The sequence below is a fragment of the Rhinoraja longicauda genome, chromosome 7 (genome assembly GCF_053455715.1).
Source record: "Rhinoraja longicauda isolate Sanriku21f chromosome 7, sRhiLon1.1, whole genome shotgun sequence".
NCBI lineage: Eukaryota > Metazoa > Chordata > Chondrichthyes > Rajiformes > Arhynchobatidae > Rhinoraja > Rhinoraja longicauda.
In genome coordinates, this window is record NC_135959.1 from 27489607 (window position 1) to 27633785 (window position 144179).

The following is a 144179-nucleotide window of genomic DNA, read 5'->3' on the forward strand; positions in this document are numbered from 1 at the left end:
TGCAGGAGTAGGCCATTCGGCCCTTCGAGCCAGCACCGCCATTCAATATGATCATGGCTGATCATCTAAAATCAGAACCACGTTCCTGCTTTTTCCCCAGATCCCATAATTCCTTCAGCCCAGAGAGCTAAATCTTACTCTCTCTTGAAAACATCCAGTGAATTGGCCTCCACTGTCTTCTGCGGCAGAGAATTCCACAGATTCACAACTCTCTGGGTGAAGACGTTTTTTCTCATCTCAGTCCTTAAATGGCCCTAACATCGGGAACATCAGCAACATTTGTGGGATAACAAACTGAGTTAATGTTTCAAGTCAAAGACCCTTCACTAACCTGAAGTGTTAACCCTTTAAATTGTTGCACAGATGCTACCTGACCTGCCAAGCATTTTCAACATTTTCCACATTTCAGATTTCCAGCATCTGCAGCTTTTGATTTTCATCAGGTTTAAAACTACATTGCTGCACGATTTACCCTCTAGCGGTATACTTTCTTAAAGAAGATAGACACAAAAAGCTGAAGTAACTCAGCAGGACAGGCAGCATCTCTGGAGAGAAGGAATGGGTGACGTTTCGGGTTGGGACCCTTCTTCAGACTTAATATTTTCTTAACCAGGTGTGCACCATGTGCAGAGCTAACCTGCACTCAATAACTGCCAAATCTCTGGTCACATGGACTCGTGGTGCAGTAACGTGGGAGCAGTGTGCGTGGAGCTGTAAAGAATTACATCTGATGTTGAGAGGGACAGAGAGCCAGTGCAGCTCACAGTTCCCTGGATAATATGAGGAACCAGAACCATGTCCAAAATTAAAGTGCTGCAGCATCACGTTTTTTCCTTTGCACCAATGCAATCTTTGCAAATCTTGCAAAAGTGCGCTTCTATAACACTTGCCAATGCCAAAAGTGTAACAATTAAAACAAAACAAATGACGTTCTTAAAACACTGACAAATCGTTAAATGCAACGTATTTCAAAGTCCCACATCTTAAGTGTTTTGCATTTACCACAGAGCTTTGCCATCGACAGAGTTTTGGTGCGATGAAAGAGTAATACAGTAAACCCTCGTTTTAAAGGACCCCTTTTATAACGGATTTCGGATAGAGCGGATGGACCTGCCGAAGCCACCCCCTGCTCCCACCATCTCCCCAGCTGTTTCGAGCCCCAGCTTCAGACCCAACCCCCGACTTGCTCGGTACACCAGTGAGCCTTTCTTCACCCACCACATGGTCCAGTAACATGGCTGTTGCGGCTCACATTGTAGCCCCTGGGGACAGCGCTTTCCTTGGGCTGCCGCCACCGACAGGAAGTACTTGGTCACCTTGGGGCTCCCTCCCCTGTTACCTGCTGCTGGTTTTTGCAGTTGGCATAAAAAACAGTCGCAACAACAGCCACGTGAACCAATGGAGAAAGGAACACTGGTGCAGACCAACGGCATCAGTGCCTCATTTTAATGGGAAACACCACATAGTGCTGGATTAACTCAGCAGACTGAATCAGTCTGAAGAAGGGTCCCAATGTCACTTATCCATGTTCTCCAGCAAACCTGCCTGACCTGTTCAGTTCCTCCAGCACTTTGTGTCTCTTAACCATCATCTGCAGTTCTTTGTTTCAACTACATGCAATGATAATACCTTACACGGTTATCACGAACAATCAGCAATAACGGACACCATTACCCCCCTAAAGTCCATTATAACAAGGGTTAACTGCAATCCGACACCCTCATAAACTTGATGGTGCCGGACTAAAGACTTTCTGTATTATTGGATTTTACTCCTATTAATACTTAAATGCATTTTAATTCACTTAGTATTTTTTGATATTGCGTGGCAGTATTTTTATACTGTATTCTTCCTATTAACCCAAAGGGTTTAAAAGGAGCACAGGAAGCAAAACCCTGCTGTATTTAAAAGAGGCACAGGAAATTGGGCCTCAGTGCATTTAAAGGGAGCGCAGGAAACTGCATGAAGTGAGCCAGATGCCAAACCATCCAGATTTCTGAACAATGGAGAGTGGATTATTAGATTTATATTGTAGCTGCACTCCCTAAAAATGTAGCTGGACATTAACTCGTCTTCGGATCACTGCAAAGAAAATCTGCAGCATCCACAGTATTTGACCTGAGCAGTTCTTAGAAAAGCAGAAGCACTTGGAAAAATTACTGGGATGCTTTGAGTTATTGGATATGCCACAGCTGAAATAACCCTAGTCCAGCTATCAATGATTAACTGTGAATTTGCTTAATATCCCTCCATAACCATTTAATCAACAAGTAAATTGAATGGCCTCACATTATATAAATAATCAATACAAAGATTTATTTGTTTGAAAGGCTTTATCTGATCGTTTTACCTTTCTCTTCGGCAGCTGGCCAGACTGAATTACTAGTTCCCAAATCTTTTTCAAATTATTTTTGTGTAAAATAATAATTTGACTTTGCAAGACCCGGCAGTAAATTGCACACCAGAATTAGTTCTTCCAGGTGTCTCTTGTGGCTATGAAATTCATAAAATTATCAAACTTTAAAGTAGAGATGGGAAGCAACTGGCCCATCCCGATCTCAGCCAACTCGCTGAAGGTCCTTTCTAATTGGTCACATTCTTTCATCAAATAATTTTAACTATTTTTCAAAAAGAACTATTTCTCTTGTATCGCTGTTTGTTATTCATATTAAATATTTGCTTGAATTAATCTGTTAATTATTCCAACAATACACAATCGGGCAGTACAGTGGCACAGCGGTAGAGTTGCTGCCTTACAGTGCCGGAGACCCGGGTTCAATCCTGACTATGGGCGCTGGATGTGTGGAGTTTGTACATTCCCCCTGTGACTGCGTGAGTTTTCTCCAGGAGCCCCGGTTTCCTCCCACACCACAAAGTTTATCGCTTAATTGTCCCAAATATGCAGGATAGAACTAGTGTATGGGTGATCGTTGGTCAGTGCAGACATGATGGGCCAAAGAGCCTGTTTCCACGTTGTTTCTCTAAACAATCCATACGCGACTGACAAAGACCAAAAGTGAACAATACTACAGTACCTTTCACCATCTCTGGATGTCCTAAGGCTTCTTAAAGCATTGTAACACTTTGGAAGTGCACTCTCTACTGTAGTGGCAAAAACCGGTGGTTCTCTCTCTGGTGGCCAAACTTCTTGGTAAAAAAAAAGATGCAAAGCAGTAAAGAAACGATGAAGAAATTTATTGATAGACTCTCTTTTGATTGACCAAAGTGGATTCGCAAGAGACCATTCAGGCTATCCTGAATACACTTTTCATCTCATTCCCCTACTCTTTCCCTCTGGTCCTGCTATCTTGGCCCCTTTAAGTACTTATGATGGGAACGTTTCTATTAAATCATTGTTCACCGCTTGCTTGGCAACGTCATAACAACTCACTGCATTAACTCAAAGGCTTTTCACCTTGTGGTCCATGTCGCTATAGATCTTCACCCTGCATCCTTTGACTCCTTCCACAGGAAAGACCTTTCCCTGTCTCCACCAATCCTTCATGGTTTTTATCATTTCTATTAATTCATCCCATAACATTTCTTGAGAAAAGCTATTCATTTTAATTTATAAGATTCAAAACGAATACTCAAAACTGGGAACCGCTAGGGGCTTTGGTTCATTGTGGCTACCATAAAGACATTTTGAATTCCACTATCTTGAACAGTAAAATTTAAAAAAAATAGGGAAGAGCGAAGTATAGTGAATACTCAATACTCTACCATTGGTATATTACATTCAAACCATTTTAATCATAGCAATGGACTAAACATCTCCGATGAGCTGGGTTGAATCCTGATCTCTGGTGTTGTCTGTGTGGAATGGCACATCAAGAATGTTTCATTGTCATATGTACAAGGGAACAAATCAATTCTAATTTGCTGCTGTTTTACATGTCCATTAACACAAATAAATAAATATGTAATATAAAGTAATACAAGATAACCAGACTGTAATAGTGCAAATCCAAAGTCTGTACTGCAACCAAAATAGGTCCATAATAGACTGTTCTATTGAAATAAATATTGAAATAAACTGTTCTTGAACCTGGAGATTATGGTTTTCAGACCCCTGTGCTTTAATCCCCCATGGTAGTAGCAAAATGAGAGTCCCAGTGACTGCGTGGATTTCCTCCACGTGCACCGGTTTCCTCCCACATCCAAAAGAGGTGAGGATTGGTGTAAAAATGAGTGCTTGATGGTCAGCAATTGCACACTATGCAGAATGGAATTCTCTGCCTCAGAAGGCAGTGGAGGCCAATTCTCTGAATGCATTCAAGAGAGAGCTGGATAGAGCTCTTAAGGATAGCGGAGTCAGGGGGTATGGGGAGAAGGCAGGAACGGGGTACTGATTGTGAATGATCAGCCATGATCACATTGAATGGCGGTGCTGGCTCGAAGGGCCGAATGGCCTCCTCCTGCACTTATTGTCTATTGTCTATAATGGCCTTTATCTGAGCTGGTTCCTTGTCTCTCTCCCTCCCACTCTCTTTTTCTCTATCTCCATCTTTCTATCTGGATTAAGACATTGGGGCAGAGCAAACCCTTTGTGAGACATTCCAAATTGAGCAAAGCAGTTTCAATGGAGCGACTGGGGGTACAAATGGAAGCCTCAGGTTTTGATATTTTGTTTCTCAGCAAAGGAGAGAGAACTTACACTGCAAAAGGTCACTTTTATGGCTCAGCTCTATGTAACATGCACTTACATTTAACTGGGTCAGTCAGTAAAACCTGGCACATTCCAGCTAAACACAAACTGGAGAAGCTGTCAGCAATCCAAATCAATAATCAAAAGGGAAGAAAAAACGGTGCCATTCAGATGGACTTTGAATTGAATTAAATATAAATGACAGCGACATCATCATACTGTCAAAATGATTTTTCTTTGGAGATGACATGGAAGCAATAGGTGTAACATTCTTTAGATTGGGACCAGTGGCTTGTGTAATTTTCTTTCAAAATGCATTCAGTTTAGTTTAGAGATACAGCACGGAAACAGGCCCTTCGGCCCACCGAAAACGCACCAACCAGCGATCCCCGCATACCTACACTTTCCTATACACATTAGGGATAATTTACAACTATACCAAGCCAATTAACCTACAAACGAGTACGTCTTTGAAGTATGGGAGGAAACCAGAGATCCCGGAGAAAACACATACAGGTCACAGGGAGAACGTACAAACTTCGTATAGACAAGCACCCATAGTAAGGATCGAACCCGGGTCTCTGGCACTGTAAGGCAGCAACTCTACCGCTGCACCACGGTGCCACACCAAAATAAATATAGAGCAATGGGTGTTTCCGTAAATACAGCACTCAGTAGTGAAACTGAAGGTCTCCAAATTTCCAGGTCATTTTCCTGTTTTTTATGTAATATTCCCGTTGCTTCATATCCTGTATTTTAAGTAGTATAGATCATGGTGTATAGCCAAATTGTGTTGTTGTAAAGTGTGTGTAAAGAGAATCAAAAGTGACCTGGTCCCAGATAACGCTATGTCTCGTTGAAAGTAAGCTCCTGTCTACACAGATGCTTTTGGTTCTGGGCAAATTTCGAGTAAATTAACATCGAATTCGATGAAAGGTTACTATATTCTTTCTCATTTATGGAAAGTTTTTTTTTTTAATTTACAAATACATTTTTTTCTTTTTTTTTCCAAATTTTGAAAGTATTACATTTTGGTCAAATGTTGGTTTATTTTGATCATAAATTAGCTCAAAGGATCATAGGTAGGCCCATTTTTAATGCTTTATTATTTTGTCATAATTTAATAACTTTCAAATTTGGCCACCCATGTCACAGGTTGGTGCCCTTATTTACAGAAACAATAGACAATAGACAATAGATAATAGGCGCAGGAGTAGGCCATTCGGCCCTTCAAGCCAGCACCGCCATTCAATGTGATCATGGCTGATCATTCTCAATCAGTACCCCATTCTTGCTTTCTCCCCATACCCCCTGACTCCTCTATCCTTAAGAGCTCTATCTAGCTCTCTCTTGAATGTATTGAGAGAATTGGCCTCCACTGCCCTCTGAGGCAGAGAATTCCACAGATTCACAACTCTCTGACTAAAAAGGTTTTTCCTCATCTCTGTTCTAAATGGCCTATCCCTTATTCTTAAACTGTGGCCCCTGGTTCTGGACTCCCCCAACATTGGTAACATGTTTCCTGCCTCTAACGTGTCCAACCCCTTAATAATCTTATACGTTTCGATAAGATCCCCTCTCATCCTTCTAAATTCCAGTGTATACAAGCCTAGTCGCTCCAGTCTTTCAACATATGACAGTCCCGTCATTCCGGGAATTTACCTAGTAAACCTACGCTGCACGCCCTCAATAGCAAGAATATCCTTCCTCAAATTTGGAGACCAAAACTGCACACAGTACTCCAGGTGTGGTCTCACTAGGGCCCTGTACAACTGCAGAAGGACCTCTTTGCTCCTATACTCAACTCCTCAAACACTCCAATGCAAAGAAAAAATTGCGTCTGGTTCTCTGTAAATTCATCTTAAAAGAATATTTCACTTAATTCTTTCCCCGTTAAATGGCGCTGAGCAACATCATCCACTGTACCGTGTGCCAGGGATCTCCCGGTCCAAAGTGGAAAACCAACAGAAATGAAATCACCTATCTTAACTCAATCAACAAGCGCATCATCTCAAATCACATTTTAGCTAATACACCTCCTTGGTTTCGATTTAGCTTGCAAATGCCAACAAATCAGTTGTATTAGATTCAAAATTTATTTAAGTCAAACTTTCAATGGGTTTAACCAACAACATAAGTAATTCTTCTCCTTCGGCATTCCCTCTAAATTATGACTCTTGCAACACTTTGATATCCAACAAAAAATAAATAAAGAGCTATACATTTGAAGAACAAGCTGCACTACAACTCAAGTAGCAAGGCAAGTGTGCTTCAACTCTTTAGTCCATGCTTGGCTAGTTGTGGTCTAATGGCCTTGAACTCCTGACTTTGATGTCAATGTCCTAAATTACAGGCTGAAACTACTTGCTTCCTGACTGATCATTCAGACAAGCACTAAGCTTGTGAGTTTGTGGTAAACCCATCTCCTCCACTTGATCTTTTTACAAATCACTGTATGATACCATGGCAACTGTTTAAATAGTTAGCAATAACATTTTTTTTTGCTTCATAAATATTTACTTCATGTGCAAAGTGATGTAGTCAGGCAATTTTTGCTTTAAAATTCTTCCCTTCCATAGATCCTGGCTCTTGCTGTCTGTACATTTCAAGGGTTCTTAGTTAGCGTTTCCATTGAACCACCACCCCTAGATAAAAGATTAGATAACAAATAGCAGGAAAACCTGATTTAAAAAAATTTGCATTGATAAAGTACCCTCAAAACTGAAACATGTGTACCAAGGCACCTCCCAGCAGAGCAGCAGACAGACTTTGACATGGAGCCACATACTAATATATTGAGACAAAGTGGTCAAAGAGATAGATTTTAGCAACTGTTCTAAGAGTTCCAGAGGCAAAAAGATTTAGGGATAGAATTTCAGAATGCAGGTTGAAGATGGCAGAACATCAATGTCCAATGAAGATCGAATATCTCAAAGGTTTGCAGGGCTGTTGGAGATCACCAAAATGGAGAATGAGTGTCACCATGTATGGATTTGAAACACAGATGAGAGGTTTAAAATCCATTCGTTAAAAACTTGTATAGGTCAATAAAGGGTGAGTAGATGGATATTGGTTACCTGACTTCAAGTCCTCTTGTGTGGGTCTCTCTCAGTTTTTGTTTAATAATCCCTTCTCAGAGGCAATTTTATGTTAAAGGTAGTTATAAATGTAAGATGCCCAAATAATGTTCTCTCATGGGGAAGGTCATATCTGTCAGTTGCTCTGTACCACAGTACCCATGTGGAAAGTCTGCCTTTGCAATAGTATTTTGATACGAGTCACTGTTGACACACAGTACTGCCAAAGAGTGTTCGATGCAAAGGATTGGTGGTGCAGTTAGTAGAACTGCTGCTTTTTGTCACCAACAACCCGGGTTCAATCCTGACCTCGGGTGCAGTCTGTGCAGATTTTGCATGTTCTCCCTGTGACTCCTTGAGTTACCCCTTTGTTTGCTTTGGTTTCCTCCCATGTTCCAAAGATGTGGAAGGAAACCAGAGAACTCAGGGGGCTAATTGGTAGGATAATTGGTCACTGTACATTTCCTCTTGCGCTGAGGTGCTGTCTTTTTCTTCCCGTACATTTCGAGGGAAAACATTTCAATAGTTGGAGTCATTGCTTGCACAAAGGGCGGTGGCTGCAGTCAGTAGACATAGAAACATAGAAAATAGGTACAGGAGTAGGCCATTCAACCTTTCGAACCAGCACCGCCATTCAATATGATCATGGCTGATCATCCAGAATCAGTACCCCATATCCCTTGAGCTATATCCAACTCTCTCTTGAATACATCAAGAAGACAATATTGTAGTGGGAGAGGAGTCAAATATAGAACTCTATTCCATCCTAGATGACTGGTAATGAAACAGATGTGGGTTTTACTATCCAGTCACTGACACAGATTACTGACACACTTTTTATTCCAGGTTTATCAAACTAAATAAATGTTATTGTCCTGGTAATATTTGAATTTAAATCACCTGTTCACACCAATGGATTACTAGTCAAATAACATAATCAGCATCTTATCCACAGCTCCAGTTCTTTAATTTATTTCAGTTCGTCCATGTCCTCTGTAAAGCCAATCTTTAAAAGAATAAGCCAAAAACTGTGAATATGTACCCATATACTGTAATAAAGGATTCTTAAAGCTGAAATCAAAAGGATTTTATTTCACTGTGTCCCACTGAAGCACCCTTGAGGCGCTCTTAAAAAGAAAATCACTTAAAAAATAAATCCACCTCATAACCCAAAGTTGTAAAAGATATTTATTCATGATGTAGAGCTAGTGTCAGCTGTATGACACCTTGCACTTGTTCCATCATAGAGTCAGAGTCATACAGCATGGGGAAAAATACCTCCAAACCAGTCATACAGTGGGGAATTTTTTTTAAATTTTCTTCTTGACCTACACCCATCTTAATTCTGTATCAGCTATTGTTTTAAAGTGGTTTTACAAATTGTTGGAATACGTTTTCTGCTTTCTTTTACTCTTTTGACCTCTTTATTTCCAGTCCGCAAAGAAAGGCACAGAACTTTCTGTGTAGGTTATGTAGGTATGTAGGTTAATTGGCTGGGTAAATGTAAAAAATGTCCCTAGTGGGTGTAGGATAGTGTTAATGTGCGGGGATCGCTGTGCGGCACGGACTTGGTGGGCTAAAAAGGCCTGTTTCCGGCTGTATATATATGATATATGATGAACTAGATATCGGCAAATGCAGCATAACAGCAACAGAGGGAGAAAGCCAACAGCTGTGGCCTTGGATAGCACCAGTTTATGCCATTAAAAGTTGAACCTGCTGCTTCACTCATCGTAACTCTGACTATACACAACTCAAAATAAATGAACCCAAGCGAAAGCAGCGTACAAATAAATGTACAAGCACTCCCGTTAAAATAAATAAACAACTCACACACCCCAAAGCCCCAATTCAAGAACATAGGATAGATACAATAAGGGCAAAGTCTGTGCAAGGTGTAGAGGATGTGTTGTGCACAATATGTGGAGACCTTCAATAAAAGGAAGAGCTGCATTCCAAAACTATGTACAGGTGATAATTGAGAAAAAGTGGATTTTATGAAGCTTCAAATTGTTGCTATAGATTAAGATGCCATTTCTGCCTGTTGGCCTTTGAAGGTATTCATAGCTCATTATGAGAAACATAATCTGACTGGAGGAAGACGTCCTGAAGACAAAACGTAACAAGGAGAGCTTTCACTATCGAAACTCTAAAATCGGGAGGCTGTCTGATTGAACTGAGAACATGAGCCACATGATATCCCAGCTGACACTTCCATCAAAGATCCTGTTCATGAGCTTCAGGTTTATGAAGCTTCACTTGTTTAAGGCAGCAACCAATCACTCCAACAGGAATTAAGTTTAAATTTAGGTTTTATTATTGCCACTTATACCGAGGGACAGTGAAAGACTTTGTTTTGCATTCTATCGTATCAAGTCAGATAATACTATCTGGAATACAATCAAGTCAAACTCAAGTACAGGAAGTAGAGTAAAGGGAGAGAGAGAGTGCAGAATTTAAAAAAAACATGGCAGCTATCTCAGTGAACAAGCTGTCTTCATAATATGTTCAATGCCCAACCTGCCAAGTATTCAATACTGAAGATGGACACGAAATGCCGAAGTAACTCAGCGTGACAGGCAGCATCTCTGGAGAGAAGGAATGGGTGACGTTTCAGGTTGAGACCCTTCTTCAGATTGAGAGTCAGGGGAGGGGAAGACACAGAGATAAGGAAGTGTAAGGTGTGAGAACGAGACATCAAAGGGGGTGGCGATCAAGGAAAATATAGAATAGATCATTGTTAGCTAGGAGAAGGTAACAACAAAGCAAGCAGATAAAATGTAATCAGGGACAGTCAGACTTGTCAGAGAACTGGGAAGGGAAGGGATGGAGAGAGAGGGAAAGCAAGGGCTACTTGAAGTTAGAGAAGTCAATATTCATATCGCTGGGGTGTAAGCTGCCCAAAGATGCTCCCCAGAGATGCTTCCTGTCCGCTGAGTTACTCCAGCATTTTGTGTCTATCTTTGGTTTAAACCAGCATATGCAGTTCCTTCCTGCACAAGTACTCAATACTATTTGATTTATTTTCCCATTCGTGCCCAGCTTTTTAAAAACCCAATACAGTATAGGCAAGATAGACTACTGACCTGCCTTATTAAGTTTACAGCATGCAACGCAGTCAAATGTGCATTTATTTTCTTGAGGAAACTCCGACTTCACCATCATAGTTAACGCACTAAATCTCGCATTTCGTAACTAAATTTGATGAGAAGATAAAATATCAATGCGCTGGAGCAAGGACAATTTTATGAACAAGAAGTATAGTGATAGAGTTAAAATGAATATTGCTAATAATAACTGAGTAGACTGGAAATAGGGTCAGCATCTATGGTGAGAGGAACAGAGTTAGCGTTTCAGGCCAACAGCCTTACCATCAGAACTGGGGGACACGATCACACTATTTAGCACATGCAGGCAGGAATAAACTTCTAACCTGGATTCTTTGGGAAAAGGACTTCAGCGATTCTCTACTTATATGATATATACATCAGCACTGCTCCAATGGTTACCAGAACAGACAGCACATAACACTAGTGTACATCATGCATGGGTTGAGGATCGTGATACATAAAATTTAGGCCATCTAAAGGGAGTAGGTGAAAGCAAAATTAAAGGCCACTTCCAAGCTCATGTTAGTCATTCCCAATCGTTATTATCCTTCCTTTCTTCTTCATTACAATGGTTTATAATGGTACTTTATTTGTCACATGTAAACAACATTGTGTCCTGTTCTACAACTAGTTCCCAGCTTCAACATGCTTGATTACCAGACTGAGCATAAAATATATTTATTGTTACTGCAAAGATGGAATCAGAATCAGAATTACCTTTATTGTCATCCAAAAAACAAGTCTTTTGGACGGGATTTCGTCACCCACAGTCCAACAGTAAGAGCAATAAAATAAGCAATTACACACACAATCACAAACCAACACAAAACAAAAAAAAAGAAACATCCATCACAGTGAGTCTCCTCCAGTCACCTCCTCACTGTGATGGAAGGCCAGAATGTATTTTCTCTTCCCCTGCCGTCTTCTCCCGCGGTCAGGCTGTTGAAGTTGCCAGGCCGCGCCGGACGGTGAAAGGTCCGCAGCGGGCCGACCCAAGCCCCGTGATCCAGGGCGGGCGAAGACGCTGCCGCTGCACGTCGGGGCGGTCTTGGCTCCCGACATTGAAGCCCCCGCCGAGCAGAGAAAATCCCACGGCCTATTTCAGGCCGCGCCGGATGATTCTTGTGTGAAACTACTTTATTATAAAACAGACGGTGTTAAAAAATAAAATTTGCTTTCCTACTGACATTGTCACAGGGAACATTTGATAGTGCAGATACACTTGATGACAAAAAGGATCTGGACTTGAATGATTCTTACAAACTTTTACAGATGGGCTATAGATGGGCTATAGATTTTATAGATGGGCTATATACTGCCGGGTTGCATCTCAGTTTGGTTTGGGAACAGCTTTGCCTGAAACTGCAAGAAATTGCAGAGTTTAGTTTAATTTAGAGATACAGCATGGAGACAGGCCCTTCAGCCCATTGAGTCCACGCCAACCATTGATCACCGTTCACACTACTTCTATGTTATTCCACTTTCGCATCCATGCCCTACAGACTCAGGGCAATTTACAGAGGTCGATTAATTTACAAACTTGCACATCTTTGCAGGGAAAACGTACAAACTCCATGCCGACAGCACTCGAGGTTAGGAGCAAACCGGGTCTCCAGCACTGTGCAGCAGCGGTTCTATCAGTTGCATCACTGTGTCATTGTAGGACACCGTCCATCACACAGGCAGACTAGACTCCCCACCACTGACATCATTTACACTTCCTGCTGCTTCAGATAAGTAATTAACACAATCAGAGACCAACCCCACCCAGTCAATCCTTCTTCTCCCTGCTCCTGTTGGGCAGAAGATACAGAAGCTTGAAAGCACGCACCGCCAGACTCAGGAACAGCTTCTTCCTCTCTGGTATCAGGCTTCTGAATGGTCCTTCCATAAACTAGGATACAGTCCTATTCCCCTCCACCTCTTTGGGAACATTTGACTTTGTCTCTCAAACTGTTGCCCTACAATGCTGAGAACTATATTCTTTACTCTGTACCTTTTCCATTGCTGTACCTATTGCACTTGAGTTGGTCTTGATTGAATTTATATATAGTGTTACCTGATTTGATTGGATAGAATGCAAAACAAAGCTGTTCACTGGTTTTTTTTTGGTATGACTGTATGGCAAATCAAATTCCTCGTATGTTGCAAAACATACTCGGCTAATAAATTACGATTATGATTATTATGATCTCAGTACACTTGACAATAATAAACCTAAATCTAAACCTCAATGATCACAAAACCAACTCAGGGAAGAAAGAATCCAGCTGAGAAAGGAGAGCTCTGCCAACAAGAATCAAATTTCTCCTTTCTTGTATAATTGGTGCAATGAACAGAAACCAAGTAATTGCCACTGCAGATTTACAAAACAACCCAACAAAGGCTAGACTGGGAAAGAAAAGAGAAATTAGCATCTCTATAGTGTAATTCACCATATCAGGATACTCCAAAGCACTTTACAGCCAATGAACCACTGTTGCAGTGTAATCACCATTGTATTGAGGGGTGTGCAGAAAAAAACTGCAGATGCTGGTTTAAACCGAAGATAGGCACAAAATGCTGGAGTAACTCAGGAGACAGGCAGCATCTCTGGAGAGAAGAAATCGGTGACGTTTTGGGTCGAGACCCCTCTTCAGACTGATGTCAGGGGAGAGGGAGATACATAGATTAGGAAGTGTGTCTATGCACCTTATATTTCGCTTGGGCAGCTTACACCCTAGCGGTATGAACATTTACTTCTCTAACTTCAAGCAACCGTTGCTTTCCCTCTCTCTCCATCCCTCCCACTCCCAAGTTCACCGACCAGTCTTACTGCCTCCAACCACATTTTATCTCTGTTTGCTTTGTTGTTTCCTTCTCCCAGCCAACAATGATCTGCATTTCTACATTTTCATTGATCTCCATTCCTTTTCTCCTGCTTTGACACCTTACACTTCCTTATCTATGTATCTCATCTAAAACATGTTTGGCAATGTTTCAAGAAAAAAATGAATTTGGCTGCTGTGAGTTCACATCAATTTGCAGCATTGCAACAATCTGCATTTCTAAAGTCCTCCTCACATAAAGGAGAACATCACTGCTCAGGTAAAGTGTGGACATTTGTCTCTAGCACAGAGTTGTAGTTTAACCATTCATCTACAAGTGTTTAATATACTTTCTATATTCTCACGTTCTATTTATAAAGCCAGTGATGCCATACTAAAACACAAAGAATAATTGTACAGCTCTATTTGGGAAGTCAGAACAGTGGCTTAAAGCACGGAGTAAAGAGTCAACATGATGAAAACAGGCCCTTTGGCCCACTGAGTCTGCAATTACCATCCATCACCCATTTATATTAATCCGACACTAATCCCATTTTATTCGACCAACATTTACATCAATCCTCCCCCCTAAATTCCGCCACCCAGCTACATGATCGGGGCAATTTACACTGGCCAATTAACCTACCAACCTGCATATCCTTGATATGTGGAAGGAAAAGGAACGCCAAGAGTCACAGGAGGAACATGCAAACACAGAGAGCACCTGAAGTCAGGACTGAACCAAGGTCTGTGGAGCCTTGAGGCCACAGTCTGTTGGATGTACAGTCTGAGTATGCAAATCATTGAAGAAGGCAGGAGTTGTCAATAGTATAGTCAATAGACAATTTATTTGTCACATACACATAAATGTGCAGTGAAATGAAAAATTACCCGCAGTTCAACAATAAGACCAATAAAAATAATCAATAAAAATGCAATAACACATACAATCATAAACCAACACCAAACAAAAGAAACATCCATCACAGTGAGTCTCCTCCAGTCCCCTCCTCACTGTGATGGAAGGCCAGAATGTCTTTTTCTCTTCCCTGCCGTCTTCTCCCGCAGTCAGGCTGTTGTAGTTGCCACGTCGGGAGCAGTATATTAATTTAGCATCAGGCCTGATATCAAGCACCTGACTTTGCGCTCTATCATGGCAGGAGAGGAGCAGGAGAATAGAGAAATTGATTCAAAGAAGTTGTCAAAGCTTCCTCGGAAAAACTTTCACATCATCAACAACACATGAAAATCCCTGGCCTATAGCTGCTCAAAATAGAGCATCCATGCAGCTACTGCGTTAGGAAGCAAGCAAAAGCTTAGTGGAAATGGTGGATGGCCCTTTGGCCCACTGACTCTACAATGACCATCAATTACCAATTTACAGTAATCCTACACTTATCCTATTCTATACTACCAATATTCACATCAATTCACCCAAAAGCCTACCACTCAGCTACATACATACATAAACCTTCCATATTACTCACCCACTCACCTGCACCATCATGTACCACCTGCCTCATGTGTCACAGAATCAGCAGACCGCCACAAAACCACAGTGGAAACAAGCCACCCTTGATCCCTAGAGACTGTCAAATCACAGCAACCAGCTGCAAATTGCAGCATTGACTATTAAGCACTTTGGAGAATCCTGGGGGGTGAAAAGTGCTAACAACCACAAAATCTGCTTAGAGAGCAAAAGATGCTTTTCGTTCAAGAAAAGGCACACTTTTGTTTAGATCATCTGTGTCAACTATCTCCTGCAGCACCGAGATCCCATCATGAATTGATTAATCCAGCTCTCTGCTTGTGAAGCACAGCTGTGAACTACTAACATGCTGCCAAGTTTATTCCAGCAATACCATTCTGACATGTGAAGTTGGCTGAAATGACCAAATCCATTAACCTCCCCACTAGATTTGTTCAGAGCCATTTAACAGTCGCCTTTGTGGACCTGTATGCTCCTCCAGAGAAGCTGGCTACATTTGTTCCATACATATAATCCTATTTATAAGACCATAGGACCATATAACATAGGAGCAAAATTAGGCCAATCGGCCCATCAAGTCTGCTCTGCAATTTGATCATGGCTTATCTATGTTTCCCTCTCAACCCCACTATTCTTCCATTCCGTGTAACCTTTGATATGTTTACTGATCAAGAACCTATCAATCTCTGCTTTAAAAATACTCAATGACTTGGCCTCCATATTCATCTGTCGCAATGAATTCCACAGATTCACCACTGGCTAAAGAAATTCCCCCTCATCTCCATTCTAAAGGCAGATCCTTTTATTCTGAGACGACGCCCTCTGGTTCCAGACTGTCCCACTACTGTAAACATCCTTTCCACATCCACTCCATCCAGGCCTTTCATTATTCAATAGGTTTCAATAAGACCCCCCCTCATTCTTCTAAGCTCCAGTGAGTACAGACACAGCCATCAAATGCTCCTCATGCATTAATCCAATCATTCCCATAAACCTCCACTTCACCCCCTCCAATATCAGCACATCCTTCCTCAGATATGGGACCCAAAACTGTGCACAATATTCCAAATGTGGCCTGACCAGTGCTTTATAAAATCTCAGCATTACATCCTTGCTTATCAGGATTTTAATTGCTCAATCAGCATTAAAAAACACAAATGTTCTCTCAACTCTGGATCAGTTCCTGTGGACTGGAGGGTCGCCAATGTATCACCACTTTTTAAGAAAGGAGGGAGAGAGAGAGAGAGAAAATGGGGAATTATAAACCAGTTAGCCTTACATCGGTAGTGGGGAAGATGCTTGAGTCGATTGTTAAAGATGTTATAGCAACGCATTTGGAAAGCAGTGACAGGATCCGTCAAAATCAGCATGGATTTATGAAGGGGAAATCATGCTTGACTAAATCTTCTGGAATCTTTTGAGGATGTAAAAAGTAGAATGGATAAGGGAGAGCCAGTGGATGTGGTGTATCTGGACTTTCAAAAAGCCTTTGACAAGGTCCCACACAAGAGATTAGTGTGCAAAATTAGAGCACATGGTATTGGGGGTAGGGTATTGACATGGATAGAGAACTGGTTGGCAGACAGGAACCAAAGAGTAAAAATTAACGGGTCCTTTTCAGAATGGCAGGCAGTGACACTAGTGGGGTGCCGCCAGGCTTGGTGCAATTATTTAAAATATATATTAACGATTTAGACAAGGGAATTAAATGTGACATCTCCAAGATATGGGGAAAAAGCAGGAACGGAGTACTGATTTTAGATAATCAGCCGTGATCATATTGAATGGCAGTGCTGGCTTGAAGGGTCGAATGGCCTACTCCTGCACCTATTTTTCTATGTTTCTAAATTATTTTTGCTATCTTATCACAGATAAATTCTGGCATTGCCAAACATTATTCAATATCAATGTGTCATTAAATTTAATGGGTGGCACAATCAAATAATCAAACATGCAGAGCTAGCTGGAAGTCAGTCAGATTGTTAAGAACTTGGTCCAAGTAATTTGCTTGAATAAATGACTCGATCCTCAAACACAATTGATAATTACAGGAAACATACAGTGAAATCAGTTCATTCTTCAGACAATTGCAGATGACAAAAGTATAAAAAATAAAGAAAACATTTCTCTCTTTGCACACGTGACATTTTTTCTGGATTCTTCGTCTTCCTATTGCATTCCCACAGGATGAGTAGAAGCTGTTTTGGTCACAGTATTAAAATATTACAAGAAACCATAGATTTGACTGCAGCCACAAAGAAGGAAACTGGACCAAGATATAAAAAGCTGAAGGAACTCAACCTTTGTGGCTATTCTATTCTCATATATCTATACACTGTTAATAGATCGATTATAATCATGTATTATCTTTCTGCTGACTGGTTAGCATGCAACAAAAAGCTTTTCTCTGGACCTCAGCACACATGACAATAAACTAAAGTGAACTGAAGTGAACATCTGTGGCGGGCCAAATGATGCCTGGCCCGCTGACTTCTTCCAGCCTTTTGTGTTTTTGCTCACAGTTCCAGCGTCTGCATGTTCTTGTGTCTCCAAGAAAGAAACTGGGTTAAACTTTAATGCTGAAAGATGCTATGATTAACTCTTGTTTCAATCTCAAGAGATAAAGTCTGATTTCTTTGGTAACTTATTAATGGAATCCAGACATCACAGATCAGGCTAACATTTATTCTCCATCCCTAACTGGCCCCAAAACTAATTAACTTCTCAGAACAATTCCAATAGTGACAAAAGTCTGCTGCATTATTGGAACTGGAATTAAATACCGATCGGCCAAGTATGGATGGCTGATTTCATTCCCTAAAAGACACTGGTGAAACAGATGGAATTTTACACTAGCCCTCTTTTTCAAAATCCAAATCCATTTAATTACTTAACTTTACAATGGTTATGGTTGTGCAAGGATTTGAACTGGGTGTTTCTCTGTCATAGTTCAGGGTTTTGTACGTTAGTCGAGTACCTTAGCTACACGTTACTATATAATAATAATAATAATAAGCATTTATTTTATATATATGACCCAACAAACATAGTGTTAGAAGAATTTAGCTCTTAGGGCTATCGGAATCAAGGGATATGGGGAGAAAGCAGGAATGGGGTACTGATTTTGGATGATCAGCCATGATCATATTGAATGGCAGTGCTGGCTCGAAGGGCCGAATGGCCAACACCTGCACCTATTTTCCCATTTTCTATGTTTCTAGGTTTCTAACTCAATGGATCAAGCAGCATCTGTGGAAGCTAAAGGGTGTATGTCGACATTTGGGTTGAGGCTCTATATAAGGGTTGAAAGAGTAGAGGAAAGATTACCGGTATATAGCATACGTAAGGGTGGTGGAAGGGGTGAGAGGCATTGGGATAGATGCTGGTAAGTGATACGTGGAACCAGATCTGGAAGGAATAATGGGCAGATGGAAGCAAGAGGGGGAGAAGAGGATGAGAATGGTGAACAAAGGAAGAAGAAAACTCGGTGGCCAGGTTAGTGTGTGGGCATCTGGGTTTATAAAATTCAATGTTCATCCCACTGGATTGTAGGCTACCCAAGCAGAATAAAAGATGATACCATGGTCCACTGGCTATTTCCAGCACTTTCTATTATTAGTTCAGTTTTCTAGCATATCCCTTTGTTAGTTGACCTGGAAATATAATTGCACAATGCATTGGTTGTAGATGCTACGCAATAGCATTTTATCAGAAAATCGATCATTTTGGTGATCAACTACTCACTGTTCTCAGTATCAATGTTCATGAAGTTGCTTCTAGTTCCTCTACCTGTACAATACACAAGCACGTGGAGGAATCCAGACATCATCAGCATCCAACAGCAGCAATGCATGGTTGGATACTGCAACATGCCCATACGCTTGCGCTGCATGATGTAAGCGATGCATGCCAAAGAAAGTCGATAACAATTGGGAGTCGTGCTTTGATGACACTTGAAGATTTGATGACCAACCTGAGCAAGTTCCAACTATTGGAGGTCTCCTTTAAATTAAGTAGTATTTACCTAACTACCCAAGTAAATTAAGTAGTTATCCCGATCCGTAAGTCTTCTACCAGTGCCCCATACTACAATACCCCTGACAAGCCTGACTCAAACAGCCCCTCCACCCCTACACCACCACCACATCTCAACGTCAATCTTCCTCCAACCCAATCAATTATGATCCCAACACCAGCAGCCAATCACAATCAGTAACCTCCACATCTCCATAACCTTGCCTGATAGTTTATATCATAATCTCCACCTAATTGATGCCCCAACCAGGTAACCCTGCTCCCCAGGTCTTTCTCAATGAGAAGATTCCCTGTAAGCTGGGATCCAACCTCCTTTCCCAGCTGCACCATTCCAGAGTGAATGGAGTGAAGCCCCCAGCGTACGTCAAATGTTCCAGCCCTCGAATGCAGTTTAAATCTACAGTGGCGGGACCACATTTAAAGCAAGTACCGGCACATCAGCGTCTTAAAATGCCTTTGCTGGCGCAAAAGGATTTCTAAGCCAACGAAATAGCCCTGAGAGAAGCTAACAGGGATTTATTTCTGAGACGATGTCAAAGGAAAAGGAAAATATCCAAAAATGAGCGCAGCAGCAAGGCAGTCGGAAGTGGTGATGCAAGATAAATAAACAAAGATGGTCATTCAGCCGATCACAACAATTCATTCACCCACCCACCCATCCAACTCATATCTCATTCCAGTCCAATCATTAAACCTATTCTTAATCGAATCAAATATCTTTCCTGGACATGCATTCTAAGTAGAATCATAAAGAACAGAAACAGTACCCTTCAGCCCAACTCGACAAAGATGCCCGATCTAGGCCAGTCCAACTTGCCCATGTTTGGCCCATCTCCCTCTAAACCGTTCCATCTACCTACCCAAGTATATTTTGAATGCTGTTATAGTATCTGCCTCGACTGATGGTAGTGCCTGCTGTAATTAAAATTGTGGAATTGTTACAGCATGAAAGCAGGCCACCCAGCCCAGCCCAGTCAATGCTGACTACTTATGCAAGGAGCCACAAGAGACTGCAGATGCTGGAATCTAGAGCAAATAAAGGAGAGCTGCTGGAGGAACTGAACAGGTTAGGCACTGTAAGTAGAAGGACATGGATTGTCAACATTTCAGGAGTAAAAGATGTTTAACATGCGTTGTGGTGGAAGCAGATACTTTGGTGGCATTCAACAGGCTTTTATACAGGCACATGAATATGTAGGGAATGGAGGGAGTTGGATCACATGTGGGCAGAGGAGCTTCAATTAACCTGGCATCATGTTCAGCTCAAAGGGCGTGTTCCTGTGCTGTACTGCTCTGTTTTCCAGGAAAAATAGCCAGTGTGCAGAAGTGGGCAAAGGAGTAAGGAAACAACCCATCACTGGCAATAGCATTAGCACCTGTTGTTTGCTTGAATACAGTAAAGCATTGGACAATAAATGTCATGGACAATAAACATTATTTCACCTATTTAATGCTATTTAAATGTCAGAATCTTAATTGCGAATGCCACACATGGTTGTGCTTTTTGAGCAGACAGCCTTGCATTGCTCACATGGCCTTGTTGGAACTGTCCTCTTGGAGGCCAAGCGTGTCAGTAGAGCAGGTTCTTGTTAAAAGCATCCCAGTCATGTTCAGTCCTGTCATTCTACAAGAGCAACAGGCATGTATTTTGTTTAATAAGTGTTCATATACATGCTGGACAAGTATTGGAATTCTGATCATGGTCCATAATGGATGCAAAGATCTCAAAGTGCATTGCAGCAATCCATCCCCGATTGAGTCTATTCCAGCACAGCCAGCCCAAACCTTGTTAAATCTGGATCAAAGATAGACACAAAATGCTGGAGTAAGTCAGAGGATCAGGCAGCATCTCTGGAGAGAAGGAATAATGGGTGATGTTTTGGGTCGATATCCTTTAATCTATCTTCATTCCTTCTCTCCAGAGATGCTGCCTGACCCGCTGAGTTACTGCAGCATTTTGTGTCTACCTTTGATTTAAACCAGTATCTGCAGTTCTTTCCTGAGGAGAAAAGGAATATGTGACATTTCGGATCGAGGCACTTCAATATCACTTATTGACACCTCAGGGATGTGCACCAGTGACAAAGATTTATCTTTCAAGTGACCTTATCCAAAAACAACTGTGTGCGTGTTCACAAATTCAATGGAGCTAAGGAGAGAGGAAAGCAGAATCTATTTTGGAAAATCCTGACTCTGTGCAGCGACTGAGATGCAAAATAAATCCAGATGGTGATGCATATTCAACAGGACTGTATTGTGCTTGGAAAATTCCAATAAACCTAAATTGCTTTGAGGCTCTTGTCTCCACGAGGGATAAGTCTTATAATTCTGTTACTGATGATCAGTCATTGTAACCTCAAGCATTTATTCTGTCTCCATAGATGCTACCTAATATGCCGAGTGTTTCCAGCATTCTATGTTTTCTATAATGCATATTAACTATTCATAGTTTCTACCCTTGTATATTAGTTCCTATTAATTTTCACCCAGTGTCAGTCGTGGCTGAGTTAGTGTCATTCTCCTGTACCCTCGTGGAGATGGCTGGAGATTCAAGTCTCATTCCAGAGACTTAAACACAAAAGTCTGGACAGATGCTCTACTCCATACTTGGTTTGACTTTAAACTATTAATCTGTCCTCTAAACAGCATATATGCCAAAAGTAATAAATCTCTTTACATTCAGTTGAGTCAAATGTGTGACTCATTCAAAAGTGAAATTGTAATTGCTGAAATGTAGTATTTATAAATATTACTTTTACTGATTAAATTGAGTTGTCGAGTCATACAGCGTGTTAATAGGCCATTTGGCCCAACTTGCCTATGCCAACCAACATGCCCCATCTGCCTGTGTTTTGCTAATAAATTCTTATCCTATCCATATACCTATCTAAATGTTTTTTAAGCATTGTGATAGTACCTGCCTCAACTACCTCCGGCAACTCATTCCATATACCCACCACCCTGTGTGTAAAAACATTGACCCTCAGGATCCTATTAAATCTTTCCTCTGGTTCTTGATTCCTATACTCTGGGTAAAAGACCCTGTGTATTTACCCTATCTATTCCTTTCATGGTCTTATACTCCTGCGCTCCAAGGAATAAAGTCTGAGCCTACTCAACCTCTCCCTGTAGCTCAGGCTCTCGAATACTGGCAACTTATATAGCATTTTATAAATCTGCCCAATCTTCAATATACTTTGCAAAATTTTCACAACAGATGCATTTAAACAGGAATGCATTGTGATCATATTGAACCCATTGAAACACAAGATGTATTCACAAGGGATCTGCAATGTCTTGCATCTCCATCCTGTGTATCAGTGGATTCAATATGATCACAATGCATTCCAATTTAAACATATGTTGTGAAAATTATTAGCAAATACTGGAATCTTGAGCAAAGTACAAACTGTTGGAGAAACTCAGCAGGTCAAGCAGCATCTGTGGAGGGAAATGGGCAGATAGTGCTTCGGCTCAGGAACCTTCTTCACACTTACACTGAATTGGTCAATTAACAAAACCACTGAATGATGCTGACCTGGTCTGTGGATCAGAAATCATTTCAAATCATTGATAACTTCATCCAAATAGTACTGAAATCCATGTGTGGTTATTGACAAAGCTCTCTTCACCTGTACAGCACTGCTGAATCCCACCAAAACTGGTGAGAGCTTTACACATAAAAAGATCAATGTCTGTAATATTGCATGTGAAATGTACAAGACATAGAAGGCCACACTTCATTCCAGAGTTTGAAGTCTAGCCACCAAAGTGTGCAGAGCTACAATGTATACATATTTCAATGGAAAAGTACCAAAATGTCTCATAGAAACATAGAAAAATAGGTGCAGGAGTAGGTCATTCGGCCCTTTGAGCCAGCACCGCCATTCAATATGATCATGACTGATCATCTAAAATCAGTACCCTGCTCCTGCTTTTTCCTCATATCCCTTGATTGCTTTCGCACTAAGAGCGAAATCTAACTTTCTCTTGAAAACATCCAGTGAATTGACCTCCACTGTCTTCTATGGCAGAGAATTCCTCAGATTCCTAACTCTGGGTGAATTTTTTTTTCCTCATCTCAGTCCTAAATGGACTACTCCTTATTCTTAAGGTCATGAAGTATAGGAGTAGAATTAGGCCATTCGGCCCATCAAGTCAACTCCGCCATTCAATCATGGCTGATCTATCTCTTCCTCCTAACCCCATTCTCCTGCCTTCTCCCCATAACCTCTGACACCTGTATTAATCAAGAATCTATCTATCTCTGCCTTAAAAATATCCACTGACTTTCGATTGTTTCACAGGCAGTGTTAATGCAATCCCAATTCCAAATATAGTCCAACATCATAGAATTCCATTCTGACACTGCTGCCGCTGATGGATCCTAATTTTAGATACAACGTGAGAATCAGTTGCAAAGCTGGACTCAAACAGCTACACTGTGCTACCTCTGCTATTCTATGAACCATGAGCCCCTTCACTTTGGATAACTCTAATGGATTACAAAGTAGAGACTTTGACTATTGCAATAAATGCTGCCAATTGACAAAGAAAACTACGCTAACCAAACTTAGACAGCATCTTAATTTTACATTCAGCAGTATCAAATTGAACTGGGATACAACCTTGGTATACCTTCCACACAAGCGCACTCTGTCTCAATTTAGTTTCACACATCCAGCCACAGAACAGCCATTCACACTGGCTGCTTGCAATGAAGACTTACTCCTTTGTACTCCATTATCATGCCCTTACATACAGAAAGCCAACTATATACCTTTCACCTGTAAACACATTTTGAGCCATGGGCTTAAAACCCAAGTGTACAGCAAACTCCTGAACAATAGAATCATTCTAAGCTAAGACATATGCTGGAAATAATTTCAATGCAAAAAAACCCAGTTGAGAACTCACTGCAAAATACCAGAACTTTGCAGAGGTTTTGCAATCAGGCATGGTACACTTGATCCGTGTTAAATATTTCTGGTTTGAAAAAAAATGTGATTATCAAAAGTCAACCTCAGCAAACATAAAGCTGCATTATCCAAAGTAATTTATCTTTATATGTGGCTTTTACTTGACATTTTGTGGAACTCTAGCTGTTTCTAATTTCTCCAAGCGTTCACAAAAATGCTGAATCTGAATGTTTAGGTTTTTCATTGGAAAAAGTACAGCACCAGTCATTTGTCATAAAATACCAGCTGGAAGAGTTATTTTATTTCTAATCCCTAAAGAGTATATATGTGCATTTTAAATATATACATACATATGCATATTTAGACACTAGAGGTAAACATACATATAAACAGTGCAAATCTGAAGGAAAAAAAACCTTGTGTTATACATAAGAGTTTTAGATATTTTTTGGAATATATTTGTTTGGCAAATACTTGGCAAAATTAAACGATATCCACAAAAAAAATCAAACATGTTTTGATCCAACGTACAAAGGAAGGAAGCTTCATTTCTATACCATTAAGCATTTGGCTATTTCAGTTTGCCTTTGGTGGAATAACCAAGGAAACTGTTACAATGTAATGATTTGTAATACTTTTACAGACAAGACTTTTCACACTAAAAGTGTTCCACTTGAGATATTCTATATCACTGAAACATTTAAGCTCACTTGACCTTTATTATCCTCCCATGGCAATTAAGTATTTGATTTCCACTTAGGGCTGAGTTTAAATAAGTTACATTGAAACATTTCCTGACTCAGAAACGTTTCATATCAACTCCAAGTTCAAAATCTTGAACAGTGTAGTTTTGCAGTAGATGAATTGGCATCCAGGTCTGTGCTCGTAGCGAGCAGGTCATTTTACCAGCAAGCAAATGGAACACATGTCAAGTGCATATAGATATGGTGGTGAGCAAGACCTTTGCAACAATGTCCTTCATCTGTCAAGGAATTGAGTATAGAATTGGAGACTTTATGTTACAGTTGTACAAGATGTTGGTGAGGCTGCACTTGGAGTATTGGGATCAGTTTTGGTCACCCTGCAATGGGAAAGATCCTATGAAAAGAATGCACAGAGGATTTACAAGGATGTTGCCAGGAATCGTCAGATTGAGCTACAGGAGGAGCTTGTGAAGGCCGAGACTTTATTCCTTGGACTCCAAGAGGTGCTCTTATCAAGGTGTATAAAATCAAGAGGGGGAATATGAATGCACAGTCTTTTTCCCCAGAGTAGGGGAATCAAGAACTGGAGGAAATAGTTTTTAGGTCAGAGGGAAAAGATTTCTTAGGAACTGGAGAGGCAACTTATTCACACAGAGGATGGTGGGTAATAGAAATGAGCTGCCAAAGCAAGTAGTTGAGGCAGGTACAATAACAACATTTAAAACACATTTTGGCAGATACGTGGATAGGAAAGATTTACTGGGACATGGGGCAAAGGCGGCAAATGGAACTGGCTTTGATGGGGCATCTTGTTTAGCATGGACGAGCATAACTCGATGACATCTCCATGGTATCTGTATAATAGTCATTAACACGTTTGCTCTGCCAACCAGTCACCTACCTGATTTGGGTCAGTGCCTCTGAAAACATGGCAGGCCATCTCGGCCTCAGGGTTGTCAGGCTGGGTCCTGATGAGATAGGCAAAGTAGGTGAGGTCATGACTGTTGTGGATGAACCTGATGATATGCTGCGCCTTATGCTCGAAGATGAAGACGGATGAGTTACTGCTGGTGGTCTGGGGCACACACCTGATGAGAGGTGGGCTGAGAATGAGATGGACCTCCCTTGCCGCCAAGGACGATCCTGGCTCTTGCTTCTCGCAGCGCCTGCGGATCTCAGCCATCAGCCAGGGTAACATTGGCATGGTGGTCCTTCTGTCCAGTGTGGACCAGCCCATGTACCACAGGGAAAACCTCTTATCAGGCCTGCTCTTTTCTTCCTGTGCTGGCTGGTTGCTATTTTCTTGCTCCATCCCGACAGGATCAGATCTGGAAAAGGGGCAGCTTATTTCTTCCTTATCCTTGCAGTAGATTGAACCCGAGTTGCGGCTGTTGAAGATTGACACGTGGGAGGGTCGCGTCACTAAAAATCCTCCCAGTGCACCGGACCATTTCCTTCCAAATTCAGGAAAGCAGGATTCACTGTCACAACATTGGAAGCCAACTTTTTCTCCGTGATTTCTGTTCGCTAGTCAATCTCCTGAAACGCCCCCTTCCTTCTCAGAATGAACACGGGGCGTTTTATTGTCAATGTTTGCTATCTCCTCAGCCAGCCACTTCGTGCATTTATCGCTTCCGATTACATAACGATCCACAAACGCCAATATCCTTGCGATTTTTGACCCAATCACTATCTTTCATATGTTCCAAAACAAAGTCAAATGCACGAATCTCGAACCAACCCGTGTCCATCCAGAGTGAAAATGCGGGCAAGATTAACGAGAGGAGTGTTTTGAACAGGAGGTGGTAAATCTTGCAGCTTCCAGCTCGCTCGTTTTAACATCTAAAGCCAGGTGGTGGGTTTAATCCTCTTCCGCATCAAAAAAAAGGCAAGAAAAAAAAGATTGCAACTTTTTGTTTGCAAATTGAAAGAGCATGCACTGAAAACGTGGCCGTCTTTGCAGAGTTCATAACACAAATAGACTCTCTCTTTCCTGGTGAACGGGGAGAGTCAGCCCGTCCCCCTGTCCAGGGGAGATGGTAAATCCAGCCCCAGAGAAGAACGGGAGAGGAGAGGGGAGGGGGAGGGAATTCCCTGTCAATTGCAAGGCTTCCCCAGCGTCTTTCCGTGTCGATTTCCAACGCTGCTGTTTGAGAGCTGGTTGCAGGCTGTTTGCTGCCTTGCTGCCTCGCTGCCGTGTCCCTGGAGCTGCCTCTGCTTGAGCGCTTGGGCTCGGCCACAAGTGGGAAGGAGGGAGGGGATAAGGAGGGCTGGTTTGCCTCAGCGTTGGCTGGGAAAGCCGCCAGACTGGCTGCGTGAGGCGAGGGGAGGAGCGAGGAGGAATGTGACAAGCAGCCGTGTTTACCGTGCAGAAGGCGAGATAGCTCCCCAAAGCCCAAACCCTGCATTGGGCTGCAGCGAGGTAAAACAATCTCGAGTGAACCCCCCCCCCCCCCCCCCAAATTTAAACTGCAGGTATTGGTGTTACCGTGCAGAACACAAGGTGGCTTCCCAAAGCCGAACCACCGTCACTGCATTCGGCTGGCTGCAAGGTAAATACAATTGCGAGTGAAAAATAAAATAAAACTGTAGATATTGGAAACCTGAGATAAACGCAGACAATATTGGAAGCTTTCAATCAGACAGGCAGTGGGAAAATAATTCACGTTTCAGATCAGAGACCTGAAGCCTCAAATGCTGAGTGACCTTGTGAGTGTTCCGAGCACTTTCTGCTTTTAATTACGAATACCAGAGCCAGGTGGACACAAAATGCTGGAGTAACTCAGCGGGTCAGGCAGCATCTCAGGAGAGAAGGAATGGGTGACGTTTCGGGTCGAGACCCTTCTTCAGACTGGACCAGAGCCTGTATCCACACACAGAATAGTTAACGTAACACTCAAGTGGTGAGGAAACCAGAACCCTTTCCCACCAGCGTTCACTGAGCCCAGAAGACTGGGAGAGAGGATATTGAGGCCGAACAGGGAAGGAAAAGGTTGCTCTGAATCCCCATCTTCTCCCTCGGTTATAAATTCCAGACCTCTCAGGCCGGCTGCAGCTTTCAGTCTCACTCTGCAGCGACTGACAGGTCTTGGTGCAGTTCTTTTATTTTCCAAAAGTAATCTTCATTGGTAATACCATTATATACAAAACAAGCACAACATCCAACAAGATCATTGGTACATTCTTAGTGTGCCATAATTCAATGGTGTTAGTGTTAGCCTCTTTCTTTACACACAGCACTGTGGAAGGGGTGGAGTAGATGGTGTTTGACTGGCAACCGGGAGAGTTGCTTGAGACGTTACATCCTTGCATTCCTGCTGCCACAGGCTCTCCACTTTCTCCTTCGTCTTTGGTAGGAAAGTGGCACTCCAGTTGACAAGCTTCGCTCAGTCCACTTTGGCCTACGCGATCTCCCGGTTGCCAAACACTGAAGTGTTCCATTCTTATGCTGACCTTTCTGTCCTCTGGCCTCCTCCACTGTCCAAGTGAGGCCAAACGCAAATTGGAGGAACACCTCATATTTCGCTTGGGCAGCTTACAACCCAGCGGTGTTTATATATTGATCTCTCCAACTTCAAATAATCCTGCCATTCTCTCTCTCCCTCTCTCTCTCTCTCTCTCTCTGTCCCTCCCCCACCCTAGTTGGCCTACTAGTTTCACTATCGTCCTGCTTAGTTTCATTAGTTGTGTCTATTCGCTATTACCTTCTCCACAGCCAACAATGGACCATTATGGACTCCACCTTTCCTTAATCATCTGGCTGGCTTTGATTTGTTATTTGCATACCTTTCATTTGTTCTTTGTACCTTTTCATATCTCTGGTTTCCCTCTCCCCTAACTCTGTCTGAAAAAGGGTCTTGACCCAAAAGGTCACCTTTTCCTTTTCTCCGGAGATGCTGCCTGACCCGCTGAGTTACTCCAGCATTTTGTGTCTACCTAAGACAAACATCAAGATGGCTGCCGCTTCCCTAACACAGTTTCCAACAGCAGTCTGAAATGCCTGCATTTTTGTGTCCACAACTACTCACAAGCAAGTTACAACAAAGAAAGAGGGCTTATATCTCATTGGATCTATTCCGACTCTCACCACATCAGATGTTCCTCCTCTCCTCTCCTGCAACTTGCAGTCTCTCGAATACCTATCAGGATTAAAGTATAATTTATAGGAATCCATTAACCTCCCAGCCCATCTTTCGGATGTGAGGATCTCAAATGACCCATATATATCCTTTGGAATATTAACCTATTTGATGACTTGCTCTCAGTGAAATACTAAATAGGCAATTGACTTCAACAGAAAAGTTGAAGGGGGCTTGTCGTGTATCAATAAAAATAGAAATTGCTTAAAAAGCACAGCAGGTCAGAGAGCATTTAAGGAGAACGATACAGAGTTACTGCCCGGGCAGTTCAGATGACAATCAGCAGCAGGAACTATCAGCTCTCTTTCACATATAGCATTTAACCTGCTGAATAATTCTAACATTCAAATTACTTTTGATATCAGAATTCCACCATCTGTAGTTCTTGCTATGTGTGTAGTGCCTTGGGTGCTCTTAGGATTTTAATAATGCTTTTTAACCAATAAGGCCCTATTGGCTTTTGAAGTGCATTCACTGTTGCAATTTGCAGAAGCAAACTCCCATCGATAGCCATGCAAAAATGATCAGATCATCTCTTCACCTCTCTCTCTTTATTTGTTTATTTGTTTGATTGCAGCACAGAACGTCACAGGCGATCCTTTTTCCCTGTGGCTATCAAACTGTGCAACTCCTCCCCTTTCTGTCATGGAGTAGACTGACTCCCCTTCCCCTTCCCCAACCCCTCTCCCCCCCTCCCCAATCTTTGCATATCCCCAATCCTGGACTTTCCACTCATCACTTTAATTTTGTGTTTCATGTATCTTATGTTTTATGACTATTGACAGACTAATTTCCCTCCTGGGATAAATAAAGTTCCATCGTATCATATTATGTATTGATATTGCTCTGAATACAGGAACTAATGATCAGGTCGTATCTGTGGAGAGCGAAACAGGATTAACATTTCTTTATGAGAACTGAGATTTTGGATTCATCCCACCAGTGGAATTTAAATCTACAAGATTCAGACTCATTTGCAAGTTTGATTCTTGATGAGTCACAACTGAATTCATTAATTTGTTAACCTAATATTTGGAGTATCACATAAAAAAGGCCAACTTGAGGCCGCCAAAAGTGAAAATTAGCTTGTCATAGAGTCCCACAACGTGGAAACAGGCCATTTGGCTCAACTTTCCTATACCAACCAAAATGTCCCATCTACACATCCCACCTGCCTGCGTTTGGCCAAAATATCCCTCTAAACCTATCCTACCCATGTACCTGTCTAAATGTTTCTTAAACGTTGCGATAGAACCTGCCTCAACTACCACCTCTAACAGCTTATTCCATACACCTACTGCCCTTTGTGTAAAAAAGTTACCCCCCAGGTTCTTATTAAATCTTTCCCCCCTCACCATAAACCTATGTCCTCTGATTCTAAATTCCCCTACTCTGGGCAAGAGACTCTGTGTATTTACCCGATCTATTCCTTTCATGATTTTGTACACCTCTATAAGATCATCCCTCATCCTCCTGCGCTCCAACGAATAAAGTCCTAGCCAGCTCAATCTCTCCCAGTATCTCAGGCCCTCGGGTCCTGGCAACATGCTCGTAAATCTTCACTGCACCCTTTTTAGCTTGACAACATCCTTCCTATAACATGATGGCCAAAGCTGAACACAAAACTCTAAATGTGGCCTCGCTAATGTCTTATATATCTGCAACATCACCTCCCAACCACTATTCTCAATACTCTGACTGGTACAGACCAATGTGCCGAAAGCCGTTTTGACCACCCTATGATGCCACTTTCAAGGACCTATGTACCTACACTGCTAGATCCCTCTGCTCTACAAAACTCCCCAGAGCCCTACCATTCACCATGTAGGTGCTGCCTTTGTTTTACTTCCCAAAATGCAGCACTTCACATTTCCCTGTATTCAATTCCATCAACCATTCCTCAGCCGACCTGCCCAAGCGATCAAGATGGATTTTTGACAACTGTTGTGTTTTTTAATATGTTCCACTTTAAAACATTGCAACTCAAACAATCAATTTCATTATTAAATGAAGGCAACAAGATAAGCAAATGAAAAATGGCTTATTACAGGACAGGTTCAATTGGCAATTTAAAAAAGTTAAACATGGTTATTATTCTTTGGATTTATTAAAATGTTCACCCTATTGTGCATTTTCTTGTGACAAAGCCCTGAGGGATATTGCTACCCAGATTGCAGTTTCTGGTCCCATCTAGATAAGCAGGGTGAACCCAGATATTTTGCACAGGATGTCTATTCCACCACAAAGGGGAGGCCTGCTGCTGTTTTTCCCTACCCTATCCACCCATACTAACTTCATCTCCGGTCACGTGAAATCAAATCAGGACCAACAAGATAGCCAATTTAACCCTTTCTATTCCAAAGCTGTCAAAATGGAGGAATAGCCTCTGCAAAGAAGGACCTTTCCTCGCCCTTGACTTTGCTTGTGCTTTTATCACCCAGTTTACTCACCTGACCAAGCACAGTAAAGGTCATTCTATTGTTCTACACATCCTGCACAAGATCATTATGTTCATAGTTCAGAAAATAATTTGCATCAACGTTTGTACAATGCAAGAATGTTGCTGGATTTCGCAAATTTTTCCAATAACCTTGTGCTTTAATGGACTTTGTTGTAACCTCTAGAACACATTTAGTTTCCACACATATCCAGCTTTTTGCTGAGGTTTTGCGCTCACTCGAGCACAGAATATCCATTCACTGGCCCCAACATTCTCCAATCTCAGAGAAAGGCACTGGAGAAAGACTTCTCTGCCAGGGTACTCGCATTTTCTTACAACTAAAGCCAATATATTGCTGGCACTCTGAATTACTTGATGGATCTGCTTGATAATTATCAGTGACTGTACTTAAGGACACATGTCCCTCTGCACATCAACACTCTTTGATCTCTCATCTACGAGAAAACACTCAGATTTTCTATTTTTTTTAACCCGTAATGGATGACATGATACAAAAACTTGAAACCACATGACTCCAGATTCATGAATAGATACTTCCGCGACTGAAGAAAGGTCCAGATTCAAAAAGGTCTAACTCTTGGACGGTATGGTGGCACAGTGGCAGAGTTGCTGCCTTACAGTGCCAGAGACCCGGGTTCAATCCTGACTACGGATGCTGGCTGCACTGAGTTTCTACGTTCTCCCCGTGACCTGCGTGGGTTTTCTCCGAGATCTTCGTTTTCCTCCTACACCCCAAAGACGTGCAGGTTTGTAGGTTAATTGGCTTGGTATAAATGTAAATAATCCTTAGTGTAATAGTGTTAATGTGTGGGGATCGTTAGTCAACCAGTATTAGTATCAATTACATCATAGTTTTCCACTTTATATTTCATCTCCCATTTGCTTACCCATTCATTTAACCTGTCCATATCCCTTAAATTTAGTATCCTCCTCATCACTCATTATCATCCAGCTTGGTATCATCAGGAAACTTGATCACGTTACACTTGATCCCTTAACAAAATCTTTGTAATTGATTATACTTTACCCCAGGACCTAGCACTGCTCCATGTAGCACCTTAATTGATAAAGACATAAAACATGCATTATTTAGTGTGGAAATGTGGAAAAGTATGGACAGGATTAAAAAAGTAGATCACAAAATACTGTGGTGTCGTTGAGCCACATGTTTTTGTTTTCATTCACAAGTGAACTGCTAAGTGCTGTATTTAACCTGTTCGCTGCCAAGTTTTTATTCCACTATTGGCCATGAACCGAGTGAACTTGGGGGTGGCACTGAACAGGTTAAATGGTCCTATGCTGTGTTATCGCCCCTGTAAGCTGAGTCCTGATAATAATAAATGGCATCTGTAAAGTACTCTACATTTTATGGAAATAAATAATATAATTTCGTTTTTCTTCAAAAAACTCATCAAACATCTGATAAAGATCATTGCAGCACTATTTTCCAAGATGTGTCAAAAAGTTAACCATTTCAATGATGAGCTTATGCAATATAATTTAAACAAACTGGCCAATGTTCAGTTTAGATGTTTGAATTGCCAACATTGCTAACAAAATATAATGTGACTGGTTGCAATTGATAATATGAGACAGTGGGTGTGATTGATGGACGTCAGTTATCTCAGTTCCACAACATTACTGTTGGAGCTGCTGAGGGCATTGTCCTGAGCCTCACCACCTTCAGTACTTTCATCAAGGATCTACCCTAGAGCATACATTCAGAAATGGGGATCTTTGTTCATGAATGCCTGATTCTGTCCACAATTCCTCACATGCCCATCTACAGAAAGACCTAAACAACATTCAGGCGAGAGCTGATAAGTGGAAAATAACCTTTGTGGTTCTGAGTGACGAAAGGAAATGGGTGAGGATAATGTTTCTGGTGGTGGCATTATGGCAAAAGTAGCAGAAAGCAGACAGGGTGATCCATTGAACACGTGGAGTGGAAGAAGATGACAAGGAGGCCCCTATTCCTGCTCCAGGAGGGAAAAGAGAGGGTGAGAGCAGTATGTGCAAAATGGAAGAAATAAAAACTGTATATTATATTGATAGGCCATCTGTTGCCAACAATGGGAAATTTTAGTTTAGTTTAGATTAGAGATACAGCATGGAAACAGGCCCTTCGGCCCATCAAGTCTGCGCCGGCCAGCAATCACCCATAAATTCTATCCTACATACGAGTGACAATATACAGAAGCCAATTAACCTACATACCTGCATAGTTTTGGGATGTGGGAGGAATCCGGATTGCCCGGAAGAAAACCCAGAGGGAGAATGTGCAAACTCTGTACAGCCATAACCCGGTGTCAGGATCAAACCTGGGCCTCTGGCACTGTCAAACAGCAACTCTACCACTATGCCACTGTGCAGCCCCACTCTTATCTCCATCGAATGGCTGCACTACTATTCCAGCATGATAACCAAGTGTCATCCCCTGAGGATTGTTAGATACACAGAAAAGGAAGCCTGTTCCTTAATCCTGCAGTGCTGTGGCTAGCATAACCACCCTGTGGTCGGGAACTGTTAACACGGCAGATTGGGGAACAAATATGGCAATCTCCTGCTCTGTTTGACTTTGTTATTCACTCCTTTTTATTGTTGAACCTATTCTGAGCAACCTGACATTGTCGTGATCTTGTGACTTAGCCGGCTGAATGTTTTTACAGTTCATTATATCTGTTGGATAAATATCCTTTCCAGCGACTACTGTTATGAGTCCTCTGTTTAAGATTTACTTTATTTTGATCGTTATCTGATCGGGGGAAAAAAATCCTCGCGCACATTGGTTGTTTATCTCCCTCTTCCTAAAGCCAGCATTGCTGTACGGTGCGGCTCAGTCAGAAGGGTATTCTGAACAAGTCTGCACAACTCCTTGGTATTCTTTGGACTCCTTGCACTGGCTGCTAACTTACCTTCTTTCTCCACCAGACAAGCAAATAAGAGAACCCACTTAACCAGTCGATTTATTCACAAAATGCTGGAGTAACTCAGCAGGTCAGGCAGCATCTCGGGAGAGAAGGAATGGGTGACGTTTCGGGTCGAGACCCTTCTTCAGACTGATGTCGGGGGTGGGACAAAGGAAGGATATAGGTGGAGACAGGAAGATAGAGGGAGATCTGGGAAGGAGGAGGGGAAGGGAGGGATAGAGGAGCTATCTGAAGTTGGAGAAGTCAACGTTCATACCACCGGGCCGCAAACTGCCCAGGCGAAATATGAGGTGCTGCTCCTCCAATTTCCGGCGGGCCTCACTATGGCACTGGAGGAGGCCCATGACAGAGAGGTCAGACTGGGAATGGGAGGGGGAGTTGAAGTGCTGGGCCACCGGGAGATCAGTGGCGTTAATGCGGACCGAGCGCAGGTGTTCAGCGAAGCGATCGCCGAGCCTGCGCTTGGTTTCGCCGATATAGATGAGTTGACATCTAGAGCAGCGGATGCAATAGATGAGGTTGGAGGAGGTGCAGGTGAACCTCTGTCTCACCTGGAAAGAATTCCAGGTGAGACAGAGGTTCACCTGCACCTCCTCCAACCTCATCTATTGCATCCGCTGCTCTAGATGTCAACTCATCTATATCGGCGAAACCAAGCGCAGGCTCGGCGATCGCTTCGCTGAACACCTGCGCTCGGTCCGCATTAACGCCACTGATCTCCCGGTGGCCCAGCACTTCAACTCCCCCTCCCATTCCCAGTCTGACCTCTCTGTCATGGGCCTCCTCCAGTGCCATAGTGAGGCCCGCCGGAAATTGGAGGAGCAGCACCTCATATTTCGCCTGGGCAGTTTGCGGCCCGGTGGTATGAACGTTGACTTCTCCAACTTCAGATAGCTCCTCTGTCCCTCCCTTCCCCTCCTCCTTCCCAGATCTCCCTCTATCTTCCTGTCTCCACCTATATCCTTCCTTTGTCCCACCCCCGACATCAGTCTGAAGAAGGGTCTCGACCCGAAACGTCACCCATTCCTTCTCTCCCGAGATGCTGCCTGACCTGCTGAGTTACTCCAGCATTTTGTGAATAAATCGATTTGTACCAGCATCTGCAGTTATTTTCTTATACCACTTAACCAGTCTATCATCTCCTTACCAGCCAATAGAGACTGGTCTTCACTTGTCTTGGTTGCTTTACCAATGTTTGATTTTCTATTATTTATTGTAATTTAGTGACTCTTTGAAGTGCAATACATACATGCCTTTGCTTGACAAAAATTATTTCCCACTATAATGGATAGAGTTACATTCTCTGCATTGTGCCAATTTGCTTGATGAAATGCCAACTCGGATCATATATTGTATGTGAATTAAGGAACAGCTGTACTCTCTCACCACACCCCCAGAGTGTTCACTCTCCCAGATTGTCCTGAGTTTCACAGGATTAAACAAAATTTTCTAAACGTCTCTACGAGTGACCCAGAAGATAAATCTACCTGTGCCGGCAGGAACTGCAGATGCTTCTTTGTACCGACGATAGGCACAAAATGCTGGAGTAACTCAACAGGTCAGGCAGCATCTCTGGAGAAAAAGAATAGGTGACATTTTGGGTCGCAACCCTTCTTCAGATTGAAAGTAGAAGTGGGGGAGAGGGGGGGGGGCAAATAAACTAGAGGCGAGAAAAGGTCAAAACAAATTAGGGCTGGCCAGTAAATAAACTACCTGACAGAAAGTCAAGAGGCAAGAGTCAAGAGTATTTAGAAACATAGAAACCAGCACGGTGGCGCAGCGGTAGAGTTGCTGCCTTACAGCGAATGCAGCGCCGAAGACTCAGGTTCGACCCTGACTACGGGCGCCGTCTGTACGGAGTTTGTACGTTCTCCCCGTGACCTGCGTGGGTTTTCTCCGAGATCTTCAGTTTCCTCCCACACTCCAAAGACGTACAGGTAAGTAGGTTAATTGGCTTGGTAAATGTAAAAATTGTCCGTAGTGGGTATAGGATAGTGTTAATGTGCGGGGATCGCTGGGCGGCGCAGACCCGGTGGGCCGAAGGGCCTGTTTCTGCGCTGTATCTCTAAATCTAAATCTAAAATCCAAATATAGAAAATAGTGGCAGGAGTATGCCATTCAGCTCTTCGTGCCAGCACCGCCATTCAATATGATCATGGCTGATCATCCAGAATCAGTATGCTGTTCCTGCTTTCTCCCCATATCCCTTGATTCCGTTAGCCCTAAGAGCTAAATCTGACTCCCTCTTGATTACCAGTCATAATTGTCATATGCACTAAAAACCGGGTAATAAATTTCTTACTTGCTGCAGTTTTGCAGGCACAATAACATTATACAACAAGTGAATATACACTAAACAATAATACAATCAATTATCATTTAGTTAACCAAACCATAATAATGTAAAAATTGTGCAAAATAGTGCACAGTCAAGGCACCGGGTTGAACCAGCTGAGAAGATTGGTTTGAGAATCTGAATATTGAAAGGCCTCGATAGAGTGGATGTGGAGAGGATTTTTCCCACAGTGGGAGAGTCAGGGCCAGAGGCCATAGCCTCAGAATAATAAAATGCACCTTTAGGAAGGAGATGAGGAGGAATTTCTTTAGTCAGAGGGTAGTGAATGTGTGGAATTCATTGCCCAGAAGGTTGTGGGTATTTTTAAGGCAGAGATTGATAGATTCTTGATTGGTACGGGTGTCAGGGGTTATGGGGAGAGAGTAGGAGAATGGGGTTGAGAGGGAAAGATTGGTCAGGCATGATTGAATGGCGGAGTAGACTTGATGGACCGAATGGCATAATTCTGCTCCTAGCACTTATGAACCTGTGAAGTTATGAGATGACTAATTGTTTCGGTCTGGCACACACAGTGGCACAGTGGTATGGTCGTGCCAACATGGACATAATCTGCCATCACATTCAGTCTGTGGCATGACCTGAGGGGAGAGTAAAGGCAGGTCAGCAAGCAGCAAGCAGCAAGAGTTCATTGAAGAATGATCCGCCCTTAACATAAGAAATTGGACCAGCCTCTTAAGCCTGCCCCACCATTCAATGTGATCATGGCTGATCTACCCTTGCCCTCGTCTGCTTCCCATAGCCCACAATCTCAAGATCTTTCCAACATTTATCTTCTTTCTCTTTAAACACACTGCAGTCATTTTAAACAAGAGGCTGATACTTAATACAAACCAAAGTCTGTGTCTGGAGCCTCTCTCCTCATTCACCCCAGGCTGCCTGGCTGCAGGTTGGCTATCACTTATTAATGTAGCTAATCAATATATTTATGTCCGTCTCAGTACACCCTGTGATGATATCTTCTGGAATGGATCCAAACAGATTAGGTGACTCTGCACAATACGTACGTTATCTTTGACATAACCATTACATTTCCCCATGATCATTAACGTAATTATATTCTTGTTATTGTCTTTGGTGTTTTTATGGGCTCCACATTCACATATTGCATTTGTTTAAGCCATTTTCTCTTTAATTTATTTTCCCCGCATGCCCATCAATTTTACCACCAATTTTACCACACAAGTGGTATTATGTTTTACCACATAATTCTACATTGGTTAATTAATCAACTTGTCTGCATCTCTTTGGAATGTGGGGTGTGAGAGAAAACCAGGGCACCACGTGGTCACAGGGAGAACATGCAAATTCCACACAGACAGCACCAGAGGCCAGGATTGAACCCAGGTACCAGAGCTGTGCGGCAGCAGCTCAACCAACTGTGGCACCTCCATCTCCACAGCTTTTTCCCCTTTGGTAATTTGACTGAATACCTGCCCCTTCACCTGTCCCAATATCTCCTTCACTCCTGCCTCTCCTTCACTCTTAATGCCATTGTACTTCACTGAAATGCTAATGATGACCTTCCTCCTACACCAAAGATGCAAAGTACCATTGTTATCCTTATCACGTGCCTGGGTCTATATATCTTCCAGTTGTAACACCTTCCTTCCCAACTGACTTCAAATAATTTAGTGCAGATCCAGCAGCCCTTTATTGATTTGTCTTACAAGTTCACTTGTATAGAGGGTTTACACATTCACCCTTTGTCATCTTCAATTATAAATGTGTTTAGTTGCTTAATTTCCCTTGGGATAAAGAAAACAATACCTAACTTTAAATCACATCTTTTGTCGACATGTACTGTTGCAAAGTATTTTACAGCCAGTGAAGAATAGTTGAAGTGGCACTATGAAATATGGTAGCTGATTTGCAGAGAGCACTTGCACAGCCAAGTGGTAATGACTGGATCATAGACTAGAATTTGTTCTTGATGTTGCAGCAAATGCTTTCAGCTTTGCAAACTTTAACTGCATTGATCTATGCATCAATCGGGCTGAATTTCAAAAACAGAGTCAATTGTGCTTCGAGGAAAGACACAAAGTGCTGGAACAAGCGGGTCAGGCAGCATCTCTGGAGAAAAAGGATGGGTAACGTTTTGGGTTGGTACCGAAAGTCAGTCTGAAAGTAGAGAGGGGGAACTGGAAGTAGGAAAAGGCCAGAACAAATCAGGGAAACAAATCAACTGATGACCAAGGAATGGTGGAGCCCATATTGGCCCATTGCTGGCTGGGGAAAAGGTGATAACGAGAGGGCTACAGGGATAGGAATAGTTGAACTGGTAGGACGATTAGAGTAGGGAGAGGAAATGCAGGCATTATTTGAAATGAAAGAAATCAACATTCATACCGCTGGGTTGTAAGCTGCCCAAGCAAAATGTGAGGTGGTGTTCTTCCAATTTACGTGTGGGCTCATTCTGACAGTGGAGGAGGTCCAGGACAGAAAGGTCAGTGTGGAAAAATAGACACAAAATGCTAGAGTAACTCAGCGGGTCAGGCAGCATCTCTGGATAAAAGGAATAGGTGACATTTTGGGTTGAGGCCTTTCTTCAGACTGAAGCATGAAGTATGGGAATGGGAAGGAGAGCTAAAATGTTTGGCAACTGAGAGATTGTGTCCAGTACATTTTAAGCATGCCCCAAAGGCCACATTTCAACCCCAGTCTGCTTTAGTGTTCTTAGACAAGGGCATGAAATTGTCCACTACCTGAGGTTGAATTCCTTGCTCCAATTCGAAAAGAATCATAGGATCTATCGTGTTTCTTCAAGAGGGCAGACAGGACCTCAGGTTCATGTCCTGACTCCATCAACCCCTCAGTAAAACAATGAACTGCAGTCTAGCCCACCTTCTTGGGGGTCAAGTCTCTAATATCTTAAATTGTCTTAGGTCTGCAAACTTCTGACTCAGGGGTGTGAGTAGCATCCAAGACTAGCCCAGATAATGAACATAAATCATGTGTGCGGTAAATTTGTCAAATCTCAAATTGGAAAGCTGAGTTGGTAGTTGTTACATAACTATTTGCAACAAAAAAAAATCTGAATTGTGAGTGTGCATCTAAGCCAACATAACCTAATGGCAAAATAATTAGTACACAATATACATGGGATTGTCTGGTATCAGCTACATTTGCTATGATCATAGGCTCTCCATTGTAATAGGGATAAAGAATCGGAAACACCTACTCAACTCACTGGAATAATGAAATAAGTATTTTTAAATAAATAAAAGGGAGCTGGTCAAGCTATTAATTCATTACTATTTTCACATTTCAACAGCTGTTTTCACCATTAAATATGTTAACAGGGAATACCAATCAGCATTCTGCTATTTCTTTCATATTGATCTTTTTGTTATTTTATTGCACCGGGTGAATCATTAGAAGACTAATATAAATAGTAAACTTGAGCAATACAGATAAGGTTTCACAAAGTTGTAATGCACATGGTGGATGCAATATTTATCTCATCCTCTCATGTCTATATACCCCCTCCTCTCCCTGGCTCTTTCTGTCCCCATCTCTCTTCCGTGACCTTTCTAATCTCCCCCCTGCTCTTCTCCCCAATCCTTTCAATTTTTCTCCACCTCCATTCTCCAGCCCTTTCGATCTCCCTGCACTTCCCTTCCATGACTCTTCTAATTTCCCTCCACCCCTCCTCTTTAACGGTTTTGTTCTTTTTCCAACACATCTCTCTGACACTTTCAGTCTTCCTCCACTTCCTCTCCTAAACGGCTTCCGAACTCCCTCCATCTTTCCTTTTGATCTCCCATCACCTACCCTCCTTATCTTTCCAATTTTTCACCTCCCCCCCCCCTCCCAATCCTTATAATCTCCCTTTCTCCCAGTTTTTCCAATTTGTTGTTCATTGGGAAATTAAATGCATGGTTCTATTTTTATGGGATATTTGCAGCAAGGTAAATTATGGATATCACTTTCTAATCATGTCTTTGGCCATTTTGTGTATTTGTAACAAGGTACCACTGTCTGCCCAATTAGTTCATAAGGTCATAAGTGAAAGGAGTAGAATTAGCCCACACGGCCCATCAAGTATACTCCACCATTCAATCATGGCTGATCTATCTCTCCCTCCGAACCCATTCTCCTGCCTTCTCCCCATAACCTCTGACACCTGTACTAATCAAGAATCTATTTATCTTTGCCTTAAAAATATCCACTGATTTGACCTCCAGACCTTCTTTGGCAAATCATTCCACGGATTCACCACCCTCTGACTAAAGATATTTCTCCTCATCTCCTTCCTAAAAGAACATCCTTTAATTCTGAGGCTATGACCTCTCGTCCTTGACTCTCCCACTAGTGGAAACATCCTCTCCACATCCACTCTTTCCAAGCCTTTCACTATACTGTATGTTTCAATGAGGTCCCCCCTCATACTTCTAAACTCCAGTGAGTACAAGCCCAGTATGTATATTTGAGTACAGCGCGTTTCAATCCTTTGAATTAGTTTTTGAATTCTAAGCAAGGTGTCAATGGTTATCAACAGTAAATGAAACCAGTGACCTATCTATAGTTGGAGGATTCCATATTGAGAAGGGAAGGTTGTTGTTGACCAGATGGAAGTTGAGTTGTTGTTTCTCAAACTTTCATTGGGTTTTGTCGTAATACCACAGGTCACAGACAGATTGGTCAGAGTGGGAACGTGATGGGGAATTAAACAACCAGAAACTCAGCATTACCCCTGCGGACTGAAGCAAGTGCTTCACAAAGAGAGGCAAAAACCATGTTGAGAATAGCTGTTGGTATAGCATGAGGGTGCATTGTGGTATGACATTTGATGCATGTTTGCACCAGTCACTATTGTTAAACTGACTGCTTTAATAAATGACCTAAATTGCCAGCTGTGCCTGTGTTGTGCACTTTTGTCAGTAACATTAAAGAGCCCACAGACAGTAATGGAAAAAAACCTGTGAAGAAACAAAATCAGATATTCCTGATAATTCTGTGTTTTTAACTTCTTTACATTAAAATATGCCATTACAGGTTATACTGCAAATTACATTAGAACTAATTGTGGAATTATAACTTATTAAAAATATCCAATGCAAATGAAAATAAATATTTAAAATCTGCCATTATAACAATCTTCCTTTATCAAAGAGAATTGACCATTGGGCTTATCTTTGGAGTCTTAATCACTACAACACAGAAGGTGGATATTTAACCCATTGGGTCCAATGCTAAGATAATAAAGAAGGTGTTTGGTATGCTTAAATCATCAGTCGGGACTTTGAGTATAAGAGCCATCCTCTGACTAAAGAAATTTCTCCTCATCTTAAAGGATGTTCCTAAAAGAACATCCTTTATGACTTCTAGTACGAGATTCTCCCACTAGTGGAAACATCCTCTCCACATCCACTCTATCTAAGCCAAGTTGTAGCTTTATGGGACTTTAGTTGGGCCACATTTGGAATATCATGTACAGTTCTGATCGTCCCGTTGCAAGAAGGCAACATGGAGGCATTAAAGAGGGTCCAGAAAGATGGCTGGATTAGAGGGTATTAGCTATAAGGAGGGTTGGTCAAATATGTATTTTCTGGAAGATCAAAGGTTGAGAGGAGTCTTGATAGAAATATATAAAATTATGAGAGGTGTTGATAGGGTAGACAGTCAAATCCTTTTTCTCAGGGTGGAAATGTCAAAGTGTGAGGCTAGTTTTTTCACAGAGTGGTGGGTGCTAGGAATGCATTGTCTGGGGTGATGGTGGAGGCAGCTATGATAGTGGCATTTAAGAGGCTTTTAGACAGGCACATAGATTTGTAGGGAATTGAGGTTTATGGATCATGCACAGGCAGAGGAGATTAGTTTAACTTGGCATTGTATTTGACATGGACACTGTGAACCGAAGTGCCTGTTCCTGTGCTCCATTGTTCTACGTTTGATGTCCATAAGTTCATGTGATAGGAGCAAAATTAGGCCATTTGGCTCATCAAGTCTACTCAGCCATTCAATCAAAGCTGATCTATCTCTCCCTCCTTTCCATTCGCCTGCATTTTCCCCATAATCCCTGACACCCATACTAATCAAGAATCTATCTATCTCTGCCTTAAAAATATCCATTGGCTTGGCCTCCACAGCCTTCTGTGGCAATGAATTCCGGAGATTCACCACTTTCTGAGTAAAATCTCCTCCTTATCTCCTTCCTAAAGGAATGTCCTTTAATTCTGATGCGATGATCTCTGGTCCTAGATTCTCCCACTAGTGGACAAATCTATGTTCTAATCAGTCCCATTCCCCTTCTCCTTAATCACCATTGACCTATTTATCCCAAATTTGTTTCCTGCCAGTCAATCCTGCCAGTAAAGAAAATGCTGGTTAATTCCCATCCACCATCACAGTTCTACAATGATGGTGCACAAAAGTTTAACATTACACTGCCATTCATCAGTATATCCACTAAAGTACATTACCCAAACACTGCTAAATTATTAAAGAATGCTTATTAATATAGAAATCAAGATTTAACGTTGACATAAATAATGTCCCATCTGTCCTGACATGAGCACACCATATTTTGGAAAGGGATCTATATGTATTGATTTTTCAGTTCTCTTTTTCCTTTCTGCTTCCTCTTCCTTGGGCTGATGAGTTGTGTTCGAAACACTCCACTAAGTCAGTTGGCCAGAGTGACCCCCACCCCCCATCATTTTTCTTTTTCCAGTGGAAAGGTCTTTCGCTATTGCTTAATCCTTCTTATTGGTTGTATTCCTTGTGAGCAGAGTACTAGCTCTCATTTATTACAGGGTATTTTCTGCAAAACACAAAGCAGGTTAAAGGGAGACTTAATTGTGCCTTTAAAATCACAACAGGGTTTGATAGGGTTGAGAGAAATTAGAATGCTAGGTGGTAGAACACACAAATGTATTGCAATTTTTAAACCTAACAAGCATGATCTGAAGCGCATTGCCTGAAGGGCTGATGGAGACAGGATGCATCAAGGGTGATACTGCTACTTTACACTGATCAGCTAAAACATTATGACCACTGACATGTGAATAACATGGGTTATCTTGTTACAATGGCACCTGTCAAGGGGTGGGATATATTAGGCAACAAGTGAACAGTCAGTTCTTGAAGTTGATGTGTTGGATGCAGGAGAAATGGGCAGGAGTAAAGACCTGAGCGACTTTGCCAAGGGCCAAATTATTATGGCCAGACGACTGGGTCAGAGCATCTCTGAAACGGCAAGGCTTGTGGGGTGCTCCCGGTCAGCAGTGGTGAGTACCTACCGGCTGTTGGCCAAGGAGGGACAAACCACAAACCGGCGACAGGGTGTTGGGTGCCCAAGGCTCATTGATGCACGAGGGCAATGAAGGCTATCCCGTCTTGTCCGAACCGACTGTGGGAAGATGACAAGCCAAGAGAGTGAGATGCTGTGGGCAATGATCTGCTGGGAAACCCTGGGTCCGGCCATTCACGTGTCACCTACCTAAATATCGTTGCAGGCCAGGTACACAACTTCATGCAATGCTATTCCCTGATGGCAGTGGCCTCTTTCAGCAGGATAATGTGCCCTGCCACACTGCACACATTGTTCGGGAATGGTTTGAGGAACATGATGAAGTGTTCACGGTGTTGCACTGGCCTCCAAATTCTCCAGATCTCAATCCGATTGAGCATTGGTGTCAAGTTAGGAAGAGGGGATGTTCAACGAGATCTGGGTGTCCTAGTGCATCAGTCACTGAAAGGAAGCATGCAGGTACAGCAGGCAGTGAAGAAAGCCAATGGAATGTTGGCCTTCATAACAAGAGGAGTTGAGTATAGGAGCAAAGAGGTCCTACTACAGTTGTACCGGGCCCTGGTGAGACCGCACCTGGAGTACTGTGTGCAGTTTTGGTCTCCAAATTTGAGGAAGGATATTCTTGCTATTGAGGGCGTGCAGCGTAGGTTCACTAGGTTAATTCCCGGAATGGCGGGACTGTCGTAAGTTGAAAGGCTGGAGCAATTAGGCTTGTATACACTGGAATTTAGAAGGATGAGGGGGGATCTTATTGAAACATAAAAGATAATTAGGGGATTGGACACATTAGAGGCAGGAAACATGTTCCCAATGTTGGGGGAGTCCAGAACAAGGGGCCACAGTTTAAGAATAAGGGGTAGGCCATTTAGAACGGAGATGAGGAAGAACTTTTTCAGTCAGAGAGTGGTGAAGGTGTGGAATTCTCTGCCTCAGAAGGCAGTGGAGGCCAGTTCGTTGGATGCTTTCAAGAGAGAGCTGGATAGAGCTCTTAAGGATAGTGGAGTGAGGGGGTATGGGGAGAAGGCAGGAACGGGGTATTGATTGAGAGTGATCAGCCATGATCGCATTGAATGGCGGTGCTGGCTCGAAGGGCTGAATGGCCTACTCCTGCACCTATTGTCTATTGTCTATTGTCTATCTGTGGGATGTGCTGCATCGACAAGTCCGATCCACGGCGGCTCCACCTCGCAACTTACAGGACTTGAAGGATCTGCTGCTAATGTTTTGGTGCCAGATACCACACGACACCTTCAGGGGTCTTGTAGAGTTCATGCCTCGGTGGGTCGGCACTGTTTTGGCGGCACATGGAGGACCAACAGCATATTAGGCAGGTGGTCATAATGTTTTGGCTGATCAGTGTATGTTCCTGCTGCACCGACTGTAGACCCTTTTGAAGGGTGGTTCATTCAAGACCATGATTTGAGTGATGTATTCTGAATGGTAACTGTTTGAAGAGACAATGACTTAAGGGCCTGTCCCACTTTAGGCGATTTTAAGGTGACTGCCGGCGACTGTCAAAGTCGTAGCAGATCGGCGAACATTTCTTTTACCCGACGACAATGACCGCGACAATATCGAGTCAGGTCGAGATTACAGCGTCTTCGGAAACATCGCGAAATTCCCACGCTGTCAATTCTTCTCCGGCGTCCTAATTTTCGCTGAAATCATTGACAAGTCGGTAAGTACTTGAGAGTTTTGAAATAGAACATCTTGTACAGGTTACTTAAAAACCAAGCTTCACTGTAACAAGGCATAAACTGGATTTACTTCCAGTTTACTAATAGCTGTATTAAAAAATTTAATTAAAAAAGTGGTTAAGTGGGTTTTTGTGAAAAGTGTGTGGGCATTCTTTGAAAATGTACGGGAGATGCATATCTGGTTTCTGGCTTGCATATCTGGGTTGGGAGCCCACTTTAAATGTAATGGCTGATGGCCATAAGCATCGTGAAAATTCTCACGCTTACTTGACCGTCAAACCGTCGCCTCCAATCTACCTGTCAAATGTCCTGACGGTAAATAAATTGGCTAAACACAAGCATTTTATGGTATTTTGAAATGACTTTACTTATTTTAATATAATGTGCTTCTAAATGCATCTAAGAGAACCTAGCAAACCTGGGGACAGCAGGCGACAGCGATCGCAATAAGCAACAATACCTGGCGACAAGCCAGCTGTCGCTGTGAAATTTCACTCTGGATGATTTCTCAGCGACGCGCTGAGATCCACTACGATTCTTGGAAGACTCCTCACGATCATGCCTGCGACACCCGGCGAACTGTCGGCGACAGCCTAGTCACCGGAAGTCGCCTTAAAATCGCCTAAAGTGGGACAGGCCCTTTAAGTACAGTAAGTTCGAAGATAGACACAAAATGCTGGAGTGACTGCTGCCTGACCCATTGAGTCACTCCAGCATTTCATGTCTGTCTTCGGTGTAAACCAGTATCTGCAGGTCCTTCCTGCACTTAATTAAGTGCCTTTGGCAGAACATTGCAATATTAAGCTTTGGAAAAGAATAGTGTGATTGTTCTTTCAAGTCAAGGTGCCATAGTTCAATAAATGGTGCTATTGTCTTTCAAGCAATAAAATGTTCCATTGCTGTCAATCTTGGGTTAGGGGACTACAACCATTTCTGGCACAGGGAGTTGTGGGGTCAGACTTTTAACCACATAATCCAGTGTAATACTCCCTTGCAGTATTAAGTTAAAATGTTACTGATGCTTTAGTTGTTGCCTCTTCAGGTAAATTTAATAACTGCAGTCTTATCTATCCTCACATTGCTAATAAAAAGGGGAATTCTCCCCAGGGTCCCTGCCAGTATTTATCATGAACCACCAACACGGTTCATTGACATTAGTACGCCACTGCTTGCGGGCATCTTAGAGTCATAGAGAGATACAAGATACAAACAGACCCTTTAGCCCTCCAAATCCATGTCAACAACCACCAACCACCCATTTATATTAAAACTACATTAGTCCAATTTTTTTAAATTCTCCTGACATTCACATCTACTTCTCCCAGATTCCTCTCCTCACCTACACACTTGGTAATTTACACTGGCCAATTAAACTTGGGTCACTAGCAGTGTGAGGCAGCAGCTCTACAGCTGCACCTCTGTGCTGACATTGTCCAACTTACAAATTAGCAGCCACATTTTCCACGTTACTGCATTGACCATACTTAAAACCTAATCCATTGATTTGGAAAATCTTTGGGATATTGGAATATTGAACTATCTTTAATCACTTTATCAGACTTCAGTGTTATATCTTGCACCAAATACTGTACCCTTTATCTTATATCTGTGTACTGTCGATGGCTTGATTTTATTATAAAATGCTGGAGTAACTCAGCGGGTCAGGCAGCATCTCTGGAGAGAAGGAATGGGTGACGTTTCGGGTCGATTGTATTCATGTATTGTCTTTCCTTTGACTGGATAGCACACAACCAAAAGCTTTTCACTGTATCTCGGTACGCGTGGCAATAATAAACTAAACTAAACTAAGCTGCTACATAAATGCACCTTCATTCTGTCTTTGACCAGATAAAGTCCAATTTTTGCTCTCCTTCATCTGGCTGAAGATACAAATTTTGGACAGCCCAACTTTAATTTCTCTTAGCACCCAATGAAATTGCTGACAGAAATAATTTATTGAACTGGTGCCTGTTTTGGAGAGATTTCTGGACAGTCAGTGTGTAATTTACAATCAATAAAAAACTACATCTTGGTCAACAATTATCTTATTTTCAAGGAGGTTTAGACTCAACAACAACCGATTTTCCTCATTAATTGCATTGAGACGTTTTGCAGCAGCGAAATTTCACAGCAGTTGAATTGGTGAGATTGCAAGAATCACAGTTGTCACAGTTTGGGATGGAGTAAGGAGAATCTTTTTCTGACAAGCCATCGGTCTTGCACCATTTCCTTTATGACAGCCTCAAACTGCCACAAGGAAATTTCATAAGCGCTGATAAAGCCGTTGCGTAAATTAGGATCCATCTGGATACCTTAAAATCCCAAAGCGGCACGTTACAAGTTCTGCAATGTAATGTGAGTGTGCTACATTACCTAGCCTGCTTTATGTTTAGTGGGGAGATGAATCTCCAGGCTTGGGATACCGTTGCTAATTTACAAAGAGCATCTCCATAGTCCAGAGCTAGCACTCAATTATTACAATTTAAGTTCTTGCAGCCCTTCACTCATTCATGATGTCTGTGTCTACTATCTACCTCATTGGAGACCTTCGGGCTATCTTTGATCGGACTTTACTGGTTTTATCTTGCACTAAACGTTATTCACGTTATTCCCTTTATCATGTATCTGTACACTGCGGATGGCTCGATTGTGATCATGCATTGTCTTTCCGCTGACGCAGAGCACGCAATAAAAGCATTTCACTATACCTCGATACATGTGACAATAAACTAAACCAAACCAAACCAAACCAAACCAAATCAAACCAAACCAAACTAAACTAAACTAAACTAAACTTCCAGTTCTGGTGTATTATCCACCTTGGTTTTCGCTCATTGCCTGCTTCTTACTAATCTCCGTTTGCTGATGCTCCAGTGTGGCAGGCAGCTGTTCTAGTTACTGACACTTGCCAGGAAAGAGACCAAAGAGTAGCATTGTGGAGTAACGCTGCCAAAAGCTTGTAGCAGTGAATGCTTTCCACGTGTCAATGTGGAAGCTAGGAAATATTTTTTTCATTGGAAAATGTGTTTTTTCCACTACACATTCATAGCTTGTGGAGACCAATATTTTGATAACTGCTGATGAAATGGGGAATAGATGGCACAGGGAGGGAACCTACTGACCTTTCACCTTTAGTTTAGCTTAGTTTACTTTGGAGATACAGCACGGAAACAGGCCCTTCAGCCCACTGAGTCCACACCGACCAGCGATCCCCGCACATTAACACCATCCTATACACACGAGGGATAACTTACACATACACCAAGCCAATTAACCTACGTACCTGTACGTCTTTGGAGTGTGGGAGGAAACTGAAGATCTCGGAGAAAACTCACGCGGTCATGGAGAGAATGTACAAACTCTGTATAGACAGCACCGTATTCGGGATCAAACCCAGGTCTCTGACGTTGCAAGTACTGTAAGGCAGCAACACTAGCGCTGCGCCACCGTGGCTGCTTTAGTTTTCATCTAAAAGAAGATAGATACAAAATGCTGGAGTAACTCAACGGGTCAGGCAGCATCTCTGGAGAGAAGGAATAGGGGTGCTTTGGGTCGAGACCCTTCTTCAGGCCTGATGAAGTCTGAAGCAGGGTCTCGACCCGAAACGTCACCCATTTCTATCCAGAGATGCTGCCTGTCCCACTGAGTTACTTCAGCATTTTGTGTCTATCTTTGGTGAAAACCAGCATCTGCAGTTCCTTCGGACACGAAGGGTAAAAGGGACAGCATGACAGGTTGCCAGGCTGCAAAAGCTGGGGCGGTGCGGGGATTGGGGTTTGGACTCAACATTTCACAACAGCGATTTGGCATGGGAACCTAAAAGTCACATTTCCATTAAGCTGACAATTGTGAATTAAGTGAGATAGTGAGCATAGGGAAAAAATGCAACATGGATAAAGACAAGCTGAGTGAGTGGACAAAAATATTGCAGATGGAAAGTATGGCGTAATGCAGGAAGGTCCGAGGTCACCCACTCCAAAGCACATGGTAGAAAAGCAGGGTGCTTCTTTAAATGGTGAGAGATTATTAGAGCAAATTCAGGCCAGTCAGACTAACGTAGATGGGCATGGACGGCATGGATGAGTTGGGCCGAATAGCCTGTTTCCGCGCTGTTAGACTCTATGACTATGAGAGTTTGAGTGGAGTTGATAATGAAATGTGGTTGTGATGTGCTTACACACAAGTCATTGAAGACCAACGAGCAGTAAATGATTGGGAAGCCAAATGGTGTTAGCCTGTATTATGAAAGGATTTGAATACAGGAGTAAGGGAGTCTTACCACAATTGTATAATTGTAAGATATCATCTAGAGCTGTGGTTGCTTTACCTAAGATAGGATGTACTTGCCTTCGGGGCAGTGTCACACTGGTCGATCCAACTGGTTCCAGAGACGACGGGTTTGCCTATTAGCAGAGACTGAATATGACTGCATTTTCTAGCGTTGAGAAGAATGAGAAAAGATTCAATTGAAACTTATAAATGTCTTAAAGGACTTGACATGTGAGATGCAGGGAAAATGTTTCCCCTTGTGGTAGAATCTGGAATCAAGTAGCACAGTCTCAGAAAAAGAGGCAGGTTGTTTAGGACTGAGATGAGGAGACATGTCTTCACTCTTAGGTTGCAGAACCTTTTGGATTCTGTACCCCAGAAGGCTGTGGAGACACAATCATTGAGTTCAGTTTGAGGTCGGAGTGATAGATTTCTAGGCATAAAAGGGATTGTGGAATATGCAGATAGTGCTCAACGTGGTACTGAGGTAGACTGATTGTGTTCTGTTGATGAGGAAGTTGAGGATCCAGTTGCAGAGGGATGCACAGAGACCCAGTTCCGTGACCTTGGCAGCCAGTTTGGAGGGGATGATGGTGTTGAACTCCAAGCTGTAGTTTATGAACAACATCCACTCAGGCAGCACAAAACATCAGCTTCAAACCTGGAATCCTTTGGCCATGGACAACAGTAGCAACTACCTCACCACTGTCTCACCCTAAAAATATAGTTCAAAAAACATTCATTGTAAAGTAGTTTTAAAAATCGCAATGGACTGTACAAATGCACATGATCTTATTCAATTAACAAATAAACTTAAGCTTTCCTCGCACATTAACAAATATACATTAAGGATATTCTTCTAAAAGTGGAAATAAATAACATAATTCTAGCCATGTTCAGTGATAATTAAATATTTTTCAATAAATTCCACAAATTATATAGACTAGTATGCTGCCAATACTTTAAGGCACAGGCTACTATCTCCACATTATGGTTACCTGCTTCATAAAACTGAGTATTGTGATTCATGGGGGTCGGAATGAGTCTGATCTTTGGTTTTGGATCATAACTTAACTTAACTTTTTTGTCTACACATCTTGGCTATGGAATTCCTCCTGCCTGCCCTCATACACCCTTGCTGAAGAAAAATCAGAGTAGCTTTAGAGATTTCCAACTAACCCCAACCTCCCATGTTTTGGACATCTTTCGTGATCAAACATATACTGTAACTCAGCATTTCCATGATGTTTCTTGTTGAAATAAGAAATTAGCAGCAATCAAAATGTAATAAAGTAGGAAAAACAGACATGTCCAAACACAAGGCCATAAATCTTTTAAATGTCAAAACGCGACTGCATAACTAGAGAAAGATTGCTCATCGAGATTAATTGGGTCTACTGTTGTAAAGATAAAAAATGAGTTGCATCTTGTTATTTTAAAATAGGACTGGAGTTTTTTTTTACAACAAGCAAGTTTTTTTTGGCAACAAGCAAGTTTAAAAACTTCAAGTTGACTAGCAGTAAATTAGAAGGAATCTTTAAGCGTAGAGTGCAGAAACCCTTGAATATGTCTTTATTTTTCCTCGCACATTAATCAATTGTATTTTTCTGCTTTCTATGCATCTTCCAAGCCAGATGTTATTCTGCAAGGGATAAAGCTGCTCGTGTCTCCAGGTGGGCTTCCTGACTAAACTTGCAGATGAGTCACGGAACATTTATTCTTCTAATCTCCTTCCCCTACAGGGAGTACAAGGAATGAAGAGATGTGGACATTGGGTGCTAAGATTGTCTTGAGGCATCGGGTTCAGCTACGATGTTATGAATAGGAGAAAGACTTGAGGTTGAATTCCTGCTTCTTCTGCTTCTGCTTTCACATATGAATCTAAATTCTGTAACATAAAGCCTTTGGTATTTTTAATTTGAAAGCACAAAAATAAACTTATCGCAATTAAAAAGACCTTTACTTTTAAATATCTTGCAGGGAAAAACACTTTGTATTGTGGGTCTAAAACTCTCTAGAGAGACCCCAACCTCTTTTTCCTCACTAACACATTTGTTCATATAGTGCCATTTTTTTTGACCTGGGGTTTCCTTGAAACATCACTATTGCATTATAGTAGAACTATGTGTATGCTAATCTTTCATATTCCTTAAACCCCAACTAAGGGTGAGATTGCTCCTGACAGTCTTCTCATCTGTCATGTGTCCAAGAATTCCTACCTAGATATTTCACTTTTTAGGCTTCTGGTTATCTCTCATCACCATAGTGCCAACAAACCCTTCCGCCTGTTTTGTGACCATTGATAGCGTGGGAGATGCATTGGAGTTTCTTATCTCACTACAACCAAATGGTCACCATACAGTTGTTTTCAATGTTTTAAGTGACTGAGACTGAGACTGAGACTGAGACCCATTCCTTCTCTCCAGAGATGCTGCCTGCCCGCTGAGTTGCTCCAGCATATTGTGTCTATCTTTGGTGTGAACCAGCATAAGCAGTTCCTTCCTACACACCCGTTGAGAACAAGGGGAGCGAGCCATTGTTGCTCTGCAACTCTGTTTGCTTATGTCATGAAAGTCTGATTTTAATCAATACCTCACAATTTAATCACCACAGCCAGCTTCTCGCAACAACGCCCAATTTACAATTCTGTGATCAACCAATCCATACTGGAGAACACTCCTTCAGTTAAAGAGTTATCAATTCTCCCAGCGTTTTTAGAGAACTTCACAGACCATTAACTATCCTTGCCTGTGGCATGTTCTAACATGAAAACACTATCTATTCTTCTATCCTGGGATAGTTGTTTTTAACCATTTACTCCTTAACAGTAACCTGTGTTCATATAAAGTTGAAGTTGGACTGAAGGATATAAACCCGAAACGTCACCTATTCGTTTTCTCCAGAGCCGCAGCCCGACCTGCTGAGTTACTCCAGCTTTTTTGTGTCAATCTTCGGCGTAAACCAGCATCTGCAGTTCCTTCCTACACACTTTGTATAAAGTTGGCTTGTTTTCACATCATTGTTTGTAGAAGTATAGCTGCTCACCTTGCAAGTTACAAGAAAAAGATGGCATTTTCAACACTATATTCTAGTTATTTTCTTTCTCTTTGCTCCACCTGCTATTCTTGTGTATGGTTTGATTGTACTCGTGAATGGTATGATTTGAATGGATTACACGCAAAACAAAGTTTTGATATTGGTTTATTGTCACGTGTTCCCGGTAGATAGGACAATAATAAACCAATATTAATGCTATTATTATCTAAATGAAGACATTTCAAATGAATGAATGAATGAATAAGTTTATTGGCCATGTATGTGCATATACAAGGAATGTGCCTTGGTGCTCCATTCACAAATGACAACACAAACATACAGCTAACAATTAAGAATAAAGCATAAGCACATCAAAACAATAAGGATACAACATTACGGTCTAAACATGTGGGTGCAAATAAACCAGAGCCAAAAATAAACTACAGAATTAGGTTATTGAGTAGAACTACTACTCGTGGGAAAAAAAGCTGTTTTTATGTCTGGCTGTGGCTGCTTTGTCAGTCCGGAGTCGCCTTCCAGATGGAAGTGCTTCAAAGATTTTCTGGCCAGGGTGAAAGGGGTCAGAGATGATCTTGCCCGCTCACTTCCTGGCCCTTGCAGTGTACAGTTTGTCAATGGGGGGAAGGTTGCAGCCAACAACCTTCTCAGCTGATCGAACGATCCGTTGCAGCCTCCGGATGTCGTGCTTGGTGGCTGAGCCAAACCAGACCATGATGGAGAAGGTGAGGACGGACTCAATGATAGCAGTATAGAATTGGACCATCATTGCCTGTGGCAGATTGTGTTTCCTCTGTTGCTGCAGGAAGTACATCCTCTGTTGGGACTTTTTGACTGTGGAGTCGATGGTGGCCCCCCATTTAAGGTCCCTGGAGATGGTGGTTCCAAGGAACTTAAATGACTCCACAGATGTGACTGTGGTGTTGTTGATGGTGAGTGGTGGGAGGGGAGGGGGAGCTCTTTGAAAGTCTACAATTAGTTCCACTGTCTTAAGAGCAATGAGCTCCAGGTTGTTGCGATGGCACCAGGACGCCAGCTGTGTCACTTCCCATCTGTAGGCAGATTCCTCCCCATCCTGGATCAGTCCAATCAGGGTTGTGTCATCCGGAAACTTGAGGAGCTTGACGGAGGAGTCTGTGGAGGTGCAGTAGTTAGTAAAGAGGGAGTAAAGGAGAGGGGAGAGTGCGCAGCCTTGCGGTGCTCCGATGCTGAGGGTCTGCGGGTCCAAGATGTGCTTTCCCAGCCTCACATGCTGCTTCCTGTCTGTCAGGAAGTTGATGATCCACTGAGAGGGGTTCAGGCACAGTCACCTGGGAGAGTTTGGAGTGGAGTAGCTCTGGCACAATGGTGTTAAATGCAGAACTAAAATCCATAAACAGAATCCTGGCATAGGTCCCCTTGCAGTCCAGGTGCTGGAGGATGAAGTGCAGGCCTAGGTTGACTGCGTCATCCACCGATCTATTGGCCCTGTATGCAAACTGCAGAGGGTCCAGCAGGGGGTTTGTGATGTTTTTCAGCTGGGCCAGCACGTCTTTCAAAGGTCTTCATGACTACAGAGGTCAGTGCGACAGGCCTGTCGTCATTAAGACCAGTGATCCTTGCCTTTTTGGGTTCAGGGACAATAGTGGAGACCTTGAAGCAGGCAGGGACAGTGCAGGTTTGCAGGGACTGGTTGAAAATGTCTGTGTAGATTGGTGCCAGTTGTTCGGCACAGAGCTTGAGGGTAGAGGAGGAAACATTGTCCAGTCCTGGAGATTTCCGGCTTTTCTGTTTCCTGAATAGCCTCTCCACCTCCACCAAATGGATGGAATACAAAGCGATTAATGTGTTGGTAGACAAAAAATGCTGGAGTAACTCAGCGGATAAAGCAGCATCTCTGGAGAGAAGGAAAGGATGACGTTTCGGGTCTTTATCCTTCAGTCCATCTTCATTTCTTCTCTCCCGAGATGCTGCCTGACCCGCTGAGTTACTCCAGCATTTTGCGTCTACCTTCAATTTAAACCAGCATCTGCAGTTCTTTCCTACAGGTGATTAATGTGTTCCTGTGCAAGAATCATTAAAGGTAAACAATCAGGTGCTATAAGTAAATAAGAAAACAAATTGCATATTGACCTTTATTACTGGGGTGTGATTAAAAGGAGGGAACCATTGTTACATTGTGAAGGGCTGTGGTGAGGCCCACTGTTATTGTGCAGAGTTTTGGTTCCTCTATTAGCATTGGAGGCAGTCCAGTAGAGAGATTCCCCAGCTTACCTTCTGGGTGAGAAGATTGTCATATCACAAACAGCTTAAAAACATGCAACCTGTACACATTGGATTTTAGAATATTGACGGGTGATCTTATTGAACCATGCCAGATCCAAAGGGGATATGATAAGGTACATGTTGAGAGGTTTCCACTCATTGAACAAGGAAGCGTAACTACAAGCTAAAGGACCAAATCATTTAAAACAAAGGTGTGTAGGAATTGTTTATCACAGAGGGTGGTGAATTCCTGGAATTCTTTATCCCATGCTAGATCATCGGGGATAATTAAAAGAGGTGATTTTTTGAAAGATCAAGGAATTAAGGGCTCTTTGCAACCGGAACAGCGGAGGAGTTGAGACCAGCATAGATCAGCCATATTGTTTGGTGATGTGTGGTCAAGGAGCCAAGAGGCCTGCTTATTCTTCTATCTGCTTGTGCTAGTGATACCACATGTTGAGTAACACATTCCACTTATTGTCACCAGACTAAAGTAAAACAATCAAACAATAAAAGCAATAGAGAGAAAAGCCTTGAGGCCGAGTCCTAGTGTCGGTTGTAAATCAAAACTCTGGCAGTATTGAGAGTCTGAGTTATCAAATTAGCTTAGAAATGGGTCTTGCACAATGTTAATCTTACAATAATTTTAATTATTGGTATCTTTTCAATTTAGATGTTGGTAATAAAGAAAAATTATATTTATTCCCCACTCATAACCTAGCATGAATTAATTTGCGTTACATTATGGGAGAGTTTTAATGGATTTTCATAGTCTGTACAAGGGCGATAAACGGCAAATTGGCACTGCAGTGGAACTTGCTCCGTGATCGCCATCTTGTGTTCGGAAGCAAATACTGCAGGCTAAATGAGAAATAAACTTTAAATCGATCTGAAGGATGTACATGTTTGAAAGATGGAACATTCTGTCCCTTATCATCAGTTTAAACTGACAAAAATGGGAGAACTTTGAACAACTGTGTTAAAAGCCAAGGAACAGTACATTTCTAATAATACAAGTCATTTTATATTATAAAATTTGCAACATAAATCAGGCTTGTGTTGAATGATTAAGAATATTCAGAAATGTCAAACACTTTGACCTGCAATTCGATCCAAATTTCATAAAATTGAAGCACGTAAATATGCCACTCAACAAATATTCAGTAGTTTGCAAATTTATGTTTATTACTTACAAGGAACCAAATGAGTATGGTAATGCATTGTTTTGTTTTCACTACTTCACCAAGGCACAGTGGCAGGAAATGCTGATGACTTTGCAACAACTTTAAGGGAAAGGATTAAATGGACTGCTGATATTCCAAAACAATAACTGTTGAAAAAGGAGATGTCTATACAACTCAAGTAGATTTATTTCCAACTATCCTTCATCAGCAAAAGATTACATCCCCTGATCATAGCATTACATTTTCAAAAACAAATCCACATTATCATCACCTGCAGATAAATTTAAAAAATACAATCCACGATCGGAAATGGATGAATACGGCTTTCTTCAGAGTGGAGTTTTCTGAACTAAACAGGAAGTGTGAAACTTTCCAGAGGCACTGCCAATTCTTAATATTAAATATTGCTGCAACTTCTAACGAACATTGAATGGTTACTGACACACACTACTGATTGATTCACACAATGTAGGCAAGGTTCAGTGCGAAGGTAGTCAAGCGTTGAAACATGGACGGAGTAGCCTAAAAGAGGCAGTACCCCTGAAACCTAAACTTGCAATCAGTTCACAAGAATCAATGTTACTATCACCGCATCCATTTCATTACCACTTCATTAGCACACCCCTTGTGTCGGGGTAGAACCGCATTCAGAAGATCACCCTCCAAATAAACACTGATTACATACATAAACCAATGCACAGCTGTGTATACAAATGTATGTGCTACAAGTAATTCCTTGTATCTCTGTTCATTCTGTCCCTGAAGAGATATTAGCCCAAGGAACCGGAATCCTGTAGCACCAAGTATTGAAGCAAAGTTGCCCGATTAACTTATAGGTAGCTCTTCCTTTTGTCAATCTACTTACAGGATGACACAGGCAGGATATTGCCCTCTAGTACTCCTAGTTACTGAGCTTTCTGTAACATTGTCAACTAGCAAAGGTTTCAATTGGATTGCCAGAATTCTGTTAACTTGTTCCATGAGACATTAGAAATAGTGTACATTGGTTTCACGATGAGATAGATTTGGATTCACACTAGGAACAAAAAACAATTCTTGTGTCTCTATCATATAGACGGTTTGTCAATAGCCAACCTCCATTCCTCCTGTTCCACCAATCCAATTACAAATTCGGGTTTCAGTGTATTTTGTTTTGTATTTGGACACGTCTTTCTGCTCTGCCTCTACAGTGCATTCATTAATGAACCAAAAATGTACATTTAAGTCCAACAACTGTAAAATTATGGGCGGTAAAAGGAAAATAAAGTCATCCAAAGCATACATCAACAGCTGCATACAGCATTTTCTTCCTCTTGTAGAAATCCCTCCGTGGGATGAAGCCAGACGAGGGCTCGGAGATAGAGAATGTCAGAACACAAACAACATCAGACCATTTCAAGGACAGCTGCCATCTCCCGGAACTGCTTGGAGAAGTTCTATAGAGAAGCAGAAATAGGTTATTTTAATGATGGTCCCAGCCTGGATCAGAGGATCTTAACCAATAAACTCAGTTTGTCCCTTTTACTTATATTATGTCCTTAGGATCAATTTGTTCACTGCGCCTATTCATTTAGGCATTGCAAACAAACTGATGACAAGCTGTGTTGACAAACTCTTACAGATTTTAATACTTGGCCCTGCTGATAGTGTTTACAGCAGTCATCTCCTATCCCAGTTCATTTCAACACACCTTTAATTCCTTTCTCTGGACCTTACATATACTCCCTCCCTCATTTCACTTGCGCACAGGTAAACCTTGAATAATTTCCGAGTAAATCAAATTTCCCAAGTTCCACCATCTCCACTTGCTACTTTTTATGTTTGGTGGCTTGACATTAAAGAACAAAATGTGCAATAAAGTCTGACTGGAACCTTTACTACAGGTGATTCTGCTGTAATGAGACCATTGTGTTCCAAAGAAACCTTGCGTTATAGAAAATCTCACTTTTGAAAGAATTGTATAAATGGGGAAAGGGGTTTTATGAACTAGAGAGTTTCAGTCTCACCACAACAAGGCTTTTTTTTCTGGCAGAATTTTCAAAAATAAACGGCTTTTCAATAACAAATTTACTTTTGTTACTGTAAGCTAAATAGGGTGTCATTGCACAGGTCTCAATAGAAACAATTGCTTGTCCATTTGAATGACCACCCATGGTTAAATTAGCAGCAGTATTCTTAAAAGACAATGGTATGTGATAACTGCAGGGAAGTTGCATGGAAACATTTATTTTCCCTCGACTATTGTTTTCACCCCCACCCCACCCCGGAAGCTTTTTTTTCTACTTATCAGTTTCCAAAGTAACTTTTAAGTGTTTCTCTAGTTCCTAATTGTTGGACTGTGGGTATTCTTTCATTTCACTGCACATTTATGTGTATGTGACAAATAAACTTGACTTGACTTGACTAATTGAAATCATGATACAACCAATTTGGCCTGGTCATGCAGATCGTGTACCCTAATTCACCACTCGTGTTATATTCAACTAGTGTTATGGAAGCACACATAATAGCAGAACTACCTGTGGGGAGAATACTAATCTCTTAGCTGTTCACTGAACATAATGAGCAGTACAAAGGCGGCCACAATAACTCCACTGTCCCAGGTTCAACCCCGATATCAGGTGCTCTCATCTGGTGTTGCCAATTTCTTGTTGTGTAAACACAGTTTGCCAGGGGTGTGCCAATTTCTATTCATATCCCAAAGATGTGCTGCCTATTAGGTTAATAGGCTGTTGCAAATTACCACTAGTGGAGGTGTGTGGCAGGATAATTTGGGGGGAGTTGATGGACCTATGAGAGAGAATAAGTTACAGGGAAGTAAATGGGGGAATAGGGACTCACTGGAATGCTCTGGAGAACCAGCATAGACTCAATGGGCTGAATGGCCACCTTCAATATTGTAAGACGACATGAGAAGATAATAAGGATACAAGCCACACACAGCGAGTACACCCATCATTAGCCTCTTGGATAATGCTGTACATACCGAGCACAACCGGTAGAATCTTAACATTTCCAGTTGATGATCTTCCATGAGAATAGGGAAAGGTTTTAAACCATAGCAGGACAGATTTGGCCTGTTGCTCATGATGTGTAGGAAAGAACTGCAGCTGCTGGTTTAAATCGAAGATAGACACAAAATGCTGGAGTAACTCAGGCCACATTGTTCCGCTGAGTTACTCCAGCATTTTGCATCTATCTTCTGTTGCTCATGATCCCGGCTTGTCCCAACATTATTGGATGGAGTGGGCTGAGCAAGATGACCCTTTGTAACTGAGAGATGTTCCAAGTGGCAGTGTACTCCTCACACCATTCATTACACCAATCATAACACCATTCTCAGTGACAGCTCCATGAAAAACACTCAGCACAGGACTGCTGCTTTTCCAACAACCCTCACAATTTTGCACCCATTAATTTCCCTTTCGGGCGGCACGGTGGCGCAGTGGTAGAGTTGCTGCCTTACAGCGAATGCAACGCCGGAGACTCAAGTTCAATCCTGTCTATGGACGCCGTCTGTACGGAGTTTGTACGTTCTCCCCGTGACCTGCGTGGGTTTTCTCCGAGATCTTCAGTTTTCTCCCACACTCCAAAGGCATACAGGTATATAGGTTAATTGGCTGGGCAAATGTAAAAATTGTCCCTAGTGGGTGTAGGATAGTGTTAGTGTGCGGGGATCGCTGGGCCGCGCGGACCCGGTGGGCTGAAGGGCCTGTTTCTGCGCTGTATCTCTAAAGAAAAAAGGGGAAAAAGAATGACGCTCGTGGATTTGAGTCTTCGGACTACTGACCTGAAACTGAGGGATGGTCATTTCAAACGACCTCCTGATTATTTCACCTGAGGGATTGGCTACTTTCAGCACCATGGTCACATATGGGTAATTCAGAGACCTGCAGCCGTCAGAACTCATCGCCATTCCTAGTTTCCATTGCAAGTCCACAAGCTTGAAGACAAAGCGAAAAACAATACATTTATGACTTTGGAAGCAGTATTGTCGTACAAATGTCATGGATTTTTGGTTGTAACTTTGATATGCATTGAATGTCTTGATAATAATGAAACTTAAAACTTTGGTATCACAAAATGCTGGAGTAACTCAGCGGGTCAGGCAGCATCTCTGGAGAGAATGAATGGGTGACGTTTCAGGTCGAGACCCTTCTTCAGACTGATGTCAGGGGGAGCGGGACAAAGAAAGGATATAGGTGGAGACAGGAAGACACTGGGCGAGCTGGGAAGGGGGAGGGGAAGAGAGGAGCAGAGGAGCTATCTAAAGTTAGAGAAGTCAATGTTCATACCGCTGGGCTGTAAGCTGCCCAAACGAAATATGAGGTGCTGTTCCTCCAGTTTGTGGTGGGCCTCACTATGACACTGGAAGAGACCCATGACAAAAAGGTCAGACTGGGAGTGGGAAGGGGAGTTGAAGTGCTCAGCCACTGGGAGATCAGGTTGGTTAAGGTGGACTGAGCGAAGGTGTTGAGCAAAACGATCGCCGAGCCTGCATTTGGTCTCGCCGATGTAGAGAAGTTGACATCTGGAACAGCGGATACAATAGATGAGGTTGGAAGAGGTGCAGGTGAAACTCTGTCTCACCTGGAAAGAGTGTTTGGGTCCTTGGATGGAGTCGAGGGGGAGGTAAAGGGTCAGGTGTTGCATTTCCTGCTGTTGCAGGGGAAAGTGCCTGGGGAGGAGGTGGTTTGGGTAGGAAGGAACGAGTGGACCAGGGAGTTACGGAGGGAACGGACTCTGCGGAAAGCAGAAAGGGGAGGAGATGGGAAGATGTGGCCAGTAGTGGGATCCCGTTGGAGGTGACAGAAATGTTGGAGGATAATTTGTTGGATACGCTGGCTGATGGGGTGGAAGATGAGGACAAGGGGGACTCTGTCCTTGTTACGATTTGTACCAGCATCTGCAGTTATTTTCCTACAAAACTTAAAACTTTGATTCTTTGGTCCAAATTCAAAGGCATTTGACCTCATCATCAGAATAACAAAAAGTTTTGCTTGGACGAGGAGTTCACCATCGGTCAATCAAAACAACAACAGGTTAAGAGTCGCTCAAAGCTCAAGCTATCTGGGTTTTAGATTTAGGTTTATTATTGTCACACGTACCAATGTATAGTGAAAAGCTTTGTTTTGCATGCAATCAGCTAAGATAATATCATACAATCAAGTACAATAGGAAGAGCAAAAAGGAAGATACAGTGCCGAATGTAATAAGCATTAGCAAGCCGTAGACAAAGTCCAAAGTCCGCAAGAGGAGAGATGGATTGGACAGTACTTTTGTATTATATAGGCACGACTAGCCTTTCACAGGATGAAAAATGTAACATCTGTATTGGGAAAGCTGATGCTTCAGGAAACAACTCCAAACTTATCACTGCGATCAAAATGCAAGTGTACAAATTTTGCGCACTGACTAGTCCAGCTTCACTGTTGGTGGAGCATGGACAGCTTAGGCATTAAAGTTAATCAGCTGCGAGCTGCGCTGCGCTGCTTACCCTCTCAAATATTAAATGGCACGGTTGCAAAACCTGTGCAATTGTGGTTACAAAGGGCAAACTTTACCAAACACGACTGCCTTGCTCACATGGAGACAATTATGCGTAGTAAATGCGGTCAGTGGAACTATTAGACGATACAAGAACAACAAATGCAATAAGCTGTGCTGTAAAGATACAGGCGGGAAGACATTTGGAATTGGTCTTGACCAAGAGGAAGCCCCTGGAAATAATTGGAACAAATGGTGGCAGTGTCTTCAGCAGAGCAAAGTCTATGGCAGGATAGGGCTTAAACAAGTTGAAGAGAACCGCAAGAAATGTGCACCTTTTAAACTGTCCTGTTATGACACATGCACTGCAACTGCTGCCACGGACCATGTCTGGGACTATTTAGTCAGAAGAGACACAGCATGGTGGGCATCAATGCCCACCATCTCCCCCAAGTAAAAGACATCAACCAAGCTGGGAATCTATTCAAAGAATTTTCTCTTGGAACAACTCTCCTAATTCTCAAAAGTAAAACAGAGAGGGGCACGGTGGCGCAGCGGTAGAGCTACTGCCTTACAGCGCCGGAGACACAGGTTCGATCCAGACGAGAGGTGCTTGTCTGTATGGAGTTTGTACGTTCTCCCCGTAACCTGTGTGGGTTTTCTCCGAGATCTTCAGTTTCCTACCACACTCCAAAGACGTACATGTTTGTAGGTTAATTGGCTTGGTATAAAAAAAATGTAAAAAATTGTCCCTCGTGTGTGTAGGGTAGTGTTAATGTGCAGGGATCGCTGGTCGTTGCGGACTCAGTGGGCCAAAGGGCCTGATTCCGCGTTATATCTTTAAACTAAACTAAAGTTAATATATCAAGTTGATTGATTATTGGAAGTTATTTATTCACAAAATGCTGGAGTAACTCAGCAGGTCAGGCAGCATCTCAGGAGAGAAGGAATGGGCGACGTTTTGGGTCGAGACCCTTCTTCAGACTGATCATTGGAAGTTAAATGACTGGACAACAATTTTGATTTTGCCTTGCTCAAGTAACAACAACTAGCTTTGGGTTTGCAAAAGCAAATCACAGAGTGGCCAACTCACCTTTCCTACTGTTAACATGTGCTTGGCATCTTCTGCAGTCACAATGAGTTTGCCCTGTTCATTCCACACATGACGGATGGCCTGAAGTGCTTGCTTAGACCACTTACTGCTGCTGTCTGCCAGCTTTGAAACGAGTTCCTCAGCTGACACACTGCCCTGTGCAGCCGCCCGACTAAGGGAAGAGAGCAGGAAAATTGGTGAAAGGCAATGCAATAAAATCAGAATTCATAGTTTAACCGACATAAACAAACACCTCCTTACAGCATGAACCCATCTCCAGCCGCAGGACACTAGGCAGGGAAATTCCCCACACGGCAAGAATGGCACCTCAGCTGTCAGTGAGTCAGGAGGAGAAGAGCAACAATAGGTGGTTGCACTAACATGGAAGGTGACCATTCCGACTAATGTGTTCAGAAGAGAGTTAATGAGATTGGTGGCACAGTACACCATACCATTATATTATAGACAATAGACAATAGGTGCAGGAGTAGGCCATTCAGCCCTTCGAGCCAGCACCGCCATTCAATGCGATCATGGCTGATCACTCTCAATCAGTACCCCGTTCCTGCCTTCTCCCCATACCCCTTCACTCCGCTATCCTTAAGAGCTCTATCCAGCTCTCTCTTGAAAGCATCCAACGAACTGGCCTCCACTGCCTTCTGAGGCAGAGAATTCCACACCTTCACCACTCTCTGACTGAAAAAGTTCTTCCTCATCCCCGTTCTAAATGGCCTACCCCTTATTCTTAAACTGTGGCCCCTTGTTCTGGACTCCCCCAACATTGGGAACATGTTTCCTGCCTCTAATGTGTCCAATCCCCTAATTATCTTATACGTTTCAATAAGATCCCCCCTCATCCTTCTAAATTCCAGTGTATACAAGCCTAATTGCTCCAGCCTTTCAACATACGACAGTCCCGCCATTCCGGGAATCAACCTAGTGAACCTACGCTGCACGCCCTCAATATTGTGGCTCTGATGATCGAGGTTCGATCCTGACATTGGGTGCTGTCTGTGTAGAGTTTGCATGTTCTCCCTGTGATTACAAGGATTTCCCCCAGGTGCTCTTGTCTCCTTCCTCGACCCAAGGGTAGGCTAATTGGCCGATCATCCCTGGATAGATGGGAGGCAGGGGATTCAGGGAGAGTTGATGGTATGCAAGAAAAAAAAGGTTACAGGGAAATAATGGGTAAAGTGGTAGATGTAGAGTCTCTTGCCCAGAATAGGTGAATCGAGGACCAGAGGGCATAGGTTTAAGGTGAAGGGGAAAAGATTTAACAGGATTCTGAGGGTTAACTTTTTAACACAAAGGGTGGTGGGTGTATGGAACAACCTGCCAGAGGAGGTAGTTGAGGCTGGGACTATCCCAACGTTTAAGAAATAGTTAGGCAGATACATGGATAGGACAGGTTTGGAAAGATATGGACCAAAGACAGGCAGGTGGGACTAGTGCGGCACGGTAGCGCAGCGGTAGAGTTGCTGCTTTACAGCGAATGCAGCGCCGGAGACTCAGGTTCGATCCTGACTACGGGTGCTGCACTGTAAGGAGTTTGTACGTTCTCCCCGTGACCTGCGTGGGTTTTCTCCGAGATCTTCGGTTTCCTCCCACACTCCAAAGACGTACAGGTATGTAGGTTAATTGGCTGGGTAAAAATGTAAAAATTGTCCCTAGTGGGTGTAGGATAGTGTTAATGTACGGGGATCACTGGGCGGCACGGACTTGGTGGGCCGAAAAGGCCTGTTTCCGGCTGTATATATATGATATGATGATGATAGTGTGGCTGGGACATGTTGGCCGGTGTGGGCAAGTTGGGCCGAAGGGCCTGTTTCCATGCTCTATCCCTCTATGACTATGAGATTGCTGAAACAGTTGACATGGACTTAGTGGACTGAATGGTCTCCTCGTGTCCGAAGAAAATATGAACCTCATGTCACAAGCCAGCATAGACCCAATAGGCCAAATGGCCTCTTTCTATTTCATAGAAGGCAAGAGAAAATCAATCATAAGTATTAAGGAAAAAAAACTGCCACCCAGTATGTAACACCCGATCCACATTAATGTACCAGAGAGTCTCTCTGCCCCATGAATGCACCAATAAACAAAATAATTCAATCAAATTCTATTGAATCACACACTAATTCTATTCTTACGTTTCCAAGTAGAAATTAAAAATAATGTCAGTACTAAATAACGATATTAATCAAAAAACAAATGAATACTCAAAAGAACACATAATTCTGATCAATTAAATGATCTGGGGAATGTTGGATGCCATTGTTCATTTGGATAGTTTGCAGTATTCAAATTGGAAAATATTCTCAGCTACAAAAAATAAATTGCAAAGAGATTCCACTTGAAAATAAAACTGCACAGTCAAAGTTATTTCATTTTCATTGGGGTATAACTAACAATGTATATGTTTGGTTTTTTTACTGCACTTCATGAATAAATTACCAGATTTCTTGTTTAGTTTAGAGATACAGTGCGGAAACAAGCCCTTCGGCTCACCGAGTCCGCACCGACCAGTGATCTCCGCACATTAACGCTATCCTACACACTCGAGGGATAATTTACACATACACCAAGCCAATTAACCTACAAACCTGTGCGTCTTTGGAGTATGCGAGGAAACCGAAGATCTAGGAGAATACCCACGCGGTCATGGGGAGAACGTACAAACTCCGTACAGACAGCATCGATCCCTGTCCCCAACACTGCAAGGGCTGTAAAGCAGCAACTCGACCACCACGCCACCTTGTGTTTACTGAGTATGCTCAGTTTTGTACCATAGAATGCTGCCCATTTCTAAGATGTAAAAAAGCATTACAGGCACATGAGACAAAGTCAGAAAAAGGAAAATATGTTAATATATCACAGCGATTAGTTTCCATAGGGAGAAGCTATCAAATGAATGCATCACCAGGTTCAAATAATGATAGAGAAAAAAATTAATGAGAGCGTTTTTTTGTACTAAAACTGTTGGCTACATACTTCATCAATTGGAGATGTTTGCAAGGTTGTTACCTGAAAATCAAGGAGATAACATGAACTATCTCCTTCGTAGCTTCCACATCCAGTTCAACACCAGCATTTTGAAGTCTCTGTTCAAAAAAAAAAAAAAAAATTCAGGAAGTACCCATAAATCTAACATAAAAGTAACACAAATGAAAACTGTACGATTATATTTAAAATAAAAATTCAAAAATTCATAAACTTACTTCAGCCAATTCAAGTGTATTGACGCCAGGAGTTTTGCATTGCAGGTATAACATGATGTGCTGGCACTATTGGAAATTTATTTTAAAAATGACAGAAACAAAAGCAGAAACATAAAATTTAAAGAGATGAGTACAAAATTACTTTTGTTCCCAATATAACAATGAATATATGACTGCAGGCAATGGATTCATGATATGTCAATGATCAAAAGGTCCAAAATTTAAAACTTTTTGTTTCAATTAAATTTCCTTGATGAGCATATTTTTATGACATACAGTGCATTCACATTTTCCACATTTTGTTACGTTACAGCCTTATTTTAAAATGGATTAAATTCTTTTTTTTTAATCATCAATCTACACATAATACCCCACAATGAAGAAGCGAAAACAGGTGTTTAGAAATTTTTGCAAAGTAATTAAAAAGAAATAACTGAAATATCACATTTACATAAGTATTCAGACCCTTTGCTTTGACACTCAAAATTGAGCTTAGGTTCATCCTGTTTCCTTTGATTATCCTCGAGATGTTTCTACAACTTGATTGAAGTCCACCAGTGGTACATTAAATTGATTGGACATAGTTTGGAAAGGCACATATCTGTCTATATAAGGTCCCACAGTTGACAGTGCATGTCGGAGCAAAAACTAAGTCATGAAGATGAAGGAATTGTCTGTGGACTTCCGAGACAGGATTGTGTCGAGACACAGATCTGGGGAAGGGTATAAAACAATTTCTGCAGCATTGCAGGTCCCGAAGAGCACAGTGGCCTCCGTCATTCTTAAATGGAAGAACTTTGGAACCACCAGGACTCTTCATAGAGCTGGCCGCCTGGCCAAACTGAGCAATCGGAGATGGGCCTTGGTCAGCGAGGTGACCAAGAACCCGATGGTCACCCTTACAGAGCTCCAGAGTTCCTCTGTGAAGAGTGGAGAACCTTCCAGAAGGACAACTATATCTGCAGCACTCCACCAATTAGGCCTTTATGGTAGAGTGGCCAGATGGAAGCCACTCCTCAGCAAAAGGCACACGACAGCCCACTTGGAGTTTGCCAAAAGGCACCTAAAGGACTCTCAGACCATTCTCTGGTCTGGTGAAACCAAGATTGGACTCTTTGGCCTGAATGCCAAGCGTCATGTCTGGAGGAAACCAGGCCCCGCTCATCACCTGGCCAATACCATACCTACGGTGAAGCATGGTGGTGGCAGCATCATGCTGTGGGGATGCTTTTCAGCGGCAGGAACTGGGAGACTAGTAAGGATCGAGGGAAAAGATGAATGGAGCAAAGTACAGAAAGATTCTTGATGAAAACCTGCTCCAGAGCGTTCCGGACCTCAGACTGGGACGGAGGTTCACCTTCCAACAGGACAATGACCCTCAGCACACAGCCAAGACAACGCAGGAGTGGCTTTGTGACAAGTCTGTGAATGTCCTTGAGTGACCCAGCCAGAGCCCGGACTTGAACCACGATCAAACATCTCTGGAGGGACTTGAAAATAGCTGTGCAACGACGCTCCCCATCCAACCTGACAGAGCTTGAGAGGATCTGCAGGGAAGAATGGGAGAAATTACCCGAATACAGGTGTGCCAAGCTTGTAGTGTCATACCCAAAAAGACTTGAGGCTATAATCACTGCCAAAGTTGCCTCAACAAAATACTGAGTAAAGGGTCTGATTACTTATGTAAATGTGATATTTCAGTTATTTCTTTTAAATTACTTTGCAAAAATTTCTAAACACCTGTTTCCGCTTTTTTATTATGGGGTATTGTATGTAGATTGATGATAAAAAAAAAGAATTTAATCCATTTTAGAAACTGCAGATAATAGAATCTTAAGTGATAGGAGTAGAATTAGGCCATTCGGCACATCAAGTCTACTCCGCCATTCAATCATGGCTGATCTATCTCTCCCTCCTAACCCTATTCTCCTGCCTTCTCCTCCTAACCTTTGACACCTGTACTAATCAAGAATCTATCTATCTCTGCCTTAAAAATATCCACTAACTTTGCCTCCACAACCTGTGGCAAAGAATTCCACAGATTTACCACCCTCTGACTAAAGAAATTTCTCCTCATCTCCCTCCTTAAAAGAATGTCCTTTAATTCTGAGGCTATGACCTCTAGTCCTAGACTCTCCCACTAGTAGAAACATCCTCTCCACATCCACTCTATCCAAGCATTTCACTATTCTGTAAGTTTCAATGAGGTCCCCCCTCATTCTTCTAAACTACAGCGAGTACAGGCCCAGTGCTGACAAACGCTCATCATAGGTTAACCTACTCATTACTGAGCCAAAACTCAAAGTGCTAGAGGAACTCAGCGGTCAGGTCAGACAGATGCTCCCTGACCTACTGAGTACCTCCGACACTTTATGTTTTACATCACCACAAACCACTTTACATTTTCATTTTTACATTAAAGTTGCCATTGTGGCTCACAAATTAATACATACCACCTCAGCAAATAAATCTTGGGGCAATTTACTGATGCTTTCGATTGACTTTTCAAAACCTGCAATTAAGTAAAGGTGTACAATGTATCTTGCACCAAAAATATGGAATTAATAGCTGTCAGTCACTTCCTTATTTCAAGGTAGACACAAAATGCTAGAGTAACTCAGCGGGACAGGCAGCATCTCTGGAGAGAAGGAATGGGTGTCGTTTCGGGTTGAGACCCTTCTCAACAAACATGCCATGGCATTAGATGTACCTCGTCCCTTACCAGATAGACCAAAATAAAAGGTTTGGCTTAAAAGAAAACTGCAGATGCCGGAAACCTAAAATAAAAATAGAAGATGCTGAAAAGACTCAGCAGTTGATTGGGGATGGCACAGTGGGGCAGCAGTGGAGTTGCTGCCTTACAACGCCAGAGACCAGGGTTCGTTCCTGTCTGTACATTCTCCCTGCGACCGTGTTGGTTTTCTCCGGTTTCCTCCCACACTCGAAAGATGTGCAGGTTTGTCGGTTAATTGGCTTCTGTAAAATTGTACTCGTGTGTAGGGTATTACTAGTGCATGGGGTTATCACTGGTCAGCATGGACTCAGTGGGCCAAAGGGTCTGTTTCCATTCTGTTTCTGTATTTTTGAAGTAAAAGGTCAGGCAAAATGCCCACCTAGCAAATACTAACAGAATTTGTTGATTCCAAATGTTCCCTCCTCAAGCATGAAGAACTGTGCTCACTCTTCGCGAGGATGCAAGAAATAAATGCAATAGGATTTTCTTCATCGTCATCCTATGCTTGATTTAGTATTGTAACTATACCGTAACTTGACACATCACATACCACCTTTAGCATGCCCAAAGCATCCTAAAGAGCAAGAGGACTTTAATTTGCTAAACTTTCTTTAGACTTATTATGTGCACTTTATCATTACTTTACCCTTTACATTTCACATCCTTTCCAGAAGTGGTATAATAGTATTAACACAGCAGACTGTTGTAAAGTCTGGAAGAAATTGGACATTATTACGCAGCATCCCTCAGAACAACTTTAACCCTGCAATGTAATTTAGCTTTAGCACACTGATGATAGCCTCTACTTCCTTCTTCATTCTTATAGGTCACTAGACCAAGTGGACTGTTGGGCCCAAACCTCTCCTGCATTGGTGCAGCATCCTCCCCTTTCCCCTCTCTCCTCTCGCCTCCCCTACTCCCCTACTCTCCCCTCCCCCCTCCCCCCTCCCCTACTCCCCCCTCCCACTCCCAGGCCCCAACTGAGCAGGCGCGGACACGTTTGTTCTGCACATACGCGGATGCGGCGGCCATCTTATATAAGTACCAGATCAACTGGGCCCCAACTGCGCATGCACGGTTTTTAAAACTTTAAAATGTGAATAACTTAAAAAATAAAACACCAATTTCAATGAAACTTTTTCTATATGACCATGGGACGACGGTGAGTAAGGTGGGCCTAACATTGTTGCGCTATCGTGTACCGTTTTGACTGTAGACAACACGAACAAACGAGAGTTTTAGTATATAGATTTGCAATAACCTTTAAAGTGAGGCATGGTGCATATTGCTGCAAGAAACGTACAATTGCTTTAGTTCAACTTTACGTTGTATATGTGATCTCCAGAAGATCTTCTGCTTCTGTGCTCATGGCCTGTAACCAACATACATTATTCCCTACTCTCAAATCCTCTGTCTCCACCACATCTGCTCCAAGATGAGATGTTCCATACTAGGACATCTGAGATGTCCTCATTCATCAGGGAAAGTGGATTCACCCCTTCTGTCAGAGTGTCTCCTCTGTATCCCCTAGTTTTGCTCTCACTCCCCTTCCCCCACGCGCAACATGGACAGAGATCCCCTGGTCCTCCTTTCACCCCACCAACCTCCGCATCCAACACATTATCCTCTGACATTTCCGTCACCTCTTTTGGGATTCCACCACTAATCACATCTTCCCATCTCCAGCCCTTTCCGCCTTCCGCAAAGACTGCCCCCTGTGCAACTTCTTGGTTCCCTCATACCTTCCCACCCAAACCATTCTCTCCCCAGATTCTTTCCACTGCAACCACAGGAGATGCAACACCTGTCCTTATACTTGCTCTATCGACTCCATCCAGGGACCTCCAAAGCTCTTTCAGGTGAAACAGAGCCTCGAAGATAGACACAAAAAGCTGGAGTGACTCAGCGGGACAGGCAGCATCTCTGGAGAGAAGAAATGGGTGACGCTTCGGGTCGAGACCCTTCTTTAGACCTCCTCTAATCTCATCTACTGCACCCAGTGTTCTCGATGTTGATTCCTGTACATTGGCAAGACCAAATATAGACTCAACGATCATTTTGTTGAACACTCATGCTCGGTCCACCAAGGCCTACGGGTTCTCCCAGTTGCTACCCATTTCAACTCCCCTTCCCATCCTGGCCTTTCTGTCCTGGGCTTCCTCCATTGCCAGAGTGAGGCCACACACAAATGGGAGGAACAGCACATATATTTTACTTGGGCATCTTACAACATTGAGTTTAGAAGGATGATGGGAACCACATTGAAACTAACCAAATAGTGAGAGGTCTGGATAGAGTGGATGTCCACAGGAATTTTCCACTAGTGAGAGTGTCCAAGACCAGAGGCCAAAGCCTCAGAATAATAGGATGTACGTTCAGTAAGGGGGTAGTGAATCTGTGGAATTCATTGCCACAGATGGCTGTGGAGGCCAAGTTGATAGATATTTTTAAGGCAGGGAATGACAGATTCTTGATTAGTATGGTTGTCATGGATTATGGGGTGAAAGCAGGAGAATAAGGTTGAGGGGGAAAGATAGATCAGCCATGATTAAATGGCAGATTCGGCGGAATGGCCTAATTCTGCTGCTGGAACTTATGAATGTTTAATTCTTTAATTGTAATTATCTTCCACCTTGCATCAGGATGGAAAGTGACACATTTAATTCAGAGACTGTGGTCCTGAACTTAACAAAAGGAGATTTTGAAGGTATGAGATGGGAATTGGATAGGATAGAGTGGCAAATTATATTTAAAGGGTTGACGGTGGGGATGCAATGGCAAAGATTTAAAGACCGCATGGATGAACTCCAAAAATTGTTCATCCCTATCTGGCAAAAAAATTAAACGGGAAAGGCGGCTCAACCGTGGCTAACGAGGGAAATCAAGGATAGTGTTAAATCCACAGAAAAGGCATATAAATTGGTCAGAGGAAGCAGCAAACCAGAGGACTGGGAGAAATTTAGAACTCAACCGAGGAGGACAAAGGTGTTAATTAAGAAGGGGAAAAAAGAGCATGAAAGAAAGCTTGCAGGGAATATAAAAACTGACTCTAAAAGCTTGATATGTGAAAAGGAAAAAATTAGTGAAGTCAAATATACGTCCCTTACAATCAGAGACAGGTGAACTTATAATGGGAAACAAAGAAATGGCAGAACAGTTAAACGAGTACTTTGGTTCTGGAAGACACAAGCAATCTCCCAGAAATACTAGGGGACTGAGGATCTAGTGGGAGGGAGGAACTGAAGGGAATCCACATTAGTCAGGAAATGGAATCAGGCAAACAATTGGGACTGAAGGCAGATAAATCCTGAAGGCAGACTAAAGGCAGATGATTGTCTGCATCCCAGAGTACTCAGAGGTGGCCCTAAAAATCGTGGATGCATTGGTGACCATTTTCCAATGTTCTCTGGACTTTGGCTACCCTCCAGTCCACAGGAACTGATCCAATGTAATCCCATTTTTTTAAGAAAGGAGGGAGAGAGAAAATAGGGAATTATAGACCAGTTAGCCTTACATCGGTAGTGGGGAAGATGCTTGAGTCGATTGTTAAAGATGTAATAACAGCACATTTGGAAAGCAGTGACAGGATCGGTCAAAGTCAGCATGGATTTATGAAGGGGAAATCATGCTTGACTAATCTTCTGGGATTTTTTGAGGATGTAACAAGTAGAATGGATAAGGGAGGGCCAGTGGATGTGGTGTATCTGGACTTTCATAAAACCTTTGACAAGGTCCCACACACGACATTAGTGTGCAAAATTAGAGCAGATGGTATTGGGGATAGGGTATTGACATGGATAGAGAACTGGTTGGCAGACAGGAAGCAAAGAGTAGGAATTAACGGGTCCTTTTCAGAATGGCAGGCAGTGACTAGTGGGGGCCGCAAGGCTCAGTGCTGGGACCCCAGTTATTTATAATATATATTAACGATTTAGACGAGGGAATTAAATGTGACATCTCCAAGTTTGCGGATGAGACAAAGCTGGGTGGCAGTGTGAGCTGCTATGAGTATGCTATGAGGCTGTAGGGTGACTTGGATAGGTTGGGTAAGTGGGCAGATGCAGTATAATGTGGATAAATGTGAGGTTATCCACTTTGGTGGCGAGAACAGGGAGGCAGATTATTATCTGAATGGTGTCAGATTAGGTAAAGGGGAGGTACAACGAGACCTGGGTGTGCTTGTACATCAGTCACTGAAAGTAAGCACGCAAGTACAGCAGGCAGTGAAGAAAGCAAATGGCATATTGGCCTTCATTGCGAGAGGATTTGAGTTTCGGAGCAAGGCAGTCCTACTGCAGTTGTACAGGGCCCTGGTGAGATGGTACCTGGAATATTGTGTGTAATTTTGGTCTCCTAATTTGAGGAAGGACATTATTGCTATTGAGGGAGAGCAGCATAGGTTCACCAGATTAATTCCCGGGTTGATGGGACTGACATATGATGAAAGAATGGGTTGACTGGACTTGTAGTCACTGGAATTTAGAAGGAAGAGAGGGGATCTTGTAGAAACATATAAAATTCTTAAAGGATTGGAAAAATGTTCCCGATGTTGGGGGAGTCCAGACCCAGGAGTCACAGTTTAAGAATAAGGGGTGGGCCATTTAGGACTGAGATGAGGAAAAACTTCTTCACCCATAGTTGTGAATCTGTTGAATTCTCTGCCATAGAAGGCAGTGGAAGCCAATTCACTGGATGTTTTCGAGAGGGTTAGATTTAGCTCTTGGGGCTAAAGGAAAGGGGACAAGGGGAAAAAGCAGGGACAGGGTACTGATTTTATATGATCAGCCATGATCATAGTGAATGGCAGTGCTGGCTCGAAGGGCCGAATGGCCTACTCCTGCACCTATTTTTCTATGTTTCTACATCCTTCCCCCCCCCTCCAAGTTTTTTTTACCTAGTTCCTCATCTCTCCTCAGTATCCCCCTTGAGTTCCCTCACCAACAATGGGCCTATCAGGGCACCACCCAGCCTGATGTGGCCCTCATTTGTGGCTGGCTCTGCTTGGTCATGGTCTTTTTTCGCCGACAGCTCTCTCCTCTCCCCTCCCTCCCTCCCCCTTCCCCTTCAGTCTGAAGAAGTGTTCCGGCCCGAAACGTCACCTATCCTTTTTCTCCAGAGATGCTGCCCAGCCCGCTGAGTTACTCCGGCACGTTGTATCTGTATTTACACTTGGAGTCTTCAAGCTCACATCACAGACTGTTAACCAGCACCTGCAGTTCCTTCCCACACAAACTGTTTACAGTCTGTCCGACATGGCAGACGAAGTGTGGTCAAATATGTAGTTGCCACAGACAAGCATGAAAGGATTTTCCTTTCAAATTCACAATGACATTATACCGTGCACACAGTACCCAGTGCTCCGTTTCTGGGAGGGTGTGGACTATGAGGCCACGATTATCACTCACCAGCCCATCCGACACCCAGCTGTAACTCTGGACCTGCCATGTCCACCGGTGCAGCCCTGCCCCGCCCAGCCCCTCCCCCCGCATTGTCTCCGCGTTCCAAACACTGTTACAACGTTCTGTCGGATGACGTAGACGGGCGCGCGCCGGGGTTTCCCAGGCCGGCGGCTCGCAGCGATTGGCTGCCCTGCCTTACCCTCTGACCGCATCAACCATCAGCACACTCTCAGGGAGTTGCACAGTTCTGTCTCACCCTCTTTTCACTGCACTAACCACTTTAAAAACGCCGCTGCGTCTCAGTGCCCTGTTGCACAAGTCGCTGCTTGATTCCTATGCGCATTGATTAAATGCACCAGAAGCTGCGACGAATTTAAGTTCCTGCAGGATGTTTCTTTCTCCCCCATCTGTACTGCAAGGACCTGTCTCAGACAGGAACCAGACGGAAGCAGGATCTGGGGGAGGAGGAGAAACAGCAGCAACTGTAACGGAGAACTGAAGGCCTCGCCAAATTATACTAAAGAATGAATTGCCCACGTTGGTTGCCGCTGGAAGCCAATCCTGATGTACGAGCTTTGTTGCATTCTTTAAAATGAACACTGTAAATTACATTTGACAGCTCTCTTTCATGCCGATTAATCCGTTTTCTCTTTCATTCTTTTGCCCCTAGGTATTGAACCAGGTGAGTTACTGGGACTGCAAAGGTTGTAAAGAAGTGTTTGTCTGCTCTTGGCCGTCGTTTCGGAAGAACTTACGAGGAGAAAATAAAATGTAAAATATGCGCCTGTCTTTCTTCGCACAATGCTGGGATTGTTGATGGATTCAATAACTCGCAAAATGGGCGACAGTTATTTTAAGATCCAACATTGGTGCCAGGTTTGAATTGTGAAAATTTCCACGTGACCCAAACTTTAAGTACGATTTTCTAATTGAATAGTGGCATTTCTTTTTGAAGGCAGTATAACCAATGTGTAAAATGTTTGGATACTTTGGTGATTTGCAAAGTGAAGCTTTTGATCTAGTAATTCTGAATCTTCGCCCTACACGGTTGAATGTTTACTGAGAAGACATCTATGATAATATTAGTTTTCAGATTCCAGGAGGCTGTAGTCAAAAAAGTGTGAGTCTTTGGCTGCGAGTCTTTGGCGAGGAGGCTGAGGTGAGGAGGATACACTTGTTTTGGAATCTGATTTGTTTTTTGACACTAAAGTAATAGTAGGCAAGTTGGTGCAGTGTATTTCCTGCAGGATGTGGGAAGGTAGGGACACCGCTAGAGCTGGGAGCTACACCTGCAAGAACTGTGTCCAGGTGCAGCTCCTGAATGGACGTGTGGTGGAGTTGTAAAAGCAGCTGGATGACCTCAGGGCCATCCGGGAATGCGAAAGTTTCCTGGACAGGACCTACTGTGAGGCTGTCACGCCAAGGGCCCAGGTCGAGCAAAGGTGGGTGACCGTTTCAAGGGGGAGTGAACGTGGACTCCCAACAGACACCGGTGGCTGTGCCTATTGCAAACAGGTACACCCTCTTGGGAGCTGTCGGGGCAAAAGACGCTTCCAGTCCGAGCTGCGGACAGGTTGGTGGCTCTAATCCAGGCAAGGAGACTCGACCGGGGAGACCGAAGTCAGGAAGAGCCATAGTAGTGGGTGACTCCATCGTCCGAGGTACGAACAGTAGATTCTGTGGCCGCAGGCGGGACTTGAGGATGGTCTGTTGCCTCCCCGGTGCCAGCGTTCAAGACATCACGGAGCGGCTTCAGAACATCCTAGCGAGGAAAGGCGATCAACCGGAAGCAGTTGTGCACGTGGGCACGAATGACGTTGGGAAGAAGAAGGTGGAGATACTGCAACGTGAGTTTAAAGAGTTAGGAAGAAGACTGAGAAGTAGGACGTCGAGGGTGGTTATCTCTGGACTGTTACCTGTACCTCGTGCTGGTGAAGGCAGGAACTGGAGAGATCGGGGATATGAATGTATGGCTGAGGGGCTGGTGCAGGGAGCAGGGACTTAGATTTCTAGACCACTGGGATCTCTTCTGGGGTAGGGGTGACCTGTTCAAAAGGGATGGGTTACACCTTAACAGCAGGGGGACCAACATTCTGGCAGGCAGGTTTGCTAGTGCTACACGTGTGGCTTTAAACTAAGTAGTGGGGGGAGGGGTTGACAAATTGGGAATATGAAGATGGAGTTAAAGGGGAAGCGAATAAATGGGAAGAAGTATATCAGAGCAAAGAAGAGTGGGAAGCCAGAGGACTGGGAATCTTTTAAAGAGCAACAGAAGATAACTAAAAAGGCAATACGGGGAGAAAAGATGAAGTACGAGGGTAAGCTAGCCAATAATATAAAGGAGGATAGTAAAAGCGTTTTTAGGTATGTGAAGAGGAAAAAAATAGTTAAGGCAAATGTGGGTCCCTTGAAGTCAGAAGCAGGGGAATTTATTATGGGGAACAAGGAAATGGCAGACGAGTTGAACCGGTACTTTGGATCTGTCTTCACGAAGGAAGATACAAGCAATCTCCCAGATGTTCTAGTGGCCAGAGATCCTCGGGTGACGGAGGAACTGAAGGAGATTCACATTAGGCAGGAAATGGTGTTGGGTAGACTGATGGGACTGAAGGCTGATAAATCCCCAGGACCTGATGGTCTGCATCCCAGGGTACTTAAGGAGGTGGCTCTAGAAATTGTGGATGCATTGATGATCATTTTCCAACGTTCTATAGATTCAGGATCAGTTCCTGTGGATTGGAGGGTAGCTAATGTTATCCCACTTTTTAAGAAAGGAGGAAGAGAGAAAACGGGAAATTATAGACCAGTTAGTGTGACATCAGTGGTGGGGAAGATGCTGGAGTCAATTATAAAAGACAAAATTGCGGAGCATTTGGATAGCAGTAACAGGATCGTTCCGAGTCAGCATGGATTTACGAAGGGAAAATCATGCTTGACTAATCTTCTGGAATTTTTTGAGGATGTAACTAGGAAAATTGACAGGGGAGAGCCGGTGGATGTGGTGTACCTTGACTTTCAGAAAGCCTTCGACAAGGTCCCACATAGGAGATTAGTGGGCAAAATTAGGGCACATGGTATTGGGGGTAGGGTACTGACATGGATAGAAAATTGGTTGACAGACAGAAAGCAAAGAGTGGGGATAAATGGGTCCTTTTCAGAATGGCAGGCAGTGACTAGTGGGGTACCGCAAGGCTCGGTGCTGGGACCGCAGCTATTTACAATATACATTAATGACTTGGATGAAGGGATTAAAAGTACCATTAGCAAATTTGCAGATGATACAAAGCTGGGTGGTAATGTGAGCTGTGAGGAAGATGCTATGAGGTTGCAGGGTGACTTGGACAGGTTGTGTGAGTGGGCGGATGCATGGCAGATGCAGTTTAATGTGGATAAGTGTGAGGTTATCCACTTTGGTGGTAAGAATAAGAAGGCAGATTATTATTTGAATGGTGTCAAGTTAGGAAAAGGGGACGTACAACGAGATCTGGGTGTCCTAGTGCATCAGTCACTGAAAGGAAGCATGCAGGTACAGCAGGCAGTGAAGAAGGCCAATGGAATGTTGGCCTCCATAACAAGAGGAGTTGAGTATAGGAGCAAAGAGGTCCTTCTGCAGTTGTATAGGGTCCTAGTGAAACCTGGAGTACTGTGTGCAGTTTTGGTCTCCAAATTTGAGGAAGGATATTCTTGCTATTGAGGGCGTGCAGGGTAGGTTTACTAGGTTAATTCCCGGAATGGCGGGACTGTCATATGTTGAAAGACTGGAGCGGCTAGGCTTGTATACACTGGAATTTGGAAGGATGAGAGGGGATCTTATCGAAACATATAAGATTATTAAGGGATTGGACACGTTAGAGGCAGGAAACGTGTTCCCAATGTTGGGGGAGTCCAGAACCAGGGGCCACAGTTTAAGAATAAGGGGTAGGCCATTTAGAACGGAGATGAGGAAAAACATTTTCAGTCAGAGAGTTGTAAATCTGTTGAATTCACTGCCTCAGAAGGCAGTGGAGGCCAATTCTGAATGCATTCGAGAGAGAGATAGATAGCGCTCTTAAGGATAGCGGAGTCAGGGGTTATGGGGAGAAGGCAGGAACGGGGTACTGATTGAGAATGATCAGCCATGATCACATTGAATGGTGGTGCTGGCATGAAGGGCAGAATGACCTACTCCTGCACCTATTATTGTAAAAAAATAGGAAGAGCTGCATCGCACTTATCATCTAGGAATGACATAATCCAAGGTGGTATTTAATCGCTTGGTGTTTGATAATGTAATTGTGGAAAAAGTGCCACATTTTTATGACAATTATATGGCTTAATCTTTCTTCATATGCACTTTAGATAACACAATTTATCTACAATAACCTCACTGTTACTCTGGGAGAAGGGTAACTTTATGGCTCTTGGATTTGCTCCTATGATGTGCAACAAAAAAAAATCCAGCTCTGTAGTTAGTGGACATTCTTAACCAAAGGGTGATTTTTTTTTTTTTTTGCACGTGCTGTTATTGATACTTGATTGATTATGATTTGGATAACTATCTTAGCCATGTCATTAAGACAATGAATTTGATTGTTGCAAAGACCAAAGATTCATTGTTGCCAATCACAGGAAAGTCTAGCTGAGTGCCGATTTATTTTAAAGCCTTATAAATAACTTCTTCTCAAAGACCATACTAAGATGTGAATGAGAATCCTTTATCTCTCCTCTGTTAGTTTGCTATAAACACTGTTTATAGTTCTGTGTTGGAATTACGTATAAGAATGACAGTGTTGCTTCGAATGACTAAAGGGTTGCAGCACAATATACAGATTTAGATTAATGTTTACTCCAACCAGACCAACTAGTGTTTTTAAGTTTGCAGGAAGCAACTGCAGATGCTGGTTTACACCAAAGATAGACACAAAAAGCTGGAGTAAATTCAGCAGGTCAGGCAGCATCTATGAAGAAAAGGAATAGGTGACGTTTGAGTTGAAACCCTTCTTCAGACTGAGTCAGGGGAGAGGGAAACGAGACATGAAAAGGTACAGAACAATGAATGAAAGGTATGCAAAGGACAAATTGAAGCTAGCAAAGATAATCATGGAAAGGCAGAGCACACAATGGCTCATAGTTGGCTGTGATAACGAGTGATACATACAGTGAAACTAGTACGTGTAGGAAAGAACTGCAGATGCTGGTTTAAATCGAAGGTAGTCACAAAATGCTGGAGTAACTCAGCAGGACAGGCAGCATCTTTGGAGAGAAGACATGTGAAACTAGTACGACGACTAGGGAGGGGGAGGGACAGAGAGAAAGGGGAACCCAAGGGTTACTTGAAGTTAGAGAAATCAATATTCATACCATGCGAAATATGAGGTTCATGTGAACCATTGTAGACTTTCTCCCACTAAGATGATCAGTACAGAAAGCGAGCAGTGATAATACGATACAATACAATAGAACTTTATTTATCCCAGGAAGGAAATTGGTCTGCCAACAGTCATGAAACACAACAAGATACATGATGAGTGGAAAGTCCAGGATTTGGGATGTGCAAAGATTGGGGAGAGGGTGGGGAGGGAGAGAGAAGGAGAGTCAGTCTACCCCTTGACAGAAGTTGTACAGTTGGATTGGGTAAATGGGTAGAATTAATTCTACCCATATATCCTGTATAAAATGGCATCGGCTTTTTAATTGATTTAAACAACTTTTTCAAAACTAATCTCTCCCTTTCCACGCATATTTATAACAGATTCCTAGGTTGTTCTTACTCATCCTTGATATATGGGAATCAACAGCAAGCCAGCAGTCAATGCCCACGTTTTAATAAACAAATTCAAATTCAAAAACATTCCCGCTTTCCCCCTCCATATCCTGAAGAGAGTAGTCTCGAAACACTTTCATTAGAATACCAACTGCCTACAATGCAGAAACACCCTCACTCTTCCAATGCCATGTAAGAAAATTCTCCAGCGAACACCTTAATTGTCTCTGTCTCAGTTTTGTAATTCATTTCTTAATAAACAGATGCACTTTAGAAGTGCAAGTCAGAAGTAATGCAATAGTTAGGGTGTGGAGAAGAAATGTCAAAAATATCCCTAAAGTCAAACCAGAAGACTTGGATGGTATCCCAGCTAATTGCAGAAAGGAATGGGAATCTTAACCTGTTATGAATTCCCTTGAGCACCAAGGATCCGACTAGATTGTTTAAAACAAAATCTGCACATTCCTGCAGACACAACACATTGGGCCAAGAGTCAGTGTTCCACATGTGTGTAGATCAACTGCCTTTTACGTTTACTACTCAGCAAATTCCTATCTTGTTTTGTAGTTTAAATAAAATAGATTTATTAATACACACACACACACACACACACACACACTGAAATCCACTCTGTAAGAATACAATTAAATTGATTTCACTTTTGGCTGTGGACACAAAATGCTGGGGTAACTAGGCGGATCAGGCAGCATCTCAGGAGAGGAGGAGTTTTGGCTGTGGTCATTGAGATGATGATTCAATTCTCTGAGTTTGTTTTAAACTTGATTTTGATGTTCAAAATTTTACTGCTGGCTAAAGGGACAGTCAGGATATGAACTTAGTTGGCAAACTTTTTGAATAATTGCTTTGTTAAAACTTACTGCCAACCTTTTTCAATCAGAAGAAATAGAAATTAATACCTCTGTAACTTCCAATAGATATGTAGCCATCAGAGTTATGTGTTTTTGAATTCTGGACTCCCGATTATTATTGAATTTAATCACTTCCTCTGATAGCTGCACTTCCTTGAGCTCCCAAGAGCACAAACCCTGGAATTCCTTCCCTAAGATTCACATATCATTTCAATTCATTCCTTAATGCCTTAACCAAGGTATGGCCTCTTTGTCCAAAACTCACCATGTGGAACTCTATCTCAGATCCTGTTTAATTATACTCCAATGAAGGTGCTGTAGTGTGTTTTGCTGTGTATATTATGTTATGGAAATGGTTCAATGGTACTTATATTGTCACATGTAGCTAAGTAGTGATTTTTGTTTTTGAATACAGTTCAGTGACAATCCTACTATACATTAGGCACAATCAAAGGGTTCAAAGGGTGTTTTATTGTCACGTGTACCAATTAAGGGTAGTGACACTCAATTTACCATGCAGCCATATAAAAAAAGCAACAAGGCACAGCAGATTCCCCACATTCCTCACTGTGACGGAAGGCAAAAAGTCTCATCTTCTTCACTCTTTACTCTTCAATCATATTAAGAATAAGAGTGCAAGATAGTAGACCTCACTGAGTCAGTATGCAAGAGTCAACATGTTTAGGCATCTTGTCCCTTTCCAGTCTGAAATTTCATTAAGAGCCCTTGGATATTTTGAACTCTATATTCCAGGTTGAATAAAATAATTTTGAGACTTTAAACTAGCTGTCTTAGAGAGTCATCGAGTTGTACAGCTCATAAACAAACCCTTCAGGCCAACTCATACATGACTAATTTGCCTACCTGAGCTAGTCTCATTTGCCTGTGTTTGTTCCATATACTTCCTATCCATATACCTGTCCTTATGTATTTTAAATGTTGTAATTCTACCTACCTCAACCAGTACCTCTAGCAGCTATTTCCGCATACCCACAACCTTCTGTGTGAAAAGGTTGCTCCTCAGGTCTCCTTCAAATCTTTCCCCTCCACCTTAATCTATGCTCTTTAATTTTAGACTCTATCCTGGGGAAAATACTGTGGTGATTCACCTTATCCATGCCCCTCATTCATTTATATTGCCTCTCTCAGGTCATCCTTTGGCCTTCTATGGTCCAGGGAAAAAGCCTCAGCCTCTCCTTTATAACTCAAACCAAGTCCCGGTAACCATCCTCGTGGATCGTTTTTGTACACTTTTCAGTTTAATGACATCTTTCCTATAGCTAGGCAGTCAGAGCTGTACACAATACGCATAAGGTGGTCTCACCAATGTCTGGTACAGATGTCTTCTTTGAGTTGGTTATGTATGTGGAAATTGAATGCCACCAGTCATAGATGTTATAGTAATTAGTCATTTCATACACTGATGAATATTTTTTTTAAATGTAGATGCAGGAAATCTGAAATAAAAACGGAAAGTATTGAAAAGCTTATCAGGTCTAGTGGCGTCTATGGAGAGAGAAAGAGATCCTTCAGCAAACAAGAAAGTGAAATACAGGTTGCAGAGGACGGTGGGGAAGAGAGAGAGAGAGAGAGAGAGAGAGAGAGAGAGTAGAGAGAGAGAGAGAGAGAGAGAGAGAGAGAGAGAGAAGAGAGAGAGAGAGAGAGAGAGAGAGAGAGAGAGAGAGAGAGGAGAGAGAGAGAGAGAGAGAGAGAGAGAGAGAGAGAGAGAGAGAGAGAGAGAGAGAGAGAGAGAGAGAGAGAGAGAGAGAGAGAGAGAGAGAGAGAGAGAGAGAGAGAGAGAGAGAGAGAGAGAGAGAGAGAGAGAGAGAGAGAGAGAGAGAGAGAGAGAGAGAGAGAGAGAGAGAGAGAGAGAGAGAGAGAGAGAGAGAGAGAGAGGAGAGAGAGAGAGAGAGAGAGAGAGAGAGAGAGAGAGAGAGAGAGAGAGAGAGAGAGAGAGAGAGAGAGAGAGAGAGAGAGAGAGAGAGAGAGAGAGAGAGAGAGAGAGAAGAGAGGAGATGGGGAGAGAGATGGGGAGAGAGATGGGGAGAGAGATGGGAGAGAGATGGGGAGAGAGATGGGGAGAGAAGATGGGAGAGAGATGGGGAGAGAGATGGGGAGAGAGATGGGGAGAGAGATGAATGCAGGTCAGAGCAGCTGCAGGTGAAATGCAGGTCAGAGCAGCTGCAGCAAGTCATGAGAAAGCTGCAAATGCCCAGCAGATTAGGCAATGTCTGTAGAGCGAGGAAAGCTGAGCATGTACTGGAGATGGATAAGCTTGCAGCAAGTTATCTGATGTTGTTGACTTGTATAACGACCTGATGGTCACAATAAGCCCAGGTGGAAAACCTTTGCCATCATTGGAATAGTGCAACAGGCTACAGATAGCTGATCAGAGAGAGTTAGCAAATTAATGTGACAGGCAACTGTCAGCTCAAGGTTGCCCCTATGGACTGAACACTACCAAGCGATCGTCCATTCTTTGGTTTGTAGAGGCGACCACTTTGCGAACACCAAGCACCATACACTGGACAGGAGAAGTCCTAGTGAAATGCTGGATCATCTGGAAAGAATATCTGGATCCCTAGATGTAGAAAAGGGATGAGGTGAAGGGACAGAGGTTACATCTCCTGTTCGAGTCACAGAGCTATTGCATGGGAAAACGCCAGGAGAAGAGAGTTGGGTAGAGATGGAAAAACAACAAAGGAAATGATTTCTTCAGGAGGCTGAAAGGGAGGAGAGGGAAGATATGTCTGGTGGTTCACTTGCATTTATTCTCGATCCCTCAGCTTTATAGATACATAGAGAAGAGGTGCAGGAGTAGGCCATTCGGCCCTTCGAGCCAGGACAGCCATTCAATGTGATCATGGCTGATTATCCACAATCAGTACCCGTTTCCTGCCTTCTCCCCATATCCTTTGATTCCGCTAGCCCTGAGAGCGCTATCTAATTCTCTTTTGAATGCATCCAGTGAATCGGCCTCCACTGCTTTGTGTGGCAGAGAATTCCACAAATTCACAACTCTGTGTGAAAAAGTTTTTCCTCATCTCAGTTCTAAATGGCCTATCGCTACTTCTTAAACTGTGGGCCCTGGTTCTGGACTCCCCCAACATCGGGAACATGTTTCCTGCATCTAGCGTGTCCAATCCCTTAATAATTTTCTTTCTTTCTGTCTGACAGTCAAGTTTAGGCCCACCTTACCATTGTCCAGCTTTGACCTGGGATATTAGCTCTTTCTCACCCCGCTGCTCCCTGACCTTTTGGGTGTTTCCAGCATTATCCCACACACTGCTGGGTTTGACGACTTCTTGGTTTGCAATCAGCTCACCAATAATTCTGGTCTGCACCATTTTCTAGCTAAAGTGGTGCTTTGGCCTTTAAAGGAGTTTTGAGAGTAGATCTTTAATAGACACAAAATGCTGGAGTAACTCAGCGGGACAGGCAGTATCCCTGGATTGAAGGAATGGATGACGTTTTGGGTCGAGAAGGGTCACCCATTCCTTCTCTCCAGAGAGGCTGCCTGTCCCGCTGAGTTATTCCAGCATTTTGTGTCTACCTTCGATTTAAACCAGCTCTGCAGTTGTTTCCTGCACAGCTTCGGGAGTAGAGTTGTGGAATGCATCATTTGGCATTAATCGTCGGCAGCATAGTTGTTTCATTAACAAACACAAGGTGGCAGTGTTAACCTATCATTTCATGTCATCTAGGAATAACAACAGAAGAGGATTTTGCCACAACCTCGAACATATGACAGTTATTCTAAAAGATAGGGATGTTTAAACAAGGGTACTTTAACCTTAAGTATTCATTTCACCCGACAGTGTTGAGTGATTGTCGAACGTACAAAATGGAAGAGATGGTAGGCCAATGCCCCCTTGACCTTTCTGCACCAGTTGATAGATCAGAGCCTCAAATCCAAGTCCCTGTATCCAAGTTCCTGTGTTGCTTGATATTTTTCTTGCCCCATCTCCAAAAGTCTCTTCATTTTGGCCTTGAATGGATTGGGACGGTATCTACAGTCCGATAGGATAGGGAATTCCAAAAATGTAAATCCCTCGAGTAAACTATTGTTCTCTTTACATTGGTTCTAAGTAGCTGACCCTTTCACACAGTAAATCTCCATCACTCCGGCATTAGTGCTGCATTAGCAGATTGTCCAGGTTAAAATGAACACTCCAATAGGCTTTTAATTCACTTTTTTGTTAAATTTTACATAGTAGAGCATCACATTTTCCAGTGACCATGGGAAGTTTCAAGGGAGCGCTGGAAAATAGGCTCTGGTAAGTTTCCTGGGAGTGTGTAAAACAGAACCTGGTGAGTTTAAGGCAAGTGTTCACTGAGTCAGTTGCTGAACCAACGGAATATCCAAAAATGTGCAGGAAGGAACTGCAGATGCTGATTTACACTAAAGGCAGACACAAAATGTTGGAGTAACTCAGCGGGTCAGGCAGCATCTCTGGAGAAAAGGAACAGCTGTCATTTCGGGTCGAGACTCGCTGAGTTACTCCAGCTTTTTGTACCGATCTTCATCATATCCAAACAGATGCACAGAATCTCTTGCCCAGGGTAGGGGAATTGAGGACCAGAGGACATCTGTTCAAGGTGAAGTGGAAAAGATTTAATAGGAATCTGTGGGGTAACTTTTTCACACAAAGGGTGGTGGGTGTATGGAACAAGCTGCCAGAGGAGATACTTGAGACTGGGACTATCCCAACGTTTAAGAAACAATTAGACATGTACATGGATAGGACAACTTTGGAGGGATGTGGACCAAGCGCAGGCAAGTGGGACTAGTGTAGCTGGGACATGTTGGCCGGTCGATGTGGGCAAGTTGGGCCGAAGGGCCTATTTCCACACTTTATCACTCTATGACTTGAGCTGGATAGCAAATATTTGACATGTTACTGTATGGAGACTCTGCCCCCTAGTGTCCCACTCCCTGCTCTGGTCGATGCAGCCTGAGCAAGTGGCCTCTTGGCATCCAATGTATAAAACCTTCTTAGAATCAGGTCAGAGTTGACCTTTTATTCTGTTTGAACACCAGTTGGAAATTGAAAGGTAGGTGATGGTCAGTAACAGATTCAGAAATTTGGATAAAATGCCAACTTTTTGGCCTTTTAAAAAACCCAAAAACTTGTTACTTATCCTTTCTTGGGTGAGTGACTCCTGTTTGAGCCAGAAATTTGTAGATGTAGGGAAAGCTCACCAGTACGAAATTGCGTGTGTGAAGCACGTAATGCATTGAAAATCTCTCCAAGGTGCTTCAGTGGAGCGTCAACAGAATTTGACAAATTCTCGCAGGAAATAGCATTCTGGTAAATGGTGGAGCAGATGACCAGACGCATGGTTGGAGCATTTTCATGGCTGGAAATGAAAGACAAAAGGATATGTGAAATAGGAGCAGGAATAAGCCATTTAGTCTCGATCCAATGTTCTGCGCGGTCAACACTTCTTTCTTTCGTTGGATGTCAACTACAACAATCAAAAGTGGCAATTGGTGCTTCAGAGTACCATAGTTGACGCTTTGCTGCAAATTTTGCCAGTTCCGTACAACTACCCAGGGTGGACGAGGAGGACGTAAAGCAGCTCCCACCCTGAGGTCAACACTGACCTCCTACATCAATACCATTTTCCTGCCTTTTCCCAAGATAGAAGGCAGTTCACTGGATGTTTTCAAGGGAGAGCTAGATTTAGCTCTTGGGGCTAACAGAATCAAGGGAATCAAGGGCGGCACGGTAGCGCAGCGGTAGAGTTGCTGCTTTACAGCGAATGCAGCGCCGGAGACTCAGGTTCGATCCTGACTACGGGTGCTGCACTGTAAGGAGTTTGTACGTTCTCCCCATGACCTGCGTGGGTTTTCTCCGAGATCTTCGGTTTCCTCCCACACTCCAAAGACGTACAGGTATGTAGGTTAATTGGCTGGGTAAATGTAAAAAAAATTGTCCCTAGTGGGTGTAGGATAGTGTTAATGTACGGGGATCGCTGGGCGGCACGGACTTGGAGGGCCGAAAAGGCCTGTTTCTGGCTGTATATATATGATATGATGATATGGGGAAAAAAGCAGGAACGGGTTACTGATTTTGGATGATCAACCATGATCGTATTGAATGGCGGTGCTGGCTCGAAGGGCCAAATGGCCAACTCCTGCACCTTTTTTCTATGTTCCTATGTCCCTAGTTATGATGTTTCCATCCCTGAACCATCCATAACTTGATCTTTTCGTAAGTCGGAAATGCACAAAAAACTGAGTTGCTGCCTTACAGCGCCAGAGACCCGGGTTTGATCCTGACTACCAGTGCTGTCTATATGGAGTTTGTACATTCTCCCCGAGACCACGTGGGTTTTCTCCGAGATCTTCGGTTTCTCCCAGAGACATACAGGTACGTAGGTTAATTGGCTTGGTGTATGTGTAAATTGTCCCTGGTGTATGTAGGATAGTGCTAATGTGTGGAGATCACTTCTTGGGGTGGACTCGATGCGCCGAAGGGCCTGTTTCCGCACTGTATCTCTTAACTAAACTAAACCACCGTGCCACCCTGTCTGTCTGTCGGAGTTTGGATGTTCTCCCTGTGACTGCATGGGATTTCTCCGGCTACTCCAGTTTCCTCCCATACTCCAAAGACATGCAGGTTTGTATCACCTTGACCAATAGTGGGGTTATAACGTTTTGGTTAGTGGGTCTTTGCTGCAGCCAAATTGGTTGCCATATTTCCACCATGACTGAGGTTATTACTACACTTTAATCTTGAGATATGCATGTGGCTATGTATGATTTATAATATCAAAACAATTCTTAGTTGTCCAAAGAATTTTGTGGTGGTTTAATATATTCCTGGCTGAGTGGAGAAATTGTTTCACTTATGGATAATTGCAGGACAGACCAAGAAAATAATATTGAGGTAGATGATCAAACTTGACTGTGCCAAATGGTGAATTGGGTTCAAGCGACTAGATAGCCCATTTCTGCACCTGTTTCTCACATCCTTGCATCCTTGAAGATGCTCGATTTAAAAATCATCTTCCTTTGTGTGTCAGCTATGCAGCCTTGTTTCTGCCCAGTCCCTTTAACTGTGTGTTTGATGAATGTGGAAGGAAGATTTCACCCGTGGTATTTTCCCACCAGTTCATGCAGCAGCTCGGATTGCATCCCAGCTGGGAGTTTGGTGACGTCTTGGGAATGGATCTAGAAATTCTCAGCCTGGTGCCAAGACCTATCTGCGCAATTCTCCTGCTCTTCCCAGTGACAGAAAAGGTATGTTTTAGAAAATAAAATGGTAAGTTTACCAATCAAAAATGTGGGGCTTTCGAACTGAGACACATTCCTGTATTACGAGAAGATAACTGCAGATGCTGGTACAAATCGAAGGTATTTATTCACAAAATGCTGGAGTAACTCAGCAGGTCAGGCAGCATCTCAGGAGAGAAGGAATGGGTGATGTTTCGGGTCGAGACCCTTCTTCCTGTATTACATATTCCTTCAATCATGCAGATGTGAATATTCCATACTTGTTATTCCATACTTGTTTCTCCTGATTGTTGTTTTGTCTTCTGCTCTGTAATCAGTGTGAATTTTGTATAGAAGGTCAGCAAAATACTGAGGATTAAATTGGGATTAGGCAGATTCTGAAATTTAAGAGTCAGATGCACTGTTTTCCTGACTCATACACTTCAGGTTTCTTGCATGTCGGTAGCGGTCAGAGTTGAAATATGAGGCCAAAAACTTGCCTTTTGCTCTCAGTTTGGATGACAATAGCCCTTTGCAGGTCAGTATTTCCCTAGCTCCTCTGACTTCTGTGCCGCAATGAGCAGACAAAGATGTGCTGGTGGTTAGATGCCAGCACATCTGACTCAATGTTGAATCCAGGGGCTGAGACAAGAGACCAGATGCATTCATATCTAGCCACCGCTTTATATAGCATGGTCCCGTTTATTTAAATGGAAGCACCAACCTGGATTGAAAAGCATTAAGTGATTCATTTCTTCAACTATTTTATTTACAAGATGTAATGTTAAAAATGTTCTTAAGTTTCATTTAATATGTCTATACACTGATGAGCCAAAACATTATGACCACCTGCCTGATATGCTGTTGGATCTCTGTGTGCCGCCAAAACAGCACCGACCAACTGAGGCATGGACTCTACAAGACCCCTGAAGGTGTCCTGTGGCATCTGGCACCAAAACATTAGCAGTAGACCCTTCAAGTCCTGTAAGTTGCGAGGTGGAGCTGCCGTGGATCGGACTTGTCGATCCAGCACATCCCACAGATGCTCAAACGGATTGAGATCTGGAGAATTTGGAGGCCAGGGCAACACACCGCGAACGCTTCATCATGTTCCTCAAACCATTCCCGAACAATGTGTGCAGTGTGGCAGGGAGCATTATCCTGTTGATAGAGGCAACTGCCATCAGGGAATAGCATTGCCATGAAGGGGTGTACCTGGTCTGCAACGATGTTTAGGTAGGTGACTTGTGTCAAATTGACGTCCACATGAATGGCCGGACCCAGGTTTCCCAGCAGAACATTGCCCAGAGCATCACACTCCCTCCACCGGCTTGTCATCTTCCCACAGTGCATCCTGGTGCCATCACATCCCCAGGTAAACGGCGCGCACATACACGGCCATCCACGTGATCTAAAAGAAAACGGGACTCATCGGACCAGGCAACCTTCTTCCACTGCTCCAAGGTCCAGTTCCGACGCTCGCGTGCCCAATGTAAGCACTTTTGACGGTGGACAGGGGTCATCATGGCCACTCTGACCGATCTGCGGCTACACAGCCCCATACGCAGCAGGGTGCGATGCACTGTGTATTGTGACACATTCCTCCCGTGACCACCATTGAATCTTGTCCCACAGTAGATCTTCTGTCGGTTCGGACCAGACAGGATAACCTTCGTTGCCCTCGTGCATCAATGAGCCTTGGGCGCCCAACACCCTGTCGCCGGTTTGTGGTTTGTCCCTCCTCGGACCACTGTCAGTAGGTACTCACCACTACTGACCGGGAGCACCCCACAAGCCTTGCCGTTTCAGAGATGCTCTGACCCAGTCGTCTGGCCATAACAATTTGGCCATTGTCAAAGTCGCTCAGGTCTTTATTCCTGCCCATTTTCCCCGCATCCGACACAATAACTTCAAGAACTGACTGTTCACTTGTTGCCTAATATATCCCACCCCTTGACAGGTGCCATTGTAACAAGATAATCAATGTTATTCACTGCACCTGTTAGTGGTCATAATGTTTTGGCTCATCGGTGTATATTTCAATAGTTTTTAAATGTCTCTGATTAGATGGCACAGTGGCGCAGCGGTAGAGTTGCTGCCTTACAGCGCTTTCAGCGTCAGAGACCCAGGTTCGATCTCGACTACGTGTGCAGTCTGTAAGGAGCTTGTACGTTCTCCTCGTGACTGCGTGGGTTTTCTCCAAGTTCTTTGGTTTCCTCCCACACTCAAGTCGTACAGGTTTGTAGGTTAATTGGCTTTGTATAAAAATGTAAATTGTCCCTAGTGTATGTAGAATAGTGTTAATATGTGGGGATCGCTGGCCGGCGCGGACTCGATGGGCTGAAGAGCCTGTTTCCGCGCTGTATCTAAACTGAACTAAATTATTTGAGATGTTTTGAAAGAGTGAAGTAGGCCTTTGACGGTGCAAAGGAGTTTTCGTGTGGTCAGGGGTAGGGCCTCGTGATTCCCGTTCCTGTTGCCTAATTGCTGGTGAGGTGACTACAGTCTTGTAATCTGCAGGTTAATTGGATGTGTGGAGTCACAAAAGGTTAGTGCAGCCCTGATGGAGGGTAGGCTTGAGATGCGGGCCTTGTCAGGCTTGATCCAACCTATGTTTTTGGATGGATGGTGATGGTTTAATGGACAACACTCTAAAGAAGGATCTCTGTGTAACCCATTGCAGAGCACCATAATTGCTCTGGTTAATATCACCGAACACAAATTAAACATCAACACTGACCTATTTGTGATGCATGAATACAGCACTTACTGTGTTATTTCTGGACATTAGGAGAAGGTACTACATTTGAGTAAAGAGCCTGTCCCACTTAGGCGATTTTAAGGCGACTGCCGGCGACTAGGCTGTCGCCGAACGTTCGCCGGGGTGTCGCGGGCATGATCGTGAGGAGTCTTCAATGAATCGTAGCGGAACTCGGCGCGTCGCGGAAACATTTTCCAGATAGAATTTTCTCGGCGACAGCTGGCTTGTAGCCAGGTATCGTAGCTTATTGTGGGCGCTGTCCCATGCTGTCCCCAGGTTTGCTAGGTTGTCGCAGATGCATGTAGAAGCACATAATATTAAATTAAGAAATGGCATTTGAAGATACCAGAAGATAGTGTTGTTTAACCAATTTATTTACCGTCAGGACATTTGACAGGTAGATTGGAGACGACAGTTTGACAGTCAGGTAAGCGTGGGAATTTTGCGATGTTTCCGAAGACGGTGTAATCTCTTAGCCAGGTGCTAGTTTCACAAAAAAAGTAACTTTTATCGACCTGACTCGGCCTTGTCGTGGTCATTGTCATAGGGTAAAAGAAAATTTTGGCAATCTGCTACGACTTTGAAAGTCGCCGGCAGTCGCCTTAAAAATCGCGTAACTGGGATAGGCCCTTAAGGCAGATTACAATGTTTCTCTTGCTTCCATTGTAGGATATGGTGCAAGGGGAGATTGCCTTCTTTGCAATCTCCTCCTTCTCTCTCCCCCAACCCACTTCATCCGTTATCCAGTCCATCTTCTGAGCAGTCTGGTAGGAGAATGGTGGAGCTAGAAATGTGAACCAGACCGATTGATGGCCAGTTCTGCACAAGTCCCTGTGCACAACGTAAAATTACCCTGATTCTCTCATGTTTTCTGTTGGCCCATCGAGTCGATGCCGACCATCAATTACCGGTACACCAATTCTAGTCTAGTTACCTGGACACGTTTGCATCCTGCGTACTCTAGGGACAGGTTACAGAAGCCAATTAACTTACAAACCTGCACGTCTCAGGAATGTGGGAGGAAACCAGAGCATCGGGAGAAAACTCGGGTGGTCACAGGGAGAATGTATCAACTCGGCAAAGACAGCACCTGTTGTCAGGATTGAACCCGGCTCTCTAGTGCTGTAAGGCAACAGCTCTACAGCTGCACCACAGTTCTACCCCTTGCTTTCTTGGCCCATTGACCCAATCCCACCTTCAATACTCGTGCACTCTACTAATTCTGCCCTGCATTTAATAGTCTCCAAATTAGTTCTATTGCCTACTGTAGCTGGGGCACTGATCTCTGGAATTGTCTTTGTTAACACTCCACCTCTTTGCCTCTTCAGTAAGATCCTGTTGATAAAACAATATCCTTGGCCAAACTTTAAGTCGTCGACTTAGTGTCTCATTAAGGGGCCTGGTACCATTTTATTGAATTTGATAAAATACTTTGATACATTAAAGATGTTTCATGAATGGAAGTTCTGGAAGAATGAAATTCTTGAAAAGGTGGGGGGAAAGCAAAGTGGAACTTTAAAAACAGTTAACAAATCTCAATAATTATAAATGGGGGAAAGAATGAGGCTTCAATCTGTTTTGAAAATGTTAAGTGTTGGGTTGTGTGAACTTGTTTGAAGTCTCTTTAAATGCAAAGACAGGTCACAAGCTCTTGTACTCTGTTGTTTAAATTGTAAGTTTAAGAAAAGAAATTAGTCTGTCATGTTTATATGCTGTGTCAAAGACAGAATGTTTTTGGAACATTGAGTATCTATCACTGATGTTTGTGAAACTATAGGAAGATTATGGGGTTGGGAGGTCTTTGATTTGTGTGCACGTGTGCATTTTAAGTCTTGTTGATGTCCTTGGACTAGGTGATTTGTTGAGAGTCTGTCTGGCTCTGCATTCTACATGGGAAAACAACTTGGCTTTTCAACACATCTGGAACTTGCCATTCCCAGACGGTTTAAATGATGAAACTGTCTACATATTTTAACCTGTCTCAACTTTTTTTTTCTCTTCAACCGCTCTACCTCAGGTATTAGAGCCATCAGACTGATACACAATGTATATATTGTACTGAACAAAGTGAACAAACTTTGTGACAATTTTCCCTTTGTTCTTTTCTTCTTCAAAGCGCACCCCTGATTTGCCTGTATTAAGTATTAGATGATTCACAGTATATTTTTTGTCATTTTATAGTTAAGCTAGTTTTGAAATTTAATCTGATAAAATTGGTTTAAACCAACCATTTAACTTTCTTTCAAAGTTGACATTTCAAATGACCATTAGTGTATGGAATGAACTTCCAACTACACTAGGGCGTCAGAGATGTCCTCATTCTTCAGGAAACGGGGCTTCCCCTCTTCCATTATAGATGAGGCTCTCACTAGGGTCTCTTCTACATCCCACAGCTCCGCTCTTGCTCCCCCTCCCCCCACTCGCAATAAGGACAGAATCCCCTCGTTCTCACCTTCCACCCCACCAGCCAGCAGATCCAACAAATCATCCGCCAACATTTCCGTCACCTACAACGGGACTCCACCACTGGCCATATCTTCCCATCCCCTCCCCTCTGCGTTCCGCAGAGACTGTTCCCTCCGTAACTCCCTGGTCCACTCGTCCCTTCCTACCCAAACCACCCCATCCCCGGGCACTTTCCCCTGCAACCGCACAAGATGCAACACCTGTCCCTTTACCTCCCCCCTCAACTCCATCCAAGGACCCAAACAGTCTTTCCAGGTGAGACAGAGGTTCACCTGCACCTCCTCCAACCTCATCTATTGCATCTGCTGCTCCAGATGTCAACTTATTTACATCGGTGAAACCAAGCGCAGGCTCGGCGATCACTTCGCTCAACACCTGCGCTCGGTCCGTGTTGTCCAAACTGGTCTCCCGGTGGCCGAGCACTTCAACCCCTCCCATTCCCAGTCTGACCTTTCTGTCATGGGCCTCCTCCAGTGCCATAGTGAGGCCCACCGGAAATTGGAGGAACAGCACCTCATATTTCGCCTGGGCAGCTTGCAGCCCAGTGGTATGAACATCGGCTTCTCCCACTTTAGATAGTTCCTCTGTCCCTCTCTTCCCCTCCCCCTTCCCAGATCTCCCTCTATCTTCCTGTCTCCACCTACATCCTTCCTTTGTCCCGCCCCCTGACATCAGTCTCGACCCAAAACGTCACCCATTCCTTCTCTCCTGAGATGCTGCCTGACCTGCTGAGTTACTCCAGCATTTTGTGAATAAATACCTTCGATTTGTACCAGCATCTGCAGTTATTGTCTTATACTATATGTCTTTCCTACCTTAAAAGATAGCTGTGAGAACAGATGTGTTTCTCACCCCTACCTTTGGCTCAACCACACGGACAGATGGACCATTTAGATTCATTTGGGCAGGTTGGATACCATCCGGTTAAGGTGATAGTGAGGATCTGGGTTTGGGCCACACACTGTTTGATGGTAGAGCACAGCTTGGAAATGGTTCAGATCAGCAATCCAGCTTTTGTCTGACTACAGGTGCCAGGTTGCTGCTTTAGCGAATCAGATCCGAGTCAGATTTGCATACAACACATCCATGTTGAAATGTAGGGTTACACTTGCCCCACTTACAGTCCCGGGTAAAAATTACTAGAATCATCTTGAGAGAGTTGGTTCAGTTACACTATAGAATCCCCGATTATTAACATCTTTGAGAACGTCACTGATCAGAAGACGATGGGACCTGTCGTAGAGTCATGCAACACGGAAACAGACTCATTGGCCCAACTCATCCATGCTGACAAAGATGATCCATCAAAACTAGTACCATTTGCCTGCACTTGGCCCATATCCCTCTAAATCTTTCCTATCCATGTACCTGTCCAAGTGTCTTTTAAATGCTGTTATAGTACCTGCTTCAACTACCTTCTGTGTCAGCTCTATCCATATACCCACCACCCTCTGAGTGAAGGAATTGCCCCTCCGGTTCCTAATAAATATTGTCCCTCTCACTTAAACATATAATCCCTGATTCTTGATTCTCCTTCCCTGGATAAAAGAATGTGCATTCACCCACCTATCTATTCTTATTATTTTATACACCTCATAAATATGGTGGCAACAAGATCAGGTCAAAGGTTGAGTATCTGATGAATAACGTAACTCCCAACACCTCAAAGCCTGTCTGCTACCTACAAGGCACAAGTTAGGAGAGCGTTGGAACATTCTGTACTTGCCTGGGTGAGTGCAGTTCCAACAACACTTGAAGCCCAATTCTGTCCAGGACAAATATGCCTGATATTTCCTCATTGAGCACCCTCGATGATTCTGACGCACTGTGGTTGCAGTTTGTGCCAGTCTCAAGATGCATTGCATTACTTGCAAAGAATAGTCCAAAACAATATTTAGGACACTCCATAACAGCTTTCAGGCCAGTAACCTCTCCCACAAAGCTGAAGATGAGGGCAGCAGGCACATGGAAAAACCATCTCCTTCAGTTTTTCCTCCAAATCGCGTCCACAATGATCAGGAAACATAATGCTGGTCCTTCATCATTACTGGCTAAATCCTGCAACACCAACTTGGGTGCACCTTCATCCAGAAAGGTAGCACCAGTTGAAAAGAGTATCTTACCACACCCTTCTGGAGAGCAGTTAGGGATTCACCACTTGCCGAAAACAGTTTTTTTAAAATTCTTCTGTACTCGGAAGAATTGTGAACAAAATTATAAAGTTTACTATTTTTTTATCTGGCTAGGTCTGCTGCCATTAAATATGCAACGCTGAACGGTAATGATGAGCATATGAGACAAAGATTAATTTGTAGGTTGACTTAGAGTCCCTTTACTGGACCTCTTAACCATCATCTCTCTCTCTTTTGATTCTGAATTTGACTCAGAATTTAGTTATCTGCAGAAATAAATCTTGGTATCATGTTTTGTCCGTGAAGCATTTGAGATTTTTTAAAAAGACACAAAGTGCCTGGAGTAATTCAACGGGTCAGACATCATCTCAGGAGAAAATGGATCAGTGAAGTTTCAGATCAGGACCTTTCTTCAGACCCTTCCTCAGCGTTTGAGATGTTGTCATGCTGCAAGATACTCAATCTAGTATTTGTAAAAGAACCAGAATGTTGTGTAAATATTCCTCCGGTTCTAGTTGAATGCAAGTGGGAACATGAGCTCTGCAATGTTGACATTTCTGCATTCAGCCTTTATTATGCTTAAGGCAACAGGAATTTATTGTTTAGAATATTAACCGTGGGAACAAGTTGTGTGAGTGAGAAGTGCAATGGAAGATAGCTAAATATGGAGGCACTTGCAAATCAAAGTAACTGTAGATCTCCTCCAACTCTTAATTAATCTATAATTTACCACAACATCAAATCTGCCCTTTAAAAAAAGCAGGCAAATTCTCCCTGATGTCCTGAGTAGCATTAACCACTTGGACAACACTGTCTAAAACAGATTATCTGGATATCGTCATTTGCTGTTACTGGGAGTTTGCTTTGCACAGGTTGGTCATAAGTTCATAAGTGACAAGAGCAGAATGAGGCCATTTGGCCCATCAAGCTTACTCCGCCATTCAATCATGCCTGATCTCACTCTCCTTCCTAACCCCAATCTCCTGCCTTCTCCCCAAAACCCCTGACACCCATTGGGTGCCACATTTCAGACCTTACAATGCTAATGGTACTTTAAAATGTACGTCATTAGCATTGTGAAAGATGCCTACTTCCCTGGCCATTTCCTTTACTCCCTTCTACCTTCTGGAAGTACATATAGTTACTTGAAAGCCCAGAGATCCAGACGCAAGAAAAGCCTCTTCCCCACTGATAGCAGCCTTCTGAATCAATCACCTCTTTCACAGCCTCTTCACAGAGGTGTTGCCGCGTTACTCTATCGCATTCTGTTATTGCACTTTAGTATTTTTTACACTACAATCTTTACACCGTTCAGCTATTTTGCACTTTTCGTCGTATTTATTGTTTCATGGAGAGGATCTTATCGAAACATAGGATTATTAAGGGGTTGGACACGTTAGAGGCAGGAAACATGTTCCCAATGTTGGGGGAGTCCAGAACCAGGGGCCACAGTTTAAGAATAAGGGGTAGACCATTTAGATCGGAGATGAGGAAAAACTTTTTCAGTCAGAGAGTTGTAAATCTGTGGAATTCTCTGCCTCAGAAGGCAGTGGAGGCCAATTCTCTTAATGCATTCAAGAGAGAGCTAGATAGAGCTCTTAAGGACAGTGGAGTCAGGGGGTATGGGGAGAAGGCAGGAATGGGGTACTAATTGAGAATAATCAGCCATGATCACATTGAATGGTGGTGCTGGCTCGAAGGGCCGAATGGCCTACTCCTGCACCTATGGTCTATTGTCTATTTGTCATTGCCATGAATACTGTTTACTTCATGTGAGCAAGGAATTTTATTGCTCCTTGGGATATATGACGATAAGTTTATCTGAGATAATGGACAAAGTGAAACCTATAGAGGATCTGAGACTTTGCTTGGATCGGATCATCTCATTACCTGGTGCTTTTCTTATGTAATATCTTTGGTTGTAGTAGGCACATCCCAATGTGAATGCGTAAGACAGAACATTGCCTTCTGCCGACCAAAGTTAAAGGAATCCAAGAGGCAAATAGAAGTCAGCATTGAGTCTAAACGTAGACTGGGCGATCGTTTCGCTGAACACCTTCGCTCAGTCCACCTGGACCTACTTAATCTTCCGATTGGCAAACATTTTCATTCCCCTTCCCATTCCCACATTGACCTTTCTGTCCTAGGTCTCCTCCATTGTCAGAGTGAGGCTAAACGAAAATTGGAGGAACAGCATCTCACATTTTGCTTGGGCAGCTTGCAACCCAATATGAATATTGATTTCTCTACCTTCAAGTAACCCCTGTACTCACTCTCTCCATCCCTCCACCACCCTAGTCGCACCAGTTTCTTGTTCTCGCCTAGCAAACAGCTTTTCCTTTCTCCTCATTACTTTTTTGCATATCTTTCATTCATCTATATACTAAAACTCTAGTTTGTTTGTTTGTACCTGAACTACAGCCAAAACGGTACATGATAGCGCGACAATTTTAAGGCTCACCGTCGTCCCTTTGGTGCTAATGGAAGAAGGTTCATTGAAATCGGTGTTATATTTTTTAAGTTATTCACATTTTAAAGTTTAAAAAAACGCCCATGCGTAGTTGGGGACCCGTTGATCTGGTACTTGCGTAAGATGGCCGCCGCATCCGCGCAAGCGCTGAACAAACACGTCCGCACCTGCGCAGTTGGGACCTGGTGATCTCGAGTAGGAGCAGGGCTCGGCCACCTGTCTCTTGGTGGGGGAGGGGGGAGGAGGGAGGATAAGGGGGGTTGAGGGGAATGGAGTGGGGGGGAAGGGGGGAGGAGAGGGGGGAAAGAGAGGAGAGGGAGTGGAGGAAGGGGGGGGGGAGAGGAGAGGGGGAGAGGAGGGTGCTGCACCAATGCAGGAGAGGTTTGGGCCCAACGGTCCACTTGGTCTATTTTGTTCTATATCTCTCTACATCATCGTCTATTTCTCCTGTTTCCCTTTCCAGAAGGGTCTCGACCCATAATGTCACCCGTTTCATCTCTCCAGAGATGCTGCCTGTCCTGCTGAGTTACTCCAGCATTTTGTGTTTGCCTTCAACATTTTTATTCGATTTGCAAATGGAAGCTCACGTTTTAGAAACTGTTGGTTCATGGTTCTTTTCTCTCTCCAGTATGAAATCTACAAACAACAAGAGGAAGCAAAAATAAAAGCTGAAGGGCAAAAAGTCAACCCACGTGTTTATTTCATGAAACAATCCATCCGTAATGCCTGTGGGACTATTGGGCTAATACATGCAGTTGCGAACAATCAGGATAAATTGGAATTTGGTGAGTCTTTGTGAGTAAAAGCTACATTGGGGTTGAAATGATGCAAGCCTTAACTGCCGTGGGAATGTCAAACTAATTTTTCCTCCTTTTTGCATATGTTCTTGACACTGCCCCTATGAACACAAATTTTAATAACCAAAAATTAGAAAAGGACTGAAAAAAACGGGGAAAGTAATTAAGTACAAAGAAAGCACCCATGCATTGAAACAAAATCATAACAGGAACAAAGTCGTCTGGCAATTCAGTCGATAATAAAAGAAACTGAGCCATTTAATTTTTCTTTTTGTTTGCTGCTTAGTTTTCCTATTAAGATATAAACTTGCAGTAGGATACAATAATAACTTGTATCGCTGTAGTGCCTGGTAATGTAATAAGACTCTTCAATGGAGCATCATCAAAGGAAGCTTAATGCCGAGATATGGGATAAGGACTAAACGCTTGGTCAAATAGATTTCAAGCAAGATCTTAAAGTAACAAGGTTTTCGCACAGAGAGTTATGAATCTGTGGAATTCTCTGCCACACAAGGCAGTGGAGGCTAATTCACTGGATGTTTTCAAGAGAGAGTTAGATTTAGTTCTTGGGGCAAAAGAAATCAAGGGAAATGGAGAAAAAGCAGGAACGGGGTACTGATTGTAGATGATCAGCCATGATTATATTGAATGGCGGTGCTGGCTCGAATGGCCTACTCCTGCACCTGTGTTGAGAGATAGAAAGGTTTGGGGAGGGAAATATAAGAGCCAAGGCACTTGGAAGCTGAAGGCACTGGCACCACTGATAGAGCAATTAAATATACAAATAATACAATAGGACTGCAATCAATCTGCTGTGTGACATTTAGAAATCCGATAATTTGGCATGTGGCTCACCAGGGGATGTTTGCAATGTCCCTTCACCAGGTCACTGCCTCCTGTGGTCTCAAAACTTAGCAGGTTTATTGATCTGTTACTATGTAATATCCTAGGCCACTGTGGGAAGCTGGAGAAGAAATTACAGGCGTCCTGGCTGAGGTAAACGAATGATCATTAGATATGGGTGAGGTGCCGGAAGACTCGAGGGTGGCTAATGTTGTGCCACTATTTAAGAAGAGCTGCAAAGAAAGGCCTGGGAACTGTAGATCTGTGAGCCTAACATCTGTGGCAGGCAACTTACTGAAGAGTGTTCTGAGGGATAAGATATCAATATGCATTTGGATAGACGGGAGCTAATTTGGGATAGTCAGTAGTGTTTTAAATGTGGGGAAAGTGTCTTACAAATATGATTGATTATTTAAAGAAATAACCAAAAATGTTGATGAGGGCAAAGCATGAAATCACATGAGAATTGACTACATGGATGGAGGAAGAGGGTGGAAGATTATTTTTCGGGCTGGAGGCCTGTGATGAGTGGTGTGCGTCGGGGATCAATGCTGGGCCAATGGCTATTTGTGGTTTATACCAATGATTTAGATGAGAATGCAGAAGGCATTATTAATAACTTTGCAGATCACACTTAAGTGGGTATCACCAAAAGCTGGAGTAACTCAGAGGGTCAGGCAGCATCTCAGGAGAGAAGGAATGGGTGACGTTTCGGGTCGAGACCCTTCTTCAGAGTGATGTCAGGGGAGGGGGCGGGACAAAGAAAGGATGTAGTGGAGACAGGAAGGCAGTGGGGGAACTGGGAAGGGGGAGGGGAAAGAGGGACAGAGGAGCTATCTAAAGTTAGAGAAGTCAATGTTCATACCACTGGGGTGTAAGCTGTCCAAGCGAAATATAAGGTGCTGATATTGACTTCTCTAACTTTAGATAGCTCCTCTGTCCCTCTCTTTCCCTTCCCTTTAAACTATCTTTAATGGATTTTATCCTGTTCTAAATGTTATACCCTTTTATCCTGTATCAGTACACTGTGAATGGCTTGATTGATTGGAAACATGTGTAGCCATTGACTGGATAGCACGCAACAAAAAGCTTTTTAATGTACTTCAGTGCATGTGACAATAATAAACTAAACTAAACTAAGATGCAGGATCTTTTCATCCCAAAGAGGAAGAAAGATTCTATAAGGGGAGGATTGGGTTGTGAGATAAAGATATATCAGTTGTGATTGAATGGACTAGACTCAAGGGGCTGAATGGCCTTATTCTGCTCCGATGGCTTATGAACTTTTCATTAGCTAGCTGATCTTACAATTTGTATCAACTAATTTCAGCTCCGATTTCTATGAGCAGAAGGCAATTCACAGTTTGTTGGTGTATATTTTGTAGAATGAATTATTTGTACCACTGTCAATAAGATGGTCCCTATTGCCTGTTCTTGCTTTTACAGCTTTTAAGTGAGGCTTCGTAGAAACTTATTCTCATTTGTAGGTCATGTGCAGAGAGTCAGACGTTTAAGATTAAATGTTTTAACAGAACTTTAAGTTTATTTTTCACTTCGGTATAATATGCAAAATCAATGGTATGAATTATATTCATAAATTCATAAGTTCAAGGGGCAGGATTAGGCCATTTGGCCTATCACGTCCCCACTCCGCCTTTCAATCATGTGTGATCTTTCTTTCCCTCTCAATCGCATTCTCCTACCTTCTCCCCATAATCCCTGGCACCCTTACTAAACAAGAATCTACCAATCTCCGCCTTAAAAATATCCATTGACTTGGCCTTCACAGCCGTCTGTGGCAATGAATTCCACAGATTCGCCATTATTCAATATTATGTTTACCGGTTTTCAAGTATTGGGACTGAAAAGTGCCACCTTCATCTCTATTTTGCAATTTTATTCAAAGTGCATGACCTAAATTGCCTGTCCTGGATTGTTATAACCTGCACCATTTGCTAACTTGTTACTCTTGCAGCTTCCTGTTCCTTTTTCATTTTATAAGGAGACACATTTAGTCACACTCCACCGCAACCACTCTGCACGCATTAGTGGTGGATGCGAGGGATTCGCTGGGAGTAACTGCAGGAATTCAGCCTTTAGCTGCATAGTTGCTTTCTGTACAAGTTGCTGTCAGTTTTGCCGAGTAACAATGATGATTGAACTTTGACTTTTCTCACATCATTATCACTAGAAAGACTGTTGTAATCATTTGAATGGATGCCATTTTTAATATAGTAATAAATTTGTGTTGCTTTTCTAGAATGCAATTCAGCTTTGAAAAGATTTTTGGTGGATTCAGCCTGCTTAAGTCCTGAAGATAAAGGAAAATACCTAGAAAAAGATGAGGTGAGTTTTTTTCTCACTTTTTCATATTGTACAGTGCCCTCCATAATGTTTGGGACAAAGACCCATCATTTATTTATTTGCCTGTGCACGCCACAATTTGAGATTTGTAATAGAAAAAATCACATGTGGTTAAAGTGCACAGTCAGATTTTATTAAAGGGTGTATTTATACATTTTGATTTCACCATGTAGAAATTACAGCTGTGTTTATATATAGTCCCCCATTTCAGGGCACCAGAATGTTTGGAACACATGGCTTCACAGGTGTTTGTAATTGCTCAGGTGTGTTTAAATGCCTCCTTAATGTAGGTATAAGAGAGCTCTCGGCACCTAGTCTTCCCTCCAGTCTTTCCATCACCTTTGGAAACTTTTATTGCTGTTTATCAACATGAGGACCAAAGTTGTGCCAATGAAAGTCAAAGAAGCCATTATGAGACTGAGAAACAATAATAAAACTGTTAGAGACATCAGCCAAACCTTAGGCTTACCAAAATCAACTGTTTGGAACATCATTAAGAAGAAAGAGCACTGGTGAGCTTACTAATCGCAAAGGGACTGGCAGGCCAATGAAGACCTCCACAGTTGATGACAGAAGAATTCTCTATAATAAAGAAAAATCCCCGTCCAACAGATCAGAAACATTCTTCAGGAGTCAGGTGTGGATTTGGCAATGACCGCAGAAGACTTCATGAACATAAATACAGAGGCTACACTGCACGATGCAAACCACTGGTTAGCTGCTAAAATAGGATGGCCAGGTTACAGTTTGCCAAGAAGTAGTTAAAAGAGCACCACAGTTCTGGACAAAGGTCTTGTGGACAGATGAGACAAAGATTAACTTGAATCAGAGTGATGGCAAGAGCAAAGTATGGAGGAGAGAAGGAACTGCCCAAGATCCAAAGCATACCACCTCATCTGTGACACACGGTGGTGGGGGTGTTATGGCCTGGGCATGTATGGCTGCTGAAGCTACTGGCTCACTTATCTTCATTGATGATACAACTGCTGATAGTAGTAGCATAATGAATTCTCAAGTGTATAGACACATCCTATCTGCTCAAGTTCAAACAAATGCCTCAAAACTCATTCTGCAGCAAGACAATGATCCCAAACATACTGCTAAAGCAACAAAGGAGTTTTTCAAAGCTAAAAAATGGTCAATTCCTGAGTGTCCAAGTCAATTACCTGATCTGCACCCAATTGAGCATGCCTTTTATATGCTGATGAGAAAACTGAAGGGGACTAACCCCCAAAACAAGCATAAGCTAAAGTTAGCTGCAATACAGGCCTGGCAGAGCATCACCAGAGAAGACACCCAGCAACTGGTGAATGTCCCTGAATCACAGACTTCAAGCAGTCATTGCAGGCAAAGGATATGCAACAAAATACTAAACATGACTACTTACATTTACATGACATTGCTGTGTCCCAAACATGATGGTGCCCTGAAATGGGTGGGGGGGGGGGGGACTACGCATAAACTCAGCTGTAATTTCTCCATGGTGAAACCAAAATGTATAAAAATGGCCTTTATTAAAATCTGACAATGTGCACTTTAACCACATGTGATTTTTTTCTATTACAAATCTCAAATTGTGGAGTACAGAAGCAAATAAATAAATGATGGGTCTGTGTCCCATACATTTCGTACATATACGAAATTCATTTATAACAGATTATAACATAAATCATCAAACAAAGCCCTAGTTAAATAATACCTTTCTACTTCCCCTAAAATTCTCATCCTAATTTTCAAATCTCTCTCTTCTCTCCCTACTTCTGTAACCTCTTGCTACCTCACAACATCTCCTTCAATTCTGAGCTCCATCATCTCTAGATATAGACAATAGGTGCAGGAGTAGGCCATTTGGCCCTTCGAACCATTCAATGTAGATCTAGATTTAATTATTACCGTTGGTGGCTTTGCATCAACTGTGGAAAGTGCCACCCATTAAACTTCTCCACCACTTTTCCTTTAAAGTATTTACTAAAAGTCTTTATATTGACTTTCTCTTTTTTTTAATCTCCTTAAGAAGCTGTGTTGAATTTTGTTTGGTTATTTTCCTTTGAGGGATGTTTCATTTTAAGGGACAACATAAACATGTGTTATTTTTGTAAAGACTGTATACTTGCATCATACATGGTAGTCAAACAAACTATAGTAAATAATATGAAAGGATCTACATAGGTGTTAATGAGTTTGAGATTAAAATCCCGTTTGTTTGCGAATGGGGATGGAGACAAGATGAAGTGCTTATTTGTTCCTGTTCTTTTCAGAGTATTCGTGTTACACATGAGTTCAGTGCACAAGAAGGCCAAACTGAGGTATGTTTATTCAGTTCACTGTTGATCTACACTGTCCTTGGGCATATTAACAGATCTGTTTGAAATCCCTGTGATCTCATTTCATGCAAGAATAAGATTTTAAGCAAGGAATTGCCAGTGTTTATGAGTGTGTATTTTGTGTGGGCGCATGATTTCTTTCAAGTTAAATTTTACTGAACTCTGAAGGCTGCCAATAATGCCTCCTGGATTTCTGCTTTGTTCTCAAAAGCAGATGGTCACTTATTAACAGGTGTTAGCGATGTTCATTTGATAGCGCATACCACTGAACCAGAAGTCTTCCAGTCCTATTCTAGAGATCCAAGCACCAAAATCCATGCTAATATTCAAATATATTATTGGAAGAGTCCTGCACTGTCTGAGGTGCCGCCTCTTCGATGCAGACTGAGAATGAGGCAGCAGGAAGGAACTGCAGATGCTGGTTTAAACAGAAGATAGACACAAAATGCTGGAGTAACTCAGCGGGACAGGCAGCATCTCTGGAGAGAAGGAATGGGTGACGTTTTGGGTCTGTCTCAAAGCCTCAGTCACTCAAAAACATTGAAAACAACTGTATGGTGACCATTTGGTTGTAGTGAGATAAGAAACTCTAAAGCATCTCCCACGCTATCAATGGTCATAATAATGGGCGGAAGGGTTTGTTGTCACTACGGTGATAAGAGATAACCTGAAGCCTCGTTTAAAAAGTGAAATATCGAGGTGGGAATTCTTGGACACATGACAAATGAGAAGACTGTCAGGAGCAATCTCACCCTGAGTTGGGGTTTAAGGAATATGAAAGATTGATGTTCGCATAGTTCTGCTATAATGCAATAGTGATGTTTCAAGGTAACCCCATGTTAAAGAAAATTGTACTATATGAACAAATGTGTTAGTAAGGAAAAAGAGGTAAGGGGCTAGAGAGTTTAAGACCCACAATACAAAGATCGAAACATCACCCATTCCTTCTGTTCAGAGATGCTGCCTATCCCGTTGAGTTACTCTAGCATTTTGTGTCTATTTTAGAACGAGGCAGTGTTTGCTGTTGTGAATGGATGCAAGAGATCTCAAAGCATAACATTGAAAAGGAGGAAATAAGTCATCTTTTTGATAATGGGATGTGGACATCACTGGCATTTAATGTCCAGCTTTAATTGTCCCTTGCATGAAGGATTTGCAACAGGCTGGGCGATGTTTATGGCAATTGAGCGTATCAGTAAACCAGATAGATGTTTACGGACTTTGGTGGTCTCGTGATCACTATTAAATAAAGTAGCACTACTTAGGTTTTTGAATTTGAAATCCACAGTTGCCATGGCATAATATAAATTGTTATCTCCAAATCACCTGTGCAGCAATCTCCAAATCATCTAATCCAGCAATTTCATGTGTGAAAAAAAAAGTGAGATTGCCTTCTTTGATGCTCACAGCAGACTAAGAGCAGTTGTTTAATTGGAAGAGTTTGGAAGAGTTTGAAGTTCGCATGTTGACATTGGTTCTTCTGTGGCAAAGAATTCCATAGGTTCACCACCCTCTGACTAATGAAATTCCTCCTCATCTCCTTCCAAAAGGAACGTCCTTTAATCTGAGGCTATGACCTCCAGCCATAGACTCTCCCACTAGTGGAAGCATCCTCGCCACATCCACTCTATCCAAGCCTTTCACTATTCAGGAGTCAGGAGTACAACTGTGGATTTGTGCTGATTATCCTCAGAACAAATGTTGAACATAGGCAGGAGGACTGGCAAATAAACTGGTTCACATCCTGGACATTAGAAAATTGGCATTTCTAAACTAAAAATGTCTACTTAGATATGAAATAAAAACTGCAGAATCATATTCATCCAGCATTGGAAATGGGCCCCTAACTTGACAATGCAAATCACAGTGCCCCATCTAAGCTCAGCCTATTTACCTGTGTATGGTCCATATCCCTCTGAACATTTCCTATCCATGTACCCGTTAGATGCTGGAAATGTAAAATATAAATCTGTCAGGCTGTTGATACGAACGTTAGAAAGAACGTGCCACCAGATTCAAGACCAGCTTCTTCCCTGTTGTTATCAGACTATTGAATTGATCTGTCATAAAGCTACGGGTGCAGTCCTAATCTCCCAACCGACCTCAACTCGGCCTATTTACCCGTGTATGGTCCATATCCCTCTGGACATTTCCTATCCATGTACCCGTTAGATGCTGGGGAAATGTAAAATATATGTAAAATATAAATCTATTCATATCTAAGTAGACATTTTTAGTTTAGAAATGCCAATTTTCTAATGTCCAGGATGTGAACCAGTTTATTTGCCAGTCCTCCTGCCTCTTATCGAAACGTATACGATTATTAAGGGGTTGGACACGTTAGAGGCAGGAAAAATGTTCCCAATGTTGGGGGAGTCCAGAACAAGGGGCCACAGTTTAAGAATAAGGGGTAGGACATTTAGAACTGAGATGAGGAAAAACTTTTTCAGTCAGAGAGTTGTGAATCTGTGGAATTCTCTGCCTCAGAAGGCAGTGGAGGCCAATTCTCTGAATGCATTCAAGAGAGAGCTAGATAGAGCTCTTAAGGATAGCGGAGTCAGGGGGTATGGGAAGGCAGGAACAGGGTATTGATTGAGAATGATCAGCCATGATCACATTGAATGGCGGTGCTGGCTCGAAGGGCCGAATGGCCTCCTCCTGCATCTATTGTCGATTGTCATTGTGACCTTTGGACTTTTTATTTATCTGCACTTTCTCTGTCAATGTAAGACTATATCTGCACTCTGGTTCATTTTTCGCTTTACACCACGTGTTATGCTTGTGTTTGGCTTGATTGCTCTTCTGTATGGTATGATTTGACTGGATAGCACACGGACAAAGATTTTCATTGTATCTTGAAACACATGCCAATAATATTCCAATACCACATAGGGAGGTGTCTGTACTTGTTTTTATAAAAACACAACAATTAACAGTTGAGTTCCTCATCATTGGTTAAATGCATCACAGGCATTGATTTGCAAAGCAAATTTTTTCTACCTGTGCTGAATTATCCAGGGCAACAGTGGGATTGTATAATGCACCTCTGCATTTGGAATTATTTTGGAGCTCATGCTTGCAAAGTGGCATCTGTCGGGCTTGCAGAAAGAAGAATGTGAGTGGCACTAAGAAAATTCCTTTCCCAGCTCGAGTGAGCGCTGTAGAGTCTGGGTATTCCACCTCATCGATGTCCTTTCATATATATACAGCCGGAACAGGCCTTTTCGGCCCACCAAGTCCGTGCCGCCCAGCGATCCCCGTACATTAACACTATCCTACACCCACTAGGGACAATTTTTACATTTACCCAGCCAATTAACCTACATACCTGTACGTCTCGGGATTTCTTCCTGGAACTCTGAAAACGTGGACGTCTGTTGAGTGCAAGATGGGTTTGGTTACAAGCATGCACCCGAGGGTTGTATAGATAGTAAAATTACTGGGGAATTGTAATTTCATTTCCCTTGTTGTTGTGTGACGTATCTCTACAGGAAGAGACAAAACTAGTGAGTAAAAAGAGGGACGCATGTATTTTGTGCATTTACTTGCCTCTTAAACCCGCAAATGCTTGACTGAAATAGCCATGCTCAAAACATTTGGAAATGCGCCCAAACTACACATTTTGACATACGCCCACACATATATTCTTTTTCAGACCAGTTTTTTTGCTGGCAAGTGTGGACTTGTGTTCTCTCAAGGTGTCTTAAGCGAGTAATTAGATGACTTGCCCATATGGTAGGGCCTCGGCCACCTTTCGCTATGACGGAGCCTTGCTGGTAATTTCTGCCTTTTAGCTTTTTGCCAGTCCCGAGTTCTGTAAGATCATAAGACATAAGAGCAGAATTAGACCATTCGCCCCATCGAGTCTACTCTACCATTCAATCATGGCTGATCTATTTTTCCCTCTCAACCTCATTCTCCTGCATTCTCCAAGTAACCTTTGATGTCCTTTAATCAAGAATCTTTCCATCTTCACTTAAGAAATACCCAATGTCTTGGCTTCCACTGTCATCTATGGCAAAGAATTCCACGAATTCACTACCCTCTGGTTAAAGAAATTCCTTCTCGAATATACATTCTAAAGGTATGTGACTGTGCCCTCTGTTTCTAGATTCTCCCATTACTGGTAACATCCTTTCAACTTCCACTCTCTCTCGGCCTTTCAGTATCTGGTAAATTTGAATGAGATTTCCCCCCCACATCCCCCTACCCCCGCCCTGATCATTCTAAACTCCATCGAGTACAGGCCCAGAGCCTTCAAACTTTCTGGGCTCAGTATTAATTTCTCTCATCTCCGGTGAAATGGATGTCAGCTTTGTGTGTTTTGGAATGTTGCCTGTTTTTGCTTTTCACCCATTGATTGTAGGATAAGGTCAGCCCCCCCTCCCCACACAGCTGCTCCCTTCACGCGACAAGGTATATTTGCAATAAATGCATGCTTCTTGCTAAATTGGGATGTTTGCTTCATAAAATGAACCTGTTGTTCTTTGATAAGTTCCCAAGTTTATTTATAAAGTAGATTATATTGATAAGGTACAAATGCATTCTTCCTTGAATGATGCTACAACGAACATGGAATTCTTCCTGAGAGGAGCATTTGTTGGTACATCTGAATGATGCTACAGTTGCATTTACAATTTGTTTTTATTCCACAAAGGACTAATTTGAAGAAATAATTAGGTATTCCGTGTTGCTTTCATGCCAATCAATTTTACTTTAAGTGCGAGGCCTCACTCCTATCTTAGCCTTTTAGAGGGTTTTCAAAAAAGAATTAAATTATCTTTAAAAGCTCTATCTTTATTACTCTTCCAATCTAATCCTTGATTTATTTTGCCATCTTAATTTTGGAACATAGTCCTATGTTATAATTTTTATCAGATTAGCATGTCATTTTTACACATGTCTGGTGTCTGATATCTTTTTAACTCAATTTCATTTTTCCACACTATAGCTAGATTTATTAATATCAATTTTCTAGATGTCCAACACTTGCACTTTAAGTCTTATTTGCAATCTGCCATTTGCAATCTGCCTGCCATCAATCTTTGAGATTGACCTGTTTTCAGCCATTTAGACTGGGGAAGAAGCTTCTTAGCATTTACGCTGTGGCATATTTGCTTCAAAGATATTTAAGAAAATAAAGTCCCATTGCATTTCAATTCCCTCTTCAATCTCAGGGATCAACTCGTATGACCTTTTTGCTAAAAAGGAAAACTGACCCACAGCTCATGCCTCATCAAAGTCTGCATGACCACAGAATGTCATCCTTTCTGTTATTCTATGTGGAACCTCACCAAAGGTCTACTGATGATCCGTGTATGTGGCTTCTGTCGGACTTGTTCGCCAACTCTAGTTAATGATCTCTGGAGCTTTTTGACACTTTCGTTTCTGTTTAGATGTGGTATTTATGGACTGTTGTTTTCCTAATTTAATTTTATTTTGTAATTTGATAGAATGAATATTTTGGAAAGCAAAATTATCGAGGCATGGTGTGCATACATGGCTGTAACATCAATATGTTCTAGAACTTTAAATTTTTCTGTATCAATGTTGGTCTCTTTCAGGCTCCAAGTTTAGATGAAAAAGTAGACTTGCATTTTATAAGTTTTGTAAACGTTGACGGACATCTTTATGAACTGGGTAAGTAAGTGCATCATGTTTGATGGAATTAACCATAAGACCGAGTTTGTTTGAACTATCAGTTGAAATATTGTTCTGTTAATTGATCTTATGTTCCCTTCCATCCTAACATATTTTTCTCCTTAAAACATTGTCCAAAGAAACACATCAATGCAGTGAAATCAGTTGATTTGTGGAATTTGTACTGTTTGTTGTTTTTAAAAAGAACTTTACAAACAATTGCATGGATTTGTTAAAAGGGGAAATGAGATTTACACGACAGCTAGTGGGCTTTCGTTTCGAGGAGTGATGTTGCAGATATCCCCTTTTTGAGCAGGGAAGGCTCAAAGGTGATGTGCCTAAAATCATGAAAGGTTTTGCATACATCTCTGTTCTGTGTTATTCCGTGAATCCGCAAACAAATTTCCTCCTTAATACGATATTTAACTCTTGGAAAAAGTTGGATATCTTTGATTTGCCCCTTAAATAGCACTTCATAACAGAATAATAAAACAACGGCATATAGGGTAATGTGTAGGAAGGAACTACAGATGCTGGTTGAAACCGAAGATAGACACAAAACGCTGGAGTAAATCAATGGGATAGGCAGCATCTCTGGAGAGAAGGAATGGGTGACGTTTAGAGTTGAGACCCTTCTTCATTTACTGGTGCCCTCCCCTAATTCCCTATTTACTTTAGAGGGGGGGGAGGGAGGGATAGCATATAGGGTAACATTACTTGAGATGCAGGTACGTGGTTCAGCTATAATGTGCATTCCCATATGGGAATTGGATATAATGTGAGTGGTAAATTGGGAAATACTATTTATCTAAAGATGGCCAATTTGGTTATAATGCAATTTCAATCAGGAACTAGAGAACCATCCAAAAGTTATGTTGGAAATTGACAAACCAGAGAAAAACCTGCCTTGGAAAAAAAGTCAGTGTTGGAAGAAAAACCTCGTTACATGTAATCTCCTTGCAGTAATCAGACACCATTGTCTCTTAGGAATGCAGTCTGTCAGTTTTATTGCAGGAGGCCATTGAAATTGCCACTATAGACACGTGCTATGATACTATGTTAAATAATGTAACACAGCCTTTAATATTTTTATTTTTCAGTTACAGAAACAAACTTATGGCTATTCTTTAAATGTTTTTTTTTTTTTTAATCCGGAAAAAATAACTTTGATTTTACGAGTTTGCAAACTCTCTAGCCCGCTAACTCCTTTTTCCCATTGACACAATTGTTTTTGCTAATTTCTAATACATGAGGTTCCTTGGGAACCACCAGGGGGCGCCGCACGATGGCTGCCTCGCCTTAGGAATGAAGTCAGTCTTCAAACTCTTTTTCTTATTTTTGGTAAGTTTTAAAAGTTTGTGTAAATGTTCTCTGGTTTGTTTTATGTGGGGGGTGGGAGAGGGGGTCGGGGGAAACCTTTTTTCAATCTCTTACCTTGCCGGAGATGCGATTGTTTTCCGGATCGTATTTCTGGTCGCTCTGCGGCCCAACATCACGGAGACTGACCTTGAGTCCCCACGGACTTATGATCTGGGCCTACGATCCCTTGCCTGGGATCGACGCTCCAATGCAGCCTGCGGACTTTAACATCAGGAGCTCGCAGTCTTGGCTTGAGACCGGTCGGGAGCTCCAAAGGCTGCATGAGGTTCGACTGGTCCCGACCCGGGGTAGATCGTCAGCGCAGGGGAGCTGAGATTCCCCCCCCCCCCCCACCCCCGGATGAAGGAGCTTGATCGCCCCGACGAGGAAAGCTCGCCCATTCCTTCTCTCCTAGATGCTGCCTGACCTGCTGAGTTACTCCAGCATTTTGTGATACCTTGTTTTTTGAATTTCTCATCTGGTGGAGGCTGGCTGGGAACTTGGAATCAAAGGTCTCAACAATAAGCAACCCAACTTAGTATTAGGTAATGACATGCAAATTTCATGATGATCATGCAATCAAATGTCTCGTGCCCTCACCCTCAGGAATAGCTCTGGGCTTATTCGACAACTTAGTTGAAAATCCAACCAGAAATGCATTCTCAGAACCAACACTGGTTTTGTGTAAAATTTCCAACTGTGTTATTAGACAAACTCCTTGAGCTTACACTTTGAAAGCATTCGCTTCTTAGATGAGTAATGCGTTTCATGCAGAGTGCCCAAAAAAGTTGGGTGTTCCTATTACACATTCTTCCACACCAATGGAAGTCGAGATGTGGGAATGGGGATATTGTGAAACACAGCCTTAATTGTTAGCTTGCGGTTTGGTTGCTGGTCTTGTTTGAACAGGTTAGGTAAATTAGTCAGGTTCTTCCGATAGTGAATACAATCGTTAATTGTCAAGCTGGTGGACTGATATTTCATTGGGCTAAACTGATTATGAGAAACATGCACAATAATAATCATCACCATGCTAGAGATTTTATTTATTTAATTAAAAGACAATCCATTTGCAAATTTCCTTTTCTTCCTTCTGTACTTTCTCTTTCTCAATTTGTTTTAAGCCACAACCACATGTCCGTCTCCACCTTGTCTTGGCTATTCTCTCTCAGAAAGAAGACGCTGTGTTCTGTAAACATTCTGTGGATTTCCAAATCATTGGTTATGATCTGACAGAACCTCAATCTATTAAGCCCAAAGATTGCAATTGTTTGTATTGCCATTATCCAGTTATGATAGTTTTTCACGTATATGACCTTAGTATTGATTACTGAAGTCAATAACCTGGTGTATTTTGCTTTGTTAGAATATAACTGAAATTCTTTGCTAGATCAATGAAATCTTTATCAAATCCTGTGATCTCTGCTACCTGGAAGGCCACCCCTTTTCCCTGGGTGGGTTGGTGGTGGAGGCAGATAAGATAGTGATGTTTAGGACTAGAGATCATAGCCTCAGAATTAAAGGATGTTCTTTTAGGAAGGAGATGAGGAGAAATGTCTTTCATCAGAATCTCAACAACCAGACTCCTGAAGGGAATGGGAGTCCGAGGACAGGCCTTCCGGCAAGCCGTCAGGTCGCTGTCAGAGGCTGTCGAGCGAAGCAGCAACTGGCTGTGGCTGAAGAGGAAAGACTCCAACTGGGCTGCAAAATGACCAGCAACAGGGGTAAAAACAGAGGGGAGCGCACCTGGGACGCCAGGTATCGCTGTTGAGGCCTCTGGAGGTGTCGTGGACATGGCCGTTTTTACAGCATTATGGGCCCCCGGGCAAAGCAGTGTACTGGGGCCCCTACCGTTACTCTCCCCCACCCCCCTTTCCCTAGCAGCCCCCCCCTGTTGTGCCGGCGAAAAGCACTTACCGAAAAGCACTTAGCGATGGACTTAGGGTGCTACATTGTTGCGAAAAGCACTTACAGATCGCTGTGAGAAGCACTTAGTGACCGAAAATGTTGCGAAAAAAGCACTTATTGAACCTACATTTTTAAAGTAGTATTTATTTATTGCAAGTCACTTAACATACACAGATCAGCATGGGGCCCCTATGCTCGTGGGCCCCCGGGCAAGTGCCCATCAGGCCCATGCGTTAAGACGGCCCTGGTCGTGGGCCTATCAACGAAACACCAAGGAAGGAAGGTGCCCACCTGATGACCCCAATGAAGTCTTTACCCCTACCCCAAGAGATTAAGAAAGTGCCGATTACAGTAGGGATTGTAATACCAAGTCCTATAAGCTCAACTGATAAACTGGAGAAATCCAGTGACTGCTGTGAAAGTGCAGCTGACAACTAGGGAAAGACCATGTGACGGCGTGGAAAGACAACTGACAGGAGGGAAAGACCCGAACCGGGCTGTCATGGACCAGCTATCCATGACGGCAGGCTCCGTCACTGTGATTTGTGAATAGGAGTCACCCCTCATGGCTACGAAAAATGCAAAGAGAAAAATACCCCCTGAGTCTGTGAGAGCGGGGGTGGAAGATGACTCATCGGATGACAACCCGGTAACCGATCCTGTGGCATGAACACGACGACGAATAAGATAATCGGCACGGCACTTACAACATCAGCTGCAGGACAAAAACTGTGGAATTCTTTGCCACAGAAGGCTGTGGAGGCCAAGTCAGTGGATATTTTTAAGACAGAGATAGATTCTTGATTAGTACAGGTGTCAGAGGTTATGGGGAGAAGGCAGGAGAATGGGGTTAGGAGGGTGAGATAGATCGGCCATGATTGAATGGCAGAGTAGACTTGATGGGCCGAATGCCTCAATTCTACTCCTATCGCTTATGAACTTTAAGAGGCTTCTGGATAGGCACGTGAAAGTGCAGAGAATAGATGGATATGAATTGTGTACAGGAGGATGAGATCAATTTCACTTAGCATCATGTTCAGCACAAACATCGTGGGCCAAAGGGCTCATTCCTGTGCTTTACTGTTCTGTGTTTTGTACCATTGGGTTGTAAGCTACCCTTACCTTAAAAGCTGCTTTGTAAACCTCCCGCATTCCTCTTCTCAGCCCCACAATCTCTTGAAAACATAACAGCCCCTCACCTTAATGGCAATGGGAGGACAACTCTTGGAGTTCTGGCACAATTGTTTGTGTGTCTGATTTCACAGAAGTTTGTTGACAACATTTTCTAACCTCAGCAAGGAGCAATCAATTTGACGAAGCAATCAAACTGGTATTCCTGAAACTAAGGAAATCTAACAGAAAAATGAAAACAAGAATCATTATAAGTACTTGTTTGGGGGTCCTGTATTGAGTGACCTCGTGAATGCTGGATCAACGGTTTATTGATTAAGATACAGCGGCAATGTTACCTTGAAGTACCACTTGGCTGCCGCACCATTGGTTCCTTTGCTTTAATAAAAAGACAATGCATGGCCACGGTGATTTATGGCATCGGAATGCACCATTGCAGTTTGGAACAATAGAACTGGTTTTGTTCAATCAATCCCCATCAGTTCAACGAACCATACTTTCCTGAGTGTTTCTGTAGCTGATCTGTTGAGAGACCTGGTTAGTGCTGCCCTGGATTGAATCAAAGCCTGTATTTATTTTCTGGCTTGTTATTGGGCAGGCTTGGTTGGTTGGGTTAATTGTGCTCTGTTGCTGTCCCATAGCTTAGCACAGTCCATCATCATGGGAAGCAGTAAAATAACTGGCAGTCTCATCCCTCAAAACTTGCCCACGATCGTATGCCTGAATTTATTCAGGAGGTCATTGACCCATACAAACTGCGTAGTATGAAGTTTGCTCCTCTTCCTGTGTGCAATGTTTCAGTTAGTTATTATTCCATTGGCCATTTGCTTATCTTCAAGAATGAGCTTCCGGTGGAAGTGGTGGAGGCAGGCTCGATTTTATTATTTAAGAGTAAATTGGATAGGTATATGGATGGGAGGGGATTGGAGGGTTATGGTCTGAGAGCAGGTAGATGAGACTAGGTCAGAGAAAGTGGTCGTCGTGGACTGGTAGGGCCGAACGGGCCTGTTTCCGTGCTGTAATTGTTATATGGTTATAAGTATCTAAAATTGATCTACACTTCATTCCTGTTAAAGCTGAAGAACATATAAGCTTGGGAATTGAAGATAGACAGAAAAGGCTGGAGTAACTCAGTGGGTTAGGCAGCATTTGGAGGAAAGGAATAGGTGACATTTCGGGTAGAGACCCTTCTTCAGACTGAGGGTCAGGGGAAAGGAAGACAAAAGATACAGACAGTGCTATAGAACAAATGAATGTGCCTATCTTTGATTTAAACCAGCATTTGTAGTGCCTTCCTACTTGTGAGTTTTAGAATGGACTGGCGAAGAGTATATTTCTCACTGGAATGCTCCCACTGTACCAAACCACAATCCTTGATCAGTAAAGCTGAAATATTTAATAGGTGCTGGTCAAGCTGAAAGCATGTGACCATTGTGAATATGTCTATTTCGTTGCCTACCTAGATTTTGAGCCAATAATTAATTGAGTACTGTGGAGTATCTGGAGTACTCTGTGCAGTTTTGTTCTCCAAATTTGAGGAAGGACATTCTTGCTATTGGAGGGAGTGCAGCGTAGGTTCACTAGGTTAATTCCTGAAATGGCGGGACTGTCGTATGTTGAAAGACTGGAGCGTCCTGCTCAGAAGCACCCAATGACTTTGGCAGCCTTCAGGAGCACATCTAATGTTAAATCACTACCTCTGGGTGTGGGGTCGACTGCCAAGGACAGCAATGCCGTCTTCTCTTCCTGCTATTTGGAAGCCCGGGTGGTGTACTGAAGAAGCTCGCATGTCCCCTGTGTGGCAAGGTATCTCCCCTGTGCACTATAAGGTGGTGGAATAATAATAATAATAATAATTCATTTATTTTATATAGCGCCTTATCGCATGCTCAAAGCGCTTTACAAAAACAATTAACATAGAAACAAACAGACAAACTATCCTGACGGAAAAGCGGCGAATACACAACGCCAGCGTCCTCTCACGTCAGGGTCCGGCAGTAGACATTAAAAAGCACAAGACACACAGATATAATTTTTGAATGATCTGCAGAATCATGTGGAAGTAGTCCACCCAGACATGGTTCCCAATAGCACCTGGAAACCCACCACCAGGGTGAGAGGGAGAAGATTTAACAGGAGCCTGAGAAACAGCTTTCTCACATGGAGGGCAGTACATATTTGGAACAACTTGCCAGAGAAACCGGTTGAGGCAGGTAAAATAACAACATTAAAAGGCATTTGGATAGGTACATTATTAGGAAAAGTTTGGAGGAGCATGGGGCAAATGGGATTAGTGTAGATGGGCATCTTGGTTGGCATGGATGTGTTGATTCATAGGGCTTGTTTCCATGCTGTATGACTTTATGACCAAGGGATGCTCAACTCAATGTTAACCTGGGTGTCGTTAATCAGTAAATCAGCTAATGGATAATAGAGTTGATTGCAAGTGCAGCAGCTTTAGCCTGCTGGGTAGCCCACGCCAGTCTAAACGGTTATGGGCTCAAACCTAGCAGCACAGGCTTGAGCAGCAGAAGCTGGGCTGGTGCTCATCTCCAATACCAGGAGAGTGCTGCATTTTCCTCTTGCGTGATGGATCAAACTGTCCTGTCAGATGAACACGCCCTGCGGAGCCAATGTAAAGAAGTACCAGACCTTGCCCTTGCTCTCTATGTCAAAACTCTCACGCAGAAACTGATTATCTGGCTTATCTCTGCACTGCCAACTCCCCTGACATCAGTCTGAAGAAGGGTCTCAACCTGAAACATCACCATTCCTTCTCTCCAGAGATGCTGCCTGTCCTGCTGAGTTACTCCAGCATTTTGTGTCTACCTGATTATCTGGTCATTGCTGTTGTAGGAGCTTGCTGTGGAAAAACTGGCAGCTGTGTTTTCTGCATTAGAAAACGACTTCATTGACTAACTGCTTATACGGATGTCATGGAAGGTATAATATAAATGCAAGTCTTTCTCTGCAATTATTTACATTTTGTTTCATATCTCTTTTCCAAACCAGATGGAAGCAAACCATTTCCCATAAATCATGGAGACACGACAGATGACTGCTTGCTTGTGGTAAGAGGAGCCTTGTGTCAATGGAGATGGAATGAATAATGAATAAAAGATTCATGATTGAGATTATGGAGATGGGCCCTTTAAAAAAAAAAAACATATTTATCTGTAAAGCCACTCCCGATGGAAAAAAACATATTTATCTGTAAAGCCACTCCCGATGGAAAAAAAACATATTTATCTGTAAAGCCACTCCCGATGGATGAACTCAAAAGACACTAACAATTAAAAATGGACATAATGATATTTTGGACATGCTGTCAATATGAGGCTGAAATTGGAACCATTCAAATTTCTAGGACAGCATTAGCTGGGAGGATGGTTTTCATGGGCAGTTTTAGTCAGTGTGGCAATGTTTTTTTTATTGGTATTTATTAATCTTTGTATTAAAGATTTTCTCTATGGGACTAGCTTGAATGGGGCATTTTGGCTGGTATGGATGGTTTGGACTGAAGGATCTCTTTCCCTGCTTTAAGACACTCTAACCTGCACGTCTTTGGGAGGTGGGAGGCATTCAGAGCAGCCGGAGGAAAACCACACAGTCACGAGTCAAAGTGTGTTTAATTGTCATAGGTTCCAAAAGGGAACAATGAAATTCTTACTTGCAGCAGCACAACAAATATGTAAACATAGTACTCTGTACACTCTGTAGTGTTTAATAGTATTGGGAAAATGTGCAGACTCCACGCAAATGGCACCAAACATCAGGATTAAATTTGGGTCATTGACACTGTGAGGCATAGCTCGATTTGTGCCAATATGCCTGCCACCTTTTGTCAGAGATGACCCACGGTTGTAGCTTGGGGAACAAATTTCACTGTTTCAAATGCTATCTTGCAAGTCCCATTTTAAAATAAGACTTTAACAAACACAATTGTATAATTTGAATTGTAAAGAATCCTTATTGTTTTCCTGGCCAGTATTAACAAAAATATTAAATTGTTTGATCTTCCCTACCCAACTTGATTAATTGGACTTGGAGGAGCTAATGCTTCTGAAATGTACTTGGATTGTGGCATATCTGCAGACTCTGCCACATCCGACTCCAATATACTTGATTCTGTTGCAATACTTATCTGGCTTTGATCAGTTTCTGTTTCACTTGGTTTTGTAAACTTTTGTAAACTCAGCCACAGCTTAATCCCAAAATTAGTTTAAAGATAAATGAATCCTTTGCCTTGAAGGAAGATACCAAAGAACTGCTAAGAATACAGAAGACATTAACAAGACGACTTGCTAGGAAGGGGATTATGGGGAGAAGGCAGGAGAATGGGGTTAGGAAATCTAGATCAGCCATGATTAAATGGTGGAGTAGACTTGATAATCGGAATGGCCTAATTCTGCTCCTAACACCTATGTCCTTATGAACGAGCATTTTTAGTTAAGAGACCGAATAGATGGCGGTCGTGACCTTAGAAGAAAGTGCAATAATAGATCTGAAGGGTTTAAGATTGAGAATTTGCAAGGTTAAATGTATCAGGAAAGATTAGACTGAGCCACCTTTTGTTGGCACAGCTTGTAGAATCCTCACGGCTTCAGTAACCCTGGTTCGATCCTGACCCCTGCTGCCTGAGTGGGATTCCTGTAACAGCGGATTTTCCCTGAAAGCTCTAGTTTCCTCCTACATCTGAAAGGACATCTAGGCATCCTACATCCTTCCTCCTACATCTAGGCATATTTATCGATACATGGGGAATGTATTGGGTAGGAGAAGGTCCTCTATACTATCCACAGAATTTGTTATCTGTGGGTGTCAACGGTTATGGGGAGAAGGCAGGAGAATGGGGTTAGGCAGACCTCCCAACCCTTCCAAATTTGGCGGAAAGTTTCCGCTTTCTTATTTCATTTCCGCCATTCTGATTTCGCCTCACATTTTTCTGCAAAACACATGCGTCGCCGCTCGCCTCGCCTCGCTGCTGGCCCGGCCCCGCCTCTGGCCCGGCCCTGCCTCTGGCCCGGCCCCGCCTCGCCCCTGGCACGGCCCCGCCTCGCCACTGGCCCAGCCTTGCCTCACCTCTCGCCGCAAGCCCGGTCTCGCCGCTCGCCTTGACGCTGGCCTAGTCTCGCTGCGGAGCGTGAGGCCCGTTGATGTTGAGAAGGGATGGTGGGGGGGGGGGTTGGGGTGCAGAGGAGTGGGGCAGTGGAGTGGGAGGAGCGAATGGGGATCAGGGGGGTGGAGGAAGGGAGGGGGAGAGTGGGGGTGGGAGGGGAATGGGGGAGGAGGGGTTGGGGAGTGGATTTGGGGGGAAAGGGGGGGAGGTTGGAGGGGAGGAGTGGGGGGGTGGGGAGAGGGGGGGTGGGAGGGAGTAGGGTTGGGGGGTTGTGATTTGCTGTTGAAGACCACTGGAGCAAGTATGTCTTCAATTAATTTAGGTATGTGCAGTTTTTTAAATGAAACTGTTTCTTCATAATTTAGTCATACATTTAATGACCATTGTTCATTTATTCAATACCAAGTGTAAGGAAAAAGCAAAATAGAAAAAACAAAACAATAGTTCTTTGTTGTGAAAAGTATTTCTGTTCAATAACCTTTCTATAATAGTAGAATAGTAGAATATACTCATGATAGGCCTGACATTGTACATGTAGTCCAAGAACTACAGACTGTTGGAAACATGCATCGTTGGGGGTTGCGTTCATCAGCAGCCTGCGTGTGTGAAGCAGACCAGCAAACAGCGCAGCACGTCGTTTTTGACTGCACTGTCCTCCGTCCCCCTGGTGGAGGGATAGACCTCACGGCCCTTGACAACAGCACATTGCACTGGCTACAGCGCCTGGAGGGCGTTACATAATTTCTGCTGCCTCAAACGCAAGAAGAAGATAGAATGGTTAAACTTTTCCAGTTGTGGGTTGTACTTCGGTGGAGATTAATATTATACGGTGGTCACAATGAAATCCACAATGGAAGTTGGAAGAAAAGCCTTCCCCTAAGGTGTGAAGTTGAGGAAAGATTACTTGTTGGTCTGTGTGTTCTTGATTGTTTGCATTCTCTTGATGTTGCTTAGCACTTGTTCCATCTCTACAGGTGGGTGAGGAGGCAACGAGGAAGTATGGGGGAGGGGGGGGGGGGGGGGGGAGACTCTTAACAAGGTGTTAATTAGTTAAGAACAAATTATCCTGGATCCTTGGGCTTTGTATATCGTGGGAACAGCAAAGTACATTTGATATTTCCCAAGAAAACGACACACCTTTTGACAATGGAGAAGGTAGTTAATTTGATCATTGTGCTTCCGATCATTGTGAGGATGATTTTGTTTCTTGAGGTTTCAGAATGTTTCCTGATATAATTATCGATTTATCTTCTAGGATGCAATAGACGTTTGCAAGAAGTTCATGCAGCGTGACCCTGATGAATTGCGGTTTACAGTCATGGCTCTCCACAAGGTATAAAGTGCTCCAACGCAGACAGAAAAAAGAAGCCACAAAACTAAACTTGGATTGACTTCCAGAGATGTTGTTTCTCTCCCTTCACGGTTCCCTGAACTTGTGATATTCTGATTTAACTGCAGAGATGATCTCATACTCTTCTGGAACATGTTCAATGTTTTCCTGGCAGCATCTCCCCCAACCCACTAAAATAAATCTGGTAATGAAGCGTATAATGCTGTGTACTTTTTTTGTCTTGGTGTAACAACAACCCTCCGTTTTATTGAAATTTGTGCCAGCTTGCATATGGGAATGAACAGAATAGAGAAGAATTTTAGCTGGAGGAAAAGACTGTGAGACTCGTGCTGTACTTAAATCACTAACGAGGAAATAAATGGATGCCATGCAATGACTTAACTGTGTGAGTGCAGGTAAAAAAAAAAAAACTTGACGCTCCTTGTTCTCAGAATCTCTCGATGCTTGCTTTCAGTATCTCGATGCTGCTTGCTCAATAAATTAACAATCACTTGTGTGTTTTGGTGCATTGCTTTCATTAGTTAGTTGCTTTCTGTTGCTAAATCCTCACACAACTATTCCATCCCTATTCTATCCAACAACGTACCTCTATGTTCCTGTACTATCAGCCATCCTGCAAATACCCCATTACAACACCCGCACCTCCCAAATCAAGTCCAAGTGGTTACCCCTAGCGTTCTGCTGGAAAATGAAGTGTATTAAAATTTTGTTTTTTCATCCTAAATAAGCAAGTTCGGTATTACAACTGCGCATGTGTGAGTTTTCCCAGGTCATGGGTCATTCGGTATAAACATTCTCGCCAGCTAAGCTACTGTGTGTATACATTACGATCGATAATTGTTTTGACATTGAAGTCCTCCTGAACAGCATACTCGGGCGGAAGCTTTGATTTCAAGTACTGAGCAACACTTGACTTTCTCCCTGTTGTAAATAGAGCATTGATAATTCCAGCAATATGTGGGCTGCAGATTTCCTTGTTGGCAGAAACAACTGTCGCAACGGAGGGTTGATGGTTTCCTGAGACCCTGTGTGTGAAAGAAAAGAATAGCACTTAAACAATAACATTGTTACCATCAATTTACAAACTACAGCAACATGCATACATGTACAAACATTTCTCAAACTTCCAATACTTTAATGTTGACATCAACATTATAACATTACACTTGATAAAAATGGGAATGAAAGAGTAATCGGAACATTTGGTTTTCTTTCCAAGGTAATGAAATAAGAATGAAACAACAAAATATCAAGTTCTCGACCTGGTACCATTTGCATTATAAAGTTAAACAAATATTTGTACCATTTTCATAAGTACTTTGAAAGAGCATTAATCTTTAAAACAGAAAATATTTGTATTGATGAACTACGTGCATGTACCTCCTTTTCTGTAGTTAGGTTTCCGACAGTCCATTTCACAAATGCGTTTTCCTTCTAACATTTCATTCACGGTCGCTCCACCCCGGAAAAGGTTCCACGGATATGGTCGCGAGGTACACGCTTTAGATGTCCGTCCTCTTTGATAAGCATAATCAAGTTGGAAGAGAATAGCAGCCACATGATTACAGGTTGAACCGAGCCTGAAAGATATTGGAAAAATTGAAAGTGAAATGGTTAGATGTGATGCACACAATACCCCAACATGCCACGAGTTAACTTAGTTTGCCTTCTAAACAATCGAACATTACATTATAGGGAAGGGATCTGAAATCTAACATCATGGTTTAAATAGAAAATGGATATACATTGTAAGACAGTTTGTGACAGAAGTAATTTTGCAGCAGAGTGCATAATGCCAGTGAGATCATCACCATTGAGAAGGATAATCTGGTTAGACACTGAACTTTGTGAACCATTATCCATGTCATCAGACACATTTCAATTAATGGACTAAATGACCACTACTAGAAAAGTACATGTACAAGTATTTGAGAAATGAAAACGTTAGAAATATTGTTCATTTCACAAACGAGTATTACCAGTACTCTTACTAGCTGTTATTACCGCTCGAGTTAAGTCGATAATTGTACTATTTTATTTGAGAATTTAGTGATCAATAGACACATGTAGATGTGCTACGACCCGACCACCAGTGAATGAAAACACAAGTTTTGCAATTTACCCAGCAAGACAGCTGCAGTAAGCAAAGTAAATAATCCCAGATGACTTCTTGATGCACACCCATGGCTTAGGGGGGCGGGGGGTTGCCGTACTCTTTCAGAAGGTGTACAGTTTGCTTTAAAAAAAAACATTGCCAAATCATCAGATATGGGATAAAAGAAGACTTCTTTCAACCATCTACCACCAAAATAGCTATTGGCCTTGCCTTCTTTGTAGTTGCTAAACAGGCGAGACTTCAGTGAAGTATCTGGCTGGTTAGCATCGTCATAACTGGCCAGATGATTTGGCAACTCGACAATGGATGTGGGAGACCAGCAGTTTAGTCCTTTCGATTCTCCAAGCTACCCATCTTTCAGTTCGCTCATGGGAACGGGAAGATTTTTTCTCCACATTGCAAGAGTTCCTTGTATTGATCAGCATGACGATGTTTTTCTTCACCGGAAGTCGGTAGCACAGGCTTCTTCATGTACGATGCAGCGTAAGCAAGAGCAGCGAGTTTGTCTTTTCGTTCTGTCTTTTTCAACCCCCTGTCCGCTAAAAAATGCTTCAAAGCTTCGACTTTCCATCGCAGAAAATCATCCAGTGTCATATCATCGCCATTTGGATCAGCCATAACCAATATAAGATACAAAGAAGACGAAAACTCAGACCGAAAATGTTATTTTTACACAGAGTTCCGCCCAATACGTACACACAGTTTACGCAGCGCTGTGTTCGTGATCACTAGCAATGCTCTTTGTTTATCCCGAATGACCTTTGACAAATCCCATGATTCCTTGTGCGCGCGCACTTTCTGCCGAGCTTTTTGATAGCTTGATATCTGATGCTGATATCTAAACAAAGCATTTGTGTCTAATTAACCAATCCTGCTCAGTATGTTATCTTTCTTCCTAAATTTCTGCTTCGTGATTATTGCTATACCATTCAGTGCAGCATTTCTGATGTTTAGAACTTGGACATCCAACTCTGCACAACATTGCAACATGGATGGGTGCAAAATTTACACGCTCCTCATCATTCACTGGCTTACTATCTGTGGATCCATGTACACACAAAACCTACCCAAGGCTCCACGTCTTTCTGGAGGTACCAAAAGAGAGACAATGCATTCCTGTAGATGCAATGCTGGCGACCTCTGCATCACAGGAAAGGGCCAGACGGGTAGCTTGCTTTGCTAGAAAAGTCTCTATAATCATGATTTTCCCTAATGCAAAGCCACATTATCCACACATACGTCAAGAATCACGAGTTGTTAAAAATAAGTTTTATTTTTTTTATCTAGGGTGGCACAGTGGTACAGCGGTAGAGTTGCTGCCTCACAGTGCCAGTGACCCGGGTTTGGTCCTGACTATGGATGCTATCTGTACGGCGTTTGTATGTACACCCCTTGACCGCATGGGTTTTCTTCAGGTGCTCCGGTTTCCTCCCACACTACAAAGACGTACAGGTTTGTAGGTTGATTTGCTTTCGGTAACATTTGTAAATTATCTCTAGCGTGTAGGATGGGGATCGGCCCAGACTCGGTGCGCCAAAGGGCTTGATTCCGTCTGCACTTTATCTCTAAAGCTAAAACGAAATAATTTCCATGAGAGTGAATTGTATTCTGTGTCTCTATTTTTTTGAATAGCGATTGTGAATTCTAAAAGGATGTATTTCTGTAAGCCGAATGATCTTTGCCTGAGGCTGCCTGTGCTTACAGGGTTGGTCTGAAGTGTGAACTGCTTGTGTGGCTGGAGATTGGACCTGGAATGCTTGTATGTTTCAGCTGCTTCTACTATTACTGTTATATCCACGGAATGATCACCACTTGCAGTCTTGGTGAAATATAGAAAACATAGAAAACATTTTTTTTAAATAGGTGCAGGAGTAGGCAATTCGGCATGGCTGATAATCTAAAATCAGTACCCCGTTCCTGCTTTTTCCCCATACCGGGCTTGATTCCTTTAGCCTGAAGAGCTAAATCTAACTCCCTCTTGAAAACATCCAGTGAATTGGCCTCCACTGCTTTCTGTGACAGAGAATTCCACAGAAAACCTGCATTTTGTTTTAAATTGGTGGAAAATCACTATCCCTATATCCTGCAAATAGTAAGAAATGTCTTCTGCACATATTGAAAATAATACAGTTCAGTGCAAGTCCTGTTGCAAAAGCCATTGTTTCTGATCGTTGGATAATCCAGCCGACTCTACAAAATGGCTTCAGTCCTCTAGGGATGAGGAATGTTATCCATGGAATGCAGGCATTTGAGTAATGTCTGTTATTAGGTTATTGTGCTGTTCTTTAAACTCGCCTGCCTCGGGGTACCACGCCTAGGTCTGGAGGGAATGTGACACCTGGTTCATTCAAATAAGTATACCCGATGGTCCAAACAGTTACTTGTGTGCATAACAATCTACAGCCATTATCTAACAACTAAATCCATCCTGGGCAAACTACCACTTGACTTCGTTCTTAAAAGGTATAATCAAATGCAAATGATAGCAATTTTTACTGATTGTACCTTTGGATTTCCAAACAAATCATTGTGTGTGTCTCAAGGTCTCAACAGTACCTCTGCTTGCTGAGTAGGCTTCCAGAGCAACAATAATCTAGTGTGAAGGTGGTTATGCTCTGTTGGCACAACATGCTGCGTACAAAGAGACACCAATTCCCACTAATTTTGTGCAGTTATTTCACTCCTGTTTTAAAACTAAACTCAGCATGAACTCTTTCCCAGGATTTAAATAGTCAAAGGTTTGTAGTGTAGCGGTTAACATCTCTGCCTTACAGCTCCAGCAACCCTGGTTCGAACCTGACCTCCGATGCTGTCCGTGAGGAGTTTGCACGATCTTCCCGTGGTGCTGTGGGCTTACTTCTGGTGTTTTGTTTTCCTCTCACGTCTCAAAAATGTTCTGGTTGGCAGATTAAATAGCTAATATTTAATATTTATGGTGTGGGTGAGTGTAGGAAGGAGGGAGTCGGGGTGCAGGAGAGTTAATGAACATGTGAGGGAGAACAGGTTACTGAGAAATTAGACACAAAATGCTGGAGTAAATCAGTGGGGGATCTCAACTGTGAAATTAGCTGGTTACAGGTTTCATGGGCCCCACCTTGCCTAGCAACTACAGACCCATTTCCAAACTGCCATTCCCATCAAAAGTCCTTGAAAAGGCCATTCTAAACCAATTAGTGCCCTACCTGCACCAAAACACCATCCTGGAAAGTTTCCAGTCAGGTTTCAGAGCCCACCACAGCACAGAGTCTGCCTTGTTGAAGGTACACAACGACCTGCTTCTCGCCATCGACACCGGCGACTGTGCAATCCTGCTCCTTCTCGACCTCAGTGCAGCGTTCGATACAGTGGACCACACCATCCTTATTGACCGTCTCCGGTACGCGGTTGGCATTGATGGCACTGCCCTGAGCTGGTTCGCTTCGTACCTCAAAGATAGGAGTTTCGCCATCAACATAGGCAGTTATTCCTCTGCTCCAGCTAGCCTCTCCTGCGGAGTTCCACAAGGCTCCATCCTAGGCCCCATTCTCTTCTCTCTATACATGCTCCCCCTTGGCCAAATCATTCAAAGGCACGGCATTTCTTTCCACTGCTATGCCGATGACACTCAGCTTTACCTCCCCCTGAAACCCAACAACCAGTCAAATTTAAACAGTCTTGAGGACATAAAATGTTGGATGGCACAGAACTTCCTCCAACTAAATGCGAGCAAGTCTGAGGTCATCCTATTCGCCCCCCCCCCCCCCGACTCCATCAAATCGATAACAGGCAGTCTTGGAAGCCTATCCTGCCTAGTCAAACCGCATGTCAAAAACCTCAGCATGATATTTGACTCTGCATTAAAATTTGATAAGCAAGTCAACGCTGTGGTAAAAGCCAGCTTCTTCCAACTTCATACCATAGCTAAAATCAAACCTTTCCTCCAATTCGACGACACAGAAAAAATCATTCACGCTTTCATTTCCTCCCGCCTAGATTACTGCAACTCCCTATACACTGGGATCAGCCAATCTTCCCTGTCCCGCCTGCAACTGGTCCAAAACGCCGCAGCGAGACTCCTGACGGGTACCCGTAAAAGGGACCACATCACCCCGATTCTGGCCTCTCTCCACTGGCTCCCTGTACGGTACAGAATCAACTTCAAGCTCCTCCTATTCACGTATAAAGCTCTAAATGGACATTCCCCCCCTACATCAAAAATCTTCTAACCCACCTCTCTAACTCCAGGTCCCTCAGGTCGGCCGACTTGGGGCTACTCACTATCCCGCGGTCTAGGCTTAAGCTCAGGGGTGACCGCGCTTTTGCGGTTGTAGCTCCTAGACTGTGGAACAGCATCCCTCTCCCCATCAGAACTGCCCCCTCCATCGACTCCTTTAAGTCCAGGCTCAAAACCTATTTCCACTCCCTAGCGTTTGAGGCTCATTGAGGAGGCGCTGTGAACTGTTTGCGTGCTACTGTATGTTTCATTTTTTTCCTTAGTACCTAATCAGATGTACAGCACTTTGGTCAACGTGGGTTGTTTTTAAATGTGCTATACAAATAAAATTGACTTGACTTGACATGGGATTGCTCTGAGAATCAGCATCAAGTTGATGGGCCTAATGACCTTGATGAAATAGTATAAAAGAGCTGCTTTCTTGGCTTCCTAAAGCCTGTCTAGTTATTTTAAAGCAAGCTGCTGCGTACCAGTTCAAAATTCTAAGTAGTGATTTTGCTCAATTGCATAATAGATGAGTTAATAGAGATTGTTCACAATATGTCAGTGTCTGAGTTACATCAAAACACGTTAGTATTGGGAAGGTAAAGCTGAATGAGGATTAATTCACTGCTCTATTTGCATGCTCGCAGTTCGATACAAACCAGTGGATTTGAGACCTGAGGTCACAACTACAAGTCTTTGCAAGGTACGGCTGCAACCTTCCCCCATTCTGAAGACGGGTCTCGACCCGAAACGTCACCCATTCCTTCCGTCCTGAGTTGCTGCCTGACCTGCTGAGTTACTCCAGCATTTTGTGAATAAATACCTTCGATTTGTACCAGCATCTGCAGTTATTTTCTTACACTGCAAGGGCCAGGAAGCGAGCGGGCAAGATCATCTCTGACCCCTCTCACCCTGGCCACAAATTCTTTGAAGCACTTCCCTCTGGAAGACGACTCCAGACTGTCAAAGCAGCCTCAGCCAGACATAAAAACAGCTTTTTTTCACAAGTAGTTCTACTCAATAACCAAAGTCTGTAGTTTCTTTTTTGCTCTGGTTTATTTTCACCCACATGTTTTAACCATAATGTTGTATCCTTATTGTTTTGATGTGTTTATGCTTTATTCCTAATTGTTAACTGTATGTTTGTGTTGTCATTTGTGAGCGGAGCACCAAGGCACATTCCTTGTATATGCACATACTTGGCCAATAAACTTGTTCATTCATTCATTCATTCATGACAGGATTACTGTCATTTCACAGAAGAATACAAGTTAAGTTTATTGTCAAGTGCACAAGCATGGTAAGGTACAGGGACAATGAAAACTTGCAGCTGCATCACAGGCACATTGACTCAGACAGCACAAAAACATAAATTATAGATAAATAACAGAGTTCTACAAGAGAGTGGAAAGAAAAAGACAAGACCAGAGACACGACAACAGGTGGTCTGCAGTGTTCAATGGTTGAGGCAGAAATAGGGTCGTGCAGATCGGTTCAAGCACCTGATAGTTTGGAGGAAAGTAGCTGTTCATTAACTTATTTTATTTTGTAGCTGTTCCAGAACAAGGGGCCACAGTTTAAGAATAAGGGGTAGGCCATTTAGAACGGAGATGAGGAAGAACTTTTTCAGTCAGAGAGTGGTGAAGGTGTGGAATTCTCTGCCTCAGAAGGCAGTGGAGGCCAGTTCGTTGGATGCTTTCAAGAGAGAGCTGGATAGAGCTCTTAAGGATAGCGGAGTGAGGGGGTATGGGGAGAAGGCAGGAACGGGGTACTGATCGAGAGTGATCAGCCATGATCGCATTGAATGGCGGTGCTGGCTCGAAGGGCTGAATGGCCTACTCCTGCACCTATTGTTTATTGTCTATTGTCTATTGTCTAGAACATTTGCTTTTCAAATTTTCTCTCCTTCAAAGTGAAGAGTGCAGCAGGATTGAAAGTCCTGATTGCTTATTATCTGTTCATGCTGCCTGACCCACTGAGATACTCCAGCATTTTGTGGGGGGGGGGGGGTTTGCTTGCGTCTCTATCGATCTCACAGAAAAATCATAGAATCGTACAGCTCAGAAACAGACTCCTCTGCCCACTGATTCTGCACTGACCATCAAGCATTTACATTAACACACACGGACCCCATTTTATTTTTCCTGTAACTCCCCCCCTGATTCCACTATCCTCCTCATTAGTGGTAACTTAAGGAAGCCAATTAAGTTAACAACCTGCATGTATTTGGGCTGTGTAAAGGGACAGGAGTATCTGGAGGAAACACACCCAGACACAGAGAGACTGTGCAAACTCCACATGTATACCACCTATTGTCAGGGATTAACTCTGCTCACTAGCATTGGTTTATTTTGCATTCCCTCATTCTCCATCCCTCCCCCACCCAAGTCGCACCAGCTTCTCATTCTCACCTAACAATGGGCCTGTTTCCTTTATCATTGTTACGTTTTTGCATATCTTTCATTCACTTGTTCTATATCTCTCGACATCACCGTCTATTCCTCTTGTTTCCCTTTCCCCCGACTCTTAGTCTGACAAAGGGTCTTGTCACCAATTCCTTCTTTCCAGAGATGCTGTCTGTCCCGCTGAGTTACTCTAGCACTTTTTGTCTATCTTTGGTCTATTTTTAGTTTTGTGCATACCAAGATAAAGTGAAAAATTGCATGTTTTTAAAGATAAATGCATCATGAAGTACGAATGTGAAAACTGAGTACAATATGTAACATTACAGCTCCAGAGAAAGTGCAGATAAGTGCACAGGCCACATCAAGGCAGTTTGGAAAGTCAAGAATTCATCATTGGCTAATGTGAAGTTTAGTTTAGAGATTCAACATAGAAATAAGCCCTTTGGCAACCGAGTCCACATCAACATGTAGGAAAGAATGGCGGGACTGTCGTATGTTGAAAGACTGGATCGACTAGGCTTGTATACACTGGAATTTAGATGAGAGGAGATCTTATCGAAACGTATAAGATTATTAAGGGGTTGGACACGTTAGAGGCAGGAAACATGTTCCCAATGTTGGGGGAGTCCAGAACAAGGGGCCACAGTTTAAGAATAAGGGGTATTCCATTTAGAACTGAGATGAGGAAAAACTTTTTCAGTCAGAGAGTTGTAAATCTGTGGAATTCTCTGCCTCAGAAGGCAGTGGAGGCCAATTCTCTGAATGCATTCAAGAGAGAGCTAGATAGAGCTCTTAAGGATAGTGGAGTCAGGGGGTAGGGGGAGAAGGCAGGAACGGGGTACTGATTGGGAATTATCAGCCATGATCACATTGAATGGCGGTGCTGGCACGAAGGGCCGAATGGCCACCTCCTGCACCTATTGTCTATAGTCTATTGTCTATAAAGAACTACAGATGCAGGTTGAAATCAAAGGTAGACACAAAATGCTGGAGTAACTCAGCGGGACAGGCAGCATCTCTGGAAAGATGGAATGGGTGACTTTTTGGGTCGAGACCCTTCTTCAGACTGATGAAGACTCCAGCATTTTGTGTCCACCTTCAAGTCCACATCAACCATGGATCACCCCTTCACGTTAGTTCTATATTATCCCACTTTCTCATCCACTGTCTAAACATTAGGGCCAATGCTGCAGAGGCCAATTAACTTACAAACCCACACGTCTTTGGGATGTTAGAATAAACGGGGAAGAACGTGCAAACTCCACACAAACTCACTAACAACAATTGGGGGCTGGGTCCAACCAAGCAGAGCTGAGATGCTGAGAACAGACGCAAAAGGCTCGAGTAACTCAGTGGGTAAAGCAGCATCTCTGCAGAAAAGGAATAGATGAAGTTTGGGATCAAGACCCATCTTCAGACTTCAGCATTCACTAATCTGAAGAAGGGTCTCGACGCGAAACGTCACCTATTCCTTTTCTCCAAAGGTGTTGCCTGACCCGCTGAGTTACTCAAATTTTTTTTGTCTGCATTCAGTTTAAGCCAGCATCTGCAGTTCCTGCCTACACATTTTAGGATGCTGAGAACATTGGGCACTCAATGAGTCAATGGTGTCGGCTTGTAGCCGCTCTTCCTGTGCATATTTGCTCTCCCATCACAGTTGTTTCTATTATCCTCCCACTGTTTTGCCTCATTTATGACTTAAGAACAGTTTGTGAACAGTCTTGAAGATGGACCCCTGTTGTAACCTGCGGAATGCCAAACATCAATGTCTTTTGCATAATATGTGGTGGAAAATGCAAATATCTCGGATTGTTTTGTCTTTGAGCTTGAAAAATTGGACAAAAGGCCCAACAATAATAATATCGCTGTAAGTAGACCTAATGGCAGGATTTCTCTCGTCACTTCAGTAGACACAAAACATGTTCATAACATCTCTGTGAAATTGGGCATGAAAGAAGAGATTTTCATAGCAAACTGGATCCACGTAAAACTCAGGGTACCAGGACTATTAAAATGGACTTTAAACAAACCTCTGAAAAATAAACATTGCATGTCCTCAGCCTCAACCTGAAATGTTGACCATCCCTTTGCCTCCACAGATGCTGTTTGATCCGCAGAGTTTCTCCAATAGTTTTTTTGCTCAAGTTTCTGGCATCTGCAGTCTTTTGTGTCTCCATTGTATCAAATCCTTCTCTTTAATAGCAGTGTTAATATAATTCCAGTAATAACCAAGCTTGGGTGCATTCACATTCTGTAAGATGGGTCAAGATTAACATCATTGCACCCCATTGAGTGTGTACCTGATTGCAGGAGCTTGAACAGTTTAGATTAAGAAAGCAAATAATGTGATTAGTTGGAATTGGGATATAAAGGAAATATTGTCCAACCTCACAGGGTGCGATTTTTTTTTTGTGTGTAACATTACTGTGTGTTTTTGTCTGGAAAGTTAGTCCTTCCTCAGGCAGTATGAATGTTGGCATCAAGCCATGTATTCTTGCTTGGCTGATGTTCAACTGCACTCCACAGACTTGAACACATCGTCTTTGTATCGACAGAAATCTTGGGTGCTAGCTGCTAGCTTTCAGATAAGGGGTTAAGGAAATCTCATCTGTTGTTGCAGATAGGTCATGAATTGGAGAGCAGCTGGCCAATAGCCATATTCCACTTAGCCATCACAGGTTCACAACTTATAGGAGTAGAATTAGGCCATTTGGCACATTGAGTCTATTCCGCCATTCAATCATGGCTGAACTCTTCCTCCTAATCCCATTTTCCTGCCTTCTCCCCATAACCCTTGACACCGGTTCTAATCAAGAATTTGTCTATCTCTGCCTTAAAAATATCACCTGACGGCCTCCACAGCCCTCTGTACCACAGATTAACTACCCTCTGACTAAAGAATCCTAAAATTGAGATACATACATTTGAATTAGCTTGTCTAATCCTTAGCACTTCCTTCCAAGTGCGAGGTCCATAAAGCCCTACTGGATCTCCCGATTCCTAACCATTTTACCTCTCTTCTCATTCCCATGCTGACCTTTCTGTTCTGGGCCTCCTCTCCAGAGGGAGGCCACATGTAAACTGGAGGAAGAGCACCTCATATTCTGCCTGTGTAGGTGTGAACATTGAATTCTGTAATTTTATGTAACTTCTAACAGCCTGCCCTGTCCCCTTTCTCCTCCATATAATTTAATTTCGGCCTTTGTCCCAACCAAAGATAATAGAGCAGAGCAAGATAGACCACTCGACTCTAAAAAACGTGGTATGTCATGGCACCATTTTAGTAGGCAGAAACTTGCAGAAACATTTAAAAAGAAAAATAACAGAAATCTGTGAATTGATAGATGAGATATATTCTGCATCTTTATGGTATCATCACACATACTGTTCCCCCAAAACATTGATTACACTGCGAGAGGCATAGCGAACGATGGGTTTTGCTTACTAAAATGGCGGACGTTACACTCCTTTGCGTACTACACTTCAGTATAGGCGATTTCAACGGAATGGTTCATCTTGCTCCTCTAGTACCTTTGGTTCCAACCACCCCCCTACCAAAAGTCCCACCCACTTCCGACTGTGTCCACCTATTATCTGTGTCCACCTATTGTTCTGTCTCTTCTCTCTCCCAGCTTTTTTCCCCCACCCTGCTCCCCTACAATAAGTCAGAAGGATCCCAAACTGAAATGTCACCTATCCATGTTCACAAAAGATGCCGCCTGACCCGTTGAATTATTCCAGCAGTTTGTGCCCTTTTGCTTTTTTAATGCGATTTAAGTACCAAAGGATTGAAACTTTGCAAGAGTTTGTTGTCCTATTAAACCATAACAAAATAATTCTCCATATCAAATTCTCTCTGCATTGTGCTCTCAGGGTGTAGTTACTGCCACATACTGATGTTCACATTTATTCAGTGCTTGAGGCAGAAAAATGAAGTGAGGCTGATTGGACTACCATTCAGAGACTCCAATATAAACGTTTCATTAAGGTGACAAATGCTCATTGTTTTCTCTACAGTATCAACGCTTTTGCATTTCCTGTTTGGCACAAATACCTATTTTAGTTAGCGCCTAACTGCTATCTTGCTTTGATATTAATATTTAGTCTCAGAGTTGGATAGGAGTGGCTTTGGGTTCCATTAGAGTCCAGATGAAGCATTCTGTCGGAAAAGTAGGTGGTGTGTTGTTTAAGGGGCTTTTAGTAGAGATCCCAGATGCCAGATTAATCTTGAGTTGACCAATCGATAATAGGATGATTGCAAAAGAACTAAAATTGGTCCTTTCTGTTATGTAATTAATTGAGAATTGATGTCTTCCTTTATCAGATTCTTGAACGGACCTCTCATAAGCTAAGAATGTATCCCCATCTTTTCTCTGTAGCTGTGACACTATGTGGCGGCACGGTAGCGCAGCGGTAGAGTTGCTGCTTTACAGCGAATGCAGCGCCGGAGACTCAGGTTCGATCCTGACTACGGGTGCTGCACTGTAAGGAGTTTGTATGTTCTCCCCGTGACCTGCGTGGGTTTTCTCCGAGATCTTCGGTTTCCTCCCACACTCCAAAGACGTACAGGTATGTAGGTTAATTGGCTGGGTAAATGTAAAAAAAAATAAAAAAATTGTCCCTAGTGGGTGTAGGATAGTGTTAATGTACGGGGATCACTGGGCGGCACGGACTTGGTGGGCCGAAAAGGCCTGTTTCCGGCTGTATATATATGATATGATATGATATGATATGTTTTGAACTCTGGTTATTTTCTCTCTCGCATTACCTGTTGAACGATTGTATGGTACGATCTGCCGGGATTGTATACAATACAAAGTTTTTCACTGTTGCTCAGTGCATGAGACAATCATGAGCTGATACCAATATCAATACCAACGTGGACACATTGGAGTAACTCAAGGCAGCATTGGATCACCCCGTACACTAGCACTCCCCTGCACTGTCTCGTCCTGCAGAATGTTATACGTTTATCTGAGATCCCTCTCATTCTTCTCTGAGAAAAGTGATATCCACAAGGGACTTATTTCACTGAGGCAATGGTTACATTTCGTAATTAAGACAAGAATATTTTTCTTTGCGGGCAAAATTTTAACATGTGTATATATTACCAAACTAACACTCATTAGCAATGACTGTTTAGTAATAGAATCAGCTGGGAGCTTTGTGCACGGTACTTCCTAAGGCATTGTGTGTCTTTCATTTTGAATCTTGTGAAGAAAACAATCAGGCTAGAAATTCTTGAATGACAACCTTGTGCAAGAATGTCAATGGTCTTTGTGTTGGTAATTGTTAAACAGGAGAAATCTTGATCAGTGAATGACTGCCAGAGGGTAGGATGACACTGCGTTGGAACAGACCACCAGTATGTAGGGATCTTTGAACAAATCCTCATTGTATATAAGGCCCCAAATTCTCTCGTCTTTCTTCGACAGTCTGTTGGATTGGGGATGATTTGCTTCAACATTAGCCATTCAAAGTTGTCAGTGATGGTGGCAGACCCAAGGTTGAAGTTGAGTACAAGGCTGAAAAGAAATTAGTGCTAAATTGTTGTGGGTTCTGAGTTGACTGATGAGGTTATAAGTTATAAGAGCAGAATTAGGCCATTCGGTCCATCAAGTCTGCTCCTCCATTCAGTCATGGATGATCTATCTTTCCCTCTTAACCCAATTCTTCTGCCTTCTCCCCATGACCCCTGACACCCATAATAATCAAGAATCTGTCAATCTCCGCCTTAAAAATATCAATTGACTGGGCCTCCACAGCCTTCTGTGGCAATGAATTCCACAGATTCACCACCTTCTGACTAAAGAAATTCCTCCTCATCTTCCTTCTAAAGGCATGTACATTTATTCTAAAACTATGGCCTCTAGTCCATGTTGAATCTCCAAACTCTGGGACATGAAGCACTTTAGGAACTGATATTGGTGAGTGCGCCTTTCATTGTTTACAGACTGGGATTCTGCATTCTCAACCAAGCAACTGAAGGTTCTCAATGCCATCCAAGTTGCTCTTCCATTTTGAGTCATGGGCAAGTGATTCCCAACAGATGGGAGTTTTGCAAGGAGGCTTTGAGAACATTCTTCAATCCTTCCCTATAACCATCTGGTAACCTCTCACTGTGAAGGAGCTCTGCGAAAGCTCCTTGTCTGTTTGGAAGTTCAGTGTTAAGCATCTGAATGAAGAGGCCTGTCCAACATAGAGAACTCTGTGATTTGGAATGGTGGTGGGGCTGTTGGCCTGGTTGAGGATGCTGATGTGGATTCACTTATCTTGCAGGGTGGATTTGTAAATTTCTATGGAGGCATCATTGGTTGTACCTCTCCAGTGCTTTGAGGTGCCTGCTATTGATATTCTCATTTCCGGCACCATGACAGGTAATGTCGCAACAGGGAAAGTCATTGCATGTAACTGACTGTTCCCTGTGGCTAAGGAGTTCCCAAATTGCAGGAAAACAACCTGCAGATGCTGATTTAAATCGAAGGTAGACACAAAATGCTGAGTAACTCAACGGGTCAGGCAGCATCTCAGGAGAGAAGGAATGGGTGGCGTTTCGGGTCAAGACCCTTCTTCAGTCTGATATCAGGGGAGGGGGCGGGACAAAGATAGGATGTAGTCGGAGACAGGAAGACGTAGGAGAACTGGGAAGGGGGAGGGGATAGAGAGGGGAAGCAAGGACTACCTGAAGTGGGAGAAGTCAATACTCAAACCGCTGGGGTGTAAACTAACCAAGCGAAATATGAGGTGCTGTTCCTCCAATATGCGCTGGGCCTCACTCTGACAATGGAGGATCTTGTTAAAGACTTTGATTCGATAACTTAAGAGGAACTGTGGACTCAGAACAAATTTGAATGCCTGGCGAAATTCCATCTAATATTGGCTTCAATGATGGCACGTCAGTCTTGATCCTAACCATCACTTCTGTTGTGGTGCCAATGTCAATGCAGACTTGCGCAAAGCAAATCTTCATAATCTCCCCAATTTTTCCTGTGGCACTGTGACGCAGCGGTAGAGTTGCCTCATAGCACCAGTGAGCCAAGTTCGACCTTGACTACGGGTGCAGTCAGTACGTAGTTTGTACGTTTTCTCTGTGACCTCACGATTTTTCTCCAGGTGCTCAGGTTTCCTCCCTCACTCCAAAGACGTGCAGGTTTGTAGGTTAATTGGCTTCTGTAAAATTGTTCCTAGTGTGTAGGATAAAACTGATGCACGGGTGATGGTTGGTCGGTGTGGACCCGGTGGGCCGGGCCTTTTCCCATGCTGTATCTCTCAAACTAAAACTAAGTGGACTCTCACAAGCTTCCCACTGGAATGGAGCTCATCTCCAGGGCTAACGGCAAACTGTTCAACCCACATTATGTCAAGTTCACGATAGATGTTAACCCTGACAATAAAGATTTCCAATGACTCCCTGGTAAAGATTGACAACTTGCCATTTCTCCAGAGCCATCGCAGAGCAAAGGCAAACATCAGAGATAAAATTCACCACAGCCATTATGTCCATATGACAATAGACAATAGGTGCAGGAGTAGGCCATTCGGCCCTTCGAGCCAGCACCGCCATTCAATGTGATCATGGCTGATCATTCTCAATCAGTACCCCATTCATGCCTTCTCCCCATACCCCCTGACTCCATTATCCTTAAGAGCTCTATCTAGCTCCCTCTTGAATGCATTCAGAGAATTGGCTTCCACTGCCTTCTGAGGCAGAGAATTCCACAGATTTACAACTCTCTGACTGAAAAAGTTTTTCCTCATCTCCGTTCGAAATAGCCTATCCCTTATTCTTAAACTGTGGCCCCTGGTTCTGGACTCCCCCAACATTGGGAACATGTTTCCTGCCTCTAACGTGTCCAACCCCTTAATAATTTTATATGTTTCAATAAGATCCCCTCTCATCCTTCTAAATTCCAGTGTATACAAGCCTAGTCGCTCCAGTCTTTTTGACTATCTGAAGAAATGACAAAAATTTCCAGTTTGCCTGTGGACTCAGAACTTGGAGGAGGACAGTAATCACTGGTAGACCATTTAAGGTCCACCGGTCCAAAACATTTTGAATTTCAAAAATAAACTTTATTCATTAAAAAAATTACAGACAGTCCCTGGGTAATGTAAGGGTTCAGTTCTTGGGAACTGTCCATAAACCAATTTCTCTGTAAGTCAGAAACATCCATTTTCTCTAGCTACCCGGGTTGGACATTTGGTATAATTCTTTCAATTCCATTAAACCAGTTTATTACTATTCTTCATAATGAATGCCTTTCTAGACTACGGGAAATAAGACATATTATTATTGATGTGGCCTGTTAAGAAATGGTGATGATAGCTGACTCAGATGCTTGCCAAATGCAACAAAGCAGCAACCATTGCTTTCGGTTAAACTGAAACCAGGACATTAGATAATAAAGATGGAATCATAACAGGGAAAGTAGCCAGAATAAGCGATAGATTTATTGGTGACAAGAGAATCCATGGTGATATAAGTCAAGCAGGTTTATGGCAATAGCAGAACTGTTTACACATTCCATATTCTGTAATTTCTTATTTAATAGAGGGCAACAATTCAGATAGCGAGTCAATGCCGTCTTGCAGACCTATTCCAATCTGTTCCCTCTATCCGGTTTTCCCTATAACCTATTCTCCCTACATTCCAAAATGGAAGATCAAAGTCTAGATTGGGAAGTTGTCATTGCAATCATAATCAGAGGTGATCTGCAGGAGCCATTAGCAAGTCAGATACAGGAGGACATGGGGTTGGAAGGAAGGAAGGAAGGCAGGTATCAGGAATGATGAGAAATCTAAAGAAGGAAACAAAATCTTGGAATAGAGGGGAGAAATGGGGAAATGCTTAAAATATGGAAAGAGGAATATATATATATATATATATATATATATATATATATATATATATATATATATATATATATATATATATATATATATATGCTGAATGAATGAGAAGAGGGAAGTTGAGTTGAAACAAATAATGATGGCCCGCACGGTGGCGCAGCAGTAGAGTTGCTGCCTCACAGCGCCAGAGACCTGGATTCGATCCTGACGACGGGTGCTGTCTGTACGGAGTTTGTACTTTCCCCCCTTGACCTGAGTGAGTTTTCTCCTGGTGTTCCGGAGCTCCAAAGACGTACAGGTTTCTGGGTTTATAGGTTTGGTAAACTTGTAAATTGTCCCTAGTGTGTGTAGGATAGTGTTAATGTGCATGGATCATGGGCCTAAAGGCCTGTTTTCGCACTGTATCTCTAAACTAAACAAACTAAACTAAACTAAACTAAACTAAACTAATTTAATTAATTATGCCAGCAGTCTTTCATGTTTTAAAGTTTGATACACAGATAGATAATTTCAAATTGCAAAATTTCAAATATTACCAAATGTCATATCATTCCTTTTATCAATCATTCTGGGAACCTTGAATAATGAAATGCATATAATTATATAGGGCGATATTTCACATAATCATTCAGTGATACAATGGTCCTTATGTTAACTATGGTTAAAATAAACAAAGTTCTTTTTTTAATGAATGCTGACATTGGAGTCCTAAAAATGAACAATATTTTCAAACGTATTTACAGCCGTGGGTCTGATTCATTACTCATCTTCCCAATGAAAACTGTACAGACTGACAAAGTTTGCAAAGCAACCTGGGCTTTATTGTTTAATAGTCACAGTAGGTCTAAGAGTCGTAGTAGTGATGACTGAAGATTCTTACCAAAATTTTGATGAGACTAGACAGAACTCATCTCCACTATGCATCCTCGTTAAGATCCAGACGAAGTGAGGCACGAACAGGTTCTTAATTTAGTTTTGTTTATTGTCACTTACAGTGATACAGTGAAAAGCTTTTGTTGCATGCTAACCAGTCAACGGAAAGTACATGATTACAATCAAACCATTCACAGTGTAAAATACATGATAAGGGAATAACGTTTAGTGCAAGATAAAGCAAGTAAAGTCCGATCAAAGATAGTCCGAGGGTCTCCAAATGAGGTGGATAATAGTTCAGGACTGTTCTCTAGTTGTGGTAGGATGGTTCAGTTGTCTAAAAACAGCTGGGAAGAAACTGTCCCTGAATCTGGAAGTGTCACACTTCTATACTTTTTGCCCGATGGGAGAGAGGAAGAGAGGCCAGGATGCGAATCATCCTTGATAATGCTGCTGGCCTAGTCGAAGCAGCGTGAGGTGTAAATGGAGTCAGTGGATGGAAGGTTGGTTTGTGTAACAGTCTGGGCTGCATCCATAATTCTTTGCAATTTCTTGCGGTCTTGGATGGAGCTGTTCCCAAACCACCTTTTTCACTGTACCTCGGTACACGTGACAATAAACTAAACTAGCCAACAAAGGTGCTCGTTCCTCATCCTAGTTAGTCAAGGACTTAATGAGGAAGCATGGTGGAGATGAGTTCTGTCTAGTCGCATCGAATTTTGGCAAGAATCTTCAGTCATCACTTCTATGACTCTTAACCACCCAGCTGTCGAATAGCACAATTCATATGCTTGGTCCTGATGCCAGGTTTCACTTCTAAGATTCCATAGGATACTGTGTTTTTTAAAAACAAATAATGGTGAATGGTTCACCGTTTATTTTCACTTTCCCCTGCTGAAGATTAGAGTAATAATTGATGGGCTTCTAATGCATGCCGCACTTATAGATTTAACTCACCGGCTTCTCTGGAGTAACATTTCCAGAATTGGTGATCTAATAAAGTATTACACAGGGCAATAAATCCACAGGCTGAAAGCAGCAGCTCTTATTTCCTTATGGCAAACCGCCTAAGAATACAGATTTATGTCCTCATGTGGAATTAAAAAATAAAATATCTCAGGTAATTTGAGCAGAACAGGCATGTTACAATTTCTTTGGTGTCCATAGAACTGTAGTAAAGGACAGAAGCATTGGACCACGTAAACTTCAATCAAAGCAACAGTGCTTGCAGCTCGTAAGCTGGGTTGATGTCATTCCAGGGAATGCTATTCAATAAATTCTCTATTATGTTACAGGTGGCCCATTGCCGATCTCAAATATGGATAGTCTTTCCTGCATGTTTTGAAATGAGTCTCTTCTGAGCACTAACTGCAGTCCTCCAGTTAAAAAGCACACAATAAATATACAATTTTGCATTGGTTAAACTCATTTGTGACACCATGTCTGTGAAACCATGAGTGGTGGCTTTCAGCTTGACTTTACAATGCTGATATCATGCAGAGAATGGTAGCAATCACAAACATGAATGATGGTGGCCACAAAATGACTTGGGGCTGGATATTCCCAAGGTCTTTAGCCCATGTCCACACTGCTACAAAGATCAATTGCGAAAGTATGAATGAAGACTTCCAGTAGTTTTACCAGGGGAAATTGTCTCACATTAAGATAAATGGGAAGCTGTTAAAGATAAGCAAGATGTATATGTAGAAGCCTGACTCCAACTTTAGCCAAAAAGAATAAATAATGTAAAAAGAGCTTTGCAAAGTTAAATTGAAATTATCTGTAGGATAAAGTGCAGTTGGTTTCAGAAAGTTGCCATAAAAGGCTTGAAGTTACCAAGGAATAACTGAGTACATGCATATCCACAGATGATATATAGAGAACAAGAATCTATACAAGAACAAAAAGCGATAAAGAACTGGTCAAGGCAGACGTAAAAGCTAAAGAGATTGCTAACAGAAAAACTTTGAACTGTAGCTATTTCAATTTCATTACAAGAAATGCAAATTGTATCTCTCAGGGAATCACAGAATGCTGAAGAAGCTCTACCAGAGATCTGGGTTCAATCACGACCAAGTGATGTCTATGAGGAGATAGCACATTCTCCCTGTTACTCTGTGTGTTTCCTCCAGGTTCCCCCACATTCCAAACATGTGCAGATTGGTAGGTTACTTGGCTACCCCAGTGTATTGATGAGTGGTGTAATCTGTGAAGAATCAAGAGACTAGAGAGCTAAAAGCCAAGAGAAAGTCGAAAGTGTTTAATTGTCATATGTACCAACAACAGATCAATTAAATTATTACTTTAAATTATTACATAGCAGCAATGTAAATACAATACACACAGATAATATATAACAAAACAAAATTGTAATAGAAACATAGAAAATAGGTGCAGGAGTAGGACATTCGGCCCTTCGAGCCAGCACCGCCATTCAATATGATCATGGCTGATCATCCAACTCAGTATCCCATACCTGCCTTCTCTCCATACCCCCTGATCTCTTTAACAACCCCAATACTGGTGCAAAAAAAGCCCAAAGTCCTTAGTGCAACTCTGGAGAAAAGGAACTTGTGATGTTTCGGGGTCAAGACCCTTCTTCAGACTGAGAGTGAGTGGAGAGGGAAACGGGAGATATTGAAAGGTAGAAAGAAACAAATGAATGAAAAGTATGCAAAAGGACAAATCAAAGCCAGCAACAATGATCAAGGAAAGGTGGAGCCCGCAATGGTCCATTATTGTCTGTGGAGAAGGCGATAACGAGTGATACATATAGTTAAACTAAGAAGGACAACAGTGAAACCAGTACGATGACTAGGGTGGGGAGGTACGGAGAGAGAGGGGATGCAGGGGTTACTTGAAGTTAGAGAAATCAATTATCATACCGCTGGGTTGTAAGCTGCCCAAGCGAAATATGAGGTGCTAAGTATTCTGTGTTTGGTTGCACAGGGGTGAGTTGTGCAGAAGCTCATGAGTTAAGAATATTTCAATTGACAAATCCCAAAGTTGAGGGTTACTCACTGGGGCTAACTCCTCTCCAGCTCCATTCAACAGCATTTCCTCTTCATTTATCTCATTCATTTGTTGGCAGGAGTTCCATGATGTAGTCTATGGCATGCCAAAACACATAAAGTTCATAAGCACATAAAATCATAAGACATGAAAGTATAATTAGGCCATTTGCCCCATCGAATCTGCTCCGACATTTTACCATGCCTGATCTATTTTCCCTCTCAACCCCATTCTCTTGCCTTCTCCCCATAACCTTTGATGCCGTTACTAATCACAAACTTGTCAATCTTCGCTTTAAAAATACCCAATGACTTGGCCGCCACAAAGAGTTCCACAGATACCACCATCTGGCTGAAGATATTCCTCCTCACCTCCATTCTAAACATATGTCCTTTTATTATGAGGTTATGCCCTCTGGTCCTAGACTCTCCCGTTACTGGAAACATCCTCTCCACATCCGGTCTCTCTAGGCCTTTCATTATTCGGTAGATTTCAATGAGATTGCCCCTCATCATAAGATTGTTTCTTTACAGGAAATGATCATGCGTTGGTAGATGTTAATATAATGAGTCATCTGACTCTTGTGCATGCTTGTATTCAGATTGTAATGAACACAAGCATGCACAAGGCATCCTTGGTATACCCACTGGTATACCCACTGTCAATCCCAATGCCCAACCACCAAGAGGAGAGAGGCATTGAGATTGACAGTGGAGATCAGAAATGATTTAATGCAAACTGTTACAATTATCTGTGTATTCTTTTGGGATGTGTCAATGTATTTACTAAAACTTGTGTGTTCCTCGGCAGAGCAAGCATTTAAGCCACATGAATAAATATTTGTCATTTAGAGAAACATATAATTTAATTTATTCAATATTCCTGGACACTATTTTAACTATAAGAATTTTAATCTAAGCAAAGCTTTGGTGTTACAGTTGCTTTGAATATTAAACTTGAAGATGTTACATTTGCTCTTTGCCTCTCTGAAAAAGGGCCTGGACCCGACATGGTGCCTATCCATGTCTTCTGGAGATGCTGCCTGACTCACAAGTTCACAAGTTATAGGTGTGGAATTAGACCATTCGGCCCATTGAGTCTACTCCGCCATTCAATCATGGCTGATCTCCGCCTCCTAATCCCATTTTCCTGCCTTCTCCCCATGACTCTTGACACCTGTTCTAATCAAGAATTTGTCTATCTCTGCCTTAAAAATATCCACTGATGGCCTTCACAGCCCTCTGTGGCAATGAGTTCCACAGATTAACTACCCCCTGACTAAAGAAGTTCCTCTTCACCTCCTTTCTAAAAGAGCTCCCTTTAATTCTTAGGCTATGACCTCGGGTCCAAGACTCTCCCACGAGTGGAAACATCCTTTTCACATCCATAACATCTCTGTTTTTGTATTCCAGTTCTTTTGATATAAATGCTAGTATTGAATTTGCCTTCATTACTACCGATTCAACATGCAAATTAACTTGTGTTGGAAAAAAACTGCAGATGCTGGTTAAAATCGAAGGTAGACACAAAATGCTGGAGTAACTCAGCAGGACAGACAGCATCTCAGGAGAGAAGGAATGGGTAACGTTTCAGGTTGAGACCCTTCTCCAGTCTGAAGAGATGCTGCCTGTCCCGCTGAGTTACTCCAGCATTTTGTGTCTACCATTCAAATTAACTTTTTTGGGAGTCCTGCACCAGCACTTCCAAGTCCTTTTGCACCTCCGATTTCTGGATTCTTTCTCTATTTAGAAAATAATCTACGCCTTTATTCTTACAACTAAAATGCATGACTCCGCACTTTGTTATACTGAATTTCATCTGCCACTTCTCTGCCCACTCTCCTAACCTGTCCAAGTCCTTCTGCAATCCTTGCTTCCTCTACACTGCCTGCCCCTCCACCTATCTTAGCATCTTCTCCTA

General features: G+C 42.7%; 3 protein-coding genes across 3 annotated transcripts in view; 1 reads left to right on the forward strand and 2 right to left on the reverse strand.

The window, feature by feature from the left end:
* The window catches only part of LOC144595156 (TBC1 domain family member 4-like), a 177847-nt gene extending 150836 nt beyond the window's left edge, over positions 1–27011 (reverse strand). The window contains 1 exon segment of the mRNA XM_078402293.1: positions 25691–27011. Within this exon segment, the coding sequence (XP_078258419.1) occupies positions 25691–26101 (411 nt within the window). The 5' untranslated portion in view covers positions 26102–27011.
* Positions 27012–56376: 29365 nt separating this feature from the next.
* commd6 (COMM domain containing 6) lies at positions 56377–74518 on the reverse strand. Its single transcript, XM_078402294.1, is given in 10 exon segments — positions 56377–57811; positions 60166–60318; positions 62956–63127; positions 65980–66056; positions 66174–66239; positions 68627–68685; positions 74313–74381; positions 74384–74421; positions 74423–74499; positions 74501–74518. Coding segments are annotated over 10 exon segments (780 nt in total). The 3' UTR covers positions 56377–57760.
* Positions 74519–88014: 13496 nt separating this feature from the next.
* uchl3 (ubiquitin carboxyl-terminal esterase L3 (ubiquitin thiolesterase)) lies at positions 88015–121259 on the forward strand. Its single transcript, XM_078402295.1, has 7 exons — positions 88015–88167; positions 98598–98754; positions 101870–101955; positions 104232–104279; positions 109862–109937; positions 117348–117406; positions 120710–121259. Exons 1-7 carry the CDS (start codon positions 88042–88044, stop codon positions 120791–120793), a joined length of 636 nt encoding a protein of 211 aa, XP_078258421.1. The 5' UTR covers positions 88015–88041; the 3' UTR covers positions 120794–121259.
* The last annotated feature ends 22920 nt before the right edge of the window (positions 121260–144179 follow it).

Coding starts and splice junctions, on each gene's coding strand:
- uchl3 (XM_078402295.1), top strand. CDS start 88,042: ATGCAGCAGCTCGGATTGCATCCCAGCTGGGAGTTTGGTGACGTCTTG. Junction 98,755..101,869: donor TCAGGATAAATTGGAATTTG/GTGAGTCTTTGT, acceptor TTGCTTTTCTAG/AATGCAATTCAGCTTTGAAA. Junction 117,407..120,709: donor CAGATGACTGCTTGCTTGTG/GTAAGAGGAGCC, acceptor TTTATCTTCTAG/GATGCAATAGACGTTTGCAA.